Source organism: Parasteatoda tepidariorum, chromosome 8 (genome assembly GCF_043381705.1).
Source record: "Parasteatoda tepidariorum isolate YZ-2023 chromosome 8, CAS_Ptep_4.0, whole genome shotgun sequence".
In the NCBI taxonomy this organism is placed as follows: Eukaryota; Metazoa; Arthropoda; class Arachnida; order Araneae; family Theridiidae; genus Parasteatoda; species Parasteatoda tepidariorum.
In genome coordinates, this window is record NC_092211.1 from 43,958,542 (window position 1) to 44,094,318 (window position 135,777).

At 29.9% G+C, this 135,777-nt stretch overlaps 1 protein-coding gene across 1 annotated transcript; it reads left to right on the top strand.

The window, feature by feature from the left end:
• Window positions 1-34,653: 34,653 nt before the first annotated feature.
• On the top strand, window positions 34,654-107,906 carry LOC107451942 (neuron derived neurotrophic factor nord). The gene is made up of 6 exons (XM_016068187.4): window positions 34,654-34,879; window positions 84,649-84,862; window positions 93,790-93,923; window positions 100,871-101,183; window positions 104,169-104,557; window positions 105,411-107,906. The coding sequence occupies exons 2-6, from the start codon at window positions 84,657-84,659 to the stop codon at window positions 106,061-106,063; spliced, it is 1,695 nt and encodes a 564-aa protein (XP_015923673.1). The 5' UTR covers window positions 34,654-34,879; window positions 84,649-84,656; the 3' UTR covers window positions 106,064-107,906.
• The last annotated feature ends 27,871 nt before the right edge of the window (window positions 107,907-135,777 follow it).

The window sequence follows — 135,777 nt, forward strand, 5'->3', positions numbered from 1 at the left end:
AACTGCCCGGTGTGAAAAGAAAATTTAAATTGCTACTTCTCTGCACAGAAAAGTATCTTAAAATATCTATTACGTCATACTCTTATCTTTCGCTTTTATAAATTTCGAACCTAAACTATATTTCGGAAATTTTTGATTTTGAAAAGGTATAGGGTAAACTAACCAGTGAAGAAACACTTAAGCTTCGCTTGCCTTTTAAAAAATCATATTAATTTCAAAATTCGTAATTTTAGTTAAATGACAGTGTCAACAAATTTGTTACTAATTGCAAATTATGCACAAAAAAAATTGTAGAGAACTTACATAATATTGTTTTAAAGTTTTGGAGGTTCAAATAACAAGTAGTAAGAAGACCAAGTGAAGGAACAGCTCTTACCAGTGAATGAACACCTAGTAAAGGAACACTTAATTTTGGTTATTTTTTAATGCTCTTTATGAATTTATAAACCATACAAATATTTAAAAACAAGCCTATTCTTGAAATTATAACATATAAATACTTGGAAAATATAAACTTTTTTTTGTAATCATGAATTGAAAATTAAAGTATCAACATATTAACGCATACTGTTCATTCACTGGGAAATCTATGCCCAGTAAAGGAACATGCCTGTTCCCTCACTTGTTAGAAGCTGTTTTTCGTATTTTTAACATACTTTTGATGCGGAACATCACTAAAGGTACAAGAAAATTAAAGTTTATCTTTCATTTTCATTAACTTAGAAAAAAAACCAGTAAAGGAACACCTGTTCCTTCTTATTCTAATTAATTCTTAAATTCTTATTTTTAATCAATATATATGAAATGTTCCTTCAATGGTTATCGTTCCTTCACTGGTTGGTTTACCCTACCACTAAACTGCAAACAGAAAGAAACCGTTTTTGAGAAATGTATATTAAGGCATATTTTTATCGTTTGCTTTTATCAAATCGGAATCTAACCTATGTATTGGAAATTTTAGAATTTGTTGTAGTACCACTAAATAAGAAACAAAAAGAATCTGTTTTTGTGAAATATTTATTACGGCATACTTTTTTATCGGTTACTTTTGCAAATTAGGAATCTAAACTGTGTTTTAGAAAATTGTTGAATTGTATTCAATATGTAGAAGTACTTAACTAAATAACAAACAAAAAAATCTGTTTTGTGAAAATTTATTTTTATCGAAATTATATTTATTTTTGCATCTTTAGGAGCATGTCAAATAAAATAAGTCACACCTAATTCTTTCACTTACTAAATCACCCGAAGAATGCTGGGATTATTTAAGAAAAAACAAATTAATGGCTTCGTTGTTTTGGGGAAATGCTTTCACTGTAACTGTGGTTTCACGTGTTTGCAAAATGACGTAACACAGAGCGAAATTAGTCATTTTTTTCACATCATCTTCTAAAAATTTAAATTGTTACAGTCTTTCTTTTTTTTCTCTTTTTATCTAAATTTTTTTTAATATCATACAATTATCTTCTCTTTCAATTCATCTATAGTTAAGAAAAATTTATTTTCATACGATGCAAACAAACAAAGCAAATAAATAATTAAAAAATTTATAAGAAGAAAAAAAAACTCATTAAAAGAGGTTAATATTTTGACCTGCTTTCCCCATCACTTTGAACAAACCCTTCATATACTTGATTTCTTCTAACATTCCATTCTATTGTAATGGAGGAACAATGTACGATACCTTTTCATTAAGAAATCCCAAATAGAAGAATATGAACTTTACTTAAGAGTTCAACGAGTGAAAAGAATTCTAGGTGTAGTTTCAACAAAAAAATTGAGAAGGATGACTTTGAAAAGAAATAGCATGGTTTTTTTTTCCCTCAGTGCAAAATAAAAGCTTGGTAGCGTTTTAAATATGTTTTAAACAGTTATTAACAAGATGAAACCTTTTTTTAAGGTGGTTATACTGCCAATTACCACCTTACAAAAAAGTAAGGTGGTAATTATCAGTATTTAAATTGTATGTATTCAAATGTATTCGATGTACCGTCAGATGGGATGACTTTGTGCAACGAGGGGTGACTTTGTGCAAACTGTTAATTATTAAATAAGTAACATTATAATAATTAAAAACAAAAAATTATGCATGATTTGTTATCTCAATTGATAAGACTTTTAAAGTATAACGTATCTTCCTGGCCAGGATAACTAGAACTTCGTCAACCGAGCAGACTTTCCAGCCTCCGATTTTGCGACGTTTAAAAATTTTAAACTGTTTGTAACTTGAGCTGACTATTTTTCAAGAACGATGATGTTTACATTGCCAGTTCCTGGTAAACCATTAGTTCGTTATGTTGACAACTCAAATCAGTTGATACCGAGCTTAAAAAAAATACCCCTAGATGGCACGAAGCAAAAATTGAAAAAATGACATTTTGCACTAAGTTACCCCTAGTTGCACAAAGTCGCCCGATCTGACGGTATTTAAATTAAGAAGCTACTGCTAATTAATCTGAATACGTAGGTTCTGTTTTTATTTCCTCAAAAAAATGTTTAAAGTACTAGACTCTCCCATGTATATAGACTTTATTTTTAGTAAAAAGAAATATTTCATAGCAGAGCAGAATTTTGTATTAAAATCTTGCCTTTATCTAGGTAACACTCTTTAGAAACTATTGCCGTCAAAATGTCTGTGATGTCCGCTAACAGAAAACTAGCAAAACATTACACTATTTTCATAGAACCACGATCTACACGACTACAGTAACTACGAGCATTATTATAGAAACTATTTACATTCACGTTGCAATATACATCATTACAAAAGTACTAATTACTATAAAATTGAAGCGCCACCAAGGAACACGTAATACAGTGCGTCCCAATGAAATAAAATCCCCTTCAATTTTTGCAGTAACTGCTCTCAAAAAAAGTAATCTAGAACCAAACATCAATATTAAGAAGTCTAAATCCCAAAACATATTTACAAGGAGTTCTGTACCTCCTGCCTCAATTGTACAGAGGAAAAAAATTAAAATAAGTAACAAAAGTAGAAGAAAAAGTGTCCAGCTGAAATAAAGCTACTACTTTTAATTCTTAATGTATCCGTTATAGTTATATATGACTTTAAATATTTTTTATAACCGTCGTTGAACAGTCGACCCAAATTTTGAGTTTGCGGCTACCAATGTTCAACTCCGTAGCCTTGTAATTTTGAACCTAATCCAGAAGACAATGAAACTCCTGGATCAAGTATTGGGTAAAATTTGCCTTCGTGGACGACTTTTTGATGGAACTAACCAGCATTTGCGTTACATGGAGTGGAGAAGAAGACCACGAGAACCTTCCATAGTTAGCCGGACGGCTAAGGGACTCTAACCCATGATCCGTCTACCACTGAGGATATTTCACGTCAGCACTGTGGTCAGTGCGAGCCGGATGCGGAGTTCGAATCAACCAGCCATTGCCGGGATTCGAACTCGGTTCACCTCTTTGGGAGGCGATCGCTCTATCCCCTGAGTCACCATGGCTCATATATATGTCTTGAGATATATGATGTTGCATGCGTGCCATTTACTAAATCCTGGGGAATATGAGCATCAATATTATCCCAGGTTTCAGTGACGGCCGCCTTCAATTCTTTCACACACTGAAACTGATTCTTCATTTTCTATATAAACAGCCCTACTGAAAATAGCCCTCGAAGCTTTTTTAAGGATTGAAATCAAGGTAATTCACGGCAAGTAATTCGAAATAAAAAATGGCTGTTATCATCGTTCTATGAAAATTGTGTCCTGTATTGTTAGAATTGTGTTTTATTAGCGGCAATTACAGACATTTTGGCGGTAATCATTTTTAAAGAAAAGACAAGTAACTCCTGACATGCACCCGATTATCTAAATTAAACTACCACTGAGAAGATTTTGAAATGTGAATCACGGCATTATCCTGCTAGAAAATTCACCTTGACCACCAGTTCTCAATGCAAATGGCAGTAAATTGATTTCTAGATTTTATTGACTATCAGTAACTTCCATGCGTTTTTAGTGAAAGGCTAGGTTTAGCTTACCACCATATCTGAAACCTTTCAACACATTTAATGAGTTAAACAGCTTACAGCTAACACCTTGTTTTATGTTGGTGAAGAAATACATACTTTTCTTCTCATGTTATTGCAATAGCGCACAAAACTGTTGGGACCATCTGAATTTGCTGACTTTCAACATAAACTACAGTTTGATTTTCTATTCCTGATACAATATATTAAACGTAAATTTCAGCACGATATATTGAATGATAATTCCTAGTGTGATATACGATATATTAAACGGATATTCCTTGCACTATATATTAAACGGAAATTCCTAATACGATATATTAAACGAAAATTCCTATCTCGATATATAAAACGAAGCAGTAGATGAGGGGAAAAAAAGAATATCTTCTCTAGTGGACGAAAGTTGAGGCTAAATAATAGTGGGTTTAGGTTTTAGCTATGGTAAACTTTCTCTTAGTGGCTTTTCCACTAGGCCAAATAACGGATACCAGAAAAAGGCTGGGAACTCATTTACTGTCATTTGCTGGTGCTATGTTGGATTTTCAAGCAGTGTGACAATGCTATTCACATTGCAAAATTTCGCATGTAGGGTTTTCCGATAACAGGTTACATTTCATGGTATTGCCTGTTCTTTTCTATGAAAATGGAGAGAGGGAACAGTCAGAATGACTATAAACAAAAAATAAATAAATAAATGAAAAAATTTTAAAAAAAGGCTGTCATCATGTGTTAAATTGAAGACTGTCATAATGCAGGTATAATGCAGGTGCTGATGTTCTCCAGGGATTTTGCAATCTCGCAAGTTTCAAGTCATAAATATGGTGGATATTTTAGCTATAATCAGAGGTGACATTTTTGCGGAGACTTAGTAGTCAGAGAGACTTAGGTGTTACATTTTATTTCTCCTTTTCTACTTACTTTTCTACTTCCTTCCTGGTGGAGCAAAGAAGTGATTTACTGCTTGAAAATATTAATTTGTATAGTAACTTCTTTAAAAAACATATTTAGTTATCGTTTTTTTTCTTAGTGTCCAGCTATAATCCAAAATCAAAGTGGCTTTATTTCAGTGAGACACACTGTAAAAGCGCGCACACTGTCCTACACGCTCTATCATTCAATATAGCCAAATAATAACCTATGACAAAGCATTGCAAATTGTATCCTAAAAGATGCAATTCGTTAATGTTAAATCATAATTTTTGATAGAAATAAAACCAACCAGATACAAGCTTTTCATGCATGTATAAAATTTTTAAAAAGTAAGTACTTTGAAAAAAGAAAAAGCTTTTCTGAAAGGCAAAAAAAAATCAAACAATAATAATGGAAAGCAGAACAGAAGACGAGTTACAGCGTATGATACTTTGATTAAATATAATCATATTTTTCGAAACTTCTACTAATTTATAATTATTCCTTATTCCAGATTCTAATTCCTAAACCTCAAAAAAATGAGACTAAGAACCGAAATGAAACCTCGATGTAACAGTTCTGTGAACTAATTGACTATTCATGAAAAAGAAGCTTTTTATAACTTTATTTTTCAATACTTTGTATTAAAAAATATACCACGCTGATGCAAAAACACAGTATTTTATCAAGATAAAATCTTCTACGCTTAAAAAAGTGATATAAATTTGAAAGAAGCTTTGATACTATATTGTTGTCAAAAGATTTTTAAAAAAATTATCTACTTTTGCAAAAAAAAGCAATTATTTAAGATAAAATAAAAATCAATCATGATGAAAAGCGGAACTGAAGTTGAATTTCAGATTATACTAGCAGTTCTGGGAACTAATAAATCCACTGACTCATGAAAAAGAAGCTTTTTACAACTTTACTTTTCAATTATGTGTATAATTTGCTGATGAGAAAACATAATATTTGATCAAAATAAAATCTTCTGCATATAAAATATAAGTTCGAAAGGCAAATTCAACCCTGTATTTTTGTCATAAGATTTTTTAAAAATTATCTCCTCCTTTTAAAAAATTTTTTTATTCTCTTACACAAAATAAAAATAAATTATGATGAAAAGCTGAACTTGAATTATAGTTTGTCTACGGTAAGAACTCCCCCCGCCACAAAATCTGAGTCCGTCTTCTTTTAGGAAACAAGAATAGCGCATTTCAAGGAGGGTAGTTTCTCTTCACTCTAGGACTAACACAATAGATAAAAGAAAAATATTCCCTTCCTCTCTCTGACCCGAGCCAAACATGATTAACACTAAACATGCAAGGGCGCCGGCAGAATAATATAAAAGGGGGTGCAACCCTCTAAACAAACTACCCTCCCCTCCCCCCGAAAAAAAATTAAAATATTCTGCTATTACATTTTGTTTTGTTATTGCATATACTTTCATCTGTTCATTTTTTCAAGATACATTTCTTCATTGTTAGCAAGATATTTAAAAAAAAGTACGAATTTCTTGTACTTGCAAATTTTGCCCAGAGGCGATCACGCTGGCATAGCTACTGACTTTGAAACACAAATAACTACAAACAGTAGTTTCGTATACTAACGTGTTTGTGCACGCTTAACATTATTTATTGTGTTGATGAAGTTTTACAGTTGCGAGATGTCAGTTTTACAGTTGCCAGATACACCTTTGTTAAACTGAATAACTAATAGAAAATATAATATTATTTACATTTTATTAAATGAAATTTAAAAATATAGCTTAGATATCTGCCAAGTTTGTGAATGCTCAGTGTGCATAAGAAAAGAATCAAAGATGACTCCGAATTCATTGAAAAAGTTAAAAACAGATTTGGACAGCAAACAAGACGATTACAATTCTTGTTTGATTAAACAATTTTTTAATTGTTATATATCAATAATTACTTAATTATTTGTTTTTCCATAAAAATATGTTTAATAAAAAAAAATTTATAACAAAATTTTTCTGTATCTCTTTAATTGTTTTTTTAAAAAAAAGCCAGGGGGGGTGCAAGTGCACCCCCTTGCACCCCGCTGCCGGCGCCCTTGTAAACATGACCCCACACCCCTACTTGAAATAGTTATATCTCGTAACCATAGTCTCCGCCACGGATCAAGACGATTGGCTATGGCAGTTCTTGCTTTAGACAAGCTATACAAACTATTTCCTAAACCTGCAAAAAAAAAAAAAAAAAAAAAAAAAAAAAAAAAAAAAANAAAAAAAAAAAAAAAAAAAAAAAAAAACGAAACTGTGAAGGGAATTAAAACCTTAATGCAACAGTTTTGTGAACAAATAAGTTCATTGACTACATGAAAAAGGAACTTTTTATAACCTTATTTTTCAATAGTCTGTTTTAAAAGATATAATTCGCTGATGCAAAAACACTATATCTTATCAAAATAAAATTTCTGCATATAAAAAAAATGATATAAATTTGAAGAACAGCTTTAATGCTGTAATTTTGTCACAAGATTTTTTAAAAAAAATATCTACTTTTACAAAAAAATGCTTTTATTCTCTAAAACAAAATAAAAATTTATCATAATGAAATCAGAACTGTAATTGAATAACTGATTAAACTAGTTAGATTATAATAGTTATTGTTGTTGTAGTTCATTTACGTCGCACTTGAGCTGCACAATTGGCTATTGGCGACGGTCTGGGAAGCATCCCTGAGGATGATCCGAAGACATGCCATCACAATTTTATCCTTTGCAGAGGGGATGGCACCCCCGCTTCGGTAACCCGACGACCAGCACGCGAAGTCGAGCACTTTACGGTAGAACAGTTTAACGAGGACCAATACCGCACACCCTTGGTCCTTACGCAGATTGATCCAAATGGTGACCCACCCGCACACTGACTGCAGGCAGTGATGCTTTCTGCTGGGAGCCGTGTCTTAACGATCAGTCAACTGCGGTTCTTATACTAGTTAGATAAAATCTAGCAACTTTTTCAACTAAGTTATTATTATTTTCATTCAAGATAAAAATACTATTATCAACACCACAAAAAATGAAACCGTAAACCGAAATAAAACCTCACTGCTACAGTTCTATGAACTAACAAGTTCATTGACTATTCATATTTAAACCGAAAAAACATTTTTAACTTTTTAGAACTCTGTCATAAAAGATCTTTTTCGCTGATGCAAAAACACAATTTTATGAAAATAATACCTTCCGCGTATGAAAAAAGTAATAACTAAATAAAATAAAAAAATAATAGTTCTACGAGAGAATCATCTAAAGTAATTTAGCTCCTCGTTTTTTTCGTGATTACAAGTTTCCTACATTTTCGCACATCCTGAGGGGTGATTTCCTGCCTCAAAACCGATACTTAAAGAGAACTAAAAAAGGAAATGGTTTATACAGATGGATACGGAGCAATCACTCACATGTGGAGATGCGGCCGAAATCTACATTTTGGTGTGAAATACGCCTACATTTTCTAAAAAAAAAATGACTTTTATAGTTACATTAGAATAAAAAAAACGAGTCAGTTTACTTTTACGAACACAACCTGATTTTTTAGACTAGAAAGCATACTGTTTGATAAAAATATATTTGATATGCGTCTGGAAAGAAATAAAAATAATAAAGTTTATGTTTTTGTTATTTGATAGGTTTTCTGACTTAACTAGCTTTTAGCTTGCTTATCGTGGTTTGCTATAAATAGTTAAATAATCCTGTTTTCTAATTAAAATGAAAAAATCCCAAAAACATTTTCTTGATCACCGTTTATCATGAAACTTTTAAATATAAAGACGCAAAATAATAAGAAAAAATTTATTTTACGACTCATTTAAGACTGAGAAAAAAGTATTGTAAAAATCCTCAGAATATGGTAAAATTTACCGTGGCTATACGCCACCACCAAAAAATTCGATATTTTATACCGAAGCGCTTTGGTAATGGTTTTCTGAAATTAATAATAAAATATTGTTTTATGAAATTAGTAAATGATAAATGCCGTATAATGTGGTAATTTTTATTTTACTACATTAGGTTAAATTCACGTTTCAGTTTTGTATTTTATACTAAATATGTGATAGTAAGAAATGTAATTTCGAAAACTAAAATTTTCGGTAAACCATACCAACGGAAAAATTACTTAATGAGCGTTTTAAGTATAGTATATTTTTGCTTTATTAACTTTTTTTTTTACCAGAAATGTCATTTAAATAGAGTACGGTAATTATGCCAGAAATTTTTTCTTCGTGTAGGTAGCAATAACAATCATAAATGCAACTGCCGCAAAATTTACGAAAATCACCAATATATTAAATTTTAGGTATCAATAATTAAGTTATTAATAAACAGGGTGCTCTAAATTAACTTTTCAAAAATTTATAGCAATAAAACGGTTACGGTTAAAGAAATTATTCTTCTTGGCTTTAGTTCAAAATGTTTTTGCAGATGTCGTTACGAATAGCTTACTTCGAAGTTTAACCCCTTCCTTCTCGCTCCTGTGAAAATGACGGGGTGAGGTTTCGCGCTCTATTTCTCGCTCCCGTGATACTCGCTGGCAGGAGTGTTCAGTAGTAACGCGTCAATAAGAATAAAACTAATTCATTTCTTTTGCCCGGATACCTTTTATTTCTCATTTTACACACCAGATGGCAGAACCAGGATATTTTTAAGGTAATTGTAGAAAGTTAGTTTATTTTGAACTAGATGTTAGCACACTAATCAAATGCGTGCATAAAAACATACGTGTATAAAACGTACGTATTACATACGTGTATAAAAAATAGGCACTGTTATGACCGTTTTCTTGAATATTAACCGACCGTTAAGGGGTTAAAACAAATAAAAATCACAATGTAACATATATGGTGGCTGATAGTCGCGGTTTCAAAAAATTGGCTATGGAACTCTTCTCAATTAAATGATTTAGAAGAACTGAGATGTTTTTAATTATTTTTCTTTGCTTAACTATTCTTGCTAAGGTTAACTATTCGCAACGAGTTTAAAGGAGCAATGCAAGTTGTTAAAAATGTTTTGAAATATAAAATTTTATAAAAAATAAATAAAAAATTAGAATTCTCGTTATTGAAGAGAATTAAAAAAAAGAGGATTTCATGTGCCTTCGACAAAAACAGACGACGACCCCCAGGAATACCTCACTTTTGGTGAACTCTTAAGTGTTTCCTTTTCTAATAAAAAACCGAATTCTTAAAATGTTTTCCTTTCACAGATGGAATAAAAGTCAGAATTGGTGGGAAAAAAATTCCTTTTTACATAAAAAAAAGAAAGTTTTTTTTTATCCGTATTCATCACTAATTCGGTATTTTAAATGCAGATATTGGTGTATTAAATGCGGGCATCGCTCCATGTAATATGCAACATGAAAATCCTATAATTGCATTGAAAAAATTTTAGACTGTTTGGATTTTATTTGGCAACAAACATTCAAAAATTTAGTTGTCAGCTCTTGCGCAGAGAATGAATACACAGAAACTTTGATGTCACTGTTCAATGTGAACTCACCTCAATATCTTCTACTATGCAAAAAGTGAATAAGTATAATGAAACGTGAAAATTTATACACCGAAGAGCCATTACGTTTAACCACCCTCCGTCTATAACAATGGGCTCGCCCAGGTTTTCATGGTTTTTTGCCCAGGAACAATGTTTTCATGGGGCACATTAGGACCCATAATCCTCATAGAACAATCCCTGACGTCTGTAAGCTACATGAACATAGTTGCAGACCATGTTCACTCATTCATGGCAACGGTTTTTCCTGCGGGGGATGGTGTTTACCAACAGGATAATGCACCATGTCATAAGGGTCGAATCGTCATGGATTGGTTCGAGAAACATTCCAGTGACTTTCAAGTCATGTCTTGGCCCCCAACTTCACCTGACCTTAATCCAATAGAACATTTGTGGCCCTACTTGGAAAACCATATTCGTGCTGCCACGCTACCCCCTCGCAATGTGAGGGAATTGCAGGACCAGTTGATGAGCGCTTAGTACCAGATACCTCAGACTACCTATCAGCACCTTGTGGAATCAATGCCACGGCGGGTGCTGGCAGTTTTCAGGGCTAAAGGTGGTCCTACATGTTATAAGCAGGGTGGTCATAATGTAATGGCTCTTCGGTGTATAACATAACGTTAGAGCCAAATACATATATAGATCCAAATTTGCACTCAATATTTTTACGAATAGGTCATAAACTCAGAAATTGTGTAAAGTAACGAAAACGAGCAACGTTTAAACTTTAAATCTAACTTAAATACATTAAACTTAGAACGTTGTCTTATCAGGCTCTTCAATTTCAATTACTAAAATACTAGCAAAATACAAATAAAGTAACTAATTAATGTTTAAACAAACTGACTTTTTTCTGATTTTTCAACAAGTTATTCTTCAGTTTTAATTTAAAGTAATCAAAAGCTTTATACTATCAACTAAATTTTTCGCATGTGTTTCCAGGCTTTGAAAGGAATATTTAAATATGATATTTTTCTGAAAGTAATGAAAATTAATTGCGCTTTTAAAGATTTTTTTCAAACAGTTCTAAAAGTGGGTTAGCTTGAGATATAAAGTATGACATCAGAAAAGTAACAAAATTTCCCAGAAAGTATGAAAAATAAAAACAATACACACATTAAAATGTTTCAAGTTTTATAAACACAGATAATACTCCCAACACTTAGAAATGCTTCCTGCCTCACAACTTCAGAAAGACATTAGGAACGAAGCACTTCAGTTTCTCTAAAAGCAGATATTTAGTCTTTATTTATTTATTTTTTATTTAAGTGGCGTTACTGCGTTGTGTCTGAAATGTCCGTTTTGAGTTAAAGAATAATTTAATGTAATTTATGTTTTACTTCCTCAAAAGGACAATATGATTAAATCCCAGACTGATTTGAATAAATAAAATTAGCTAAGAGATTCATTTTAAACTTTGATTTTATCTATAATATTTGATTATTTTGGCTTTTTAGACAAAACATATTTATAAGCTACAAAAAAAATTGGTTTAGGTACTTAAATCATTTGTAGTATTCTCTTTTACATTATATTTTTTATTTTATTTTAATTATGAATTATCATTTTTATAACTGATATTTCCGAATCAACAAACTGGGTCCAACCTCCGTAATAAGGACCAACTTTAAGGGGGTTTTGACTTAAAAAAATTATTTAAATACTATACAGCAATAATTGTCTACAGGTAATAATTGTAACTAAGAAAATATCAAATGTTTATTTACTGATAAAAAAAAATAGCTTATCTGAACAAAAATTGTTAAATGAATTTAGTTTCTTTCATTAAACAGAACTATTTAAATGCAATCTTAAAATTCCCATTTTTGCTTTTTTTCTCACTTTTCTTTCTTTCTTTTTTTTTCCTTTCTTTTTGTCTGCAGGTAATAATTGTGACTAAGAAAATATCAAATTTTTATTTACTAATAAAAAAATAACTTATCTAACCTAAAATTGTGAAATTAATTTAGTTTCATTAAACAGTGCTATTTAAATACAAATTTAAAATTCCCATTTTTGCTTTTTTTTTTCTTTTCTTTCTTTCTTTCTTTTTCCTTTCTTTTTGTCTACAGGTAATAATTGTGACTAAGAAAATATCAAATGTTTACTTACATATAAAAAAATAACTTATCTGAACTGAAATTGTTAAATGAATTTAGTTTCTTTCATTAAACAGAGCTATTTAAATAAAATTTTAAAATTCCCATTTTAGCTTTTTTTTTCCTTTTCTTTCTTTTTTTTTTTTTTTTTTTTTTATTTTTNTTTTTTTTTTTTTTTTTTTTTTTTCCTTTCTTTTTTTCGAGTTGTGTCAGTTCAAGATTTCCTGTCAAAATTTTCAATACGGTATGGTGGGTCAAACCTCATTTAATAATAATAATATTAATAGTAATGATAATAATAATAATAATAATTAAAAAAACAGTTATAATTGACAGTAGATCGTGAAGATCTTTCAACAATAAAAAAAATGTCTTTTCTGATTAAAAGTTTAGCTTGATTTTACGGGTAAGTGACTGATGGTCAGAACAACATCTGTCTCTCTTTTATATCCTGAATCATTTTGGTACTCATCAGCAAAACATATGTTTAAAAACTGAAAAAAGTCAGATTTGATCCAGCCTATAATATTTCCTCTATACACTGTTAGAAATTTTCTGAAAAAATGGTTAAATAACATTTTATTAAATTGTTATTTTTCCAAAATTCAACCAAAACAGTCAAATAACCATAAAAATAATGGCATTGAAACTGTTAACTGTGAAAAAAAATCGTTTGCTAACTATTTTCATACAAAACGATAAAACAAGAAGAATTTTATTTGTGCCAACTAGGTCCATAGTCATTAAGAATCGAACACACATTTTTCGAAACTGGATGCTAAACCATGTGATAAGGATTACGAATTCATAATTTCATTTTTTCACCACTGGATGCTTTACACGGTGGTGGAGACTTAGTAATCCTATAGTAATAATTATATAATGAACACCAATGAAGCCACTTAGTCCCTTGAAGCGGGATATATACTTTAGCCGAGAGAGCAAATCTGTCAATCTCATGACCGGCTGAACGGGAATTTGAATTCCAGTGTTGATATCACAATATTTCTCCCTTTCTATTAACACGTGAGGAGTTTTTAGTGTCATGCACTCCTCAATTGGTAACCCTGGACTATTGGAATACGTAAATATTATTCACGCATAGGGGACAACGACACATAGCAGCTCAACACAAAAAAAATCTAGCATTTCCCATCTCTCTCGGTGAATAGCCCTACATGACCTTGTAGAAACCAAATTTGAAAAAATAATAATTTTCAGTTGATTCTAATGGGAATTGGGTTTGCTTTTATAAACAATTAATTTACTTTCATATAAACGTAAGTCAAAATGCAAGTTTCAGCCACTAAGGCAGTTCTAATATACTTTTGTTTTATGTATCTTAAAAAACTTACACTGCAACTAATTGGTATTTGAAACTTTCAATTGTAGAATAATTATGAACATAAAAAAATTGTGGAGCTTTTTCAATTATTTAAGATTTTGTGATAGTCAAATTTTTTACATTGCAATTAATTGGTATTTGAAACTTTCATTTGTAGAATAATTATGAACATAAAAAAAATTGTGGAGCTTTTTCAATTATTTAAGATTTTTTGAATGACAACATTTGAATTTTTTGAATGACAACATTTGAATTTTTTACACTATAAAGAATGTTTGTAATCATACAAAGAAAAACGAGAATCTCTGTTAAGTAATTTCCAGATCAGTTACCTCGAATCTCTTGTTAACAGAAACAAAGTAACGAAAAATACCGGGTTTTTTTCAGGGTATTCCTCTAAAAGGACATTCTACCAATAATTCAATGTGCCATTTCCTGCTCGCCTACACTCTATTAAGCGAGAACTGATAGCATAAGTAAACAAAGTCACTGAACACTTGGCATTACCTTAAGCTATTTGATGCCAAAGTTACGACAAATACCTCCAATAATTTACTAAACGGTAAGTAATGAATGAACCACTGAGAAGCGAGGAACCGATAGCCAGCAAACCTTTATGTTTACTTCCACTCTCAGTTCTCGCTATGAAAAGTAAATAGTTTGTCTACGGTAAGAACTCCCCTCGCCACAAAGTCTGAGGCTGTCTGCTGCTATGGAAACAAGAATAGCACATTTCAGGTAGGGTAGCTTCTCTTCTCTCTAGGGCTAACACAGTAGACCGAAGAAAAAGATTCTCTTTCTCTCGGCGACCCGACCCAAAACAATGACCCCTCTCCCCTATTGAAATAGTTATACCTCGTTTCCATAGTCACCGCTATGGGTCCAGACGGGGAGTTCTTACTTTAGACAAACCATACATGTTTAGCCGGGGTATGAAGGGTTTCCACCTATGACACCTTCGGTCAGGGTTTGATTCCCACTCTAAAATCTTTTTTTTTTTATGATCTGATTGTACTTTTTCCGATCGTGTTTTAGTGGTTTACATTTTACTCTAATGCAATATCGTAGCGGCTAATTTACAATCCAGCGACATTTAACGACTCGCTCTCTTTTTTGGATATTTTCTCTCGGCTGTTATTGGATCAACATATAATGCAAGTTTTTATTTATTTTACCCGAAGTAAAAACAAAGTCAATAATAAATTTTTTTTTTTAATTTAAGAAAACGAAACAGGAGAGCTGGTTGTTAAAAGTCGTTGGATCGGAAAATTTAGTCCCGGTGGTTTTAAAGGCGGATAAGGTTAAATGTCTAAGAGTCAAAAACAATTTACATAGTTTTATTTTACTGTCCGGTCGACATTTTTCAATGTTTTTACATAAACTTTCGATTTTGATTCTCTGAAATTTTAAATCAGACTCCTGATAAATAATTTCGTGTAAATTACAGAAAAACTTTTTGCATTGTTGTTACTTGATGCCTTTAAGTTTACAAACAAACAATGAGGTATTTCTCTGGGAGAATTCAGATATTACTCAGTAAGTAATGATCCATTCAATAAAAATAATTATTTTGGAGCCTTATTCATCACAATCTTATTCCAACGTATCAGAAGTTAACATTTAAAAAAAATTAAAGGAGAGAAGTAATGATGAAATAATTACTATGTGATTCATCATATGCTTTTTAACACTTTTGGCTTGTTCCCTCCTGAATTTTTGTCGCAAAATAACATTGAGAAGGAGATTTGCATCTATTTTTGTTCCAAGGTTTGACGAGAGGTTTCAATTATATGTGCCAGGTTTTATCCCACTGTATAAAGATATTCAAAAACAGTGCTTGATACCTCCCAAAAAAATTCTTGACCTTAATTGTTCATTTTTAATACATTTTCTCCTTCTTCCAAAGATTTATGAGGTTTTTCATTTTTGCGAAGAACATTTTATTCAAAAATTGATGATTCAGTTATAATTTGTAAAGTTGATAGCGTGTAATAATATAATGGTTACAGATTGGGATAGTAATAGCTTGTAAGTCTAACAACGCTTGCTTAATACAAATTATATTTAATTAATGGAGGAAGCCAATCTGAAATTTTCAAAAAAATTATTTTCACCGTACTTTCTGAAAATTTAAGTTTATTGCTAATAGAGTGTAAAGCGTAAATTTTAAAAATTTAGAAAAAGATATTTAAAAAATCAGAATAAAAAATAATATTTTTAAAAACCACGTTTTTGTAGTGGAAAATAATAATTAAAAAATAAAAATTTGAGAAATGAAAACCGTGGGGCGCATGAAATACATAAAAGTAATGTTATATTAGTGCGTGTATGTGCGCTCATGAAAATATGTGTAGGTATATCTGTAATTATATCTGAATGTGGATGTGTATATGGAATATGTTTGTGTATATGCATGTGGATGTGGATGTGGCTGTGCATGTGTATGAGTAAGAAAATGTGTATATGTACTGTTATGTATTTCATGCGCCCCACGTTTTCAAATTTTTATTTTTTAATTATTATTCTCCACTACAAAAAATTGTGGTTTTTAAAAATACTATTTTTAATTTTGATTTTTTTTTTTTGTACTCACTTCGAAAATCTCAATTTTTTCACTCACTGTACACAAAACTTTTCACCTGACATGTGACACTTATTTAAAATAATCGATTCGACAACAAAAAACAATCGCGAAAATATTTTTTTTTCTTTAATTTTAATTTTATTATACTTTGTATGTCTTCTTTCTCTTCATTTTCATGCATTGTCATCCAATTCTGAACTATGTGCCAAATTTGAAGTCTGTAGCTAGTCGGGAAGTTAGTTTAAAATCGATTACAAAATTCCACCTGAACAGACATACACGAAGGCAAGTTAATATAAACGTGGTAAAATACTTATACTTTTACTTTTCTTACTATTTTTCGTATTTAATTGTTAAAAATATTTTTTTAAATTTCCATGGCGTTTTCTTTTAGCACTATGTTTAATGTGATTTTCTGTTCCATTTATTTCCCTAACTTGAAAGATTTTATTTTGCCAAAGGTAGAGAGTTCTGCTCTACGCCACCTGCAGCCCATTTCGATCACCAATTTCAGTTTGTACCTATAACCTAAATTAATTAAAATTCTCGGAAATAATTAGCAACGGCACTAAAATTTTTATAATAAATTTTTGGGAACAAACTAATTCTTCTTCTTTTCCTTTTTCAGCATGACAGCCCCTTACAGGCCTTGGCTGGCTCAACCACACGAAGCCTCCAACGCCTTCTATCCATGGCGACTTTTTTCCAGTTGTTTATCTTTATTACTTTGAGATCTTTAGTAGTGTCATCCTGCCATCTAGTTGGAGGTCTTCCTCTGGCCCGAGATTCAGAAGGATTTTTAAAGGTGGCGATTCGTACTGCATTGTTTTCTGAACCTCTCCAGATATGGCCAAGCCATCTTAACTGCAACTTTTAACTTCAACTACAGAATTAAAATTTAGCCTGCTGAAATGGTCTTACTTGCTTCTAAACTTAACTCAGAGTTTCAATTCAGAGTTCATTTTCAATTTGTTCGAAAATTTTGTTCGAAAATTGCAATTTTAATTACTTTTTTCGCGAATTTTTACTCACTTTCTTTTTATTTACATTATATTTTGCTTCGCTGCACAGAAACAATAAGATTTAAGAACTTGTTTAACTTGATCCGTTGTAAATACGAAGGAATAAAAATATTTAGCATTCAAAATTATTGCAAAACACAATTAAGGAATGATTTTTCAATTTTCACTAATTATTTTTCAATACCTACATTTTCTATTAAAAGCGTTACTTCAATTTTAATTATTTTTACGATTACTTTTAAAAGTTACATTTTAACGTATGCCGATGACGTTTGCAAATATTTGCGTTTTTACTTTAACTAAATAAGGAGTGATTTTTGATCTTCCTTAACTACTTTTCAAAAGCTAAATTTTGTCTTAAGAAAATAATTAGTTTAATTTTAAGTACTTTTAGGAGACCTTTCATTGATTACTTTTCAAGTACTAAATTTTCTATTATTAAATATTATTTTAATTTTAAGTTCTTCTACGAGCTACTTTTAAAAGTAGCATTTTGATGTAATTCCCATGACGCTTGCAAAAGGTTACGTTTTTGCTCAAATCAATTCAGAAGCGATTTTTGACCTTTCACTAATTACTTTTTAAAATCTAAATTTTCTGTTAAAAAAACTCGACTTTAATTTTAAATAATTTTAGGAGTTACTTCTAAAAGTAACATTATGGTGTAATTCCCATGACGCTTGCAAAGGGCTATGTTTTTGTACAAGCCAAATTGAGGAGTGATATTGGCCTTTCGTTGATTATTTTTCAAATACTAAATTTTCTATAAATAAATGTAACTTTAATTTTAAGTACTTTTACGAGTTACTTTTAAAAGTAAATATTTTTAAGTTATACCCAAGATAGTTGTAAAGGATTACGTTTTCGCACAAATCAATTAAGGAGTGATTTTTGAACTTTCACTAATTGTTTTTCAATAGCTACATTTTCTAATAAAAATGCTACTTTAATTTTAAGTATTTTTACGAGTTACTTTTAAAACTAAAATTTTAACGTATGTCCATGACGCTTGCAAATAGTTACGTTTTTGCTTTAAGCAATTGAGGAGTGATTTTTGACCTTCACTAATTACTATTCAAAATCTAAATTTTTTCTTAAGAAAACATTAATTTAATTTCAAGTACTTCTACGAGTGACTTTTAAAAGTGCAATTTTGATGTAAACCCATGACGCTTGCAAAAGGTTACGTTTTACACAAACCAATTGAGAAGTGCTTTTTTACCTTTCACTAATTACTTTTTAAAAACTAAATTTTCTATTAAAAGAATTCGACTTTAATTTTAAATAATTTTGGGAGTTACTTTTAAAAGTAACATTATGATGTAATTCCCATGACGCTTGCAAAGGGTTACGTTCTTGTACAAACCTAATTGAGGAGTGATTTTGGCCCTTCAATGATTACTTTTCAAATACTAAATTTTCTATTAATAAATATTATTTTAATTTTAAATACTTCTACGAGTGACTTTTAAAAGTAGCATTTTGATGTAAGCCCATGACGCTTTCAAAAGGTTGCGTTTTGCACAAACCAATTGAGAAGTGATTTTTTTTTGTACTTTCATTAATTTTTTTTTTAAATCTAAATTTTCGGTTAAAAATTTGACCTTAATTTTAAGTAATTTTAGGACCCTTAGGAAAATTTGCCATAGGTTTGCCATAAAAAAATGCCATAGGATATTCCTATGGGGTTTTGCCTATGGCAAAAATTTGCCCATATACGTATGGCAGAATTTTGCCATACATGTATGGCAAATTTTTGCCATAGGCAAAACCCCATAGGAATATTCTATGGCATTTTTTTGTATGGCAAAATTTTGCCATAGGCAAAACCCCATAGGAATATCCTATGGCATTTTTTTGTATGGCAAAGTTTTGCCATAAGTGTATGGCAAAAGTGTATGGCAAAATTTTGCCATAGGCAAAACCCCATAGGAATATCCTATGGCATTTTTTTGTATGGCAAAGTTTTGCCATAAGTGTATGGCAAAAGTGTATGGCAAAATTTTGCCATAGGCAAAACCCCATAGGAATATCCTATGGCATTTTTTTGTATGGCAAAGTTTTGCCATAAGTGTATGGCAAAAGTGTATGGCAAAATTTTGCCATAGGCAAAACCCCATAGGAATATCCTATGGCATTTTTTTATATGGCAAATTTTTGCCATAAAACTAAGATGTGCTACAGTTTATGAAGAAATATTTTTCCATAGGTTATGGTATACCTTTGCCATACAGCTATGGCAACATTTCTCGTTGATATTTTACCATACGTCAAAAAATAATTACTTACAAGAATCTTTCGCAATGGATATTAAAAATGCAAAACTTAATAATTGTAGAATAAATATATATCCAGAAAGCTTTTTTTTAAATTTCTTTGATAAACTTCTCCTGTTTTACTTGCAGAATCCTTTTTGTATGCGGTTCTTATTCAAATAAATTTCAAACAGTTAGTACTAACCGCTAGAAAATGGGTCCGGTGGTCGGAGCGAGTGGGGAAAATATTGGTTATGTTGATTAGGAACAAAATATATTGAGTACAGGCAACTAATATTTGTTAAAGCTGTAAAAACAAGAAAATAGAAAGTGGGTCCGGAGGTCGGAGCGAGTATAAAAAACGTTAATTTGATTGATTGGTATCATAATTAGTTAGATAAGCGTCAGATATTAGAGGAACCTAAAAGAACGCGAAGCAAAATAACGGTCCGATGGTCGGAGCGAGTATGAAAATTCTTTAAATTTTGATATGTGATACTAAACTAAAAATTAAACAGACTACTAAAACAATAAAATACTATTAAAACTCAAAAGATAAAGAGTGGGGCCGGTGGTCGAAGCGAAATTAGTTTAAAATAGATCAAACGGGACAAAAGCTGAATATGTAACGGTGCAACCAGTGGTGGCATGTGAACAAAATTTTATCCATAAAAAAGATGGTATTAGACTATGAAAAGCTAAGAATAGAAAACAGGCTAAATTAGTTGATCCCCTACTAGTGAGGGATAAAAAAACTCAGAAAATTTATGTTGAGTTGTGTTAAGCACATTTAGAAAAGAGAACACAATATAGAAACATTGGTAAATACAAAACATGTTTAAGACATGATTAAAATTGGTGAAATTAATAATTGTTATTGACAAATTTACACTTGGTCAGGGATAGTAAATAAAAATTAATTGGGTATAGGGAATCACTATGACGAAAAAGTTGTAAACTTAAGGAAAGATTAAATTGTTAAAAGCATTTTTGGTTACAGCAGCAGATGATATGGCCAGGGACTGTCCAGTTGATGATATTGAAGCAAAACAATTGTCAACCAGTAATCCAGCAAATCTAGTTAAGTGATGACCCTAAGCTATGTATAAACATGTAACAGAACATTGTACAAATATATGTGGATACTTAAGAAATATTAGTTGTAAAATAGTAAAACACAGAGACATGATAAAAAACAATTTAATGGCAAGCAAAAATTAAACACAAAATATAAATATAAAGCCCTAACATATGTAAGATAATGTAAAAAAGCATTGCAAGAACCTAAGTGGAATTAAAATAAAAAACTAATGAGAATGTAAACACTGATAAAAGTACCAGACAGCCGGAAATTAAAAAACTTAATAAATTCAGATAGATAATTGCATAGGCGTTTGCAATAAAATGTTTTTGACCAAGAATGAGATCGAAAAAATATTAAAATAAGTAGCCAAAGTTAGCGAAAGATTCCACTTGTAGTGGATGACACGTTAATATGGCGGTCTGATACTCTAAGCCTAAATCAATGGAACATCGGATTTTAAACACTCAAAAATGGAAAAATTGGCCACCCGGAGGCCGGAAAAGACTCACCAGGAATGCCTTGTGGGTTTACATGTTGAATTTAATTAACTTCGGGGTGAAATAATGGATATTTATTTCTTTTAGAAGATGTTTTTGAGGACTCCATAGAAGTTGTTGTTTCGTTGGTGGAGATCTAGATCAGCTTTTCTCTATGGTATACTGCCATACAAATCTTTAAGGTTACCATTGGCCTATGGTATACTGCCATACAAATTTCTGTGGTTGCCATAGGCCAATGGTGACGTGCCATACAAATCCTTATGGTTACCATTAGTCTATGGTATACTGCCATACAAATCTTTATGGTAGCCATAGGCTTTTGGGGTTTTGCCATACAAATCTCTATGGTAACCATAGGCGTATGGTATCTTGCCATATAAATTTCTATGGTAGCCATAGGCTTATGGGGTTGTGCCATACAAATCTCTATGGTAGCCATAGGCTTATGGTGTTGTGCCATACAAATCTCTATGGTAACCATAGGCGTATGGTATCTTGCCATACAAATTTCTATGGTAGCCATAGGTTGCCATAGATTACCATAGGCTTCTCTATGGCAAATTTTCCTAAGGGGAGTTACTTCTAAAAGTAACATTTTGATGTAATTCCCATGACGCTTGCAAAGGGTTACGTTTTTGCACAAACCAAATTGAGGAGTGAATTTTGGCCTTTCATTAATTACTTTTCAAATACTAAATTTTCTATTAATAAATGTTACTTTAATTTTAAATACTTTTACGAATTACTTTTGAAAGTAAACATTTTGAGGTACACCCATGACACATGCAAAAGATCACGTTTTTGCACAAACTGATTAAGGAGCAATTTTTATCCCTTCACAAATTACTTTTCAAAAGCTATTAATTCGAATAAGAAAATTTACATTAAAGTAACATATTTTATGCGAAATAATTATAGTATTTAAATACTTTACGGCTTTCTATTCAAACACACGTCGTTTGCACACGTTTTGGCGTGTGACAATGACACGATACATGGAAAGGGTTAGGGCTCTAATTGAGGAGTGACTATCGTAATTTTTAACTTCGTAAATCAGTGTTCTTAAATAAATAAATAAATAATAACGAAAAAGCAATTTCAACAAACCATCTTGGTGTTGACCGAGGAGTATTAGAAGTCGACAAATTCTAGAGACCTGTGTTTATTTAGTTGACATTCAGATTCTCCAATTTCTCATCTGTCAGCCACATTCTGAGTTCCAAAATGGCGACGTTCCAAAGATATCCAAATAGTTAATCGCCTCATATGTTCTTGGGACATCCTGACATATTTTTATTCGTTTTTAAATCTTCAGGTTGGGAAAAGTATTATAGCTGACAAATCTTCACGTCAGCACTTAAGAATCTCTTAAATTATATTTCAAAACAACATCTTTCCGTTAACCTTAAAAAGGCACATTGAAGGAAACTATTTGTTAACTGTCAAATGTGTATGTAAATAGTATATGTTAAATTAGATTAAAAAATAAGTAGAATATGTTAAATTAGATAAAAAAATAAGTAGAATATGTTAAATTAGATTAAAAAATAAGTAGAATATGTTAAACTAGATTAAAAAATAAGTAGAATATGTTAAATTAGATTAAAAAATAAGTAGAATATGTTAAATTAGACAAAATAAATAGAATATATTTAATAGTGCATGTTAAATTAGACAGACATAGAAATTTTTCAAAGAAAGACAATTATAGGGGTATATACTCTAAAGTAGAAAAACTTTTTTCGATAGCTTTTCTTATAGAGACGTTATTGAAATATTTGTCGCAGGCAAATTTTATTTTATTTTATAACTGGCTCTGAATTGTCAACCTACTTCTGAGTTTACGGCTAGCTATGTTATATTGATTGAATCAACCCAGAAGATAAGGATACTTCCGGATCAAGCATTATGACAAACTAGCTTCGTGGAGAACTTTTTGATGGAACTAACCCGCATTTAGGTTACATTTAAAGAAAAAACACGAAAATCCCCCACTATTAGTTCGACGTCAAGGGGACTCTAAGCAATGATGCGTCTACCACTGACATAGTATTTTACGTGAGCTATGTGGTCGGTGCAAACCAGTAGAAGATTTCATATTGATTAGCCATCATTGGGATACAAACCAAGTCACTTTTAATAGCTTGAGTCTCCGCGACTCTGTAGTTTTGTAATCGGACAAACCGGATTTTTGTAAATAGGGTCCTTCATTTTGCGTTGGGCCAAGTTACTTGGAAAAGTTTCCAATTTTTTTTAACAACCTGCCACGTTTTAGATTTATACCAATGAGTCCTTTAGGTGAATGACGTAATTACGTAATGACGTACCTTTAGGCAAATTAGAAAGTATATCAGTCATTGCTCATTTAGCATAAGCTGTTTTAGAGTAATGAAGGCTTAATAAAGGTTTATTCAAACAAATCTAAAATTCAGTTAGATTAAATAATCCTATTTCACATTTCTAGATTAGGCTAAAGTTGCATAGGGTGATTACGTTAAGTTAAAAAATTTAGTTTGATAAGATAATATAGTTGATTTTTCAAATTACCTAGCGCATTTCAAAATACCAGCGAAATTTTCAACGATGGTTCAATTAGGATAGCACGCACATTTCAAGAGCAAGCAACACGGGTGTCGTTGGCGTGGAGGAAGTTGAGGATATGTCTACCCCCCTTAATAATCCTTAATAATAAGTCCCACTCAATAATTTCAGCATAAAATTGTTTCGAATTATCATCAAATTGAATTCAATGCAGTTAAAAACAAGAATGAGATAAAATACTTTATTTTTTGCAGGTATTTTGCACATACAAGAAAAAAATATACTTTAATTCTTATGAGTGAAATTTAGAAAATTATAGCGACTGTAAGTTTAATTTCTTCCTCCTCAAAAATTGGGCCCCAGCGACACCCATGTGAAGCCAAATGGAGTTAACTCCAATTGACGTAGTAGTTTTTAAATATTATTTCACGATGTATTAGACAAAGTTATTAATTTTATTTTATATTATATAACCGTTGTTGAACAGCCGACCCGATTTTTCGGTTTTATGACTACTAATGTTCAACTTCGGAGCCTTTTAATTTTAAACCCAACCTAGAAGACAAGGAAACTCCTGAATCAAGTTTTGGGTGAAATTTGCCTTCGTGGAGGACTTTTTGATAGAGCTAACCCACATTTGCGTCACATGGAGAGGAAAACCGCGAAAACCATCCACGGTTAACCTGACGACAAGGGGACTCTAACCCATGATCCGTCTACCACTGAGGACATTTTACGTCACCACTGTGGTCGGTGCAAGCCAGATGTGGAATTCGTACCGACTAGTCATTGCTGAGTTTCAAAATGGAGCAAATTCTATGTGAAGCAATATGGAGTAAATTCCAATGACGTAGTAGTTTTTCAATTTTATTTTAAGATGTATTAGGCAAAGTGGTCAATTTACATGCACAATTAAATAAACAAATTACGCATAGCTAATCGAAAAATAGTAAGTATTTAATCAGCATTAACTAAAAAAAGATAGGCCAAACTTTGCATGCCAATTTTTTGATAGCCTGACGCCGTACAACATCACGGAGATCTTAGGGCAATGATAAGTCACAGTTTTTAATTGATAGGATGAGTGTTTTTAATAGTTTTTTTTGGTGAAAATTCACTGCAGACCATAAGATGTTTCGATGCATTGTGCTGTAATTAGAAATTCCGGAAACTTGAAAAACGCCTAAGAATAATACAATCTTCATTTCATTGTATAAATTTCCCCTCGAAGGAAAAGTGTGACTTATTACTACATTGCACCAAACCTCTTTTACATAATTTACTAAGTTTATATAGTGAAATAAAAAAAAAATGATAGCTTCATGAAGTAATTAAACATAACAGTAGTAAAATAATTGTGATTAAATATTAAATTTGTAAAATAAATGTGAAACAAACATTTCATTAGTGGCATTTTACATACACTACTCTACGCACTGAAGACATCATGAACCTCTAATAGAAAACGTGACTAACTTTTCCCGTGTTTCAAAATATTTGACACCGCATTCCTCGTTTGCATCATGATCAAAATATAGACCATGATCCTAATTCAATTTTTTCAAAAATAGTAAATGACGAACTATGCACTTAGCATACTTCTGAGAAACATTCTAATCATCGTTAACCTTGACGACACCCCTCCACCAGGTTAAATTTCTACTTTTTTTCTGCTTTTCGAAAAAAATAACTAATCCGCCAAACAGAAGAATGGCATTCTACATTGTGGGAAACAACTAATAAAGAACATTTTTTTTCTATCGTTCTTTTCATCTCGAACGTCATCACAAAAGACTCATATCTATTGTTCTGAAAAGAATAGTTCATCGTTGGACCAGCCCGCAGAAATTCTAATTGCTACCCAGCATCAATAGCGTGATGATCTCTTGTTACATTTGATGGGTGGGACTAGCTCCTTGCTCATCATTCTAGAATAAAAAGAAAAAAGGGAAAGCGCACGTGGTCGGCAACCGATCGTAGAACCGTGAGCCACCCCCGCCGCCAGAATGCTGACTTAACTGCTCTTCCCTTCAAATCCCCCCTCTCCATTTTTGCCCGTCACCGAAGATGGACAACGAGTCTTGTTGACAGACCTACTCTGCAGACAACTATGAATGCAACGATAGCAATCGCTTTTAATCGCCAATGTTTACGTGTTTATCCTCAGTTTGGCGATTTTTTTTGCTTCATTTATTTTTCATTATTCATATGTTATTTTAACACATTTTCATATATTTTGAACAAGGATAATATGAACGATAGAATGGTTTGGTACATAGAATATTTAAATAATCTGAAAAGAAACTTGTAAAAATATGATTTGTTGTTTTATATAGGTGTTGAAATTTGCCAATATAATTCATTCCATAGGTTTAAAATATTGAAGATTAGGAAAAAAAATTCCAAATAAACATGGCATTTATTTAATTTTACTTTGAAATAGTACTTTTTAATAAAAATAAACACATTAACCAGCTAGAATGCGCACCTTAAAAGGTAACACCTGTAACATGTAAGATTCCAAAACAATAGTTTCTTATTCATTTAAAAAATAAAATTATAATAAATATTTTGTTGTAAAATGTTAAATCATTGAAAAAGTTTGTGTTTCACGCAATATTTAAAATTACTGATCAATAATTAGCTCGTCTCATAGGATATACAAAACCGCAATCAATAATTCGTTGATCAATTAAATTGTATTTCTGACAGCACTATAAAGTTTACTATTCCAGTAAAAAGGGAAATCACAAAGCAATAGTTTGCCAGTCTTGTAAAAAAATAGTCATAAAACAATAGTTTGTTAGTCATTCGGAAACCACAAGAAATAGCTAACATGTAAAATATAAAATAACAGAGCAATTGTTTTTTTTTCCATATAAATTGTTAAATCATTGATCTATAGTTTTTTCATCATGTAAAAAACAAGACCGAAATTAATTATTTGTTAGTCATGTAAAACGTTAATTCTCACAGCAATAGTTTCTTAGTCCATGACAAAGTAAATCACGAAACTAAAATCATGAAAGAACAGTCCTTTAAAAAATAAAGTCACTAAACAAGAAATTGTTAGTCCTGCAAAATGTAAAATGACAAAGCAAAAATTAGTTATATAAAATAAGAACGTCAGACAGCAATAATTAGTTAGCCCTGCGAAATAAATTCTTGAGCAATAGTTTTTAGTCATGTAAAATCAATAAGCAATTTTATTTAAGTAAAAAATAAAACCATAAAGGAGAAATTGTTTATTCCGGTAAAATATAAAGAATGGGGCAATAGTTAGTAAGCCATACAATATTAAAGTCACAAAACAACGGTTTATAAGTCACGACAAATGTAAAATCACACAGCAATCATGTGAAATGCAAAGTTTAAAAAGCTGCAATAGCAAAAACAAAATCCAAGAGTAAGGAAGCAATTCAATGAAAAATGTAAACATACCAAAACCGACGTCTGACATTTTGATATACAGGGTTATTTATAATTCCCTCCGGGGTTTCGAAGCGTTATAGTAAAAAAGGGAGACGAATATGGCAAAAAAGAACATATGAAATTACTCCGAAAGCATTCAAGTTTCAAATTAAGCAGTTGCCGGTAGATGGCAGTAACATGTACAACTGAAGCCATTTGTAGTAAAGAAAAATGGCGTTTGCAGGCGGAGGGAATTATGAATAACCCTGTATTTTAATACTTTGTACTTGTAATTTACAGGTTGAAGTGTTGAGGATTAAAACAAAAAGGGTTGAAGTGACCTCTGATTTGTATAGTAAGTGTTACAATGTAAATATAAATAAATAAATTTTAAAGTTATTTTTATCATTTCAAAACACATATGTCCAGAAACTATATTTAAGAGAATTAAAAAAAAAATAACTTGTTTGTCACGTTTCCAACACTACATTTAGTCTACGACATTCTAAATATATATGAACTCTGATTTCAATACAATTTCAATATGCAAATTTAAAATAAATTGTCTAAAGAATATCATAACAATATTTTTAATAGTTATAATTAATTCAAATTTATTTTGTTGCAGTCTGACACGTATTAACATAACTCTGAAATTTTTTCCCTTTAAAAGTTATCTTATGAATAAAAACAGAAAGTTTAAAACAATGAGAAGTCATTAATCACAATTTTAATTAATATTTTTTTCTTAAAAAATATATATTTTTGTAAAGTTTCAAAAGTTTAATAATTACTTTTACTGTTTATTTTCCCTTTTGCTGGGGATATGGATCGTTTTTGTTTTTTTTTTAAGACTAGAAAAGTAATAAAAAATAAAAGTTTACAAACAATGATTAATCTCAGATTGTAAACAACATCAATCTTTGTCGGAAAGCAGATAATAAAAAGTTTCAGTTAGAAATCAAATAAGAGTTGCCATGAAACTATTTCAAAAGTATTTTAAACCGCATCAAGTTTCTTAGGAAAACTATTTCCTCAAATATACATAATTTTTCTTTCTTAAATTAAATGTATAATAAAAATTTGTAAACAGTAGTTTATGAATTTTTTTAAAAGCTGCTACCTGAATTCAGTATATAGTAATTTTAATATTTTTATAAAATTTCGAGAAATATTTCCTGTTTTTGAGATTTTTAAGATTATAAATAAATTCATATTTAAAGGTAAAGAGAAATATATCTTAAATAAAAATTCTTATAAGATTAAATCAATCTATGCTTAGTTAAAATTGATTATTTTATATTTATTGGTAATCAAAACAATTTGAACTTGTTTAAAGATTCGAGTTGTTTTGCTTTAGCTTCTCGGAAAAATTTATAAAAGTTAGTCTATAATAAACTAAAACAAAAATATTGGAAAATGAGATTAAATAATTTGAATAAAAAATTAGTTAGCGGATTTGTGAGAAATTGTCAAGTAAAAATATGTTTCTAAAATGTTTTTAAAATTACAAATTTAATTACTGAAACAATAAACGAAGGAAGGAAAACAAAAGTTTTTCAAGCTTTTTTATTTTACTTATCAAAGTTTATATATTAATAAAATATTGCATTTACGTACGTAGCAGACATTTACGTACGTAGCAGACATTTACGTACGTAGTTTGAATTATAATTAAAGTAGAATTAGTTAAAATAAAATTTATTTTATTGTTATTAAATAAAACCTACTCTCTATCATTTGGAAATTCGATAAAAATAAATGAATTTAATTAGCTTATTAATTATGATTATTTTCGTGAAAAAAGATGAACATAGTACAATAGCGCCCTCCTTGCAAAATTTTTTAGAATCCTTTTCAACAATAACGGCAAAAAATTGCACACACTGAGGGTGTCAAATTAATATCTAGCAAAAGAAAAAAAAAAAAAAAAAAAAAAAAAAAAAAAAAAAAAAAAAAAAAAGCACTCTCAAAATCGGACAAACCACAAACTGAGAAAAAAAATGTATGGTCAAAACTACCAGAATGTAGTAAAATTTGCCGTTTTTCTGGCCCTATGGATTTATCAAAATTTTTACCAACGCTCTTTGGTAGTGACTTTTGGTAAAATTAAAAATAAAATATGGCTTTATTATCATGCTGTTTGGTAGTAAGTGTGGTAAAATTTAGTAATTTAATCATTATACTTTAGGGCATTAAAACCATATATTCGGTAAAATTTACTTTTCAGGTTTGTATTTTCAAGAGATGTGTGGTAATAAGAATTAAAACCAGAATTTTCTTTAAATCTTTACCGAAAAAAAAAATTGCCAAATGAATGGTTTAAATACCATACGTTTTGGTTTTATTACTAAAATTGTCGGGTTTTTTCTTCTTTTTCTTAACAGAAATGTTATTACTATACAAGTATGGTAATTTTACCAGTATTTTTTTCTCTGTGCAGTATAGAAAAACAGACGTAATAAACACGGCAGGATTGATAGCGAGCGAAAACAAAAAGAGAGCTAAAAACGATTACTAGAAACTCTATCAATTTCCAAAACTGCAATTAAACTTGTTTTGATATTAATTACCCCAGCTTTCTTCTACTTTAATTTGTCCACATTTTTGTTTTTTCCTCCCCTAAATATTAATTTACGACCCCATGCGTATTCTTTACGTTTTCGTTTCTTAAAGGATACATATTTAGAACGGTCTTTATGGTATGCCCTGTATAGTGCATGCAGTTTTTTATTATCAAATTGAACAAAAACAAAGTAGGACTGCATTACGATCATCAAATATCAATAGGTTACTTTATTAGCTTTATTATCTTTTTTTTTCAGTTGAGATTTAAGATGTTTTTAAGGATAAAATTAGTCTAACGGCAATCATAGACCTCAGTTTTTCCAAAAATATTTATCAAATTGAACAAAAACAAAGTAGGACTGCATTACGATCATCAAATATCAATAGGTTACTTTATTAGTTTTATTATCATTTTTTTTTTCAGTTGAGATTTAAGATGTTTTTAAGGATAAAATTAGTCGAACGGCAATGATAGACCTCAGTTTTTCCAACATATACTAAAATATTTATCAAATTGAACAAAAACAAAGTAGGACTGCATTACGATAATCAAATATCAATAGGTTCCTTTATTAGTATTATTATTAATTTTTCAGTTGAAATTTACGATGTTTTTACGGATAAAATTAGTCTAGACCTCAGTTTTTCCAACATGTACTAAAATATTTATACTTTTTCAACCGCCAAAGAGAATTTTTTTTTTTTTTTTTTTGCTTTTGAGTTTCCTGTAAAATGTTTGTAAATGTACAGAGCTATTTCAAAGCCATGCGCTTCAATTTATTTTAATTTTCTTTTATTATTTTACTTATTTTTGCTTTATAACTTTATATCTATTAGTTTGCTTTTGTCAAAAAATGGTTTAATTGTCAATAATTTTTTTATTTTCTTCCCATTTTATGATAATACGGCAATGAGTTCTGCTTTTAGTGGCATGAAAATTATAACTTGTTATTTTATTCAATCGAGAACTCCAATTAAATTTCGAACATTGCAGTCTATCGGAATGTTAGAATTTCATTTACGATAAATTTCCTATGGGGATAATATGTCAATAAATTTCACTAGTAGAGAAATCAGCGAATGATTCAAACTATTATTGCCATATGGCTCAAACTCCAGTAAAGATGCGAACACTCTAATTAGTCAGAAAAAGTGGTTTGAAATTTGATGATAAATTTTCTTTCGCGATTAAAATGGCTATTAATTCTGTTTGCAGTCGTTGGAAAACTGTTGAAACTTGTCTTCTTATGAAATTTGAGCTCTTAAACATTTCGGCAAGTTTTCCGTATTTTGATTGCAAAATTTGACCCACGCCCTAGCATACCCACGAGTTAATCCAAAACGTGTTTAAAAATTAGGCACACAAAAATTTATTTTAATATCGATTTAAAGGTGAAAAAAATCAGTCTTTGGAACTAAAAAACGTCAACTACATTATAAAAATATCAATACCTCTGGGGGTACCGATCCAGGAGTTTCCTTGTCTTCTGGATTGGTTCAAAATTACAAGGCTACGGCGTTGAACATTAGTAGTCGTAAACCCAAAAATTGGGTCGACTGTTCAACGGCGGTCATAAAATAAAATAAAAGTACATTATAAGAAAAAAATATATAGTTTATCTAACTTTTTATTTGTTTTCAATTAACGTGTGAAACAATCAATGATCTGAGTTAATGTTTTCCTTAACAAAACAGCCAAATATTTGTCAAAGTTCATTGATAAGAAATGTTTTTTTCCTCGCAAGTAAAATTTCCGAAAATAAATTGAGCTGCTTTCCACGAAAATTAAGTCTTCTTTAATTTTAAGCCTCTTCTTTCAAAATTAAAAAGAAATATACGTATTTGCATATACAAGTTGGTTTCAACAGCTAGTCTTATAAAGATGCAGTTATCACTGAGGGACTTTGTCTACCATAATTCAAGCGGAACTGATTTAAAGAGAAATGTTTTGAAGGTCGTCAATTAGCTTATTTAAAACTTGTCCTTTGTAAGGACTATCAAGTCCCCATTGTGTTAGTAAAATTTAATATATAACTTCCACTCTAATCTTTAAAATGTTAGTTTTAGTTATATGTACTTACTTGTCTACTTTCTTTTCAAATTTATGGCTTGCAAGTATTATTGATGTCGTAATCTTTCGAATTGAATGGGGATAATTATTCTAAATTGCAGTGTCAGGTGTTAGTTATGGTTTAAAAGATGTTCTTTTGAAAATTGCGCATTTCTTTATTAGTTATGAACCCTTATAAAGAACCATTTGATGTTCAACATGAGGCAGTAATTATATTTGAATTGATAGTTGGAATAATAAATGAATCATAGTCATTAAATTAACTCTTAGTCATAAAAATATGTACATATTTTGACAAATGAAAAAATCCTCAAAAGCAGATTTTAATTTTTTTTCTTTCTGTAATTTGTTGGCGAAACAATCTTTATGAAGGCCGAAAAATAGGAAGATTAACCTGCTATACTTACGTGGTTTATCAGCACGGCTGGATATTAGTTTCTTATGCAGTTCAGTACGCGTTTTGATTTTGCTTTTATTGAACAACTGTGTTGACCAGTACAATAATCCATGTATACTTCTAATTCAGTCTACGCTCCTTATTACGACTTTCGATTAGAACGACCAAAATGAAGTCCCTTTACAGTGGCTCTTCCATTAGAACGACCGATACATAAAATACTGCTTTCTATTTTTAATAATTCGATGCAATTTTAACACCTATTATAATATCCTATCTAAACTGTTCATTCCAATAATGCAACTAAGACTAAGTTTTTTTTTCTATTTTGAAGAAAATTACTTCGAGAGCATCTTTAAAACTACTTTTTTTTCCCGGCTCCCTGGAACGAAAGGTGATTCACGACCCCCTACGAAAATACACCCCCTAATTATTTTATATACAAGTTTATATAAAATACAGAGCTCGAGTAAAAGTGTTTTTGCATCGTTTAAAGAAAATCTGTTATCTTACCTATTTTATAGTACAAGAAATTGAACGTCGTAAAATAAGTACGGTTTTATCCGAACAATTCAACAATATTTGATATTTTTCCATTTTACCTTCGACTGCAGCGGTTCCTAAATGCTCACAGCTTACAAAGGCTCCGAGAGTAGAGTACTTTTTTTGAACCAGTTATTATTTTCGAAGCTCGCAATTAAATTTAAATTCAAATAATAATACTTCATTTATTTAATATTTCCGTTATTTTTATGAAAGGATTTAATTGAAATACTTCTGCACAAAGAAATGTTTTTAATAGAAATAGAAAAGAAATAATAATAGAAATATAAAAAAAAAATGTTTTTTTTCTATTAACAATATAATGAGTGAATGAAGAAAAGGATCTATGCATTTGTGAAAAATTTCTTTAGTATTTCGCATGGAATAAAAACAACTAAATTCAACAGTAAAGAAGTATGTTTTTCTAAAAGAAAATCATTCTAAACATTCATTTTCTTCCTTTTTAGTTTTTTTTTTCAATGAGAATTATATTTCATCTCATTCATTTTTCAGTTTATGCATGCAGTAAATTTTAATTAAGAACTAGATTATGGATGCCACTCTAGACTTCAATTGTCTGAGATAAAATCCATTTTAAGACTAATAATAATAACACGACACGATGAAAAAATTTCATTCATTCAATTAATATTTTTAAAATGATAAAAACAATTTAAATATTGCATGTCTTTCATTAATTAGTATGTTTACATTACTAATGAAATTTATTCATTAAGTCTTGGTATTTGGTCAAAAGAAGGTTGACCATTTAGGGAATCACAGCCATTGGGAACCACTGTTTTACAGTCTTGTTACGACACATTTTAATAGTATTTTTGTTAAATATTTATTTGAGTCATCCCAACATCTGTACTATTTTAATTACTGTACTCGTCTGAACTATTTTAACTATTGTACCCATCTGTACTATTTAATTTACAACGTCGGTACTTAGATAAAACCCATTTTAAGACTAATAATAATAAAACGATGTGATAAAATTTTTTTATTTATTCACTTAATATTTTTAAAATAAATAAAAGAATTAAAATCATTACAAGTCTTTCGTTAATTAGTATATTTGCAATTGCTAATGAAATTTATTCATTAAGTCTTGGGATTCGGTCAAAAGAAGGTCGACAATTCAGGAAACCACTGTTCTGCAGTCTTGTTACGACATATTTTAATATCGTGTTTGTTAAATATTTATTTGCGTTACCAAAACATCTGTACTATTTTAATTTAATTTATTATTAGAATTCTAAAAATGCATATTAAGAGCGATTTTTGAGGAAAACCCTGTATTTTATACATATATATCTATATAAACGAACAAATATCTGCACTTAATTACATTGCTTTGTTCCGCTAATTTAATTTTAAAAAATCTCGAGAGATAATTCAGCAATTGAAGTACAAAATAGCAATTTCTTTTTTGTCGATCATTAAATAAAAAAAAGAAAGAACAAAAAACTAGACGAAGAAAGAATTATTAATCAAAAGTTTTGTTTCCTTTGCCCTTTATCAGCTTATCCCATTTAGAAATAAATTTTAAAGAACAAAACAACCAATTCATCTTTCTTTCTACGAAAATATGCAGCTTTGGTTGAGATAAGCTTCGCACATTACCGTAAATCCCACGATTCTCTCTCTTGTTTATAAACAGAATTCCTGTCTGATCAAATCCTTTTTGGCGAAAACGAGAATGAAATTGTTGGCGATTAATCTCCGATGGCACCATTTGCTAAAGCAACCTTTCAGAAGAGCGGAAATTCAAAGAAAATATTCTCCCGGCTCTTTCGTTCCACAACCCAAACAGATGTCGCATAGAGAAAGGGACTAGCAGTTCTTGACATTGGAGACTATTTTCTAATTAAAGCATGGCAGTACATCCCTTCCCCAATCGGAGTTCGGAATCACCCCCGACCTCTTTAGAACCCTTGTCGTCTGCAGTATGATCCCCACTTTTATAGGATAACTTACTCAGTTTCGGAAAAAAAATCTTTTTCATTTTTTTGGTGAGTACTTTTTTATGTCTGAATTTGCATGTATAATGTTTGTAATTTAATAATTTCTCTGTATAATATTTTTTAAAAAAATTGTTTAAGTTTAACACTGTTTATCATTGTCGTCGGTGCATTTTTATTGACCGAAAAACCACACTTACCGCATTCGTTTCCATATTTTTTTGGTTGTCATCAGCATATAATCATTAAGGTATTGTTTATCTGCAAATACGTCTGTATCCCTAATTTAGTTATTTAATGTATTATTTATTTTCTTTTTCTACTAAGCTATTAATACGTTTTTGATTTTGACAGTTTTCTAAAATAAGAGTTCAAAACTATAAGAGTTGTTTTTTTATATAACGTAATTTTATAATATCACCTTATTACGTTACATTTTTAAAATATACTTATTTAAATCACTGTCTAAACATTTTAACCACTATACAATTGTTATTTTTTGGTGCAAATTTTAAGGTAATTCTTTAAAATACAATTAAAGAGATTCGTTAAATGATTAAAAACTTAACGATCAGCTTCATACACAATGTGATGCATGCTCAAATTTTATTTAAAACTATCAGAGTTGCTTTTTTATCTAACGTAATTTTATGATATCACCTTATTAAACTACATTTTTAAGATATACTTATTTAAATCGCTGTCTAAACATTTTAACCACTATACAATTGTTATTTTTTGGTGCAAATTTTAAGGTACTTCTTTAAAATACAATTAAAGAGATTCGTTAAATGATTAAAAACTTAACGATCAGCTTCATACACAATGTGATGCATGCGCAAATTTTATTTAAAACTATAAGAGTTGCATTTTTATGTAATGTAATTTTATGATATCACCTTATTACTCTACATTTTTAAGATAAATACTAGTGAATTGATATTCAATATTTAAAGTGGTAGTTACACTACAAACTCACCAAATTTATTACAACAATATACCCTTTATTTTATATAATGTTTGAAAAATATGATTACAAACCAAAATTTTTATGCTCACTAATAGATCTTAATACAATCATAAGAAAAATGTTTGGACGTTGGAAATGGCGTAAGCGAATGGAATTCTTTTTAGTATACGTATTTTAAGTGAATAATTTCAACTTAAAGAGCAGTTTTATGCCAATGAAACGACAGTTATTACAAAGAAATCCTCGGGGTTTATGAACGGCATTGAACAGGTGGTTTGAATATGTATAGACTGTGAAGAAATATTCAAAATTTTGAAATTTAAATTTTTTAATGGCTCAATGAATTATGCATGCAATGTTAAAGATCGGCGCTTGTGCTCGCAGATTAAGACACACGGAATGTTTACTGTATTATTTAAATCAATTGCAAAATCAAAACAAATAGCCGATTTAATAAATGAAGTAAACTCAAATGAAGTAAATAACTGTATTTTTCTCATTGTATTATTTTTAAAAAAATTTTAAATGCAAAAACCAGGCAAATTTTTCCTACAGTTTAATTTAATCCGTTTTTATGTAACGAGTTTAACTAATTTGACTTTCTGCAAACTATTTTTTATAGCACCATTGGACAAAGTACGTAGTGACTCAATGTTTTAATAAGAAAAAAGTAATGTTGAATGAATTTAATTTTCTTTTTAAATTACGTTGTGTGTTTGGATAATTTTTTTTAAAGAAGTTACTTACTGAGCACTGGAATTAACAATTAAAACGTTCTACTTATACTCAACTAAAATTTTCAACAAACCATTGGCAAATATTCTTACTACGTAAATATTAATATCTATTTAAATATGCTTAAGAGTTAATAGTATTTTATTTAAAATAACATGTCATACTGTAGCCTGAGAGTTGAAGAAATAAATTTTACAAAATATACTTGTGATAAATATTGAAATTGTAAGAAAAAGAGCTAGATATCAAGAGCATACTAACAAATTCGCAAATTTACAAACATGTTATGATAAGAGGATTCTTTAGAAGAGAATATTCTAGAACTAGGAAATTATTGTAAATGATGTGTAGAATAATTCATTTGCATATCTTTTTCATTAACTTTTGAAATTAGCTAAATAAATTTTCCTTTGAAATTTATGTATTTTCTCAATAGTTTAGTTCAGCGTTTCCCAAAGTGTGGTACGCGCACCCAGAGGGGTAAGGGAACAGTTAGCGGGGGTACGAGAAATATCTTGCAACAAACGAAAATTTCAAAAAAAAAAATTTTAAAAACAAAGCAAGTCATGAAAATTTACGATTACATATTTTTCCATTGGCTATTTTTTGCAGAGTTAAAAGTTAATAATTAGTGGTGTCAACAGCCAGTTGTGACTTTTAACTTTAGTGCAATTTTTTTTTCTAGTAAAAAATACATTAATTTTTTTATTAGTGGTACACAGCGTTACGAAAAATTTAGAAAGGGTACACAAAAGTCATAAATTTGGGAAACACTGGTTTAGTCAAACATAGACTCAAAAACATTCAAATAGGATAAGTTATAATTTAAATAATTGTCGCAATAATCATTTCAGTTATATTTTTAGTTGTAAATAGTCTAAATAATTTCCATATATTTAAAAGCTTCGTTTATTCTTATAGCCTACGGGACTAAACTTTTAATCTATTTACTGGAATTGAAGTTGCATAAATTTTGCAGATACCAAATCCTGCAAAATTTTTGTTGAGTCCAACTGCCCAGCCCTGATTATTTATTGAATATAAATTCAATTATGTAAAAAAGATCATTTTCTGATGGTATCTGAAATTTAAAACCCTTATAAGTGAAATAAAAAACATTTATACATTAATTCATTTAACTCATATATTTGGTTATCAAATACTGTAAAAAAATCAGTATCAATCAGGATCACGGTAATTAATTACGGATCAGCACTTATGGTGCATCATTCTTTAAATTTGTTTTTCAGTAAAATCCATTTTTTTACCTTAAAATATTGCACCGTAATTTTTATTTAATGAGAGCGATTCAGTAATTTTACGGTAATTATTACTGTGAAAATTACTGCATATCACTCTTTTTGTTTTGTAACATGTTCAGGTGAAAATGCATTTTACGGTAAAAAAGTACCGGAGCTCTTAGCGTCTGCACTATTAATCGTAATTTGAAAGGAAATTTTTTTACTTTGTATGCATAAAATGAACAAAAGCAAGAGTCATAAGTTAAGAAGGACATAAAATTGAACTAAACTTTAATAAGTCAATGCTATGATTAAGTATCGTTCAGATCTATATGTTTTATAAATCATTATAACAGTTAAATTATTTTGAAATACTCAGGAAAAATTACTTTTTTATACATTTAAATTTCCCTCTAGCTTAAATCAAAGACCATTCAACGAATTGAAACAAACATTTAAAAAGCAGTACAAATAATACTTTAAAATGTCTTCTTTCAATCAGAAAAGTTTCGAGCAACTTTATTTAGTGAATATTTTTATTAAGGAATCTTTTAAATTACATGAAATCTTTAACTCTTATTTTTTCCTCTGTTGCTTCACAAAAATTAGAATTTCAAAACATGCCTTCCACCACTCTGTGAGAAATGTTTGAGGTATAACACCTTCCTCAAAAAGATTAAGAAATGATTTTCCCCAGCCATAAATTCCATTATTAATGTAAAGAAATTTACTAACATGTTTCATCTAAGCTAAGTTAAATTCTTTTTTTTTTCATATTCATTTAAATTTTTACTTCAGATATATGAATTAAAAATATGTACAATAGAAACATAGATATGGATTAAAAATAGTTGCGATATGGATTAAAAATAGTTGCCCTATCACTTGGTGGTTTCAGGGGGAAAAAGTTACATGTTTTTATTTACTTATTTATTTTAATGTTGCCAAAAGCAGTTCTGATAATGGTAAATGTAAGGAACAGTTCTGATGCCACTGAATTCGAATAAATGGGATAGAAGGTATTTTGTTAGATCTGAACAGAACTTAGGGGAGAATTACTCCTCTAAATTACTCCTCTAAGGAACAGAAGCAATTTGAAAACAGCACCCCCTCTTTTAAATATGTTAACATATAAATAAAGATTTTATTTTAGATAAATGTTAAGATAGGTTACCTTAAAATTTACGCAAAAATGTTTAGAAGTTATATGTTAAAAAAAAATTTTTTTTTTCCTCATTTAAGTCAGTGATTTTCTTTTTAAATCAGAATGATTTAAATCCCGGTTTTAATCTTGATTTAAATCGAGCTGATTTAAATCAGCGAACCCAAGTTATGCTCATAAAATTAAAAAGAAAAGTGCTTTTAATATCTTGAAAAAATAAAAATAAAATCCGTTTAAATCAAATTATCTGATTTGAATCACGTTAATCAGATTTAAAAATTTTTTTTTTTCGTGTTAAAAAATATAATTAGAAGTTTTGTCATTGGGCCTTAATGAGTTAATAATTAATATGGAAAGAGCTTATTTTTTACACATATACCTCATTTGCAATTAAAAAATCATATTACTAAGTCTCAAAATATTTTGTGGCGTTATTTTTCATTAGTTCTAGGATATTCTTTAATTCTAACTCTATATTTGCAAATTTTAATGTGATTCTAATATTTTTTTATAAAATTTCAACCTGAACTACAGACTTTAGACTTGATATCTAAATATTTTTAACCCTGTTTTTCAAAGCTCTTTAACCAGGGGGGGGGGAGCTATAATTTAAAATTATTAGTGTACCAAAAATGATTTAAGTTTTAAAGAGGACAAAATATTTTAAGAGTTATTAAACTTTTTTAAAAATTGCCAATGTGGCTGACTTTTACTCATATATTTACTTTTTGCGTCATTTTTAGAATGAGCACTGCGGAGTAAATAATTACGTTATAATTACGGTAAAAAGTGCCGTACTATAAATGCATCATCTGTAAAATCCATGTTACCATAAAATCCATTTTACTATAAAATTGATTTTTACCATAAAATATTATACTGTAATTTTTAGAACAATATTTATTTAATCAGTGATTTTACGGTACTTAACACCGTGAAAATTACGGTGTATCAGATATTTTGTTCCGTAACATGTTCCGGTAAAAAAAAGTAAAAGCAATTAGTGGCACCCTATGTGCCGGTACTTTTCCGTACCATAGTTTGACCTTTTACCATAATTTGATCAGGAAGTTTTAACAGTGTGGCTTAAGATAGGCTAAACTTGACCTAACAACTATGAATAACTATTCCTAACTCACAACGGTTATTAAAATCGCATATTTTTGGCAAAAGCGTTTTATTCCTAAAGCCCACGAAAAACTGCATTAACTCTTAATTTTCAAAAGAAAAAAAAAAGTCCTTTATTTTTTTTAGAAGTCTGAAATGTAATAAATCAATAATAAGTGTATTTGTTTAAATTTTTGCTTGAAATAATGGCTGTTTAATTGAAGGTCTTTGTTGAAGATAGATTTAAATAGCATTCTAATCCATAAGAAAAAAAAAAATCTTTTTAATTCTCATCGAAACATTAGAAAATAGTTTAGGAATATTATTTTCCTTCGAAAACTATTATTTAAATATTTCACGGAATAAATTACTGCCCTATGCATTGAATCAACCATAATTACCGGTTAAAGAACTAAAGGTATTTAGAAAAAAAAACAGAGTAAATTGAATTTTCTATATGAGAAATTATAGAATACCTATTAGGTATTTTAAAATCAACATTAAGTTTTTTCTGATAATTATTTCTAAATATTCATCTTTTAACTTTATATACTTTCACCAGGAAGAACTTTAATAATAATCATCATTTTCCATCATCATTAGCTAAAATAATAATAACAATATATGCTCGAGATGATAAGCGCGATTGGAAACTTGTCATGCTGGTGAATTTTTAACATGATGTTTACTTGTTTACTTATAAAAAGGATTTTTCTTTATTAACCATAAATTAATCATCTTTGTTTTCAGTTAATTCTTAATGAGTTTTGTAGCCAGGTTCAGAACAGATCGTTCTATATATATATATATATATATATATATATATATGATATCAGCAGAGACCCAGTAATGAGTTTACGATTTCCAATGTTCAACTCCAAAGCCTTGTAGTTTTGAATCCAATCCAGAAGACAAGGAAACTCCTGGCTCAATTTGCCTTCGCGGAGAACTTTTTGATGGAACTAAATTGTATTTGGAGAAGATCGTATTGCATGGAGAGTAGAACCACAAGAACCTCCCACAGTTAGCTTGACGGCAAGGGATTTTAACCCATAATCCGTCCTCACTGAGAATATTTTACGACAGCTCTGTGATCAGGTTGATCAGAGGAGCCGGGTGCGGAGTTCGCATCAACCAGCCATCGCTGGGATTTGAACCCATATCACCTCATTGGGAGGCGAGCGCTCTATCTCCTGAGCCACCACGTCTCTGTCTGGTTGTTTGTTCAGAATAGGAGCGCCGATTTGTATCGTTTTTTTTCTTCAGTAATTAAAAATTTTTTAAGGAGTGGTTTGTAGACAACATAACGTACGCCTAGGTAAACTATAGCCTCTTTCCGGCACGGGCACAGTATCGAAGTCGGGTACAGTATCAAAAATGCTAAATTTCATTGGTAAAAACCTTAGATTAAAACATGCACTGTCATAGAAACTGTATTTTCACTTGAAATTTTAAAAAAAATGGAAATAGAGGAAATTACTAAAAAAATATAAATATCCTTAAAGCTCGTTAAACCGTTTAAGCGCAGGAGTAAAACATGCTGGAGACAAATATGCAGACTAACACAAGTTATAGAATTTATCGAAGTATTTCACAGTCAGTGGTAATATTAAACACGACTTATTCGTTCTTATTCGTAACTTATTAACATTTTTATCCTTTTAAAAAAACATTGCAATTTCAAGGCTTTTAAATTTAAATTCTAATGCTAAAATATTTTAATACCAGCTATTAACAATAAAAATTAATTGTTCACTTCTTTCTGGTCATGAAATTTAAATTCTCAAATTTAATATTATTATCCTTGTAAAGAAAATATGATAAACTTTATAAAAAAAATGTTTAAAAAATCAGTACTTATCAGTTATCTCTCGTGGTCTCCATGTAATTCAAATGCGGTTTAGTTCCATCAAAATGTCCTCCGCGAAGGCAGATTTCTCCCAATACTTGATCCAGGAGCTCTCTTGTCTTCTGGATTGGGTTCAAAATTACAAAGCTTCGCAGTTGAAAATTTTTAGTCATAAACCGAAGAATTGGATCGGCTGTTCAACGACGGTTATAAAGTGTAAAATAAAATGCGTCGCAATATTAAAATTTGTACCCATTACTCATGGATGTTAATGCTTGTGTGGGTGACAACTCGAAAAAGCAGTCGGTAACACATGGTCCTTATTACCTATAAGTAGAAAATGAAAGTTGGGTACCAACAGTCGATAGATGCCTCAAACGTACATAAATTATATATTTGAATGCACGCATTTAAGATTTCGTTGATTAAGTCACAATTCCAGGTCTCAATATTGATAGAAAAATCTTTCGTCTAGGCTTCAAAAAGTTAAATAACTAATAGTTGGCAACTTGTGGGCAAGTGCATTGTTTAATTTTTACAATGGTGCTAATTTGATTTATTTTCCATCAAAGTCACCTTGGAGATAATTAACATATTCATTTTATTTACTTATTTGTTTACTGTTATTTGTTGTATTGAACATTTTAATAGCAAATTCATCACGATACCATTCGAACTTGTAAGAAACAAAAATTTCATCCACTATCATTTAAGCAATATGAGTTTATTATACTTAATATTGTCTTGAATTTCTACGCTTTAAACATCGAAATCTTTAAATTCTACTTATGGCGGACCAGCTGGTCACCGGGTAGTACTAGTTAATAATATTAATATTATCGTTAATATTAATATTATAGTTAATATTATCGCTAATGTTCGTTATCATTATTCGTCTATATTTGTTATCCTTAGCATTCGAAATGTGTGTAAACAATAAATATCTGTCACTTAATTTTTTTTTCTAATGGCACAAAGAACTTTAACGATAATCGATTTTCATCATTAAGAACTAAAATAATGATATTAGCCTCCTATGGAATTGAAAACCGGGCATGCGTGCGTTACTTTAAAATAAGTTTACTTATCAAATGGATTTTCCCTTATTAAATTAGATTTATCAACTCACTTTACAGATAGTTCTTTGTAAATTTCGTTGCCAGATTCGGATTAGATCTTATCAATTTACTATCGTTTTCATATTAATTAGGATAAACATTGAATCTGTCATTCATGAGAGGTGATATATGTTTTCCCAAGCGTGGCATGTACAATATGTTCCACTTCAAGAAAACTATTTTTACAAAAGTGGAACGATAATAATTCTCTTGTGGGAGTTGAGGAGCAGCCTCCTGCAAGTTTTATTATCGTTTGAAATGTGGAAAAACACAAAAAGAAATGAAAACTCAACAGCTATTCTGCTTTGGAGAAACTCCAGAAAACATGATCGCTCTGGATTTCTCCCGACAGTTCTCATCTCCACAACACTAATTGCAAAATACCGACTCGTTACTTTTTCCGATAAAGAACAACGTAAAAAAAAATATGGTATTCTACAGGTGCTTATATTAGAAAGAAAAATAAATAAAAAGTAGGAGTGACCTACATCTACAAGATACGTGTATTAATGAGACTTTTAAAAAACAAAATGTCAACCTAGAAAAGTATTGTATCTATATTTATACGATAAATATAATTAAATTTTTTTTTGTGTAGATGTTACGCATTATACTTGCATTCTAAACTGAACTGATTTAATAAATAAATATAAATAATTGAAATAATTAAGTAAAAATAATTAAAATAAATAATTAATAATAATTAAAAAGAATAATTAAAAGGTGATAAATAAAAAATAATAATTAGGGCAAATTTCATGACATAAGAGAAAGAGTATAATTTTCCGAAAAAAGAAAAAAAAAAGTGCACCCTTCCTGTCTCCAAAAAATGCATAAACAGCTTCAGATAATCAACTTTACTTATTTCAAAAAATGGATCATACTTTATATAAGAAGACTATTTGCATTTTGCAATACGTCAATTGAAAATAGGCAATTTCTACTTTTTCTTTCTCCTGTTTTTTTTTTTTCTATTGTCAGAAATGACATTATATTTGGCTTAATTAAATGAGATCTATTACGCAGCAAGTAAAACTTACGAGACTGGAATGATGAAGGATTAATAGCAGTTTGTGCTTTTTGAATAAGATAAAAATAAAAATATTCACTGATGTCACAAATGTGCCATAAAACAAAATGCTACCTATTTTGCTCATAAAAATAAGAATTTCCTTAAAACCAAAATGCCTATTGCCACTATTTAATGCGGTGAGCTACAGTTCATTGACATATTTTTCCTTCATATTTCATGTCTCTGAAAAATATTTATGTCAGTTTAAATCTGCGAAGGAATTTATAGCATTATTATCAGGAATGTTCACTGAACATTCAATTTTAGTTTTTAAATTTTTCTATACGAAATTAACATAAGAACATTGCATGATACATTTGTGTTTTCGTAAAATGAAACATTTTTCGAACACATTTCGACTTTATGTTAGATTTTAAGTTTAAAACTGATTGCATTACGTATATCAAACATTTCCAAAAAAATTCAATCAATTATATTTTATCTTTTAAGGACCAGAAGTGATCCTTTATCACTTGTTAACTCCTAGAATTGCTCATAGGGTTCCTAGAGTTTAGTTGGATAATTGCCACTGAAATTATAATTTCTTTATTTGCGTCTTTTATGATATAACATATTTTTGTCTCTTATTCGTTTCCGTATTAAAATGTCTCATTTCTCATTTTAAAGTGTATGATTAAATCCAATATTTGATTACATATTAGAAAATAATAAATAATACACTTAAATGAGGTTTATTCTTATGATAATAAAAATAGTTATTACGAATCACGATTAAAAATTAAAAGAAACAATTTCTTATTAAATAATTTTCTATTATGAAATACACCTAATATTGCTTTATGAAAAACATCAAGCAGTCCCTTCACGTTCATTTTATTGAGTTATAACATGATAAAAAATAACATTGAATTATTCTAATAAAAAGCTGAAAATTCATCACTTAAAAATAATTAAGTGCTATTAAATTAGCTAAAACAAAAGTATTTTACGTCGCTCAAAAGTTTGAACTGTTTATTACAGTTTTCTCTTAACACAAATCTGAATACCGAGTTATCTTATGGTTTGCTAGCACTTCCGAGGATGACGTCACAAACCTACTAAGAGGCCTTGACTCTCGGTGGCTATGATCTGATCCGTATGCTCACTGTTTTCATCCTAACTTTGTTTAACATCCCAGCTTTTATATTTTAATATCTTTAATAGTTTAGTATCTTTTATTTTTTATTATATTCTTTATTCCTTATTTTATTCCTTATTCCTTATTTTATTCTTTATTCCTTATTTTATTCCTTATTCCTTATCTTACTCTTTTTTCCTTATTTTAATCCTTATTCCTTATCTTATTCTTTAATTCTCATTTTATTCATTATTCCTTATTTTATTCTTTATTTCTTATTTTATTCCTTATTCCTTATTTTATTCTTTATTGCTTATTTTATTCTTTATATATTATTCTCACTGGCTCCACTACGTGCTGTGCTCACTATCGCTCGCCAACACTTGTTTATTTTCTTCTCTTTCTTTCTCTTTTTGAATTGCTTTGTGGTTTGGGGTGGATTACTAATGAAGCGTCAGAAGTATTTAAAAATCTAAACTAAGTAATCTAACTGTATTTTTCATTCATCTTCAGTTTATTCGGTGAACGATTATAACTTTCTTACGAGTTGCAATGGCTCAGGGAATCGAGAACTCATCTCACAATGAGATTACAATGAGGTCCCTGGTTCGATTTCCGACGTTGGCTAGTCGATCCAAATTCTATTCCCGGCTCACTGCAGTGCTGACTTAAAATTTCCTCAGTTGTAGAGGGATCATAGGTCATAGGCGTCGGGCTAAATATTGTAAGTGTCCGTTGTTTTTTTGCTTCAACATAAACGCGAGTTAGTTCCGCAAAAAAGTCCTCCACGAAGGCTTTGTTCCAATACTTGATCCAGGAGTTCCTTTGTCTTTTAGATTTAAAATTACAAAGCTACGGAGTTGTACATTGGTTGTCGTAAACGCAGATTTAAATCGGTTGTTTAACGCAAGTATATAAAACAAAATTTAAAAAATATATTTATAATTTCCTTAAGAGCTGCGATGCTCAGAGCACTCGTCTCACAATGAGGCGACCCAGGCTCGAATCTCAGTGTTGACTGATCTGATCGGAGATAAATTCTGCTCACGGCTCGCACCGACCACAATAAACAGTAAATTATGTTCAAGGCAAAAATGGATTATGGGTTAGAATCCCCTTGCCATCGAGCTAGCCGTGAGAAGTTTTCATGGTTCCTCTTCGTGTAACGCAAATACGGGTTAGTTCCATCAAAAAGTCCTCCACGAAGGCTAGTTTGACCCAGAAAAGCTCTTAAGTTCAAAATTACAAGGCTACGGAGTTGAACAGCAATAGCCGAAATCTCAAAATCAGGTCGTCCTGGTTTGTTCAGTTCCGTTTCAGTTAGTGTTCAGTTCCGATTATAAAATTAAAATAAAATATAATTCACCTGCTTATAGTTTTGGTTAACTGAATTACACAGCGCAAAAAAGTCGTAAAGATAAAAGTCGGCTTCAGAATATATATTTCATGTTAAACCTCTGTGACGCTATCCATTCATAGTAGCCAAATAATGTAGTGTAATTTTTCAGAGAATTTTAAAAATTACCATGGATTTCGCCTAAAAAAATGCTGATAACTCCGAGCTTCAAGGATCAAAATTTTAATGTTTTTAATCATTAATTTTATTTTATTTTATAACCGTCGTTGAATAGCCGACCCAATTTTTAGGTTTACGACTACTAACGTTCACGGCCATAACCTTGTAATTTTGAACCCAATCCAGAAGACAAGGGAGCTCCTGGATCAAGTAGTGGGTGAAATTTGTCTTCATGGCGAACTTTTCGATGGAACTAACCCTTATTTTGCTAAAACCACAAAGACCTCCCACGGTTACGCCGACGGCAAGGGGACTTCAACTCATGATCCATCTACCACTGAGGATATTTTACGTCAGCATTGTGGTCTGTGCAAGCTGGATGCGGAATTCGTTTCGACCAACCATCACTGGAATTCGAACCCGGTTCACATCATTGGAAGGCGAACGCTTTATCCCCTGAGCCATCACAGATCTTAATCATTAATTGTCGGAAATTATAAAAGTATGCAGCATTATAGTTTTCTTGATCTTATAATACTAATAATAGAGTGATATAAAGCCAAAGGACTCCCGCTCAGAATGTATATTTAAGTTTTGTGATATTGTCTATTAATAGTAGACAAACACTTATGAAAATTAAGTACCACTTTTCCCTAAATCTATAAAAGTGCTATTGCTTTTCATGAAAAAAAAGCTCAAATCCTGGGTTTGAAATACAAGAAAATTGCGATGTTTATATTAATAGTGTGTTTAAATCTAACGAAAAGTACAGTGTTATTTTATGAGAATTTCTCAGGTTTATTCTAAAAAGCTAAATTTTTACGCTAACAAGTACTCTAGTTTAAATTTGTACATGATAATAAATTTTACTATTATTTTTTATTGTGAGTCTCTAAATTTAGTGATTTTCGCCGACTTTTCTGGTAACAATGCCACTTCTTTCTGACGCCTGTGATTTATTCCTCACTTAAAAGCTATTTTTACAGTGTGATGGGGAGGAGCAAGGTTTGTTTTGTCTGCTGACTTTCCCCACCTTTTTGTTTACTTTCTTTAAAATAATACAGTATACATTAAATGTAAAATTTATCTTCCCTCTTGAAATAGATAGTAGCTATAAACATTTATTTAAACTAAGCTGTATGATTCTTTAACAAGTTTGATGTAACTTGCTTTTAAAACTGATAGAATGGATTAAACCAGATGTCCTCAATGCAAAGCATATAAATTTTTCTTCTAAATTTATAATTTTTTTTTTCGGAATTTGTTATAAAGTTTAATATATATATATATATACTTATATTTTACCAGAAATATATATAATATATATAATTCTGGCTGAGTTTGAAAATAATAAGTTAATAAAGTTGAGATATGGGGGTCATTTGTATGCGTAGCGTCGGAGCCGAAATTTATCGTTTTTTATGTATTATTCGCTGTGTTTCCAAAAGAAAAATAATAATTTTTGGATAAAGAATACTTATTCATGTTTTAATATTGAAAAGCAATATAAAAAAATGAATTAAAATAATTAAAAAAAGTGTTTTTTATTAACCCTTGAAAGGGATCGGACTCAGGATCCCTCGGTCTTCAAATTTCTTCGATAACTAGCCCGCGGCGCTACTTATTATGCCACGCCTCTCACTCTGTTGCCAAGACTTAGTAAGCCTAAAGAACTTTCCCGCGGTTTTTCAACGGAACCTATTTTGGCACACTGTGGGCCCATTTTGGCCCATTGTTTATTATATACTATACTTTGCTCGGAAGTTTTTTTCTTTTATTTAACCTTATGTAAAATATAATTAATAATTTTTTAAATTTATTTTTTAACTTTTTATTCGTGAATTTTTTGTAAGTATTGTCTCTAGAAGTTGTGAATTAACTTTGATGTGAATTATTGTTAAAAATGGGTATCAATTTTAGTGACGTGGTTCATTAACAACAGTATGATGGTACAGCGGTTAAGAGGGCGCCATACAGCTAGAGAAACTTTTCATTGCAAATTCTATTTTAAATTCGTAACTAATTTAAAATTTAAAGGATAGAAAAAGTGAGTTCAGTTTTACCTAGAGTTAGCCATGAAATTTCAAATGCTGAAAAAAAAATTGATGATATTAAAATGCAAAATATTATCGGAAGATAATTTCTTTATAGCGTTATCCTAAGTTATCTTCTCATAATTTATTTTTATTTTGATATTTTGAAATTTTTTTTCAGTATTTGAAACTTTATTGCTGACTCAAGGTTTGCCTAAACTCATTTTTTCCATAATTTAAATTTTAATTTTAGAGGTGAAAAAGAATTTCTCTTTCGGTATAGTGTCTTCTTAATGATCTGAGTTGTAATTGTGAAAAACTGAATCCCCCGGTGTTGGTTTGAAGCTTACACAGCTTCAGATCGAATAGATCCAGATTGTTTAGGGAGTTTAAAAGCAGCAGTCAGCGTGTATGACCGCATTGCCACCCATCATCCGTTGATTACGAAATTGTGGATCTTCAGCTTCCATGGACACCCTTGGCCTACAGTGAGATATTGCGAGAATATTTTTTTTCTTCTGTTTCATTAATAATATGTAACAACAAGTTGTCTTAAAAAAGAAGCAATAAATACTTAGAGGATAGAGTACACACAATATTAATACTAAATTTCTATTGCGTCTAACTATCTTACTTCGCTACACTGTAAAAAAATTTAGAGGTACTTTCTACCGGAAAATTTATTTTTAAAGGAACATGTTACGGAATAAAAAAATCTGATATATTTTAATTTTAACATTAATAATTACCATTAAATCACTGAATCACGCTAATATTAGCGGGGAAATTACGATATAATATTACAGTAAAAATGGATTTTATGTTAACATAAATTTTACAGATGGTGCACCTACAGTGGCGGTATTTTATACCCCAATTATTATTATTATGAGGTATGTTACATGTTTGAACTCTTACCATGTTAATTATTAACTCCTTAAGTAATTTGAGCAGTAATAAATTCCGTTAAATCACTGAATCACTCTAATTGTATAAATATTACTACAGTCGAACTCGTTTATAACGAGCTCGGATTTAACGAGAACTCGGATTTAACGAGGGCAACGAGAATATTTGGTTGGATCAATGTTAAGTCTATGGAACAGAAGTCGCTTTTAACGAGCAAGACCCGGTTTTAGCGAGCAATATTGTCTGGCAATCTTTTTTCTCATCTTTCTAGTCTTTCTGTCTTATCTTTTTTTCAAAATGATATGAAATGCGCGAGTTAAAAGTAAGCTCACAAACTATTTTAAATATGTAGATTAATGAAAAAAATAAATGTTTTGGTAAGAATCTTTTCCTTTATTTTTCTTTCCGTTTATATTTCCTTTCCTTAAAGACTGTAGCGCAACTAGAAATTTTTTGCTGGTTTGGGGGGAGGGGTTAGTTGTCACTAAATTAAGATAAATATTTAATTAAATTAATTATAGTAATTGAAATAAGTAAGTATTAATTAAATTTTAAGTCAACTCAATCATTTGACCTCCCAAGCCCCCCCCCCCTCTTCTGGTTGCACGTCTGCCTTAAGGACCCGTTTATTACGAGTACTCGGATTTAACGAGTACATGTTACGGTCCCTTTGTGCTCGTTATAAACGAGTTCGACTGTATAAAAATTACGGTATTATATTACGGTATAAAATGAATTTTAGGGTAAAATGAATTTTGCGGATGTGCCCGGATGCCAATGAATTTTACGGATGCACAAGAGTGTTGGGAACAGATAGTAAGCAATAGAGCGATTGTCCGGTCCCTACTTTCTCCTTATTCCTATTACTGTAATCTTCGAGCATCTGTTGCAACTCAACCTACGCTATTTGTACTTCATTATGTACTCCATTTGTACGCCATTACATGGTACGTGTTTACATGGTGCGTAGCGCTTTTAAAAAGTGCTTAAAATTGCTTATTTTTGATTTTTAAACGCACTTTAAAGGTGCTTTTTTTATTGGGTCTTTTTAAAAAGTGCTTAATTTTCCCTTTTCGAAATTGAGATTTTTTTCTACACCATGTCGACTTTCGCCCCATGCTATACAAAAGCGTGGTTTTCACATTCAACGTTTTCTCAATGCATTCAAACACAATGCATTTTGGCGTACCGTCGGTCCGTCGCGTATGAAAGCGCCAATTATTTTTCATGTTTGATGAAATACTTACGGGTCCGCATGTGCATATACTGAGCTAGATTCGGTGAGATTCTTGTACTCTCATGTGTAAACTCTGCTGCATTTTGCAAGAAGCTCTCAACTTCAGTCTTCTTTATCCATCCTTTGAAATCGAAACGAAAAATCTTTTTATGGTGACAAATAGAATCAAGAAAAGAGTTCTTTATCAGAAACTAGTTATTTGATCATGATCATGTAAATTATTTGAAAATTATTTTACATTTTGTTAATGTATGTAGTGCCTAAAATATTTTTAGTGATTAAAACGTACTTAAACGGTGCTTATTTTTTGTTAAAAGCTTTGGCTACGCACCCGGGTTTAGATGCATCCACTCTCTCTTGTGATCTTTCAGAACTTCTACCTGCGCTAAACTCTTCATGCGTTGCAACTCTATATCTTTATGAAGTACCCTACCTCCTCTGAATGTTTTTCTATTTTTGAAAGCATTAAAAAATAATTATAAAATATGACAAAAAGAAAAAGCGATGCAATTTACTTTTTCTCCTATTATTCAACTGCGATAATTTACTTTTTACTTTTTTTATTTAACTTACTTTTTTGTTTTGAAACGTTTTCAAAAATACTCACAGCACTGAGTTTTTTAATATAAATTCATTTTAGGTATTCAATTCTTTTAAACTTTATCGATGGCAGAATGTATCAAGTGAAAATGCTTCTTTTTTTTCAGGTATTTGCTGCCATTTTTTTATTTAATAGTTTTTTTCTCAGGGTGAAATCATTTATTAACTATTTTAAATTTAGTAAATATTTTAAATTCGATTAAAATAATACTTTTTCTCTTTAGAGTTTCTCATAATTTTAGTTTTTAACTATTTTTATTAAAGTCCGCATATTTTAGAGTTTGTAATGCAAATTACATTGCATTGCAAACTTTGAAATATGCGGACTTTCTAACAGTAGATACATTTTTAAAAGTATTTTTCTAATTTATTTTACGAAACTTGATAATTACGTTATTGAGAAATTCCAACTTATATTAAACCAAATTTAATTTTCAATATCTCTTTTATAATATCTTTTAAATATAGTTTTATTATATTGCACAGATATTGTTTAATATCGCGAAGATAAATTTCTGACAAGCAAAGAGATTTAAAAAAATTCTTAGTTCTATCACAAAAAATTGAAAAATTAAATTTTAAAATGAAATAATTAAATAATTTACACCATGCTGAATAATCTAAGACTATCTTCTGAATTACTTATGTCCCACGAACCTTATAACCATATTTTAGGATTATTTGATTTGATCTAGATTTACTAAACCATGCGTCATCATTATTCCAAAGCAACTAACAATGTTATCAATGTGTGCAGTCTAGATTTTAATTATTATTTTTTTTTAATTTTGTGAATCTTGACAAGTGTATTGTTCTGTTACACTTAGACATTTTTAGGTTGAAACAATACCACTCTAACAAATCATTAAAATCGAGTATTGTCTGTCTAAGCGGGGATTAGTTGAGAAAAGTACAATATAAAACAATACGTAAGTACCAGGATTTGTTATTCTTCATCGGCAGATATAGAGATTTATTTATTACAATCCTATCCTGTTCGTATTAAATCACAACTTAGTTTACGTAACCTATTTATAATTCTACTGACTGTTTAAAATATTCTATAAATTTAAGAATTATTGCGTTTTGGGACAGTTGTTTGAATGCTTGTTAGAATGAATGCTTTTCAGCTTATCAAAGAATGCTTGAAAAAGCAAATATTATGTTACAGATTGTGCTGGGAGATATCGAAATTTTCAATATCGCGATATATTGCCAAAAATATCGATATTTTACGATATATCGCGTTTTTTTTAATACAACTTAGAAATTTTTTGTAATTAGCAGTTTTCTTGCTCAAATGAATAAAAAAAAACAAGAACTTTTTTCTAAAATATCTTCAATTATCATAATTTTAAAGATTACGGAGATTCTATATAAATTTAACAATATTTAAATTATTAAATTAAGAGATGTAAAATAAAAAAACTTGTTTTTTGTGTTTGCACATAAATAAGATTTATTTTTTATTATTTTATTATTTATTTTTTATTATTTATATTTTTTATATCTATTATGTTATTTATCGATAATAATTGTAAGTCGGTATTTATCTTGCGTTAATATTTATCGTATATGCGATTTTTCGTGAGTTTATATCGTTACCGTTATAATAAAAAAAATCGCTGTTTCATAATAATGTACCTCCCAGCTCTAGTTGAACAGACAACCTGAGAAAGAATTAAAACATTTTGAAATTTTGAAATCATGTATAAACAAACAAACAAAATTTAAAGTTATTTTTTAAGGGAAATTTTTTATAAAGTTATCTGGTAATCGCTTATGGTTAATTTTAAAAATTTTATTTTTTTTATTATTATTTTCATTTTTTTAGTTATGTATTTCCCCTTCAGAAATCTTTTCGGAAATAATTGTGACTTATGCTGGTTTCAGGCTTAAAGCCCGGTTGAAATGTGAGCACTTTAGCTAGTTGGCATTTAGATTGACTATAAATTCCCTATTGTGATAATATGGCAATACATTTTGGTCTGGGTGGATAGGAAACGTTTCAACTTTACTTTCATCAGGTTGTACCTGATCAGGCTGTAACTACTAGTTAGGCAGAAAGTGGTCAAAATTTTATTACATTTATTCATTCACATATTTGTGCAGGCTTGAGTGCTCAAAATTTTTATTCCACTCTTTCCACTCTTTTAGACATCAAAGCAAGTTACATAGCTGCCAACTCTACTGGATTTTCCAGTAGACTACTGGATTTTGCCAGTTTCTCCTGGTCTACTGGTTTATTTAAAATTCTCCTGGTTTTTGTACAATTTAGAAAATTCCAAAAATTGAGTAAGTTTCCTTAAAAAATCCCTTTTGAAATTAATTTTTTGTGCAGATTATTGCTTGAATAATTAAAAAGTATTACTAATACATAATGAAGTGAACTTCATTTATAGAAATCAGTCCAAAACTTTTTTTGTTCTAAAATGTTCAGTTTATTTTTACTCACAGTAATCTTTTTAAATTACTTTTAAAAAATCTTTGAACTATGTTTGGTGAATTAAATGCCTATTAATGTTCAAAATTATGAGTAAACGTAATACATAACATTTCAAGTATGTTTAATGCCAATCATAACTATAGAATATTGCAGTTTTTCTACTTTGATGACTAAGAAAATCCCTAGAATTTCCTACTTCTAAAATATTTAGTACATTGTGCAACAATTATCGTGAAATTTATATTATTTCGTAAAATCTACTGGATTTTTTTCTCTCTATGTTGGCAGCTATGAAGTTAATAAAAACGTAGATTTTTTAAAAGAAGAAGAAGAAACGAACATCTTGAAGCATGTTTTTGCGAATTATTCTTTTGATTTCTTATCAGCGGAATAATATTGACTTACTTATTGATCAATGAAATTCAAGAGTAAAGAATTTCGATATCAATTTCTACTATTTTGCGTTTATCAATTATGACTCAACAACACAATATGGATGGCGCCTTCTCAATGAAAGGCAAAAAAAAAAGAAGAAAAAAAAAGAAAGAAGAACTAAGTAAATAAATAAATACATTTTTGTAATGCCGTTTATAGAAGTTTTGAGTTATAATAATAAGACGTTTAAAATTTAATTCACATTTTAAATTCTAAACTTCAACTTTTTATTTCAAATCTGGTACAGAAAAAGCATACTTTTTAAATGATAAGCATAATTTTCATAATTTACCAAGTTCCCGTCATTTTTTAAAATTTTTTATATGACAGCATTCTATTTTCTCAGCAGGTTCCCTTGTTAGCTAGGTCACGCAGTAACAATATGTTAGTCATGTGACTTGTAAAGTTTTAAAAAAAAGTGATTGTAAAAACAAAATCAAAGAGTAAGGGTGGAATTTAAAGATGAATGTAAAAGTAGCTAAATCGACATTGATTTGAGCTGTAAGGGCACGAAAATTCTCCTCAACTGACGAGATATTTTGTAATAAAATTAATTTAATGATTTTATCGCTCTTCATTCTACTCTATGCTCTTCATCGAATTTAATTCGAGGCCGAATTTAATAAAATTAATTTAATGACTTTATCGCTCTTCATTCTACTCTATGCTCCTCATCGAATTTAATTCGAGGCCGAATTTAATAAAATTAATTTAATGATTTTATCGCTCATCATTCTACTCTATGCTCTTCATCGAATTTACTTAGAGGCCAGATCGAGAGCGTTTTCCGAGCGATCGAGAGCAAATTTCCGCTTTTGAACATAGTATTCCATTTACAAGCGGTTCTTGCCGCTATGGCACCCTCTGCATAACACAAATGTCACAAGCAGCTTTTACGGTCAAAAAATTTCTCAACTTGATATTCCGTTTTAATGATTTGAAAATCAACGTAAATTAACAAAAAAAAAGGGGGGGGGAGAAGAAGAAAGGAAAAGAAGAAAAGTAAAGAAAAAAAGTAAAGAAAGAAAGGAAAACATAGATTACCAGAAGAATGAAATTCCGAATTTTTTTCGTATGGAATCCTAACTGATCGAGACATTTCTCCTAATTTGGTTGATAATTGTCGCAATATTCGGTTTTATGACTGGCAGTTGAATAAACTTGTCTGGAACAGCAACTAGTCCCAGCCTGGAACTATTTTTGGTTTTTGCAAAAACTAGAAATGAATTAAATAAAACCAAAATTTGATTTGAAAGGAAGAAAAAACAAACAATTGATAACAGTGAAAAAAGTTATCAGAGGAATATATTTCTTTATTTTTGAATTTTTTTATTTTATTTGAATTAAAAGATTCAATGGGAATTGTTAATACAAATTTTATAAATGCATATCCTTTCGTAATTTATTCAATGTATTGTGATTAAATTTTTTATTCAAATTTTGCTTTTTCGATGACATATTTCTTAAATAATTTCATCAAAATAACCAAATATAGACAAATAACAGATTATTGATTGATTATAAATATAGTTACAGATTATTAGAAATCATTTCTTGTTCGATAGAGTTCCAACACTCGGAGCTCCTGTGACCCTTTTATGGAATCCTAGGGTTCCAGGGAACATCTTTTTGAGAACCGCTGATCTGATATCATTGTCAGACGAAGTAAAATATTTTAATGTTAACATCCTTTTTTTTTAATATTTACCTTGCATAAAGAATATTTTTTAAGAAGTAATAAATATGTGTATAGTAAAAATAAAAAAATTAATAAATGGAAAAAAATAAAAAAAGGGAATTCTGTTTAATGAAAAATATTTGTGAAAGGTTAACGAATAAGCAAATTTCTTTACAGAATAAGAAAGCAGATTTTGAAACGCTTTTAAATACAATAATAATTATAAATATTTTATTGAAAATCCTCAATAATAATTACTTATTTTAATTATTTATTGCTATAAAAATTTATTTTAATGTTCGGAACATGATACAATAGATGTGCCTAACAAAAATTATTGAATATAATAACAACAAAAAAATAACAAAAAAAAATTCTTTTTTTTTTTTTTTTTTTTTTATTTTTTTTTTTTGTAAAAGAAATTCTCCCACAGCTTTTCTTCACTTCTTCCAGAGGGATATAAATTTAAAAGCTTTCTTCCGAATAGCACAAAAAAAAAAAAAAAAAACTTCGAGATAATAATATAAAAGAAAAAAAAACTTTCTTCCTGATCTATGAAAGTCATTCTGTCTCTTGGCTGAAAGAAAAGTGTATTGGCTTCAACGCCTTGGCGTCCGCTACAAGTAGCGCCAATCTTCTCGGTTGAGCTGTTATAGATAATTTTTTCTTTCATTCAGTAAAGAAAGAAAGACGAAAATTATGCGGAGACTTCAGAAATCTGTCTGTCATCAGTAAATATGCTAGCCTGTTTCTCTTGGGTGCATTTTTTTTTAATTAAAATTAATTGCTATGCAACGCTAGCTTTTAATTGCTAAGATATTTATACCTACATTTTTACTTGAAAATTTAAGAAAATACCTTTCTTGTTATTTTGAGAAATTAATCATTAGGACATAATTTCAATCATTGATTAAATAAAACAACGCAATAATGCAAAATTAATACACGGATCCAAATTATTTTTTTAACAAATTTGCATCATAATTTTGTAACATTTTTAGTATCAACAATGGCTTAGTGATGGAGAAGAGAAAATGTTTTCAACCAAAAATAATCTTTTATTTTATTTTAATAAAACAGTTGTTATAAGAATTTTTATTATTTTATTTTCAAGATTTTTATTATTTTGTTTTCAAAGTTCTCACACAGCAATATATTTAAAATTAAAATGTAAGCGTCTTTATTTTCTATGCAAAAAGTAAGTTAAAAAAAAAAAATATATAAAAAAAATTTGACAAAAAAAAAAAAAAAAAGTTNAAAAAAAAAAAAAAAAAAAAAAAACAGAAACATATACATGTTTATTACTTTGTTACACGAAAAGCAAACAATTTCTATAAAAGTTATCTCTTATAGTAGTTAAAATTCGTAAAAATTTTTTTTATATAATTTACAACCATGGAACTAGTATATAGGGATGTTTAACTGTAAAATCACAACTCATTTCATAAAGTTTTTGTCCCTCTATTCATCATAGATCACATGGGGGTCGTTGGTGGGGGCGGTGGATATGTGTACCTCTTCCATAATTAGAAATCTCTAAAAGTCCCCCTTAGTATATCAGAACAGACCTCATTCAGAAATTACCTCGATATGTCAGACTTTTTACGTGACTTAAGTTCACAAATTTAATTAAATTATTTAGTGTATTTGGTAGTCAAAATTCATCAAACACTGTAAATTATTATTTTTCTTCATTCCAAATAATTGTATAGATAGTCTGACAAATACTATGAAATTAATCAACTCGTTTTTATGAGCTAAATTGATACTTTTTAATAAAGCTTCAAAAAAAAAAAAAAAAAAACTTTTCGAACTATATAATTTTAATGCAAACATCCTCATAAAAATATTACTTTAAAGACATAATTTTTAAAAAACTTTTGTAAACAAAATTTGCTATTTAAAACAATTTTTAAGGTCCTGGATCTATTTTTTGAGTTAATTGTAGTGTCAGATAATAAAAATAGAATAGTTTTTTAGTTCTGGTGCTCAGCGCAATTCTAAATCATCTTTTCTTTCTTACCACGCTTTAAGAATTTGGCTAATATAATTACAGTATACAGGTTTTTCGAAATTACAGGTTATTTAAAAATGGGTCGTTCTTTTATCATTTCTATTTTTCTGCAATAATAAACAAGTGAAAAACTAAAAAACTATAATCTTTTCAGAAAAAATAAACCTGTCATCTTCGACAAAACTACTGCATGATTCTTAAAATCGTTTGCTTTCGAATCATCTGGAATCAGAGACGAATTAATTCTCTTCTACAATCATTATTCTTTCAAAAACAAGGCACAAGACAGACACAAAAGCTCTCTTTTTTTTCACCATCCTCCGTAATTTACTTTTTATTTATATTCTTTTTTTTATTTCTTTCATTAAGTTTTCAATGTCTCTGGTTCAAAGTTGTTCGCTAGAGCAATCAGTTCTTATGGTTTTTTTTTATTTTTAACCTTTTTTGTACTCTGTAGGTCAATACCCGGTCTCAATAATGCCTAAAAAGTGAAGAGAGAAGAATATCGATAAAAAAAACTATCGTTTTTGTACAGAACAATTACGAAATGGAAGTTGATTCTTAGAATAAAAATGAAAAGGTTTTTGGTTAAAATTAATTTTAAAAACGTTCGTGCTTTACTCATGGAAAAAAACCACTTCTTTGACGTGAATAAAATAAGGGTCAATATACGTAAAATGGCTCCTTTAATTATTAAATAGGCTAAAAACAAATCAAAAATGTCTTGCAATTATCTTATAGTTTCATATGCCTAATCTAATGTTTCGAAATTTTGTTTTACACTAGTACCTTTGGGGTCAGCTGGCTCACTTTTCAATTCTACTAAGGTACTGTCTAGCTATGGCAAATTGAGTCCTCGTCCATGTATCAAGTTTAACTAGTAACCAATTTTAAAATCCAATTCATTTTATTAACTTCTTCTACGTTAAGAACACTATCCTAAATTTAATAAAGATCATGTTTTGTGAGTTTAGTTATAATTAATGCGTTTCCAGCTAAAAAGCTAATAAGTTTCTATTTCCCAGCTATTTTCTTATCACTACGAATTCAATTTCTTATTAACAAATCAAGTTGAACTTGTTACCAATTGTAATACGTATTACATAAGTCGATTTATCTCTCATCCACATCGTCATAAAACGTAATGCTGGATGTATAGAAATTTTGTAACGTGCCTCTAGCTATTTCCTTTTTTCCAGTTGATGATTTTCTACTTTATAAGTTAAATTAAACTATCACTTACAGTTTCTATTTTCCAGCTATTTTCTTATCACAACGAATTCAATTTCTTATTAACAAATCAAGTTGAACTTGTTACCAATTGTAATACGTATTACATAAGTCGATTTATCTCTCATCCATATCATCATAAAACGTAATGCTGGATGTATAGAAATTTTGTAACGTGCCTCTAGCTATTTCCTTTTTTCCAGTTGATGATTTTCTACTTTATAAGTTAAGTTAAACTATCACTTACAGTTTCTATTTTCCAGCTATTTTCTTATCACAACGAATTCAATTTCTTATTTACAAATCAAGTGAACTTGTTACCAATTGTAATACGTTTTACATTTGATAAGTCGATTTATTTCTCATCCATATCGTCATAAGACGTACTGCTGGATGTAAGGCAAATTTTGCAATGCGTTTCTAGCTATTTTCTCTTTTCCAGTTGATGATTTTCAAATTTATAAGTTAAGTTAAACTATCACTTACAGTTTCTATTTTTCAGCTATTTTCTTATCAATATGAATTCAGTTTCTTATTTACAAATCAAGTTGAACTCTTTACCAATTGTAATACGTACTACATTTGATAAGTCGATTTATCTCTCATCCATATCGTCATAAGACGTAATGCTGGATGTAAGGCAAATTTTGTAATGTGTTTCTAGCTATTTCCTTTTTTCTAGTTGATGATTTTGTAAGTTAAGTTAAACTAGCTACTAATTGTAAAACGTATTACGTACTATCGTTCGGATAATAAAAATAAAAATAAAACGTATAATGAGTTTCTGAATGAAGCTTTACTGCGTCATTAGTTTAAAGCACTAAAGCTTAGCTCTCGTTTAGAATTTTGGCAAAGCCTTCAAATTTCGTCACCCAAACTGCGGATCTTGTGGCAAGTGTCATTAAGATCTACGAAAGTCACTATGTCTGACGAAATTCGGAGATGCTGAAGGCGTTGCCTTCTTGGGCGACATTCCAAAAGGAATGTTCTACCAAAACGAATTACAAACATTAAGTTTAATTGAAAGTGTTGTTCTAAGAACTTATGTCTCATCAAATGTTCGAATCGTTCGGTTTATCACTGAAGCAGCTAATTTACCATTGTTCCTCACCATTGTGTAGCCCATCTTTTTTTAAGGAGAACTTTAAAAAATGCAAGTGCAATTTCGTCTTAGTTTTATGTGATTTTTTTTTTTTTTTTTTTTTTACATCTTTGAACTAGGATTTGCTAAAAAGTTTCCAACAAGAAAATTTTTGGGTAGGGCCAATTGAACTTACTTATTTTTATCCAAGCAGGTATTTTTTTTTCTTTTGTTCAAAATTTAGTATACTAGAACGTTATTCTTCAAAAACAAAACAATTGCAAATCATTGTCATTGAAGTGATGTCTTCCTAGATTAACTTGATATAAGATTTTATTCTTATAGACTCTGTAACTAAACATGTATCCATGTAATAAAGAAACTGTGAAATGTTTTAGTTAAGTAATTTAAATTTTTTATGTAATAATCTGTTTGCCGTTGATAAAAAAAAATAATAGCGCAGAAATTTTAAATCCTCCAAAAAATGATTACTTTGCAACAAAATTAGCTATAAATAGTTATGAAATATTATTTAACTTTTATGTTCCAAATAAATCTTGCCAACTCATTATGGGACTCGAAAAAAAAATTCTCAATATTTATGAAAAAACAAAACAAAACAAAAAACGAGTTTTTCATCAAAAACCTGGGTTTTATCGGATAAAAAGAAACTGGGAAAACTCGAAAACCCAAGTTGGTTGGATCTTTCTTTCGTTCTTTCTTTCTTTTTTAAAATAAAGAAAAAACGAGTTTTTTCAATCCTTGCTTTTTTACTGAATAAAGGTTTTAAACTTAAATTTTTGTTTTATTTTGTTACTCTATTTGGACCTCTTATTCAGAATAGGCTTCATAATAAATAATTATCAAACACAAACTTCAGGTTTATTTCTCTATTGTAATGGTCCGATTGTAATCCTTCAAAAATTTGATCTGAACCGTTCGCCTGCATGACATTTCACTCCCGTTTAATAAAGAAGAAGCTAAATATTACCAAATAATCTTAATACGTTAAAAAAAATATCTTAGGAAAGGAAAAAAAACTAGTAGTAAACGAAAGCTTCTTTGCCTTCTATTGACATTAATTTAAACTATTGTTTCCGTATATTTTATTGAAAAAAATTGAATAATCTGTTACAGTTTTAAAAATTGCCTATTGAATAACCTGTTAAAGCCAAATTTTTTTGAAGAGTGGTATAACACACACACACACACACAAAAGTTAATTAAGATCCATTCATCTGAAACCCCTAAAATTATAAATGAATTAATATCAATCCAAATAGAGGAAGAAAAAAAAAATCCTGAATATTTTTTTCTTCTTCTCATGCTTATTTCAAAATCCATTAATAAAGATTAACTTTCGCCGACTGAAATGAGACAGCCAGTAGACCGGGGGAACAAATCTGACGCATACACTCTTCAACTCCAGAACAGGATCGATTAATTCTTGTTAGTAACTTGGCTAAATATCAGTGCGTTAAAACCGACTTAGCAGCCAAAACAGGCACGCTAACAATAGACATCGGAATCTGCTTGTCTTCCTTCGTACTCTTGACATCTTTGCTACGAATCTATCATTTCAAGGTTAGATATCTTGCATGCACTTTAAAAATGGGTCGTGTTGAAAAAAAGTTAACGAATATGATGCCAAGAATATAGTGGCGTTGTTACTGTTACTGAAAAAACAAGATGTGTGGTAAAATCTTGATTTTACCGGTAAAACCTAAGATTTACCAAAGTGGCTTGGTAACTCCTTGGTTTTACCTGAAAAGTTTTGTAAAAGTCTAAAATGGAATCATATTAAAGTACTTCAAAATCTTTCCAGTCCACTTTGGTTATGTTTTAACTGTAAAACCTAAGATTTACCAAAGTGGCTTAGTAACTCCTAGGTTTTACCGGAAAAGTTTTGTAGAAGTCTAAAATGGAATCATGTTAAAGTAGGGGAGAGTGGGGTCAATTGTAACATTTTTTACTTAACTATTTTTAACTAACAAAAAATCCAATATATTATTAGTATTAATTGACAGACGAGTAAAGTAGACTATCCTCTACTAGAAAAAAAATAAATACCTGATTTTAAATATTATTATATTAGTTATTAACAATTTTTGACAGTCGTGCACTTGTTACAATTGTCCCCACTTACGGGGTCAATTGTAACAGTTCATAAATTCAACTAAAACATAGTTAATTATACATATTATCATAGTTGTGATATATTTTTTTATTGATCAAAATAGTAGTGATATTTTAGGAGTAAAAATAATAATGAGCAGAGACCTAAAGGGTTAAACTTTTAACTTTAAGGGGTTAAAAATTTTAATTTATGCTGTGAAAGGTGACAAATAAAATAATGCACATGCAACATAATATAAATGATATAGGAAACTATTGGTGGTTCTTAAAGAGTTAAGTAATGGTTTGTAAACATAAGATTATTTATTTTCAGCTGTTACAATCGTCCCTTTACTTATTGTTACAATTGTCCCCAAGACGCCATTTCAGCTTCATTTGTTAAAAACAATGCTAGTTAATTAGCAAAACTAATTTTTTTTTTATTGAAATGTTAATTAAAGTGTCCACTTACATATTCGGTTACTAATTTTTATTTGTTTAAACAAAATTACTTTGTTACAATATAATATTCTAATACCAAAAAAAGTACTTGCGTGGCGTGAAAATATCTTTTGTGATGTAACTCTTTCAAAAGTACATAAAAATGGTTGCCATCAGGGGTGTACATGTAGATTTATTAAATACACCTTGTGCACCACCTAGGAACCAAATCTAGAACCCAACACTCGAAATTTTTGCTTTGTTACAATCGTACCCTGTTACAATTGACCCCACTCTCCCCTACTTCATAATACTTCCAGTCCACTTTGGTTATGTTTTAACGGCAAAACCTAAGATTTACCAATGTGACTTAGTAACTCCTAGGTTTTACCGGAAAAGTTTTGTAAAAGTCTAAAATGAAATCATATTAAAGTACTTCAGAATCCTTCCAGTCCACTTTGGTTATGTTTTAACGGCAAAACCTAAGATTTACCAATGTGACTTAGTAACTCCTAGGTTTTACCGGAAAAGTTTTGTAAAAGTCTAAAATGAAATCATATTAAAGTACTTCAGAATCCTTCCAGTCCACTTTGGTTATGTTTTAACGGCAAAACCTAAGATTTACCAATGTGACTTAGTAACTCCTAGGTTTTACCTGAAAAGTTTTGTAAAAGTCTAAAATGAAATCATATTAAAGTACTTCAGAATCTTCCCAGTCCACTTTGGTTATGTTTTAACGGTAAAACCTAAGATTTACCAAAGTGCCTTAGTAACTCCTAGGTTTTACCGGAAAAGTTTTGTAAAAGTCTAAAATGGAATATTAAAGTACTTCAGAATCTTACCAGTCCTGTTTTGGTTATGTTTTAAAGGTAAAGCCTAAGATTTACGAGGCTTCGAGTTTTTAGCGTGACATTACCACTAAAGTGTAGAATTAATTTATTCTACGTATGATCTAGCTACACTGAGAAAAAAAAGCATGGTCAAAACTATCAGAATATGGTTAAATTTGTTGTGTTTCTGGTTTTATGGGAACAATGAAAAGCTCCATAATTTTTACCGAAGCGCTGGTAATGATTTTGGTTAAATATACCTTAAAATATATTTTATAACCGTCTTTGAATAGCCGACCCAATTTTGGGTTTACGACTACTAATGTTTAATTCCGTAGCCGTGGAATCCAATCCAAAAGACAAATGAATTCCTGGATCAAGTATTATCAGAAACAAGAAATATTGCATTTAAAAGAAGAGAGCTTCGCTCAATTCTTGATTCCTTTTTTATCCCTGACCCGAAAAAAAATATTTCTTAAATATTGACCCAACACACCTTCTTAAAAAATAGGTAAACCTCGTAACCATAGTCACCTCCATTGCTTCAGACCAGATGAATGGCAAGGCAAGTTCTTTCCATAGACAAACTATAGAAAAGCTTTTTTTATGATTCTCCATAAATTAATTGTTCAATTCAAAATTTTAAGTATAGTCTTTATATAAAATTCCAAATGCTTCTTCAGCATTCATAATACCAAAAAATCTAGATGCAAAATATTTATTTTATTTTTCATAATTCTTTTTTCTAACGGCTGGCACTGAACTTTTCGTTCTTCACCGCAGAATATGTGTATCTTTCATAATTAATGCATTTGTTCATCTATAATACTAACCTATAGTTAAGCAAAACAACGAGTTGTTTTTATATATTTATTTATCTTGAATGTTTAAATGCTTTTGCATTTTAACGCAATCTTTCAAGCGTAACCGAAATAAATTTATTCAAAGAAAACATTAATAAAATGAAAAATTGAAAAAATAAATTCTTTATTTAAGTAAAAGCTTTTTTTCTCTCTCTTTCTCTCCCTTTTCTTTAATTGCATGTGTTATCTTTTGTCAAAAGAAGCAAGTCCTTGAACTTGATTGTTTTAAGTCCAATATATATATATATATACATATATATATATTTTTTTTTACTCTTTTAAACCATATCTATTTTTACATGGAATAACGGCTTGGTACATTTTTCTACTAAGCATTTGTATGCCCCAAAACATCTATCACAATGATTATTATCGAACAGTTTTTTTATTTATACAACTTAATAATACCTTATCATGTAAATTCAACAATATTTTTATTTTTTAAATTTAAGTTATCTACCTAAAATTTGCTTGTTACAATCTTTGAATAAAATGTCGGTATTCTGTAGGTTGCTTAGTCTTATACTCTATATAATCCGATTAAATATAAAAGGATTAATACTTCACATTGCATGGCATTCTATAGAACTATTAACCGGAAAAGTATGAATCAATATTTCACACATTATTCAGGCATTCTATTGAATAAATAGTGACAAAATCATTAATAATTCCATGATTGTCAAAAAACATGCGTTATTCCATAAAATGCCGGGTGTATCATACAATCACTAGGTTATATGTAAAATATTTAACATATTGAAAAGTCTGGCATTTCATAGCATGGTTAAATATTCTATAGAATGTTGGCATTTCATAATTAGACTGTAATATATACATTTCATGCGTTATTGTAAAGCATGTTGTAAATTTCAATTATTTATATTGCGATATTTCACAAAAGTAATGTAATAAAACTAATTAACGAGCTATATTCGAATTAACATTCCCTAATTATAGTGTTCCCCAACCCGCGGACCGATACCGGTCCGTGGTTCAAATGGTACCGGGCCGCCCATTTCATTGAAACTGAATTTAAATTCCTAGGTTTATACCCCAAATTAAAAATATTTGTGTTCCATTAAAATTTTATTTATTTAAGAAAAAGGGGCCCCCGAAGATAGTGACATAAATTTTTCAATGTTTATAATTTATCATTGTCTCCGATTACCCCCATATGAAACCGTCTCATTGCAAAAAAACAAGCTCAGGGTTCTCATTGATTTAACGTTCTAGTAAGTTAAAAGGTTAAATAACTTTATATTTATTTTTTGGTGTAACTGTATTTTATTTTGAAGGCATGTTTAAATACAATTAAATTAAAATTAATAAATCAAAATAATCTAAAATATAAATAATCAACGCCCCCCCCCCCTCCAGCGGGCAGCGGTAAAATTATCAAGCGTTGACAGGTCCGCGGTGATAAAAAGGTTGGGGAACACTGCCTAATTATAAAAATTTTTAATACATTGTTACCGTTTTTCCGCAAATTAGTTAATGCCTGTCGTTTCCTTTGCTAGTTTGAATTTTCTTAAAAGCTTACATATCTCGCTTTCGCCAAAATTTTGAAAATCTCTTCGCTGTAATTAATACAGAATTTTGTAAGGAAGTTCTTTTCTGCGTGTAATCTTAATCTGCTTGTTCACGAGAATTAATAAACTGTCATACAGTTTTCGCTAAATAACATGAAAACGCTATTTCTTTTTGGGCAGGGAATGTCAATCAAAACGACGTTTGTTTATCTCTTTATTAGGTTGAATGTATGTAGGCGTATTTTTTTTTCTTGCACACTGCCATTGAAATACAGAAATATGTATAATTGCATCCATTTCAATTATATTCTGCCTTCTTGATTGATTTAATAAGAAAAATACATTCCGATATTGTGCGTCGGTAGGTATTGATTTAAGGATTTTTCACGATTTAAGGATTAAAAAATATGTAGCCCAACAATAAATTTGTTCTGAATAATCTCACAGTTTATTGAAAATAATCATGGAAATTAATGATCTGACATTTATTTTTTAAAGTTGCAGTATTAAAATACAAAAGGAAAAAAGTAACAAAATTTCCTTAATAATCTATTATTATTGTATAGTTAGATGTCCATTATACATTTTAAATATGAAAAGAAAGAATTTATTTTCAAGCTTTATACACATTCTAAATAAAAATGTCTCAGATAAGTGGTCAAAATGTCAGCAGACATAACCGTCGTTTTATAAAATAGGTGTGAAAAAAAATACTGAATAGAAATAACCTATTTCGGATAAAATATTAAGAAAATATAGCGTGTAGGCATAACCTCATGTGGTAAATCGGGCAACGCGTAGATATTACTCCGCGGAAAAAATTTTTAAATTATGTAAAACAAAATACGTGGGAAAAAAAACTGAAAAGTCATAATCTTATGGGGATAATAGGACATACAGAAAAAATAGCGTGTAAACATAGCCTCACGAGGCCAAATAGGGTGAAGCGTAGACATTCCCCAGCGGAAAAATAATTAAAAATAATGTAAAATAAAATACGTGGAAAAAATATCGAATCTTATGCGCATAAAACATAAAGAAAATATAGCGTGTAGACATAACCTCATATGGCCAAATCGGGCAACGCGTAGATATTACCCACGGAAAAAAAGTTTAAAATAACGTAAGAAAAAAATATCAGTGACATTACCTGACGTAGGTTTAATATGCAGGGGAAATACAATGCCTGATAATAAAAAATTATGAAAATGATTTGATATCACGAATACATAACTTTTCAGGACAAAACAGGAGAATAAAATTGTCCCTCAAAGTTCTACGTTCCTTAAAAGACATAAAATGTGAAAGCAAAACTAGGAAAATAAGTTATATTTTGATATTTTCATATTCACTGCTACGTGAATTTACTATGGGTAATGGGTATCCCCTTACAGGGCTATCTAGAAAAATAATATGGTATCTAAAAGTAAGATTTTAACGAATGTTCTTAAAAGGTAAAATAAAAGCTTTAAAGTTTTTTTAAAGCCTTTAGTTAAATAAAAACTTTGAAGTAACTTCTCTTTAAAAAGTGAAAAAAAGCCAAAATTTAAAAGAATTGTATGTTACTGATTGATTTTTTACTACAATCAATATAAAAAGATGATGCTTGTCTATCACGTGCTACCTTAAAAAATTGGAATTAATGAGCTCAATTAAATTCATGAGTTGTAAAAATAATTACTATAATTTTTTACTTACTTACATTATTTATATTGCATTATTACTTGAATTTGCGAATTATATCACTCTAAGTGTGAGAGTAAATAATTATTTTAAACCCTTGAGACATGATTAATGTGTTTTAAAAACGTTATCTAATTTTCAATTACTTTTTTTAATGCATGTTAATTTTTTTATTCTCATTACAATTTTTAGAAAAAATTAATTAAGTTCTTCTTTTGAAAATACTATTAAAATGTATCATTCTCTGAGGAAAAAAGAATGCAGGTTTCAGAGGAGTGTGATATAAATAAACCGTAATTCAAAAATAACAGACAATAAAGAAACAAAAACGAACTATATTATCAACAACTCAACCCTACTCTACAGAATCAGATATCAAAAATCGCCTGCGGCTTCATGTTCGGTGACTCAAATGATATCATCAAATAAATCAAGCGTAAAAAGTTCGAGCAAAGTTCTTTTATAAGAAAAAAACTTTTTGAGAGAGGAAAAAAAGAAAAAAGAAATTCAATTATGAATAAACCCATTTATCATCTGTGCTGTCCTATTACGTAAATATAGCGCAGAGGAGGCAAGGGGTGAAGTATATTTCTCCAAAGAAATCATATATATTTTTTAATAATATTTTCTTAAGGCGTAGAATTAGAACGCAGACGATTTTGTGAAGAGTTGTTGTCAACGTTTCGAATATCCGACATGTCAAACGACACTGAGCCGTGTTTATGTAATTGTAATTGAAACTTGACAGCACAATAATAACTCAGAGAAAATGTTTGCAATAATGACATTATGTGTTGCATAAAAAATAATAAATAGATATTTGTTTTAAGAAATTAATTTTAGTGGGTCACACACCTGACCATTTTTGTGTTTTTGGAATTTAATTTGAAAATCGTTTGTTTTTAATCTAACTTGAAACCAGAGACTAATAGATATAACCTAATTGTGTATAACTGAGCAGTCTAAATAAAACAATATTATTAACTTCAACATTTAATGACGATACGGAATTCGTTGATTTTTTCTTATTTACTAGTAGAATACCTAGTAGTAGAATACCTAGTAGTAGAATACTTCTCTAGTAGTAGAATACTAGTAGTTTAATAAAATCTTAAATTGTCAATGAAATTAAGTATTCATTAAAAACTACAAAATCTCTACAAAAAAAAAAAAGATAAACTGAGAGACATTTACATTTATGAAATTTAAATTTATTTGTTATTAATTTTATTTTTTTCTCTACTGGTAATTAAGGAGCACATTTCGTTCACTATATCCGGTAGTTCACTATAAACCGTGTTCACTATTGCGGGGTTTGACTGTATATATATTCAGGAGGGATTTGCGTGTTACATTGAATGCCTTCGTGTGACATTTGGGATAGGCGTGTTACAAATCTTGGATTAAAAGTTTCCACGTTCAAATTCAGTAAAGTATTTTTACTTTTATTGAAAGAAAAGGAAATAAATTTTGCAGTCACAGTCTTACAATAACTGTTTTATTTTATTTATTTATTTCTTTTTTTGCTAAAAGCAAATTTAAAAAAGTTTATTAAACTTCAAAAAAAAATTTACATTTTTTTTTTTTAGTGTGTTTCATTAAAAAAAATACTGGGTTCAACAAAATCGTTATTTTTCCTATGTCGTTTAACTCACAAAATAAGCAAGCTTAAATGAACTTTTTATATTTATTTTCTTTTTTATATTTATTTTCTATCAATTTGTAACATGAAAAGTTGACAGTTTCAGGTCTTATTCAAGAAGCTGTTGTCCTACTATTTCAAGTTTTGGCATCAAAATCTTTATCCGAAAACAAAAAAAGAAAAAATCCCCATTGTATTCTTGAGTTCAACTTGGGTGGGATTAAAACTCAATTAGCGTAGAATTTTCACGGTTTTCTTTTTAGAAATTAAAATTTTTTTAACTGACTAAAAGAGAATCAGATAAACCAACAGTAACAATTTGTGCTAGAAACTTTTCATGATGGAAACCTGTTTCAATCCTCAACAAAAACTTTATAATTTGAAACATTTTGTAGTTTGAAAGGAATAGTTTTAAGTTTGTATCGAGACACAATTATGTAAGTTTGATTAAGATAAGTTTAATTGTCAAGATTTTTTATGTAATGTTAAAAACAGTTAATATTTCTCCTTTTCCAGGCAATTTTATTTTGGATTTAGACTACAATAGGTTCGAAACAGGTTTTTATTTTACCTGCTCGCTATCACTCTCCGACCCTCGTGACATTCGCAGTGACTAACCGGCATTTGCATTATATGTAGAGGAAATCCACAGAAAACGTACAAGGTTAGCCCGGTGGCAAGGGGATTCTAACCGTATACCACTGAGGATAATTTTACGTCAACACTGTGGTCAGTCCGAGCCAGGAGCAGAATTCGTATTAACCAACCACTGCTGGGACCGCGGGTTGGATTGCTGACGTAAAATATCCTCACTGGTAGAAAGATCATTGGTTTGAGTCCCCTTGCCGTCAAGCTAACTGTGGGAGGTCTTCGAGGTTTTCTTCTATGTAACGCAAATGCGGGTTAGTTCCATCAAAAGTCCTCCACGAAGGCTTATTTTCCCCAGTACTTGATCCTGTAGTTCCCTTGTCTTCTGGGTCAAAGTTACAAGGCTACGGAGTTGAATCAAGTATTGGAAGGAACTAGCTTTCACGGTAGACTTTTTGATGAAACTAAAGCGTTGCATTGAGAGGAAGACTTCACTGTTAACCCAACGGCTAGAGGTTTCTAACTTATGAACTGTTTGCAAATCAGGATAATTTACGTCGGCGCTGGGGTCGGTGCGAGCCAGGAGCAGAATTCATATCGATCAACTTAAAATAATTAATTGTTAGATTATAGAAAGTAAATAAAAAGTAGTAACAATAATAAAAAGTAAAAACTGAAATGATTTACGCAACAGAACATAAAGATTCTTTAAATCAAAATAATAATAATACTTCTTTTTCAGATTGTTTTGAGAAAGCTTTCTTTTCATTCACTGTGGAAAACTGTTGGCATGTAGTTGCCTCTTATTTTAGTGTTAGGGTAAATTAAATGCGTTTTTAACCACAGAACTGTAGTTATTGTGCAAAAAAATTATATATAATTGACAAAATAACAATTGTTTGAAAGAATTGGTGCAACTGTGCAATTGATTCTAATGTGCTATGTATGTTGTCAGTTAACAAACAAACAAATAAATAAATAAAACTACAACAGTTAAAAATTAAATGAATAATGTGACTACGTAGTTGCCTCTAATTTTAGTGTTGAGGTAAACTAAATACATTTTTAACCACAGAACTGTAGTTATTGTGCAAAAAAATTATATATAATTGACAAAATAACAATTGTTTGAAAAAATTGGTGCAACTGTGCAATTGATTCTAATATGCTATATATGTTGTCAGTGAGCAAACAAACAAAAAAATAAATAAATAAAACTACAACAGTTAAAAATTAAATAAATAATGTGACTACGAGCATTTTAAAAAATGTCAGTTTACATTAACACCAAAAATGGTGGCAGCTATACACCAAATTTTTTACAGAGTAAGAAAAAGAGCCTTTATATAAACTGTTGCGAACTCGTAACAGTTGTTCATAACTGTTAAGCTATGCCCATCTCGATGCAGCCTCAGTAAGTTTTCTACTTAACATAACTATAGCTCAACATGTTATTATGAAACGACACAGATTTTTAATAATAAAAAGTATTTGTAACTTGAAATTTTTACTACTTGAAAAGTTATTTCTTTGTTTGAGCTCTTAAAAACTCAAAAAAATTGAGAATTATTCAATGATTTTTAACAAATTTCATGTAAGTGAAGAAATCTCGCCAAATTTGCAATTTTTTTTAAAAATATTTTTTTAAATAAATAACTTTTTTTAAATACCCCCCAAAAAAATTCCCCCTCTAAGTCTGTTGTTTACTACAAAGTAGTATATTTAGTTTAAAATTAACGCTTTATATCAGAAAAACGGAACAGCATGTAACGTTTTTCTATGATTAGCCATCATGTAATCATTACGTTACGATTAGTTATCATTGTGTATTTTTATTTTGTATTTAAAAAATAAATAAAATATAACATTTTAGGAAAATCGATTGAAACGTAATAGTAAAATTTAGGCATCACTGTTTGGTTTTAATATTTCTTTCATTTTTTAGGTTAGTAATAGAAATTAGAAAATGTTTCCCTTATGTTCTGTTTAAAATAACGTTTAATTACCTTTTCATTTTTACCAAGACGTAAATAATGGAAAAGTATATTAAAATGGCGCTTAACCTACTTTTGATGAAAACATCGTTTATCCGATGAGAAATAACTTTCATGAGTTTTAATAGCGATTATATCAACTTATTGTTGAATTCAGTGAAATCGTTAATAATTTTGCTCTGTAATTCACTTTATAAGAAATTTTTAAAGCATATCTACATCTAGGTCAAAAGTGAAAATCTGTTTGTTTTCACTTTCCCATCGAAATTCACTCACGAAAAGAAAAGAAAAAAAATATAAGAACAGCAACAGCATTTGAAAATAATAAATGATGCCTTTTTCTTAGAAATTTTTTATGAGATAGTTAGATAGTATGCAATACTATGAGATGAATATGTATTAAGTTTTGTGCATCTCAAACTACATGAGAGAAAGTGTTGATTCAAAAGAGATATTTAAGAATAATATTGATTGTCTATGCGAGGTGATTTTGATTTGCTTGATTTAAATTAGATGTTTAAGTTTTGATAGTTAAGTATTTTGCTAGATATTAAGATTTGATAGGTTTATATTCAAATTAGATATTTAAGAATATTGATTGTCTATGCGGGGTGATTTTGATTTGATTGATTAAATATCAAATTTTGAGTTTTGACCCAAATGAGATATTTAAGAATAATAGTTAGTTTGTTAGTATCTATGCATGACGATTTTAATTAGATTGATTCAAATTAGATATTGAAGTTTGATAGTTAGATATTGAATTGATTTATTAGATATTGAGTTTTGATTTAGATTAGAGAACAACATTGAGTGTGCGAGGTGATTTTGATTAACTTGATGTTTAATGCTTTAGTTAGATTTATTTTGTATCTATGTGTTATAATCTTTATGTATTTGTAAACCAGACAAAAAAAAAAATCTTCTAAATTTAAGTTTATTCGTAATGATATCAATTCAATTCTAATTTCTTTAGAATAGAAAACTAGGCTATTTTTTCCTAGTAAAATGAACTGGTAAAAAAAAATTATGTATTAAAAATCTCTAATTAGGAATTGCAGCCTGAAAGATGGAAAATGCTGTAACTGTAGCACTGAAATGAAACTGCCCTTTTTTGTTTATTTTTGCATAGATTATTTTTTAAAATTGCGTACTTGCAACTCCAGAAGAATAATACCTCGGTAATCACATGATTGTGCATGACGTGTTCACATTGCAGCTATTACGCTTTGTTTAATATCACGCTGAATCACTTTTCAGATCAGATTTAATTGAATACCAGGAAGCGACGTCACGCGTTTGTGTCAAACCTTATTTGTTTCTGAATCGTGGCTTAAACAAATGTCTCGATTTGCCCACGCTTGATGTCACTATCAGGTATTCAATTGTCAGACAGCGGATCTCCATGCAAAATTAAGCGATCATCCGGCCGCTTTTCTTCACCGTGGTACTTTGAACGAATTGAAGCAAAAAACATACGAAGCCGTAATATTTTGATACGTAACAGATATAGAAAGCTCTATCAGCACATAATGTTTGGATTGTTTTTCAATTATTCACACTTTTCAATTGTTTCACAGTGTTTTTATTTTTTAATTACATTTAATGTAGCTAATACCATTTTTATGCGTACCAGCCATAGGTTGCAGTGTCAACGAAGACACTGTACCCTGTGATTTCTTATTTATAACTATATACCTTCCATTTGCGTGACGCTTTGGTAACGGTTTTGATAAAATTAACAATGAAATATAGTTTGATAATATGGGTTAAAATTTGGTAAATGTGGTAAAATTTGGTAATTTTGTAATGATTTCTTTGTGCATGGAATGAAAACTATTTTTTCGGTTAAATTTACTTTTCACTTTTGTATTTTTTACTAAATGCGTGGTAATAAGAACTGTAATTTAGACAGGACGCTAAACAAAAACGCTGTCGAAATCTGACTTACCACAAATTGAGAAGAGAAGTACGGTCAGAATTGCCTAAATAAATGTTAAAATTTACCCTGTTTTTGGCTCTATGGGAACACTAGAAAGAACGGTAATTTTTGTCGAAACTCTTTAGCAATGACTTATGATGAATTTAACAAAAGAATATGGTTTTATTATTGTGTTTGATAGTAAATGTGGTAAGATTTTTTAATTTTACAATGATACCTTAAGGCACAGCATAACCATTTATTCGGCTAAATTTACTTTTCTGTTTTGTATTTTGTTTCACTAAATGCATGGTAATAAGAACTGTAATTTTAAAATCCAGAATTTCTTGTTAACCATTACTATCCAATAAATGGTTTAAATACCGTAATTTTGGTTTCGTGAAACCGGAATTGTGATTTTTAATTAACTGAAATGTCATTACTATATAGTGCGGTAATTTTACCAGAATTTTTTTCTCCTTGAACGAATCCTAGTTAAAGAGGCGATTGTTTTAGCGTACCGATTGAAATATGCAAATGATTAATGGTTATGATAAGTTTTATAACCTTTATATATACTCGAGACATAATTTCATTTTGAAGATTTTTATTGTGTTGAAAGGTATTTTTTCCTCACTTCTCATAGGTAAGTTATCTGCCATCATAATACTATTTATTATTTCTTCCCCAGTCTATAAATTATACTTTTAACGGCAGGGAAAAGATATATTCGAAAGGTCTATTTGTAGCAGCAGTTTTACTGCATATTTTTAGAAAGATTGCATACTCAGAGAAGTTGTTAAGTATTCATCACCTACTATCTAACCAGAATGTGCCTAAAACTTTTTTAATCTATAAGAGGAATGCCTTATCTAATAGTCATATTTCACTCCTGTACAATCGTTACCACTTTTAACCTGGCAGCTGATGTAATCCTTTCTGTCAGGCAGTTGTAAAAAAAAAAAAACTTCTATTCTAAAATCGTGAATGAACGTGTCATCTCCACCAGAACGAAAGGCAGACCCATAAGCCAGAAAGAGCCCCTCTTTCGACAGTTTTACTATTCCTGACTTAAATAAAAACGAGCTAAAACTAAGTATGAAATAAAGGTAGGAGGGCAGAAGATGTGAAAACGTTCTATTTTTAAAGTGCATCTTGCCGCTTCCTGTAATTCATTCTGAAGTTTTGGGGATTAAAAGTAACATCCCCCTTTTTTTTTGTTCGTTTAATTTTTCGGAAGATTTATTTCGTTAAAAATATACATCGTGAGTAAATGTCAGAAATGTAAAGTAAGTTTATGGGGTACAAATTTCATTTTTCAATGGCGATTTGTGCTGGAAGATTTATTTCTGAGTTGACAGGTGGCATTTTGTTGAGTATTTTGAAAATAATATTCCTCTTGGAAAAAATTTATAATGACCACTTAAAAATAATAAAATAAATATTTACTTCCCGAAAAGGGGGCAAACAGAATTAGCTCCAAAATGTAATTTGTAGGTAAAAAAAATAGATAACTTCATCAAGAATCATCAAGAATTCAATAAGTCATCTATTTCCGCATATTGTGGGAACCTTGTGCAAAATTTTAATATAAATTAATGCCACAATTCTTTTCACTCCTGTTACATCAGCTCATCTTGATGCTCTGGAATATTGTTTCAGTCATAAAAGTGGCGAATCGCTAGTTAACGACCTGACCACCTCTCTATAATGCCTGCCAAGATTTGCCTCTCTCAGTCTCTGCTGTTTTTATTCTTATTTATTTATTTATTGTAACCTTTATTTGTTTCCCTTTTTTCCGTTACGCTTTCTGTTTCAAATCTGCTTTGTTTTCCTGTTTTTTGAGTTCCTTGACGAGTGTTGAAAATATTGAGAGCTCGAAATATTTCGACTTTTTTTTATAATTTTTGAAACGAATGTGCACATCGAATGAAAGTTGATGTTGACATTTAAGTGTGCACCTGCAAGTTATATATTCTGTGTTGTATGTATAACATATACTATTATTATAACATATGCAATACTTAGTATATAAATACTCGTATTATACAGGGTTATACATAATTCCCTCCTCCTGTAAACGCCATTTTTCTTTACTACAACTGGCTTCAGTGGTACATGTTACTGCCATCTACCGGCAACTGTTTAAATTAAAACTTGAATACTTTCGAAATAATTTCATATATTCTTTTTTGCCATATTCGTCTTGGTTTTTTTACTATAACGCTTCGAAACCCTGGAGGGAATTATGTATTACCCTGTATATCGGTATAAATACATAATGCTAGTAGGCTCTGCTCATAAGACCTCGTGATTGCATCTCATTTATCAATTTTTTATCCTGTAGTCGATATTTAAAAAAAAATCCTTTTGTAAATACAAATTATTATAATTTTATGTAAGAACATTTTATCAATTTGTTAATCGCTACGAAATGAAATATTAAATATGTGTGACAATTAATCAACTGTACTCGAAATTTTTTTAAATTGAATAATACGGCATATGGATGTGACGTAATGCGAAGAAATAAATGAGAAATAGTTTTACTCGTTAAGAACTTTGTAACAATTCAAATTTGAAGTGTTTTTAAAACTCTCTGTTAGTTTTTACGTTAATTAATTAAGTTCTTTACATTTTCAAAAATTTCAATATAAATATTAATGTTTATATCTGGCAACATTTAATTCTTCTTTAATTCTCTTTCATTTTTTAGTTAGTTTTTTTTTTTTTTTTTAAGTTTGTAAAGCAAAGATTTCGAGAGAGGGAAATAAATTTTCCTACAACAAAGTACAAATAATAAATCGATTGTGATCGAAAAAAGTGGCAGAAAAAAACACTTAATTGAAATAACTTAATTAATTGAAATTTGTTGAAATAACTTCCAAACAAAATGGAATTTGGAAAACATCTTGAGTTCCTCCCGCCCTGAATTTAAACTATGTAGTTGAATTTATGCGGGCTGTTAAGCAGCAAGTATAAATTTCTAATACATACGTATTATTTTATCTAATAATTTTAGGTAAGGAGCGTGCTTGGCGGAAAATTTTTGAATCTGCGGCTGCGACTCTTTTAAATATTGAAAGGTACACTATGTTATTTTAAAATGGTTTGGAAATTTTAGGTCAAGACGTAAAAGCGGAAACTAGATTATTAATAATATATTAAAAACTTTTTTTTTTACTCGTTTACTTCAAATAATCCATCAAATGACTGTTAATTTATCATAATTTCTGTCTTTTTTTCATGAAAAAAATTGATCGACGTTAATAATGATTAATTAGGGAGTTTTTCTGATAAAAAAATATAATTCGCTGATTTTCGCTTTCGAAAACATATGTTCAGACAAATTAGGAATGTTGATGTTTCTGTCATTTAAGAAACAAGCGTAAGAAAACTTCAGATTATAATTATTCATTTTCACTCATATTCCTTTAAAACAACAAAATGAATTTAAAATATTTCAACCTGAGCAATAGATTATAAAAATATTTTAAGGCCTGACAGCCAGTATGTAAATCATGATGGATTTGTTGGAAATAAAATTTTGTTAGTAGCATCAGTCAAAAACACCTCAATTCCAATCTAAAATTATCTTTAATTTAAAAGTACATAACTAATTATTATTATTGCTTGAATATTTATTTTTGAAATTCGTGATAGTTATTAGTAACATGACAGATAACCTCCTTAATGATAAATAGTATTATTGTCTTTTATTTTTTATTTTATCTTATCTTATTTTTTAATCTATTTAAATATTCATGATTTATATTAAAGGTGAAAACTGAATAGAACGGAGTGAATAATTTCTTTCGTCGATAATTTGGTAATCTTAAAAAAAGTATTTATGGTTAAGCCGGATATCCTTTCCCAACAAAATTTAGATCTATAAGTAAAAGTTTAAAGAAATTAAGATCACCACGATTTCAAGTGCGGCAATAAAATGCTTTTGCGTATTTCGTTGTCATTGTGTGATAATAACAAAAATTTGCATAATATGTATCTGAAAACAATACTAAGGATCTGCCACCATTAATTTGAACTATAATAAATAATAATTATTAACAATTATTAATATGAAAGACAATTAAATAATTACTAATTATTGTCATTATCACTAATTACTAATTGTAATTAATAACCACTAATTATTTCCCCCCCATATAAAATATTCTAAATATGTAATATTATAAAAAAAAAATTATTAATTATAATCAAAATTACCACGATTTTAAAATAGGTACTAAAATATTTTTGAGTATTTTGCTGTCATAAGGTGATAAAAACGGAAGTTTGCAAGGTATGTATCTGGAAACAATGCTAAAGATCTGGCAGTATTAATTAGTACACTAATAAACAATAATAATAAACAATTATACAGACAATTAAAAATAATTATTATTATTGTCAATAATTGCAATTAAGAATAATAATGAAGATTAGTATTAATAGCAATAATTATTAATAGTAATTAATCAAAATGAATTATTCTTTCTGCAGAAAAATATTCTTAATTTGTTTTTTAAAACCTTAAAAACAGCCTAGCATTGGTCGTAGGTGTTGATGTTTTTGTTTTTTAATGCCACTTGCCAATTAACCAACAAGCCTGTTAGGTGAAACCTAGCGAATTTAAGGCAGAGGGTGCGTTTTTTGTTTTTTAATGGCGCCATCTATGGCCAAGAATTCATCTGTCTTCAGTCGCACACGTCACAGTCCGTCTTAAAGAGCGGACCCTTTCATTCAGCCTCATATCGTTAATTGGGCCTAAACCATAGAACGATTATTCTAAAATCCAGTGCCCCCAGAGGTATTGATTTGTTTTGGGAACTTGGAAGGCTTTGTGACCCGACAGATTTAACGTGCACTAGTCACCATTTACTAAGCAGGGAGTCTTCGGACAGCGGGGAACGATCTTTTGCACATGGGCCCAACGGACTAACAACAAGGCTATCCCGACTATGATTGTGAAGATCTGAATTATAGAAAAGTAAAAGCAATGAGATTGATAAGATTAACATTAATAAACAATAGGATTGAATAAAAGTTGATTTTTACTTATACACATATAGGTTAAAAAAAATTCGACACCAATCGGAAAGGTGCCGCATTTAAGGAGAAAAACATGTTAACCAGCATATTATTAAAGATGATTTTATAGGATTTCGTCACTTCTGATTTTGCCTCTAGATTGTCAATTTTATGTCATATCTGTGAATTGGACAATTTTCTAATAGACCATTCCCGTTAGATTTCAATCATAAACAGCAATGAATCACTCTCATGGGATTAGGTCATGAACTCCATCAATTCACACAATTTAAGTCATGTCACTGGTGATAAATCACCAACAAAACAACGCAATCTGGTAAAAGTGGTACTTAAAGCATTTTGTTCCTGCATGAAGCAGTCCTTCTATTCTTCGCCCTCAGCTACAGGTGTAGGCCATTTATAAAACTCTAAATTGGTATCTATTTCTAAAGGGTTAAATAGAAACTGATCCACTTTATTAATCGTTTATCATAAATAGAAAGTGATTGAACAAATAGCCATTTAATCATGCGGTTGTGACAATATAATCAAAAATTTTCTCATTGTCCAAGGGCGTGTCAATCCTGTGGAACTTTTTTTATGGGTTATCACAATAAACTGATTGTAATTTGAATTTCTAACCAGCCGACATTTTTATGTCCAAACCAACTATTATTGTTACCTTACACTAGCTAATTACATTATTTGGGACTATTAATCAAATCTGAATGGGGGGAAAAAAGAATTCAGACGATAATATTGTTCATTCCAAAAAACGGGTCAAACTTACCGGTCTGACCGAGTTTTTATTTTGATGAGATTTGAGAAACAAAAAAAAAGTTAGGATGGCATCAGCAATAAATGCAATCCTTCATTTTTATCCGTGACCGCAGAGTAGAATAAATACTATCATCCACGACTTTAACCCTGATTTAATTTGTATTCTTTTAAGAACAAAGCTAGAAGTTATACATTCTACAAGATCTTTCTGTGTTTCCGAAACTATTGCAAACCACTTTTATATTACATGTGTTTCAAAGTAATTTATCTTTAGAATTACCGAATAGGTTATAGTATAATTAATTCATAGTGGCCTTATTCTGTGATAAAGAACAATACATTTTTGTTTTTTATATCACGACGCTTGAATTCATTGACTTTAAAAAAAAATTCAAGCTTGCGGAAATTAACTTGAACGAATTTATAACCAATATTAATAAGTAACTTAAACTATAATACAAAGAAAGACCCCCATTTTTACTTAATAGCAAGTATAAAAGAGAAAATAAACATTAAAATTTTTAGAATACTTATTTATAACTTTATAATACCAAACCAATTTTTTTTTCTTTTTTTTTTAAACATATTTTTCTTCTGTCTTTTCACAAAATGACTATTTGCTTGAATATAAAAAAATTTAAAAAAATGCTAACAACATAGAAAAAAGAAAATAAAGAATACATTTCATTTCATTTACGGGTTTCTTCTATTTTTCAATTGGGTAAGTTAAATTTGTATTTTTTATTTTATTTTATTTATCATGGTTCTTTCAGAAAGAAAATCTAAAATTACAAAAACTATCGCTTATTATCATTGCTATTATTCTTGCTTTTATTATATTATATTAGTGCTAATGAAAACGTTATTTTAAAAATTCATCCCCACATATCTTAATAAAAATTAAAAAGGAAAAATAAGAAAAAATTAGAATCAGAAAATAAAGCGTAAAAATGCGTGGAAGAATATTAATTTTAATAATATAATAGTAAATTTTTCTTAAACATTTATTTAGAAAAGAATGTATTAAGATTTAAAAATTAGAGTTAAACTTACATAAAACGTGGTTGTCTTATTTTAGTCTTAATAATTTTATCAAATAGGAGAACAAAAATAAATTCTGTGTATAATATTTCTGCTGTTCTATTTTTTCTACGACAAGCATTTAAAATAAAAGAAGTCATCATTATCACATAAAAATTTTGATGTATAGTAAGTTTATTTTGAAAATAAATAATACATTTAAATACATTGTATAGTTTATATTTTGTCTTAGATAATTTTATCAAGAAAAAAGGGATCTGTTTTACTACTTTTTGTTTACTATTTTTCATGAAGAAAAAAAACTAGCAGAACCGTAAACAGGACATTCAAAGCTGCAAGAATTGTTTTACTTTAATGATAGTTTTGATTAATTATTTTCATTTTTGCTAGTATTAAACTATAATTCGAATCATTAATATTATTATACGTTTAGTGCTTTGCATGCATAAAATTTAAATTTTAACTTCAATACTTTGCATTGTATATTTTTCCTTTTTTTATTTTTTACTTTTTTGACATTCAATATGGATAATCAAATATTTCGCAATCTACATTTGGCTGAAAATTCTAAATAAAGAAAATCACTGTTATCCGTCTTTTTTTCTATGAGTATAGACGTACCGTGAGAGGGGGTTCACTTTTGTTTGAGAAAACTCTTCGTATATTTAAAGTTTTATGTGTATATGTATATTTATTTTTTATATGTATGTATATTTATAAATAAATGTATGCATAAAACTAAAAATAAACGAACATTTTTTTATAAAACAAAAAGTGACACTCCCTCACGCTAATGCTATGTTTATGAGCGCGTTTTTGATATAAAACATTTACTTTTGTTGATATTAATGATGAACAAAATCTAATGATAACCTTACTTCTATTTTTTTTTAAAATTTAATGGTGTCATACATGCATGAAAAAAGTTGGAACAACACGTGCATGTGCAGGATCGTACGTACAAGTATCATACAATGTAGCCTTCAAATTTCTGAATATATTGCACGTAATATTTAAACATAATATTTAGAAATTAACATTATAAACGTAATATTATAAAAAAATAATGTGTTGAATATAGTATTAGATATGTATTAAATATATATTTACATACAGTATTAAAAGAATATTAAAACTTAACATTATAAATATAGCGTTTTAAATACTTATAATATAAATAATAGTAATATTAGTATATTAGTACAACATAAGTTCGTTCAATATAAATATTACACTAATAAGTACAACATTTTAAATATAACTTTTAAACATTAAAATTATGATTCTTAACGTTTTAAACATATCATATAAACCTTTACATTATAAACATTTACATTATTAATATAACACAAAATTACGGAAAAACATTATAAGTTCATTATAAATGTAACATTATTATTATAAACTTTTTTTGAGAAGTTGATATAACATTTACAAAACAAACAAATTTTTTTTCTCTTTCATTTACAAACTAAAGGAGTATTAAAAACTTATTACGTTATAAACATATAGCATTTTTAATATTTATATTATAAAACTAGTACATCAGTACAATATTATAAACATTGCATTATAAACACGACATTTTCATTATAAAATTTGAGCATTAAAATTATAATTCTTAATGTTATAAATATAGATAAATGTTTACATTATTTATATAACAATATAAACAAAAAATTATAAAGTAAGTGAAATATTGTGAATGTAACATTATTATAAACGTTATATTATATTCATAACGTATAAACATTCTTTTGTATGAATGTGTAAAACACACAAAATTTGATTGTAAACAATAAGGGAAAGATAGAAAATATTACTGATTGTTAGTCCACTTAACATTTAAATCACGGCATTTTATTTTTACTTGAAATTAACCAGTGTTTTCCCATCAAAATAATTTTTTTTGTATTTTTTTCTTAAGTTTTTAGAAATGTTTATGAAAAGCTTTTGACTTGGCGAAAGTTCAGTGCCTTTAGTTTTCTATAATGAATTTAACTTACTTTTACGATTCCATTTTGCCAGTGGAGTTAGCTGTAGATGGTGACAAACATGTGGAAAAAAGAAAAACAAGAAAAAAAAATAGCGAGATAAAGATGAGGAGATCGCGTTTTATTAGAGCTTTTAACTGGATCTTGTTTTTTTTTTCTGTTCTTTTTTTAATTTAATAAAGTTATCTTGAACGACAAATTTCAAACTTAAAAGCATCAGGAAAGACAATTTCAAGCATATTTATTTTTATTTCTTTTATCTTAACTGTTAAAGTAATTCGCAGCTCTTTTAAACGGTAATGTTAGCTGGCTAGACAGTGATAACAAAATGAAAGCATTACAAAAAAGTTTTTCAGATTCATTAAGCAAATGGGTCATAAACATTTTTCTTGTCGAAAAAATTTACTACAACTTTAAATTAAAAAAAAATAATATCAACCTATTTAATATTTCTGTTGCACTCATTTGGGGGTGTTCAAATATAACGCAATCATTTTTATTTTATTTTATAACCGTCGTTGAACAGCCAGCCCAATTTTATGGGTTTACGACTACTAATGTTCACCTTGTAATTTTGAACCCAATCCAGAAGACAAGGGAACTCCTCTATCGAGTATTGGGAGAAATTGCCTTCGTGGAGGACTTTTTGATGGAGCTAACCCTCATTTGCGTTACATGGAGAGGAAGACCACGAGAACCTCCCATGGTTATCCTGACGGCAAGGGGACTCTAACCCATGATCCGTCTACCACTGAGGATATTTCACGTTAGCACTGAGGTCGGTGCAAGCCGGATGCGGAATTTATCGACCGGCCATCGCCGGCATCGAACTGAGCCATCGTGGCTCATAACGTAATCATTTATTACTTGATTAAAAACTTCATTCGCCACTTCAAAAATATACTAATTGGAAATAACAGTCGATATGTTTCAAGCTCTCTAAAACAGGCGCCCATCTTCAAAAGCTTGGCAGACGTAAATAAGAAGAAACAAAGTGATTTGAAATATGAACGTATTTTTTATATTTTAAATTGTTAATTGTGATTATTAATAATTGTTTTCTATTTTTCGTTGGCAAGATTAGGTTTTATATTTCAAATCACTTCTGTTTCTTCTCATTTACGTCTGGCAAGTTTGGAAAATGGGTGCATATTTTTGATCCCTTGAACCTTGTCAACTGCTATTTCCGATTTGCATGTTTTTGAATATCTTACCACTTCAGTTTCTCGAGATTATTGTTTTAATTACGCAAGCAGGTTTTTATAGTTCTGCCCTTCTTCCCTGTCACCAAGAACAAGCCGTCACCCTCTACCATCCTTATATAAGAAAATCGCAACACCCCTTGTTCTTTGCGTTGACTTATTCTGTAGTAATCTAATTTTAGGATTTAATTCAAACATATGAATAAAATGTAACTGCATAAAAAATTTGACGCATCGATCCGTTTTTTAAAATTTTAAAATATTTATTCTTTAGAAGTTATTTTGAATGTTTTTTTTCTATATTTTAACTGTCGACCTTTTAAAATCCTAATACAAACTTTTTCCAACTTTTTCTCTACACAAATTCAACTTTTATTTCACTCTTATTCTTTTTTTCTTTTTTTTTTATATATATATAATGAGTTTTTTCTTATGTAGTTGTTACATAGTTTTGCATTTTAAAAAATTGACGTAAGCATTTTACGTAATTACTTAATTAAATTGCATTTTACGTAAGCATTGATTATAACTTTCCTTCCCTTATTCAGCAAAAATATGCAAATCACAACCATGTTTTTAAAAATAGAGTATTTTGTATATAGTTGTGAAAATATCAATAGTTCATAATTATTTCTTCTTTTACTCCTTTCAGAATTCAAAATGAAGTATTTCTGCAGATATTGGCTACTTTTTTCACTAGTATTTCCATCACTGTGTTACTCTTTCAACAATCATCATTTTACATCAACGACGAAGCATACTAAACCTTTCTTTCCGAAATATAAGCATGAAATATATTATGATACTAAACTCATTCCAGAAGACACTGAAATAACCATCTTGCTACACAGAAATCACGTACAAAAGTAAGTGCCTGTTTCATCTTTTTACCTATAAACAAACATTTTTTTAAACAATGAAATTCCATTTAACTGAGAATAAATTAGGCTTAAGCTTTTTAAATATTAAAAACCATTGTCTTTCAATGTTGAAAAATTAAATTTAAATAATCTTTTCACTCAGAAATCGCGAACGAAAGTGAGTGCCTCCTTTATCTATTTACTTATTGTGGTCCTCCTTTGTGGTCCTCCTTTATATATTTACTTATTGTGACAAGTGGTTTTTAACACTGGAAAATCAAATTCCATTTATCTTTTCAAACAAAAGTTCACATGCAAAAATGAGTTTAAGTTTTTTACCTCTAAAAGTTATTATTTTTTTATCTTGAAAAAAATTTAATTTAACCAATTTCACCATACAGAAAACCCACACAAAGTTAAATGTCTATTTTCACTTTTTAACTACCACTAGTTTTTAAGTTGAAACACATCTTTCCTCACAAAAATCGTGTACGAAACTGAATGCCTCTTTTATCGTTTTACCTGCACGGAGAAAAAAAACTCTGGTAAAATTACCAAACTACGGTGAAGACATTTCTGGTAAAAAAAAAATCCGTAATTCTGTTAATGAAAACCGAAATATACCGTATTTACACCATTCATTTGGTAACTTTTCTGTTCATATTGTAACGGTTTACCATAAAATCTGGTGTTCAAAATTATTGTTCTTATTACCACACATTTAGTATAAATTACAAAACTGTAAAGTAAATTAAATCAAATTGATTAAATCAAAAGTTAAATTAAATCAAATTGATTAAATCAAAAGTTAAATTAAATCAAATTAAATCATGATAAAATTACAAAAATTTACCACAATTAACAATTTTATCGTTTATGAAACCATATTTTATTGTTAATTTTATCAAAATATTTACCACAGTGCTTTGAAGAAAAAAATTACTGAGCTTTTGGTGTTTCCATAAAGTCAGAAACACGGTAAATTTTACCTACTCTGGTAGTTTTTACCCTACATTTTTCTCAGTTTATACCTACTAATTTTTAACGTTGAAAATTTAAATGGTAATAAAATTTTACTCACAGAAATCACATAAAGAATCGAGCCCTTGTTCTAGCTTTCTACCTATAAATAACTATTGGTTATTAACTTTGAAAAAAATAATTTCAGATATTCATTCACTCAGAAATTGCATCCGAAAATTAGGGATTGTTTTAACTTTACACCTATTTAACAACCATTGGTCTTTGACGTTAAAAATAAATTTAATGTATCTTTCCTCACAGAAATCGAATATGAACGAAAGTTCCTCTCTTATTTTATTCTTTTACCTATCGGTTTTTAACGTTGAAAATTTAAATTTACCTTTTCGCTGTTTTAAATTTCATTATGGATTATGAAAAGCAAAGCTTTCATGTAATCGATATCCAGGATGATTTTGTTTATTTAATCTTAACGCAAACGGGGACAACTTTTTATCAATTCTGATTTAAAGTATTTATTGTAGAGCTAACATAAATCGTCTGCTTTTTTATTAAGTATAGAATTGCAGCTAGTATTACGTACAATTTCTAATAACATTACTTTCTAAAAAAATAATGCAGTAATTAATGGGGTTTTTTTTTATACTACATGCGGTAATATAATTTTTAATTACAGATCTAATTTAAGGAACCATGTAATATTTAACAACCACTATTATATTATTATCAGTTATTATAACACCAAGTTTAATATAATATTAAATTTATTATGTTAAGTATAAATAATATACTATATCCGAATTATTAGTCCTATTGTCCAGTTATTTTGTAACATGTATGTTCGATTTAACAAAATCTGAAAGGAAGAAAATTTTTTAAAAAAAAGTTTCAAGAAACTTTCCTTGAGATGAGGTTTGTAAATGTGAAAACGATGTATTTATTTTCTAAATTTTAATCAATATGTAAAGTCGTTTTAAAATGAAATACTTTCGAAATGTAGAAACTTATCTTTAAGTTTAAATACAAACTGCAATACATGTAAAAATAAAATAAAAATCTCATTTCGTAGAAGAAAATTAACTTTTTATGTACAATTAAAGCAAGTTTTTATAACATTAAGAACGCCACTTACGATCATCAAATCTTTTTTTTTCCTTCCTGTTTTTCCTTTCTAATGCAGACGATTTTAGTCTTAACAATTGGGTGCTTGCAACTCGAGAAAGAAGTGAAGTGATTATGCCTAACCATGTGATTTAAATCAGATTTAATTGGATAGGTGTAAGATTTACCTACGATGACGTTACTTGCAGGTATCCAGTAAAGAACAACATATTTCAAAAGATCATGCCTATGGATATTGACGATGTAAAGCTAAGCGTAGATGGCACTTACGCTTAGCTTTCGCTTAGCTTACGCTTGCGCTTAGCTTCCGGGTCACTACTTTCAACGGATTTTAACACCTAAGCTTGAAAAAATGCACTATCCAATATTATTATACTTGTAGTATGTTTATAGTAAAAACACTTGTAGTAGGTAGTATACTAAAAACACTTGTAGTATGTAGTATTCTAAAAAAGTATGTTTACGAGCCTTTTTCTTCATGTTATTGTTAATTATAATCATGAAGCAGTGCACTGTTAATGTATTGCATCCTGCAGAATATTAAGAAAATTTTTTCGCAAATATTTGGAATTGTTTGTACAACGCAATATAACTAGTATTGCCTCTAAATTCTACTGTACTAGTATTGCCTCTAAATTCTACTGTACTCGTATTACTTCTAAATTCTAAATGTTCTATGAGATAATGATCGAAAATTTTTCAACGTACAGCAATGAAATATTTGTGTATGTAACTCGGTTATTAACATACACAAATATTTGTGTATGTTAAAGTAAAAATAGGTTTCACATTACTGACTCACTACGAAAATAATACATTAAAAAGTTTGTTTATTAAATAAAATAACAAAATGAACTCGAAATTTTTCATTTTTAATGTTAATTTTTTTTAAATCTATTTGTTATAGAAAAATTCTAATTTTTTCTTTGTTTCATAAAAAAAAAGGAAACAGTTGAGATTTTTTTATTAAAAAAATAATTGCGCAGTCACAGTTGCAAGAGACAATTCCAGGCAATTTAAAACTAAAAATGAGGCTACTACCTTTTTGAAGTAATAATTTTAACTGTTGTTTTGCAATATTTTACAAGTTGTGTGAACTTTGAAAGCTTTTAAATTAGCCAATACTAAAACATGTATAACAGCAGTCATAAAAGCAATGATATTAAATTCTACGTACAAATCAAGAAACACAATGACAGACTTTTCAGCCTGTCAACTAAACTCACAATCTTTACGAACGCAAACGATTTCAAAAAAATATACCGAGAGAACAAAAAGAAGCTTCCTAATGGCTTCCATTAAGTAAATTTACGAATGATGTTTAAACGATTTCTTCGAAGCATTAGCGGAATTTTAAGATCCCAGATTCGATGTTATCTCAGGTAGTTATATACAGGAAAGACTACTTGATAAAAGTGAACAGAAAGAGTAATTGTAACGTTTCAAAAAATTAAACAAACAATCCAAAGAAACTGTTAGTTGTTTTGTTTCTTGTGTCTCATGCACTACTTTCACTGCGCCAGGGTCACCCAAAAATAGAACTTATTGCTGTTTTGGCGATGTTATACTGGCATAGTTTCAAGCCAAAAGCTATTCTTCATTTTTGCACCTCTGTCTTTTAAATGCTTTTGGTGAAAGAGGTTTATACTTTTGACTTTATCCAAATCAAAATGTCATTTCTGTTAAGCATTTATCATCACCTTACACTATTGTTTGCTTTTTCATTTTAAGATTATTAATAGAACTATGTTAGTTGGGTGGTTACCGTAGTTACTTAATGTTTCCCCACTCATATCTTTAATCAGACAAGTTCTGTGTTCCAAGAAATTTTTCCGCATGAAATTTTTTTTCATAAAATTTCTATAACTACTATGTTTTCAGTGTTTCTTCGAAACTTATCTTTTTATATTTGAAAATAAAATGAAAAAATTCAAAAAGATGACATATTTATTTTGCTTACTTTTTTCGTTTGAAGCCTATGCATACCTTAAACTTTTCAAAAATCGAAAATTCCTTATCGTATATAATGCCTTGCAATTGAAAAAACAACATAAGTGCTCTACACTAAATAGAAGTGGCTTGACAAATATTTTTTTCCCATTTTTTCAATATGTAGTTAATTATAAAAGACGCAAATTAATCTCAATTTTGAATTTTTTTTTTGTCACTAACTGCTGATTTTTCTATTGTACGGCAATATATGCTTGTTTGAAAACTTTTTTGTTTCGCTCGTCGAAAAAAGTAGATTTAATTTTTAAAACGATTTTTAGACTAAAAAATCATTATTAAAAACTCATCATTCGTAAAAAAAACTTCATAAATATTATTCAAAAAATTTTTTCTTCAGAAAATCATTTTTAGAAGTTCTAGTTAAAAAGTATATTTGCAATGTACTCAATTATTTTCAAAATACAGATTAATTAATATTTAAGCAAACTCAAATCATTTTTCTGGATTTTATGAAAAACTGCCCTCTAGACCTACTTAGAAATAATAATAAAAAAATACATTATTAACCGAACACTTTATACAGATTGCGTACATTTGATATATTTATTCTATTGTTCAATAAAATATTTTTAAAAGAAACGAATCATGTGATTTAATCTCTATAGTTACAGATAAACACAGATAGTATTCTGTCCGACTCAAAAATTCCACAAAACGAATAAAGACTAATTGTAGAATTTCTACAATTTCCCTCTATCCCTCATCATCTCAAATTCCATACTTTTAGGGACCTCCTCTGCATGACTTAAGAATTTTTCGGATCTTCTTTTGCGTTCCTAAAAGCGAGGTCATTTGCTTAGAGCCTAATTAATTCTGTCCTTTGCCAGTTAAAACGGTTTTTGGAAGAGAGGCGTCACGTTATTTACTGATTTGTGAATTTACCACCCCCATAAAAACTTCACCTTTACCTTGACCCTCAAAAAGTGGATTTCTTGTTATATGTTGCTTAGAACTCAACTTGTTTTTTGTTAAAGATTACACTTCTCTGTAAGTTATTGTTCTAAAATGTAATATTTATTAGTGTTATAAGCACATTAATGTAATATATAATTATTAAATATATATTAAGATAATTAATATTAACATCGACGCATTTATTAACTCTTTACTAAGAAAGAAGTATGGTCAAAACTACCAGAATATGGTAGAATTTACCGTGTTTCTGGCTCTATGGGAACACAATAAAGCTCGGTATTTTTTACCGAAGCGCTTTGGTATTGAGTTTGGTAAATATAGCGATAAGATATAGTTTTAATGAATAGTTGGCAAAATTTGGTAGTTTTATCGCGATACCTTAGTACATGGAGAGAAAACAATTTATTTGGTAAAATTTACCTTTCAGTATCTGTATTTGTTATTAAATGTGTGGTAATAAGAATTATAATTTTAAAACTACGATTTCCGATAAACTTTTACTTTAGAATGGAACGAAAAAAGTAATAAATGAATGGTTTAAACCACGTTTATTTTTGGTTTTACTAACCAGAATTATGAATTTTTCGCCAGAAATGTCATTACCATACAGTACGGTCGTTTTAGCAAAACTTTTTTATCCGTGTAGATAAAAAGTTTCATAAAAAAAGTTCCAATTTATGATAAAATATCACCGTCTTATAAATACATTTTTAGAATCCTAGTCAAACGCTAAATAAATTTTAAAAAAAACGGACTTATTATGGATTGAAAATTAATATTTTAACTGTGCAGAAACAAAAACACTCTATCAAATCACAAGCGCGGATTGAGAGATAAAAAATATAAAAACCAGTTTTATTCCTTAGTTGTGATTCTTTTGACTTCGATAGATTTTGTTTTTTTCATAACTTTACTATTTATTTGTAACTATTAACGTGTAAATTTTTTTTCTTCATTTTTAACAAAGATTCTGAAAATATGTATTAACCCCTTCCTTCTCGCTCCCGTGATATTTCCGGGCTGGAGTGTTTTGTAGTAACGCGCCAATAAGAATAAAACTAATTCATTTCTTTTTCCCGGAAAACATTTCATTTCTCATTTTACACACCAGATGACGATACCAAGATATTTTTAAGGTAATTGTAGATAGTTTAATTTAAACTAGATGTCAGTACTAATCAAATACGTGTATAATATACGCGTATAAAAAAATAGACACTTTTATGACCGTTTTCTTGAAAATTAACCGATCGTTAAGGGGTTAAGAACAGTCAATCAATACCTCCTAAAAGATAGTAAGCATTCACACGGGTTACAATGAAGGAGGAATTCAATCTTTTAGTTGTCCGAACGTTGTGACTTCCTTCGTATTTTCTCCCTATTGCGCAGTTTATGTTTATTACGTCGAACTACTGATCAGTGCGAAGGCCTTCTCTCTTCTAGGAGGTTTTGAGTCAATGCGACAATCTTTTATTTTCAATTATTTATAAAAGTAAAATATGAAGAAATTGTTGGATAAAAATGTTCAGGGAATAAAAGTGTTTAAAAGGATTAAATAAAATAAAAAGAAATATGGAACTGTTATCAAAATTGTTTTATTCCTGGATAATCTCCTTATTAAAATACTTATTGTTTGTTGAGTAAATCAATGATTTTTATAATCATCACTCGTTCTTTTCTCTCGTTAATTTCGTGTTTTCTAAATCTATATTAACATGTTGCTTTGCTTTTAAAATACTATTTTCTTGTATGTATTTTGCCGAAATTTGCGTTGCTTCAGTTTAACTATCAGTTATTAGAGTTTTCGTTCTTAATCTATTTGTTTAGTTAAGAGACCAAGTATCACTTTTTAGAGTTCTAAATTTTTATAGCTTCCTCCCTTTTCTTTTTTTCTTAAAGGGCGCAAGAACAAAAAAATATAAATTTAAGAATTTTTTTTTAAATCTAAAAATGTCTGATTCTTAATTATGCCTAGCTCTTTTAATTTTCTGTGAAAAAAAATGCTAAGAGAATCTGAAACATCTTGCGCTAAACACACTATTCTTGTACATAAACATAAGATTTTTTTTTTTTAAATATCTTTCTTAGATCTCATTTTGATTAAATCTTTCGTTTGTTTGTAAACGAAACACCGAACTTATCAACCCACGTTTGGAGATTTCTAAGAAATTGATAATCTAAAAATAAGGCTTTCCTTTTTTATTTTTTTTAAAGCATGTTATTTGTATTTATCAAGTCTAACACTCATAAAAAATTTTTTTATCCAACTTCAGAAAATTAAAGAGAATAAGGATATACAGACATACTTAATGTATTACTATGCTCTTGGTTGATTAAATTGAAGAGAATGATTTACCACTGCACACAGTTCTTTTTCCTTTGTATTAGTAATTTACTGACATTGTTATACATGTTTGAAAAAATTGTAATTTCGTACAAAATTTTATTAACGAATATTTTAAAATGTTTTTCTGGCTAAACTATAAAATATTTTTATTATATACAGGAATAATTTAGTTTTATTAGTTAAAGGGAAAAATTATTTTAGTATGCTTGTTTCCGAATAATAATATCTATAAATTGTTTAAAAATAAATTAATTATGTCTTACAAAAATATTTTCTAATAGTTATATTTTCGTAAAATATTAATAAATAATTGAAACCATTTTTATAATTATTGATTTGTAAAGTAAATATTAAAGAACATGAAACATAATTATTTTAATAATTAGATCAGTTTTTTAAAAATTATATTTCATTTTTTATTATACATAAATTAGTATAATTTTAAATATAAAATATATTGTGCACAGAAATGTATTTATATTAAATAATTTTTTTTTCTTTTAATGTATATTTATTTAAAAAAAACGTAATGTACCATGTAAAATCCATTACAATACAAAGCTATCATAATTCTACTTTAAAAAACATGGTGAAATTAGGAATACCTACTGTGCATTTCAAATTTTATATTTAAAAAAATTTTTAGTTTTAAGTTGTGTTACCTATGAATGATAAAAACTATTTTTATTTTTTGCTTTTAAAAATATCAAAGTACAATGCGAAAAACGACTGTAGTTTTTACAGCAAAAAATTGTGGATCAAATTACGGTAAAAAGTACCTACACTCAGAATTCTAGTACTTTATACCATAAAATGCATTTTTACCGCAACATATTATACAACAAAAAATTTGATGAACCGGAATTTTCACAGTAATAATCACCAAAAAATTACTGAATCACTCTAATTTTTCGGTAATAATATAAGTATAGTACTCTAAGTATAATACTTTACGGTGAAAATGGATTTTACGGTGAAATGGATTTTACGGATGATGCATCCTAAGTACCGGTACTTTATACCGTAATTTGATCCAGAAGTTTTACTGTGTACTGGTAAATCTTTAAGAAACTGGAATTTCATGACTTTTTCTTGTAGTCCACAGATTGCAACGAATACAGACTAACTAGTAAAAAATACAGACTTTCTTAGTATTTCTCCTCTCTTCTTTTTTTTTTCGAAATTTTAATATTTCAATTTCTCTGTGAATTCTTTAATATGATATAATAGTTAAGTGTTGAGCCGGCCAGGTGACCAAGCGATCTGAGTGCCTGACCGCACAGCCAATGGTTGCGGGTTCAAATCCCTCTCGGGGCATGAGTGCCTCTCTGATGTGCGAATGTGGCCCACTCTATGAACGGGTATTTGATCAGTGGCAGTGTGGTATGGGTAATGTCGCTAGCCTCCGTGACTCAGACTCGATCAGGGTAACAGGTGCGCACCAGATAACGTTAAATGAGCAGCATTTCCAGCATCTTCAGTGGCAAAGAATGTAATAGTTCCCTGCGAGCCAATAAGAATTTTTTTTTATTTGGATATTTTTTCTTTATAATTTCAGATTATATTTCCTTTTGGAAGGAACGTATCGACCTATATCTGTCACAGTTACTCCCTGCTCTTCTCATGCAACTTTGGAATGGAGAATATCACACAACGTGCATCAAAATTCAATAGTTGACCCATACCATTCAGGTAATCTTTTCGATTTTAAATTTAATAGTATCTTATGATGAGTTCATATGTTTTCTAGTCAATTGTTATAAATGGAATAAATTTCCTACCCTTCTTAAATTCTGTGCGTTCTTGATACTTTAGAAAAATGTGTTTTTCAAGTTCATTTTTTCATTTGTTCAAGAATTTAGAGTTCGGTTTTTGTTTAATGCGTCTAAATACTTATTTTTAGACGTCCTAAATATTTATTTTAGAGTCTGTCAAGTATGAAATTAAAAGAATATGCTCATTAGGCGTCGCACGTTAATATCTAAGCAAGGAAGAAATAAAGACTTAATCAATACCTGACGAATCATTCACAAGGATGGCGATATTAAAAACTATAAAACCTGTTTTATTGCCGGAAGCCAAAAGGAGATCAAAGGCGACTATAGAATTACCCTCAAGATTCATTGGACAATGAGACTGCATTTAATGTCTTTTTCTTAATCCCCAACTCTATACTTAATGATTCATGTAACATTATTTTTTGCCCTTAATTTCTACCTCCAATTTGCATTTATATTTTTTTTCTTCCAATTTTGAGCAAAAATCAAGAAATATTTGTAGGAGAGATGATTGCTGTACTTTATGCTGTATTTTAATAATAAAATAAAATATTGTGGAAACAGTCAACCAAAATAGTTAAAATTCGTTTTTCCAAAAGAAAAAAATAATCACTAATCTTGTTTATTTAATGCTAGAACTTTAAAATTTATCTCTATTTCACTCGAATTAATAGCCTTTTTCTTTACAAAATATATTCCTTGACACACGTTGGTGAAAATGAACTAGGTGTTGCCAAAACAGGGTGACTGAACTTTGTTGGAAGGACTTAGAATTAAAAACGCGCAGCAAGCACTAAACGTTTAAAAATATGGTCCATCCATTTTGACTTAAACACAACTCCAGACAGAATAATTTAAAAAAACCGAATGGCACGAGGTGAAAAAAACAGAATAGAAAAGTAATAAAAATCGTTGTCGTTTTTCTGCCAACCGTAAAATGTGAGGCTTGAAGTTGGTGAAACTAATAAAAAAAAAGTTTGACTCCTTCCTCGTTTTGTTTTTTTCCCGTTCAAATCCACGTTTTTTTCTAGATGGCACGCTTAGTCTCTGGTAGTATTGACTTCGCCTGAGTTTCTTCATAAAACATCTCGTTTTACACCTTATGCAAGCAGAGAATAGGAGCTGGGACAAATGATTATAAAGGCTAATTTTAGATTCTCTGTCTGTATTGCTGGGGTTTCTTGAGTTTGCCTAATACCCCAGGTGGCACGCGGCACTTTTGGAGCCTTGAAATAGGGGGCAAATCCCTCTTGCTTTGACGATTTTGAAGTGTCTTGATGTCCCAATGTAAAGACAGCGTGAGTCAGAATGGAATGCTAATTAATGTTTCTCAGTCACCGAAAGCGATTACTTTGAGCTTGATTCATTAGTTTGGAAAGTTCTACAACTCATATCTGATTCAAGCAGAGAGAAAAAATAATAACTGAATAAATTAAAAAGTTATTTTTTTCTAGTAATATGAAGAATTTCAGTTCGTTCTCTGAAATGTAGATTATGAAAATTAGATTTAGTCTGGAACTTTGGAAGTGAAAAACTGATTTGACTTCTCTCTGCTGGTCTTTTTAGATCAAAGTTTTAGGAATTGTCTAAGTTTTTATGTTTAAAGAATTTTGCTTCGATTTCTAACCAACATATTTTTCTAGTCATCTGAAAAATTTTAGTTGAAATATAAATTATAGAAATAAAATTGTGTTTGAAATTTAGGAAGTGTAAAATTACAGCGACTTCTCGCAGATTGTCTTTTTAGATCCAAGTTTCAGAACTGTTTTCGTTATAATGTATCGAAGGAATCCCTTTTAGACCAACAAGTTGATGTACTTTTTTAGTAATAAATCCGAAAAGATTAACTTACTTTCTTGAAATGTAAAGTTTTATGGTTCAAGGTCTTAGTTTGTGCAAAGATAGTTTTTTCCTTCTTCTTTTTTTGAAACGAAAATGTTTTCGTATTAAAGCTTTAGAAAGCGGCTTAATTTTATTTTCTAGAAAACGAAATTATAAGAAACTCCTAAATTAAAAGTTTTAATTTTTGAAATAAAAAATTAAAAGCACATTATACATTAACCTAACTGTTAGATATGGAAGATTTAGCCAGACATAACACACAGCTCATTTTTAAATTCTTATGAAACACTGTTACCGCTAAATATTATAATACGAATTATTCCTAACTCTTTATACGTATTCTGTCTTGTTCGCTGTTATCTGTAGCAGAATTACTATAGGCTCAGAGTTACTATCAACAGAATTATTCAAAATTACTAGATGGCTGATTTATGTGTGTAAATTTGTTTCAATTAGCACGTTAGTTCTATTTTTTTCCTTGAATATTTGTTTCAGGATTCTCACAACAGGTCTTATAGTCCTGAAGCAATTAATTCAAGGTTTATTTTTTTTCCTTCTGGAATTTAATCGTCAGTAAGTGGTTGTTCTTCGCATTCAAACTCTAAAAAAATATTTTAGAAAAACAACTAAAAATCATTGATATTTTTATAGAAATTTAAATGTTTGCCTTCTTAACAAATGCTCAAGAAAACTGTCTCTAGAAACTCTAGACTTTCATCTAGTAATCGAGTTATTTTTCTAAATTTTCAAAATAAAAATACATTTGTTGTTAGAGAACAATCCGCATGTGTAAGTGCTTGACCCTTATTGGTGCCCCAAGTAAAGAGGGGGAAAGGGAATTTTTAGGAAGAAAAATATCTATAAATACCATAACTCTGAGGGAGGCGTTTGCTAATCCCTTTCTGTAAATGTCCCTTCAAAAGATTTATGGGGATTCTTTCTTAAAATCACAAAGAAGAACCGAAAAGTGATGAATTTGAAACATAAATTGCTTTCGTATAAGGAGGCTCTTTAAATCATTCTTTTTCACACCGCAAATATTTTCAACCTTCAAATTTTTTGATTTTTTAAATTATCAATTTTCTTATTCCTTAAATTTTTCTGTTAAGTATTGCATTTTTTTTATTTACATTTATATATTTCATTGTTTGCAAATTGTATTATGAATTTTGCACTTTTATGCATCTCATACGTTGTCCGCTACTGTTGAGGAGAAATTTGAATAGACCTCTACTTGCTGCTGCTCAGATACAAATATTTTATTACATAATTATCAACTTCAACTTTTTTTTCCAGCATAAAAAACAACTTTTGCTATTACTTCCTTTTTGTGTTAAATATAGAATTCTGCATCCTTTTCAAATGTTCTTAAATTCTTTAAAATCTTGCTTGCATCTTCTTATTACGATTGCTAACTCTAATTATGATTGCTTAGAGTTTTCTATATCATAATTATTTAAAGATGTGGTTGTTTAGAATAAATTACACATTACTTTCTTTAATAAAACATTTTCAGAAAATCGGTTAAAGATATAATCCTATTATCAGCGCCTTGATTCATATTATCGTACAAATCATCTATAACCTTACTAAGATATTCAGTACATGCCAAGTTGTACAATTGTATCAGTACTTCAAACCATGTTATCTTGCAAAGTGGCCGCAATTTATTTCACGATGTAGTGTAATACCATAAAACTGATATATTGTCGTGAAAATTTGCTGCAACTTTAGTAAGGCTAAGCTATACTTCCGTATATGATGAACTATATTACTACTGATTAGCCCTTTTTTACTAATATAGGACGCCATACCACGGGAGTAATTTTTTGTCGTAAATTCTCTTTCGCCTCCATAACTAAAAAATAGAGTATAGAAAAAGTTAGTTCAGACAAATCTAGAGTAAGCTATGAAGTTTCAAAACTGAAAAGAAAATTTTAAAATATTAAAATGAAAATAAAGTATGAGAAGATAACTTAGGATTGCACATTGGGGGAAGTTCTCCAATAATTTGTTTACATTTTGATATCTTGAAGCATTTTTTCAGCAGTTTAAACTTCGTGGCTGACTCTAGGTTTGATTTTTAAACTAGTAATGGAGTTTTACTAGTAATGGAGTTTTACTAGTAATGGAGTTTTACTAGTAATGGAGTTTTGACTAGTAATGGAGTTCTCCCATGATATGACGTCCTCTAAATAGCTAGAGGTTAATGCTTTTTAAAGTTGCCGCCACTTTGCATAAAATGATGCCGATATTATGGTTTAAACTAAACTAAAGCAGAACATTTTAATACTTTATTAAGTTCGCAACTGATTTGTGTTACAATATGGTTTGAAGTGCCGTAACATGGTTCGCCTCAGGGTTGGAGTTCTTGCCAGGACAGTGGCAAAAACCTGGTAAAAACCGGCAAAAACTGGTAAAAACCGGCAAAAACCAAATTGTCTAAATTGCTGATTAAATATTATTACAAAATACTTGAAACAAATTTAAATCAATCATAAGGAATAATAATTTTGATACATTACATGAAAAAATTATTTTCAACATATTAATAATTAATATAATGGTAATAATTTTTAAAAGATTGAAAGTTTGTGATCTCTTTTCATTTTAGAATCCTAAAATAAATGTTTTTTTACAAATAAATAAATATTATTATTTGTATAATATTATTATTTATTATAAAAAATTATTATTTGTACAACAGTTAACTACACATATTGATAGATATTTTATGCTTTAAATTATAGTTATATTAATTTAAAATAAGTTCATTTCACTGGAAAAAAAAGAATAATCACAAATTTTCCAATCAATAATGTTTTAAACTACTAAAATGATATATTATTACATTATCATTTAATTATGGAATAATAATTTTGTTAATTTTCTTGTAATTATTTATATTTATAGTATATATTTGAATTTTAGGAATAATTTTGTATCAAAAATGTGTTTTTGTCCTCTCATCTTGGAAAATATAGGTTTTTGCCAGGACGGTTTTTACCGGTATTTACCATGGTTTTTTCCACCTGCGGCAAAATCTTGCCAACCCTGGTTCGCCTTTAGCTAAAACCCTTTTCTATGAAGAGCATTCTCTGATCCTAGGAGTCCCTGGTTCGACCATTTAACTGAATAATACGGTTAGAAGTACCGATATTAAGGTTAAACCTTGCACTGATTTTTCTTTGTACACCTTTCGAAAGATCGAAAGTACATCTCGAAGTACATCGAAGTACGAAAGTACATAGTTTCGAAGTACATCTTTTCGGAAATTGAAAAGGAGTTTAAATAGTTTTTATTTCAAAGGAGCGTTAAAAGAATTTATTTACTTCGTTATAAAACCAGCGATCAAAAATTTCTCGGAAACCTTTAATCTAGATAAAATTATTCATTCACTGCATCTATATAAAGCTTAAGTGTACTATCGTATTTTATTCTTAGAAGACACTCCTTTTAATCCAAAGCGTTCGTTTTATTGTCAGATTTATTTCAATTTCGTTCGGGTTGATCTGTCACTTCAATATATTTATGCGATTGGACCAGTTTTTTTAAGGTAATCAAATTTCACAATCCCATTTTTTTTTTAACTTTATGTTACAAACTTCTCTAAGTCTTATTGGGGTGAATTTATGATGCCATATTTCAAGTCTAGTATTTAATGCTTAAATTCTTATTCTTGCATTTGATTATTGCAAGGTCAATGCCACTCGGAAAAAATTCTGAATAATGAGGAAGTTGTAGAAAGGAATTTTTTATGGCACCTTATTGAACTGTTTCTTTCTCTCTCTCTCTCTCTTTTCTTTTTTTTTTCTTCTTTCTTTTTTTTCTTCATTGATTTGACTTATATATGAGATATTTAAGGTAGGGCTACAGTTGAGTATCATTATAAAAGAAGCGTCAAAGATTCCAAACTTGTTTTGTTATTGTCAATTCCCTAATTGATTGTATTTGTTCTAGTTCATTTTTTTGTATTGTTATTATTAGCTTCTAATAAATATTTTCATAAAATTCAGTTAAATGTATTCAGTGCTCGAAAATAATGGTGGTCCATTGGTCCGGGACCTCTAAAATTGGACTAGGATCACCAGAAAATTAATTATTAGTGGTCTCAGGGTCTAGCATTCGATGTAAAAAGATAGTATGCAGCTTTTTTTTGTTTTTTGGTCTGGTGTTTAGGTCTGTGTTTTTCTCTTAAAATAACATCCTTCCTCATATTTGTAAACATTAATACACAATCTAGGTGCTATATGAAATCCAATCCAATCAAAGCATCCTATATGCAGCCTTAACTGCAATGCTATTAAATTTTAAAGCAAACCAGAAGGGATTTAAAGAAGTTATTGAATCCTAACTAACTAACTCCCTGGTATTACAGTCCATGTTGGACCATGGCCTCACTAACAATTTTCCTCCAAAGTCGCCTGTCTCTAGCTCTTTGTTTCCAGTTTCGGACTTATAGAGTCTTAAAGGCCTTTTTCCACCTCGTCAAACCATCTTTTGACCTGCCTTCCTCTTTTCCTTTGGCCCTGGCACTGCCCCTTGAATATCTTCTTAGTTCCTCTGTTTTCCTCCATTCTCTCAAGGTGTCCTAGCCATTCAATTTTCTTTGCTAGTTATTAAATCCAAGAGCGTGAAAAACGTTGTTTGAAGAAAGTACTAATTGGTGTGAGAGAAGATTTGTACAGTATGTAAAATTAGTTATAGTCAACCAAAAATTTCTTAAAACAGCATTAATGGCATTAAAAACATCCTAAACATTAATTTTTAAAGTAAGCTGGAAGAAATTTAAAAGAGTTATCAATTCCAAGAATGTAAGAAACGCTGTTTAAAGAAAGTAGTAAAGATAACTTGTTCAATCCATAATCATTTTAAAATATCCTTTATTTTTCTAATTTGTATGTATTCCAACTTTTTCTTTTAATGACATTTTCTCGAATATTATTGAATTAATTTGTATTTTTCAAACTTTTAGAGATTATTTACTCTTAGAATCTTAAATATGCTCTCTTTTTACAGCTTCTTGGTCAAATCACGTGCTCAGACCACCATCTGCATCTCCTTCAGCTACTTACATTGGAAACGAACGCCGATCTTACACCAATCCAAGAGCCCCTCCCGGATTGTACAATTTGGATCTTAAATCGGACAGCGAATCCAGTGCGAAGATATTGGTGACAACTCGTGCCATCAGCCACATGCCACATCATCCACCCCTTCCTCCAGAACCTGGTGTTCAAATTGTTAAAATCAAACGAAATCGAGTTCTGATTTCTTGGAAGGCCAGCTTGTCGAATAGACCATTGGAATATTGCGTTGCGTCGAACAACAGGTAACGTATTTCTTCAAGTTAACTGATATTTATTCAGTCTTAAGTTAAAAGTTATAAATCAAAAGAACTATAAGACTGCTTGGTATGAGACTTATGTAAATTATATTTTTTACTTTAAAGGATTTTGCTTCAGAATCATGCATGAAATATTGTTATGACTGCAATAGGCAATAGAACTTTTCAACTATCCGATGTAATCGCTTATCTAACCTGCTTTTCGGTTTTAGGAGAAAGTGTGAGACTTAACTTAACTAGCCTATATCGTAATTCTACATAACCGAACTATTCCGTTATCTTCTTTCGATTTGCAACCAAATCTATCTGAAAGAATTGCTTGCGGCATTATTCAAAAATAACCTATATCGGAATGATTGGTAATCGGCAATAATAGTAATCTTTTGTGATTCTTAAATCACTTAGTGGCCTTTATAAATCGCTTTAGAACAAATTGCGATTTATAAAGCACGTCAATACGAATTGCTATGTCTGATTCGTTAGTCACTTGGATATCAATCGCAATTCTTCAATCGCAGTCTTTTGAAAATTAATCGCGTCGGGAATCGCGTAAATGCGAATAGCTGTAGGTGATTCGTATGGAGGCCGTAAATTGTGATTTATGATTCGAAAAGAGTTTGAATGTGAATTTAGATTTGATTACAATAAAAGAATTTCGATACGATTGGTAACTTACAAAGTAGTTTTACAAAATTACCGTTTAACTCTGAAGTTCATATTTTGTTCTAAAGTTCTATTTTGCAATAAAAAGTCGGGAAAAAAAATGCTTATCCTAATTCATAACCTTTAGTATAACCTTTGTTTTTTTATCTATTAAATTATTCCTTTTTTGCCTGTAATACCTATAATATTCTATTATTTACCTATCTAATTTTATAACCTTTATATTATTGCACTCGTTTGCAGAATACGCAATGGCAAGGTCGTTTTACTAATTCTATCTATAATAGTAGCAATTTACTTTTAATATTTTCTCTTAATAATAATTGTATAAGTTTGTAAACTTAAAAAAATATATCCAATAAATCACTTCCAGTTATCCGATGATTTCGATTTTCCGACCTATACCTAGAGCAGAAGATATTCCAGTCGATACACTAGTACAAGGGTATACGTAAATCCCTCCAGATTTTAGAGTAAAAGGAACTTAAATGAAAGCAGCAAAAATATGCCTTGCACTAAATGCATAAAAAACTAAAATTTTATTTACAATCCTTCCAGATCTTTTTTGCTTGCACTCTTGAATACATCAGTACAATAGCCAAATTTGATGCCAGATTCCATATAACATGGTACTTACATTCAACGATATTGACAGTGCTAGTGATCCTTTCACGATGCAGATCTACAAAATCTCGAGGTATAATGACAAAGAAGTAAGAAGGCAAGAAAATAAAAAGATCGGGCCTTTTAAAAAGTCTCACGAAAAACTGGCATATATATAAGGATCGCATTTGCTGTCACTACCGTACTAGTACCATACTGAATGGAGTCTGTCTGGAACGAGACTATCTCACTGATATATGTCGTGTATGATGTATGGTTAGTCTACCGTTAGAACTCCCCCCGCCCCAAGGTCTGCTGATACGGAAACAAGAATTGCTCATTTCAGGGAGGGTAACTTTTCTCTTCTCTCTAGGGCTAACACAGTAGACTGAAGAAAAAGATTCCCTTTCTCTTTCCGACCTGATCCAAAACCTGTCCTAAACAAAGACCCCACACCCCTACTTGAAGTAGTTATACCTCGTTACCATAGTCACCGCCACTGGTCCAGACGAATGGTTTGGGGAGTTCTTACTTTAGACAAACTATATGTATTAACATATGGAAGATTTAAAAAGGTTGTAAATAAAACATAAATTGGATCCATTAAGCGGATCCAAAATGTCATAAGGGGCGAGTGGAGGACGCACTCGCCCCTGATGACATTTTGGATCCGCTCTACACGAACTAAACTCAATCCCGGTTGTTGGGCTGCCCGCCTGTTCGCTTCCCGTTATTTTGACAACGTTTTGTTGTTTTATCTATCTCATTCGCTTTTTAATTCTGTTTTAATCTATTTATTCACTACATTGTGCTTTTTAATTGGCTTATTTACATTGCCTTTCCTTGCTTTGCAAATTTTAGCGTCTCCTTTTAATTGTATTTGATAATTGTTTGTTTTACCACTTTACATCTTCACCTCCTTTTGTTTTACATTTGAGATTTTCTTGGCTCATTACGCCTTGTTCTTCTGTCTTACCTGTTGTCAATTTGTCATCGACTGTATTGGTTCTTTGACCTATATTAACTTAGGACCTCCGTTTACCTGTGACCTTTTAATGTTTTCTTATGTTCACTTCAGGTACACGTTTTTTTTTAATGGTTCACTTCATGTTTTACTGTTCTTGAATACATCACTGCGATGTGTTGTAAAATTTTTCATTTGTGTCTTTGGCTCATTATAAGGGAAGCCCCGTCAGCTTCGGCACTATAAGGCGGGACTCTCGGAGCATTTTAATTATTTTACTGCTGTTGCCATCAGACTCTGTAATGTTTACATAATGTTACTCTGTAATGTTACTTTTTGTATTTTATGTACTTTTCTGATTTTCTTGATTTTAATAAACATTTACCCGTATGCCCTAAATTGGGGCAGGTCGGGGTAAATATTTCATAAAACATAAATTGGGAACTCGAGCCTATCGCTAAACTATATTCTGAAATAGATATGCAATGTTATTCATAATTCCCTCCGGGGTTTCGAAGCGTTATAGTAAGAAAACAAAGACGAATGTGGCAAGAAAGAACATATGAAATTATTCCGAAAGTATTCAAGTTTTAATTTAAGCAGTTGCCGGTAGATGGCAGTAACATGTACCACTGAAGCCAGTTGTAGTAAAGAAAAATGGCGTTTACAGGCGGAGGGAATTATGAATAACCCTGTATTAATAATTATAAAAACATCTCATATGCCTTCTTCTTTTACAGAGAAAACTACAACTCTCTTTGCTCTGCGGAAGTTGATCTCTACGGGACTAACTCATTGCATGCAATAAACTCCGCATACTCTCCTTACCAGATTCATCATGATGATGCAGATACCCATTTAATTCGACATGGAGCCAACTTGTCTTGCATAGGACGTAAAACATGGCATCTCTACAAGGGATTGCAGAAGGGAAAAACGTACTATTTTGACGTCTTCGTTTTAGATACAGTGACGAACGCTTCGTCTGCTTATGTGGGTGTAAGTGCTACTATTCGAAGCTCTGGCCCAGAAATGAGAAAGATGAAGGATGATTCTTTAGAAACCTTCACTTTGGATGAATCAAATGGATATACTGTTAATACGAGATACCAGATGAGCAGAAATGCTGGTAAGTGTCATTATGGTTAAGTATTGTCAAAAAGAAATACTTCACCGCAGGTTTGCAATACGTTTGATAAAACTGAATGCGCTATTAAATCATTTTTAAAAATGATTTAATATCGCTGTCAAAAAACGTCGTTATTTAAAGTAAATACGTTAACTTAATGCAGATAAGTTAACGTATATAGTATAGTGTTTGCTGCAATTGAATATATTTCTGAATATTTGCCTAATTTGTCATTGTTTTTGTCAAACTGGCATATTTTACTTGCTAGGAAAGTAAAGGTGGTCAATGCAGCAATGCTGGCCACATTGCAATCCCCACTCTGTAATCACAGCGGTTGGCCTTCATAATAAATGATCTCCCTGACTTGCAGTAGGCTGTGTGCACTTTGCGTTCTTTATTTTAATCTTGAAAGTAAAAATGCTGAAAAATTCACTTCATATTTGTTTCATAAAATAAGATTATTTATCTGAAATTAAATTGAAAAACAGCAGAGGCTTAATATGAAACTACCTTTTAAAATTGTATTACTCATCTTTCAGAATTGTATAGGTATAATATTAGCAAAAAAGCAAAAAAAGTCAATCGAGCCCTCAATTTATCGAATGGCTCTAATTGGGAGACGGCAATGTACTTTAAATATTTCGAAGAATACTGCATATCCATCATCAGTTAAAATATATATATATAAATTAAAGACTTGCTTAAAAATTTTCTCTGTCTCCACTCCTTTGATAGTTGAATTCGGTCTTGAAAACCGAGGAAATTCTCTTAACTAAATTTAGAGATAATTAAAATAAAATTATGATTTCGCACATTTGAACAATAATTTTAATTCTATTTCTTTATACTACAGGTTCTGTATTGCTGTTCGTGCAGTCTTGTACGGGCCCTGGACCTGTGAATATACACATCTCAAAAAGTGGAACTCCAAAACAAGAAATCCTTTCAACTACAGTGATGGATGTGAAAACTTTAGAAATACCACGCCAGATGGCAGCACTAATGAATTCATCGACATCAATCAGTCTTTCCATTCGATCCACGACGATGCACTCCCGAAAAGTTCGTTTATGGATCAGTGGCAAAAAGCATGCATTTCCTTTCCCCGTTCTACCCCAAGATAAAAGTGTTCGCGTGTTTGAAACCTTAACAACGTGTAATTCAATCACAATCGGTTGGAAAACATCTCCAGATGAGCGAGTTAAATACTGCATTTATAGACAAGCTGCATATGATGAACTCATGGAACGTACACTTGCAGAACCACAAAATTTCTGTGAACCTCAGCTAGAGGGCAGCACCTTCAGAAAAACTGTTCTCTGCCGTCGCTATCACAGATTTAGCAAACGACGTTTTAATAATCTCATTATGCAAAAAATAAAGGGGTTACATCCTGGAATGACATATCTTTTTGAAGTGCAAGTAACCAAAGTAAAAGGCAAAATGTTACCATATGAACAAGTATGGGCCACGACATTAGATAGTTGTTCGAACAATAAGAGTTGATGCCTCATTTGTTGATACTTGAAAGAGAGTGAGTATGAAATAGTGGCGCCATCTATTAGCTTATATGATCGTGGCAAATACATTAAACGAACTAATTTTAAATATCAGTCATTAAATTATGAATTCTCGTAAACATGTTAGTAATGTATAGTATTTTAAGTCACCGAGTTTTCAAAGCTCGTGATTATGAGGTGCCAATTTGTAATTATAACGATGCTATGTATTTCTACTTCATTAGACTGTTTATGGAGAAAAAAATACATGAATGAACATATCTAAACTATATATACTATTTGAATGAAACTTATTTTGTACATATGGTTTTTATCGTGAGCTTACAGGTTAGAGAATTCATGTGACTACAACCTTCAGTATTTTCTATTTATGAAATCGATGTCTATTAGATAAACTTTTTTAGCAATTTAGAATCATGTCATTCGAATGTTCATTTAGTTGTGCAATATAGATAATTATTTATGTATTTTTTATATAAAGTTTAAGAATTGAAATTAGTCAACATTGAGTGAGTCATCCTATATTAACATTGTAGATAATATATTATAGAACATTAAGTGTAATTAATTAAAAAATTTAAATTATTATGCCTATGAATTTAGATTTTTTTAAAAATATTATTACATGCTTGATCAAATTATTTTTAACATCTATGCAGTTTTTTCCCCCTAATTTTTAATTTAAAGTAGAAAATTAATACAAGGTTCATTTGAGTTTCTAGTTTCATTTAGAATTTTATATTCGCCCAGAGGCAGTGAGAGAGATAGCTTCTAACGCCCCCTTGTGTCTAAATAATTACAGTTGAGCGAACATTGTACTAAAATTAATTTAACACAGCCAAAGCTTGTCATGGCATATCGGAACAGTGGTCACCAACTTTTGCTTCAAATTAGGCAAAATGGAGATGGAAAGACATGAAAATGATATTAAAAGTATACAAATTGGAACTAGAGAGTAAAATCGTTTTTTCTTCCTAATGAGTGGCTTTAACATTTTAGAGGTGAAAAGGAAAATGGCATCGTTTTTTTTTTAGCAAGGTGCTTCTAGCAATACCAAAAAAGAAAAGAAAAATTATTTTTGACAGTTTTCAGTAGTTAAAAAATTAATGTCTAATGGGTATATTATAATTAATGCATTACTTTAAATGGTAGAGATATTTTGTTTAAAATTTCTTTTACCTTTATTTTATGAAACCATTCAAAGAATGATTTAAACACTCTTTGCATTGTCTTGTTGCTACAAAAACTCTTCCAGACGCCTAACTCACGTACTAGCATTTACTATGGTTAAAGATAAGTCACTTGGAATAGAGGTATGGGGCTAGCCATTTTACATTGGTGAAAAATACACGTTTTTTAAAACATTATTAAATTATAGGTATGGACTTTACTTTTCCATAACAGCGGACAACTTTTGACTTTCAGTTAAAAGAAGTTCTCAGGATAGCAGAACAATACCTTTTAAACTTTGATTACTTATGTATTTGCTTTAGTATTTTTCTGACTTTATGACATTTGATAAAAATGCTGTTCTTGTGGGAGATTGAACACTCAAATTAAATTCTAAACCATTTTAATGTCACATTGAATACTGCTTCTCAAATGCAGGAAATTTAAGTTTAAATAATTATTATTGAAATTAAATTTCTGTGATAAGAAACTTACAGAACAATTCATTTAGGAAATTAATCAGTATTTTGATAAAAATCCACCATATTATGTAAAGGTATTCGAAATATACTGTAATTCCCTTTGATACATAGTTGTAATAAATTGTAATATACGTTGCTGTAATTAATTTTGTGATAAAATAAAGTTGTTTTTAGTCATTTTATAGTTTTATTAATGCATTTCTTTATAAATATGCTATAGTTTGAAACAATGGATATAGTAAGTCATGAGATACTACTTATAATTTTGTTGTATTTTGGATTTTTTTCTAGTATTTTGCTTAAAATTCAAGCCGAACTTTTAGAAATGTATCCTTTTTTTTTTTTAAATAAATAACTTACACCCAAAAATTTATGAAAATATTTCTCTTGTATTTTAAATTATTCCAGAAACATTAATAATGTTTGGTAATCATTTTCAGTCGTATTTACCAAAACTTCTAAAAGACATGGTAAACATTTCACATTAAGTATTGTCTCCCAATCTAAAAAACTCACTCTCCCATTACCTAGGGCACTGTCAGTGACTATGGTTACGGGATTGAACTATTTCAGGTAGAGGTATGGAGTAAATACATTGGACAAATTTTGAAAGGGGTCACAAGGAAGATGTCAAATGCTCTGCTTTCTAAAATGTGTGTGTGTTTTTTTTGTTGCTTTTTTTTCATTTCTATAGCTCCTGACTGGTGGGTGGAGTTTTTTTTAGACTACAGACCTATCATTGTTTCTTACATCGCAATTTTAATCTTAATAAAATTTGATGCGTAAGTACTTAAATCAAGACCTGCAAAACTTCTACAATGTTTCTGATTGAAAATTTAAAAACTGCAGAAGTATGGAATGTCTTGTTAAGCAACAGTGAATGAAAGAATCAGAATATGATAAGAAAAAGAATCAGAATGAATTTTTTTAAAACTAAGATTTGGAGCACATAAGACACGAATGTTATAAAAATTTTAGTTTTTTTTCATGAATTACTTTTGGTACTATTATAAAAAACTTAAATAAAAAAATCGTACAGAAAAATTTGCTCACTTTTAAGACCTCATACTGACTTTTCAAATAAATATTCTCTTTTTATTTATTTATATTTTTGAAGAAAAAAAAAATGAATCAACAAGGTGACACATTTTCAAGACAATATTATTATATTTTTATTCACCTTTCTACTAATGAAGAAAATGCTGCAGAATTTTTCTTCCATTATTTTATAAAACAACTCTTGTATTTTGGTACAAAATTTATATACTGGTATAAAATAAAATACATTTCATAAATATTTAAAAATATATGTATAAAATATATTTTGTGAAAATAATATTAATCAGGGGTTAAACTCTTCCTTCTCTCTATCGTCAAAGTTTCGTCCGCTATTTCTCGTTCCCGTGATATTTTCGGATTGGAGTGTTCAAAGTAACGCACTAAAAAGATTGAAACAATTTATTTATGCCTGTTATGTTTTTTTTTTTCGTTCAGCAGATAGCACAGACTATTTCTAATGTGCTTAGAGATACAGCAAATATGAATATATGTGAATAACCTCAAAATTAGAAACAAATACATACAATTGTACCATTTTATAGAATAGTTATCGAAAAAAATATTTATAATTGAACGAAGCTAAATTTTTTATTTTGAAATGTATAAAATGAATTTTTGAAATATCCTCTCTATAACGTTAATATTTTAATTAAAATACAAAATATTCAAATGATGTTTATAGAAATTCGAAGCTTTTGAACTGTATGGCTGCTCTTCACAAAATGTTACTTGTAAAATATAGTTGTGCCATACAAATGTAGGTTCCAAGGTGCGAATTAGGGTTATTACTATCTAAATATTCCATTAACTCCAATTTTTTTTAAAAGTTTTAATCCTGAATTATAGATTTGACTTCTTTTAGGAACAATTAAAAGGTCATATTAAAAGAATGAGGCCCTATTTCAGTGTGCGACCCTCTTTGAAAACGTGAAAAAAAAGTTTTGTGGTAAAATTTTGTAATTATTTCTAGTTTATTGCTATTCTCAAATTTTAATCATAGTGTAATTTAAAATTGGAAAATCGGCTGTTACTATTTATTTCAGGATATTGATTTAAATCTGATGTAAATAAACTAATTTTATAAAACGATTTACGTAGAAAAAATATATATGCTCAGAAAGAAGTTATATACATAAAAAAAAAATCGAGGAAAAATGTATAAAATTTATTCGTAATTTATTTCTCTTTTACAACATTAAAATTCCGTAGAAAATAAAAGTTTTATTGGCGCGCATGCGCGTCAGCTCCCCAACCGGCAGAAGAATTCGTAACTTCCATAATGACAGACGGCTCACATGTAGCTCCGTCTATTAAAAAATATAACTTCTGAAATCGCATTTAGCGATAATTTAAATAAATAAAAATAAATCATCTCTTTTTTAAAAGAGTGGTCCGTCCTTATAATTTTCTCTTCATCTGGCTCCTTCGAGCTTCGGACTTTGAATCAGTACAATGGCTAAGCCTATCGACATCATAAATAGATCACGAACTTCATTTAAAGGCAAAATTACCCGCCTAGAAAACTTTTTACAACAAATTGATGACCTGCGTGATATCACGGAGTTAAATGTCAAACTTAGAAGTGTAGAAGTCTTAAAAAATAAAAGTGAGGCATTACGACAAGAATACTTCAACTTGGACATCCATCGATAATGATTTGAATCAGTGTGATGAACGTTTAGATAATTTAGAGGTAGGAATTTTAAAATTAATAAATTCTAATAAACTACCGAACTCTGATTCTAATAACAAGACAGAGAATAATCATAAACTAAATGATAACTTAGAAACTGTATTAAAAATACCTCCTGTTAATCTTCCAATATTTACTGGAAAATATGAACATTTTTCTAGTTTTAAAAATCAATTTGATGATTTAATTTCTTCAAGCAGTCAACTCAGTGAAACACAGAAACTATATTATTTAAATTCTTGTCTTGCTAATGAAGTGAAAGAATTTGCTTCTACCTTTGATACATTTACTTCTTTATATGAAGCATTAATTTCAAGATATGACAATAAAAGATTAGTCGTAAATATACACATTCAATCCATTCTGAATTTTAAGAAAATAGAAAAAGAAAATGCTGTAGAAATTCGTGCCGTGATTGATTGTGTTTAAATAAAGATTTAAGAGCTCTAAAGGTGTTGAAATAAAATCAAGATCCTCTATTTGATATATTTTTACAAACTATAATGTTAAAAAACTCGATAAAGAATCTCGTAAAAACTTTGAATTGTTAAAAAAAAAAGAAAGAAATTTCAATGAGTTCATAACCTTTTTAGAGCAACGGGAAGCTGTACTGTAGTAGATAGAAACTGTTCTTACGAAACAAAAATAAAAAAGCACCAAATGTTTCCCTCTAAACTTAAAACTCTTTTAGTGTCTGAAAACGATAACAAAAATAAAAATAAGAATTGCTTTCCTTGTAAACAAGGTATGCACCCCATTTTTCGCTGCACATTATTTTTAAATCTTGACATTGATGAAAGAATAAAGATAATTAGTGCTAATAAATTGTGCGAACTATGTCTGAAAAAAAAATCATACAAAAGCCCAATGTATTTCCCCCATATCGTTGTCCTTGATCTTTAAAACATTCGAAGCTAATTTGCGCAAAATTAAATTCGAAAGAAACTGAATCAAATATCTCTTCTTCGAATTCTATGAATATTAATCATTTGCGGTCTTAAAGTGAAGTTGATCGCGTGCCACTTCCTTCTTCTTCTACTAGTAATCCAAATCCCAATGCTTCGGTTTTAAGCGTAGCCACTAATAAACAAAACAAAAAAAATACGTTTTGCTCTCAACTGCTGAAATATTTATTATATGTGCAGATGGTAGGAGAATAAAAATAAAAGCGATCCTTGACTCAGATTCCAATATATGCGTATTAAAGAAAAATATGAGCTATTTATTAGGGATTAAAAAAGAGAAAATAAAAACACCGATTTCTGGTTTAAACGGATCGATCCAAACAATAATTGGAAGGCCGGGATAGCCTGGTCGGTAGGGCGCTGGGCCCATATCCAAGAGGTCGTGGGTTCGATCCTCGCCGGCCGAAGACTCCCCGTGTAGTAAATGGTGACTGATGCACGTTAAATCTGTCGAGTCTCAAAGTCCTCCATGTTCCCACAACAAATCAATACCTCTGGGGGTACTGATCCAGGAGTTTCCTTGTCTTCTGGATTGGTTCAAAATTACAAGGCTACGGAGTTGAACGTAAGTAGTCGTAAACCCATGAAATTGGGTCGGCTGTTCAATGACGGTTATAAAATAATATAAAACAATAATTGGAAATTAACAACCGACCACTTGGATCAGTCTGCGTAGGGACCGAGGGTGTGCGGTATTGATCCTCGTAAATCTGTTCTACCGTAAAGTGCTCGACTTCGCGTGCAGGTCGTTGGGCTACCGAAGCGGGGGTGCCATCCCCTCTGCAGAGGATCAAAATTAAGATGGCGTGTCTTCGGATCATCCTCAGGGATGTTTCCCAGACCGTCGCCAATAGCCCATTGGGCCCCAATAGCCCAACTCGTAAATGATCAAATCAAATTAACTACACCCATTTCGAATGAAGATTTTAGTTTTAATGAATTAATTGAATTTTACGTGGTTGATAATATTACGGGGCTCACACCGCCCACTACTTTAGACATTTCGCAAATAGAGATTCCTCATTTTTTGAAATTAGCCGATGAATCGGTTTATGAAGCTACTGAAGTGCACGCGTTTATAAGTTCTGATATTTTTTTTCAAAGTTTTGAAACAAAATACGTATAAGATAAATGATGATCTGTTTTTTAAAGAGTCGTCTTTGGGGTGAATAGCTTGCGGTAAACTTAAAGAAATCCAAATTACTCAGGAAAGATACTGTTTTTTTTTTTAACTAAAACTGTTTTTTGATCTGGAGGGGCTTGGGATTAAAGGCGATCCAATTTTACAAGAGAAAGATCAGGCCATGAAAATATTTAATGAAACTGTGGAATTCAAAGACGGACGTTACTTAGTACAACTTCCATTTGAAAAAGACTATAATGAACTTGCTGATAATTATTCTTCAGCGAAACAACGTTTCCGAAGCTTTTGGAAAAGATTTAAGTATGACTAGGATCTCTATGATAGATACCGTGAAATTATACAGGTTTATTTAGGTCAAAGGATTATAGAAATTAAACCTGATAGTATACAGGATAAATGTGAAAGACCTATATTTTATTTACCCCATATGACCGTTAAAAAAGAAAGTTTATTAGCATCGTTAAGAATTGTGTTTGACGCTGCGGCACACGAGTTCAATGAACTCTCTCTCTCTCTCAATGACTGTTTGTGACCAGGGTCCAATTTAAACCCCAATCTTTTGGATGTACTTATTGAATTTAGACTCAACCGAACAGCTTTCTGTTCTCATGTGAAGCAGGCTTTCCTTCAAATAGGTCTTGCTGAGGTACACAAAGACACAGTAAGATTCTTTTGGAGCAATGATGAACCAAGTGTTTCCTAAGATTCCAAAATAATTATCTTCCATTTTAATAGAGTGAACTTCGGAGTCAACTCAAGACTCAAGTCCATTTCTACTCGCTGCTACTATCAAGCACAATATCAAAAAATATGAAAATGATCTTCCTGTTATCGTTCAACTTCTAGATAGATATCTTTATGTGGATGATTTTATTTCCGGTAGCAATGATTTTGATGAAGCATTAGAAATATCTAAAGATGCAAATAAAATAATAGAAGCTGCTGGAATGGTTCTAAGGAAGTGGATTACTGATTTGATGGAGCAGTGGAAGAATGAGGGACTAGATACTCATCCTGCAAACGCTAGTGTTAGTCTGGGCTCCAATCAGACTAAAGTGTTGGGACTTTTATGGAATATCAGTGAAGATTATTTTTCTGTAGATACTAGAAGTCTCCTAAAATTCGTCTTCTCAAGCAAAAGTACAAAACGTTCGATACTCCAGGCTATAGAGAAGATATTTGACCCTTTAGGGTTAATTTCATGCTTCGCCATACAAATGAAATGTCTGACCCAAGAACTATGGAGTGAAACAATTCCTTGGGATGAATGCTTGCCACCAAAAATAGAGAAAGAGTGGATAAAATGGTGTGAAGAGATACCCTTTTTGGAAAATCTTAAGATACCTAAGTTCTTAATTCTATATCCAAGGAGAATATCGTCGAGATTCATAGTTTTTGTGACGACAGTAACAACGCATACGGTGCTACAGTATATTTGAAAGTTTACACACCAAATGGACCGATCGTTAGACTTTTGACTTCTAAAAGCCGAGTAGCTCCTTTGAATAGTGTGACTCTGCCTAGACTGGAATTGCTGGGAGCTCTAGTTGCAGCTCGCTTGACATCCAAAGAGAAAAAGATTGTGAATCTGAAAAGGTCTTCAATTGCATATCATTGGACTGACTCTAAAATTGCACTCGACTGGATAAAGGGAAAGACAACTCGTTGGAAACAATTCGTTGCTAATCGAGTTAAAGAAATAGTCACTTTGACAGATCCAAACTCCTGGCACCATTGCGCAGGTACAGATAATCCTGCAGATATTCTCTCTTGTGGAATTAGTGCGGAATGTTTGGTTGATAGTTCCAGGTGGTGGACAGGTGCCGAATTTTTGATGGAATCTGATTTTCGAGAAACTTTAGTATACAATCATTTTCTGATATAGAATCCCTCGCAGAAGGCGAAAAAGAAACAATACTCAGAGAAGCAAAAACTGTTTCTTCAACCGAGAGTACGGAACAGACTGTTTTGCTAACTGATGATTCGCAGACCCTGATGGATAAACTTTTAGAACTCTCAAATAATTATTATAAAATTAAGCATATTTTGTGTTATATTTGCAGATTTCTTCATAATTGTAAACATAAGGATAAGAAAATGGGACCCTTGACAGTTGACGAGGTAAAGTATTCTGATTAAGCATTCTCCGAAGACACTGAACAGAATAAGAACAATTTTTCTCACAATATTTCTAGCTTAAATCCCTTTGTAGATGGCTACGGTTTAATACGAGTAGGTGGAAGGCTCGATAATGCTTCAGTACCCTTGATCACAAACATCAGATAATCTTACCGAAGAAGTCCAAATTAAGTAAAATTTACTTCGATAATTTACACAGGAAACTACTTCATATTGGCCCTCAAGGTTTGTTAAGTGCAGTTAGGTTAAAATTTTGACCTTTAGAAGGTCGTAATCTTGCACCTCAAACTTTACATCAATGTGTAACATGTTTCAAATCTTAGCCCTTCCTTTCCATTCAAATTATGGGTAATTTACCAAGTGAAAGAGCCTTTTGCTGTTAAATATAAACATCAACGTAAGGGTACTCTCAACAAAGTATATATTCGTATTTTCATTTGTTTTTCCACAAAAGCCATCCATCTTGAACAGCTGACTGATTTTGACTTCCGATTCGATGATTGCCACTCTGAAACGATTTACGAGTAGACGCGGAAAATGCTCCAAAATCTGTACCGATAATGCCACTAATTTTGTTGGGGCTAATTCTCAATTAAAAAAGTTTTATGGATTAATTAATTTTCCATATCAGAGTTTGGCTAATTATTTTACCTCTGAAGGCATAGAATAGAATTTTATTCCACCAAAATCACCCCATTTTGGTGGTCTTTGGGAGGCGGGAGTAAAAACAGTAAAACATCATCTTAAAAGAGCAGTTGGAAAATTTCGTTTCACTTACGAGGAGATGGAAACAATAGTTATTCAAATCGAAGGAATTCTGAATAGTCGGTCATTTCCTCCACCAGGTCATTTCCTAATGGGGAGGCCTATTACATTAATTGTCGAACCAAATTTAACTGATCTAAATGATAATCGTCTAAGTCAGTGGCCGAAAACTACAAAAGTTGTACAACTTATATGGGAAAAATGGAAGGCAGATTACTTAAATACATTACAAGCTAGATTAAAAAGAATGGTAACAAAATACGATTTAAAGATAGAACAGATGGTACTTGTAAAAGAAGATTTCTTACCTTTAAATACCTGGATTTTAGGCCGAATAATTTATGTTTATCATGGTTCGGATAATAAAGTGCGTGTAGTAAAAATTCGCAAAAAAGCTGGAATATTTAAAAGAGCTGCTACTAAAATAGCTGTCTTGCGAATTTATACATAACTAAAAGACTGTATTTTCATTATGTTTTAAATTCTGTTTCCTACATTTTATAATGTTTATGATTTATATATTGTCAAGTTATGTAATATTTGTGTTTATTTTTAAATTTTATATGTTAAGTTCTTGCATGTAAACATTGCAAGGCCGGGCGGGATGTTGGCGCGCATGCGCGTTAGCCCCCCAACCGGCAGAAGAATTTGTAACTTCCATAACAGACGGCTCACATGTAGCTCCGTCTATTAAAAAGTATAACTTCTGAAATCGCATTTAGCGATAATTTAAATAAATAAAAATAAATCATCTCTTTTTTTAAAAGAGTGGTCCGTCGTTATAATTTTCTCTTCAAGTTTCGTTTACCATTATTAGAGCATGTTGAAAGTGAAATACAATATTGAATTATTTTGTAGAATGACTATTGTAGAAAATATTTCAACGCAAAAATCATAGGCTTTGTATTCTAAATTTGCGAATTTAATTTCTAAAATGTATTTACGTTAAAATTCAAAAACACATTTTCCTCTAAAGCTATTCGTCTGCTATTTCAAAAAACAATTATAACTCAAAACAAAAGTGAATGATAACATAACACTTTGAAACATTTAAATTTAAAAACTACATAAATATCTGAATGGTACATTTAACGTCCTGAAAATCTGAAGCACATTTTCACCCAAGATTCCAGCTCCATTTTTAGAAATAACTGAAACTTTTGTGTAACAATTGCGCAAAATGACACTTTAAGAAAATATTTATGTCCTGAAAATATAAATTTTGAGGTGCAAAATAATGTCATTAACTCAAAATTTTACCCTTTATTCTTCAAAATTTAGTCACATTTATATCTTGTAGAAATAATTATTAATAAAGATTCGATTGTTATTTCCACAAATAATACTCGAAGCTATAGAAATATATAAAATAAAATACAGCCATAGAAAGAAAGAAATGTGTTACAGAAAAACACTTAAAAAAGAATATTTTTGTTTGAAATATATATGCTCTATAGAACAAATTTCTGAAATTATTTTCAAATTGTCCCTAATATTTTACTAATAACCGTAATTCCCTAATAACCATATTTTAAAAATTGGAACTAACATTTTTTTCAAAAGAGATAGAGCTCTCTGTAAGCAAAGTTGTTGTTGTTTTTTTTTTTTTTTGCATAAATGATTGCTGAATTTCAAGACGTGACAAATTGACTTCCGATACTTGTGACAGAAATGTTAACTTTTCTACTTGTTTAACTTTGAAGCAGATTAAAAATTTGAGTCACGAACAAATGTAGCTTTAAATCTAAATACTAGTGTCACGCTAAGTAAAATAACGTCACCCTCTTTTTATTTTTGTTTCAATGACCTATTAGTTATATCCTCTAGATAAAAATTAGACTATAATTTGAAGCAAAACAATTAATTATTTAATTTTGCAAAGTTTTTTTTTAAAAAAAAAAAAAAATTAATAAATGAACTGATTCTATTGTTTAATTTTGTACTTTTTCGTGTATTCCGTATATAAGAGTACCCTTTTAAGAATATTTTGGGCTTTTTTTCTTCTGCTAATCTACAGTTCGCAAAATAAGAAAATGAATAACTTTCTTATTTTGTGCACTGTACATCAGCTTTGTATATCAGCCCTGAATAACTCTTTATCTAAAGATCGAATTCTCACGTAATAGGATCTAATCTTAATGAACATTAAGAGGTTCAAACTTACGACCGCTTTCTTACCTGAACTATGGAAACCATACATATATTCCAGGTTTCCATCCATATTTTACATTTTTTGAGAATCAAGAATCCAATTCGACAACGGTATGTCGAACAACGGTATGTTTATTTAGAGAAAGTGCCTAACCTCTCACAGCTTAAAATATAGTGTGTAATGATTGCTTATCACATTTAAGACTAGGTCTTGCAAAAAAGATTGGGTGCAAATGTGTGAAAATTTTACAATTTAGATCATAAGTTATTCAGGGCGTTCACTTTTTTTTTTTTATTTATTCAGGGTGTGTGTTCACTATTCATTAATTTGCAACTTAATTGAGCGGATGTAAGGGGAAACACCTCGATTTTAAAAAAGAGGAGGCCCTTAAAAAGAGGAGTCGAATTTTTTTTTAAGTCCCACTTGAAGAGAGATGGGAAATAGGCAATTTTTTTTCTTAAAAAAAATAAATAAATAAATAAATATTAATAATATATACATTCTTTATGTAAATGTAAATATAATTTTTTCCAATTTTACATTTTTTTTATTTAGTTAATTATATTCGATTCATATTTTATTGTTCCTAAAATGTTTTGCTTGAGAAAAATATTTAATATCTGTTAAAAAATTTAATTTCATATTAAAACCTCTACACCATTGGTCGAATTTAATTATCAGTAAAATTTATTATTTATTCTAATCTTCTAAACTGTTTAATTTATTTCAAAATAATGTAGTCAGCTCATAAGCAAATCTCAAAAAACAATTTTTAAGTCGGGATTTCATTTTGAAAGGAGATTAAATTGTCGCTTGTTAAATTTTTTCTACTAATTTTAATTATCATGATCTTTTGATTAACTGGAAGGCTATTGTTACCTTTCTGAATAAAAATGACTTCAAAGTTGTTTAAAACTCAGAATTTAGAATTTCTCAGATTTTTATTCATTAAATAATTATGAAGAACATAAATTCCTTTTTTAAAATTCATAAAATATATAGTGTCACCCTAATTAAAAACTTAATTTTATAAGGAATAAAGCTTTTTACTCAATTATTTTGTTTAACAGATTTTGAACCCTTTACACACATCCTAGTTAGAGCATTATGGAATGCTACAAACATATTTTTAGAATTTATACAGCGCTTTATGCTTCCTGGAAATGTCCAGAATGAATCGGTTTACGATATTTAGTTCAGATTTAGTCAATATAGATTTCAATACAACAGATGGCAGCACTATAAAAATTATTAATAACTTTTTAAATCATTATTTCCTTTCTTCACAATCGTAACGTAGTTTTAATTTTTTTCCCGTTTCTGAAATATTTATTAAATTTAATATTTCTAATGTAGATATTAAAAATAATAACTTTTGTAAAATTTAAATAGTTATATTGTTTTAAATTAGAATATACAGATAGAAGTAGGTTTTTGATAGGTGGTGGTACAGGTTTTTGGTACAGTACTGTTCAATAAATTAAATTCCACTTAAGTATTTTTTATGTCTTTAATTGTGTCATGAATCGACAGAATTTTCACACAGATATTTTTTTCTTAAATAATTAAAAATATGGATGTTCATTCCAGAATGAATTCCATTTTGATTGACTGGCAGATTATTTTTACCAACATTATTATGCATATCACTTCAATCATTATCCTCAAAAACTTTAACTTAAAAATGAGCATTTATAGCACTGTATTATTATACATTAGTTTGCTGATAGAAAACCTTCCTTTTACTAAAGCTTCTTCTGTTATTCCATTATGATATATTTTGCTTGAATATTGATAGATGGCAGCACTATGTAATAAATACTTCATAATTTCTAAATTCATACTTCGCACTCCAAAGAGCAGTCATCGTTCGTTACTCAGTTATTTTGACGACAGAAAATCCGCTCAAATCTTACCGTCTTCCTCTTTCAGATAGTTTACCTTTAGCTAAATTCCTCGGTGGAATATTTTAATCACTTTTTCGTATTTTATTTTAACTACAAAATAAAATTCATTAAAATGAATACTATTTTTTACATAATTAAATTAAAATGAAAAAGTTAAATAAATTTATGCATTTTACGCCAAAAAAATTGTTTTATTGTAAAATTTTATTGAAAATATATTCTCAAGATAAATTGTTCGGGAATATCCAAGATGAAAATTCTTATTAATCTAAGCTGCGATGTACATTTATTTAGATCCACATTTTTTATTCAATTTCTTAGCTGTAAAGCTCAGCAATAATATAATATAAACTATACTATATAAATAATGCTTCACACGTATGTTTAATGTGTTTGAAATAAAAAAATGTTTATTAAAAAAATCATTAAACTAACTTTTCAAATGTTTAAAAATTTTAACATAGCAATTCTACATAGGGCCAATATGACATATTTCAACATTCAAAAAGAGCATCATTCATTATCAGCAAGATACATGAATGAATAAAACGAAACAGGCTTGAAAAAGAAAACGCAAAGTTGTAAACGAAGGAATGGTAAATCAAATAAACCTAGAAAAAATAAGAAAAACCACGTCAACATAGAAAAATGACGATGAACCGAGGAAATGACAACAACAGGCAAATCAAGATAGACTGCATTTCCAAGCGGTGTGGAGGAAAGTTAGGAATTCATGTCGTTATTTATGAATCGGTAGTTATTTGAATGAAACAAGATTTCTAATCATAAAATGATCTGACAGGGTTGGATAGAGTTTTTTCCAAGGTTCTAGGGTAACGTAGTAAAATCGCTGAAAATTTCTTAAAACCTTTAGAGTTCTTTATAATGGATAACGGAGACTATTTAAAAACAATGTTAATTCGCTTTAACTGAAAGTTAATATAAATGACATTTCTTATCATTTTTAAGAAATGTTTTGTCCAAGAGGTCGTGAACTCGAACCCCGCCTGCCGAAGTCTCCATGTTTCCATAACAAATCATACCTCTGGGTGTACTGATCAAGGAGTTTTCTTGTATTTTGAATCAGTTCAAAATTACAAGGCCACGAAGTTGAACATTAGTAGTCGTAAACCAAAAATTTGGTCGGCTGTTTGAACAAAGACTATAAAATAAAATAATAGTTAAACTGGAGCATGGTGGCTCAGGAGATAGAGCATTCGCCTTCCAATGAGGTGAACCGGGTTCGAGTCTTAGCGAGAGATGATCGATACGGATTCCGCATCCGGCTCTCACCTACCACAGTGTTAAAGTAGAATATCCCCAGTGGCAGACGGATCATGGGTTAGAATCAGCTTGCCGTCAGACTAACCGTTTGAGGTTTTCGCGGTTTTCCTCTCAATTTAACTCAATTTATTGTTGTAGTTCATTTACGTCAATGGGCTATTGGCGACGGTCTGGGAAACATCCCCTAGGATGATCCGAAGACATGACATCACAATTTTGATAATCTGCAGAGGGGATGGCACCCGTGCTTTGGTTGCCCGACGACCTGCACGCGAAGTCGAGCACTTTACGGTAGAACAGTTTAACGAGGACCAATACCGTACACCCTCGGTCCCTATACAGACTGATCCAAGTGGTCATCCACCCGCACACTGACAGCAGCCGATGCTTGACTTCGGTGTTCTGTTGGGAACCGTGTCTTAACGATCAGTCCACTGCGGGACCCATGTAACTCAAATGCGGGTTAGTTCCATCAAAAAGTCCTCTACGAAGGCAAATTTCTCCCAATACTTCTTGATCCAGGAGTTCCCTTGTCGTCTGGATTGAGTTGAAAATTACAAGGCTACGGAGTTGAACATTGATAGTCGTAAATCCGAAATTGGATCGGCTGCTTAACGACTGTTATTAAATTATAAAAGTTGTAAAATTAGTTAAACTGTAAGCAAATGAATAAGTTGCCATAATTTTGCCACAATCTGTTTAAGAATAGTATGAGAGTAGAGCAGATATAGAGGAAAGTATAGTTTCTTGGAAAAAAAGCGATAAAAATAGTGGTTTTATATATTGAATCTTTTTTTCCCTTTTGAATTTGTTTTTTAACTGCATATTAATAATAACTTCAACTCATAATTTCCTCTCTTTATTCTATTCAACAAACTATGCTAATAAATTTACTGCGTAACTATGTTTTCATTTTTCAACTCCAGGAAAAAAAAATATTTCTCATTGCACTGTTATCCGCATCTAACAAATGACATTAAAATTGTGTCAGACGATTGATAAGACTTCAGCACCACTTTAAAATAGCATTGGATCACGCGGCTTTCTAAAAGGTGTCAACCTCATTTAATACATTGCAAGTCTATTTAATGAATCACGGCAGTCTGTCATCAGGAAAATTGTTCGAACGATTAATCGATAATGATTCTGAAAATAAGGCATCATATCATCAAATCGTTTGCATCTAAACGACATTTCGAATTCCAAACCACACTTCATTTGAACCGAGTAACGGAAACACGTCTCAGATATAAAATTAGTAGAACAATAGGTATGATATTCTAGATAAAGTTTTCTAATCAAAAAGTATTTTGATTTTTATTCGATCATGCATAATATTTGTCACTCGATTATGATTGCAATTCCAATTAGTTGAAATTAGAACTAAAGGAAGCTTTTGATTGGATTTCCCGCTTTTTTCTGTCGATGCCATTGATGAAAAAGAAATTCTTCTTACAACTTAAATATTTTTTATATGAATTTATAGAAATTCCATTATTAATTACTGAATTTTCAGATTAACATGCAAGAAATATTAAAGCTTTATACCTATGGGAAAAATGATTCTAATAAAATTTTAAAAAAAATTTAGATATTTTAATTGCCAGCTCAATTATTTACATTTATGTTAACAATTGAAAGAGCGTTCAGAAGGAGGATAAGGTATATTTTGTGCTACATAGACTAAAGCAAAAAACAACCTGATAAAACAAATAAAGTACAAAAATGAACATAATGTTAATTTCTATATCTTATTTCCGTTTCTCACATTGTTTTCTACTTTAATTGAAAGAAAATTTTTTTTGAAAAATGTTTTTAACATCACCAAACGGACTTTAAATTTCAAACATTAAAAGTTTTCACTATTATCCAGTCATGTATATCGGAATCGTAAAAAATAAGAAACCTTTTGAGCTAAACTGAAAAAAAAGAAAGAAAAAAAGACTTATAAACTTTAAAAAAAAAAAAAAAACTGTAATGAAGAAAATAGTATTGTCTTCTAGTTCCGTTAACATAGTTACACGAAAAAAAGAATATGTTTTTAACATCTCAAAACTGACTTTAAATTTTAAACATTAAAATCTGTCAGTGCTATCCACTCACGTATATCAGAATCGTAAAAATAAGAAACGCCTAAATCTTTTTAGCTAAACTAAAAAAAGAAAAAAATAAGTTTAAGCTAAAAAAAGAAATCTCTAATGAGGAAAATAGGATTGATGGAGCTCTTCTAATTCCGTTTATATAGTTATATGAAAGAAAGAATTTGTTTTTAACGCATCAAAACTTACTTTAAATTTTACACATTAAAATTTTGCAATATTATCCACTCACGTAATATCGGAATCGAAAAAATAAGAAACGTCCAAAAAATTTGAGCTAAATTAGAAAAAAAAGAAAGAAAGAAGAAATTAAACTAGGGAAAGAAAAAGGCGATGAAGAAAATAGTATTAATGGAGCTCTACTGTTTACGTTTGCGTAGTTATATGAAAGAAATAATATTTTTTTTAACTTACCCTAATTTGACTTAACTATTAACTTATCCTAGCTCGAAACGTGTGTTTAAGAAAATGGATACAGTTGGAAATATATGTTTAAGAAAATGGACATAGCTCAAAATGAATGTTTAAAAAGATGAACACAGCTGAGAGTGCGTGTTTAGCAAAATTAACACACTTGAGAATACGTATTTAAGAAAATAGGCACAACTCAAAATGCTTGTTTGAGAAAATATGCACACACCTCAAAATAACTGTTTATGAAAATTCTCATATCAATTTTAAGAAAATAGACAAAACATTTGATTCCGTTTTTCAATCTTCTCTTATGAAAATTGTTCTATTTTTAAAGAATAAAACTACAAAATTCAAATAAATTCTTTATGTGATGTCGCCCATTTGACTAAATCACTTAGTATATTTTTTTAAATTAGTCTTTTTTGGAGAGATATAAAAAATTAATCGTTTAATGTTCTGAATAGGAATGGATGAGTAAAAAGTTACTTCTATTAAACATACATTTCGAGTTGTGTCCGTTGTCTTAAACATGCATATCGAGCTGTCTCCATTTTCCTAAATATGCATTTCGAGCTGTGCCAGTTTTCTTAAACATGCATTTCGAGTTATATCCACATTCATAAACATGCATTTCGAGCTGTTTCCATTTTTTAAACACGAATTTCATGCTGTGCTCATCATTTTCCTAAACATAAATTTCGAGCTGTGTCCATTTTCTTAAACATGCATTTCGAGCTGTGTCCATTTTTAAACATGCATTTCGAGATATGTCCATTTTCTTAAACACGCATTTCGAAATGCGTCCGTTTTCTTAAACATGCCTTTCGAGCTGTGTCCATTTACTTAAATATGCACTTCATGCTGGATCCATTTTCTTAAACATGCATTTCAAGATGTGTCCATTTTCTTAAACATGCATTTCGAGCTGCGTCCGTTTTCTTAAACATGTATTTCGAGCTGTTTCTACTTTCTTAAACACGCACATAATGTATCATGAAATGTGTGTCATGTATCATGAACATGCACGTAATGAAAATGTATCACAACTCTTTTAAAATTTATACTACGTGTTTATCATTTCACTTCTACAAACAATTTAAACATTATACCCCAAATACATTTTACAAATTACTTTACTGATTTATTTCTATCGGAAGTACAATTATTATGTTTATGAAAGAGCTATAAAGCTTCATCGAATGGCTTCATAAACAAACAATCTTATAAACAATATATCATAAATCATTTAACATTTAAACTATTGATTAACTAATTCACATTTACAAACAATTTAAACGCTATACTCCATACAAGACCTTTCTGACTCATTTCTATCGGAAATACAACTACTATATTTAAATAACAACTATGGAAGTTTATCGAAAAGTTTTATAATCAAACAAGCTTGTAAACAATGTTATAAAATATATCATAAATCATTTAAAAGTTAAACATTTTACTTATAAATTTACATTTACAAACATTTTAAACACTACATATTATCTCACAAATAGCTTTATTGGCACATTTCTATCAGAAATGTAATTATTATGTTTAAGAAACAGCTATAAAAGTTCACCGAATAGCTTTATAAACAAACAAGCTTATAAACAAAATAATAAAATTTACTGAGATCTATCACAAATCAATTAAATTTATACTATTTATTTATTAATACACATTTATAAACAATTTATACCCTAAGTTTCATATACATTTTATTAATAGCTTTACTGTCACATTCCTATCGGAAATACAACTATTGTGTTTAGAAACAGCTAAAAAAGCTTATGGAATAGCCTTATAAACTAACAACACTGTCAGGCATAAAGTAATCTAATTAACGTAATGAATGAAAAACATTACCCTTTACAGCTTCCTGACTCTTTCATTGTTTCCTTTAGTCAGAGATAAATAATAGTGATTTAGTCGAATGATTGTTCTAGAATAAGTCTTGTTGATACAGATCTTGTTGAATCTGACAGTTCTTTCTCTCTTTGTTTTTCTTTTTTTTATTATATGTTTACTCATTTGTTTACTTAATTTTTTATTGAAAAATCTGAAAAGAAGTTCTGAAAGAACCCTCTTTATGTTCTTAAGCACACAAAATTTGTGGAAATTACTATTGATAATTTTATGTTAATATTAATGTTTAATAAAAATTGATCAATTAATATTGACATTTAATAGAAACTTAAAGAGTTTGGTTTATTAAGTAGTCTCCAAAAAAAGTTTATTCACTGTGTAAAGTTTGTTCAATTTACACAGTGGTGCAAAATATATCATAAAAATATAGAAAAAAGTAAAATAAGAATTTTAAAAACTGAGTATTTCCATCTGACTGAAAAGGAGAAAGTAATTTTAGTTCTGTAAAACCAGAAACGAAGAGTATCAGGCGCATTACTTTCAAAATACCTGCGAGGGACGAAACTTTTTGCTTATATAGAAGCTTGTTTTATCCTTATTAGAAATTTTTTTATTATTTTTAATAGACAGCTAAAGAAGCTAATCGAATGGCACTGCAAACAAATAACCTGGTCGACAGAACAGTTTGTCCTTATAACAGTTTGACCTTATAACAGTTGATAACAGTTTGTCCTTAGTAAGTACATTACATAATCGATGCGCCTTATTACGATTTCCGTTTAAGACCAGACATAAACAAAATGTATTCAATTTGAAAAACGTATCTTTTAAAATTTTTATTTTATTAATATCATTTTTTTTTCCTTTCGTGTCTGTTAGTTTACTTATTGATGGAAATTACGATTGACGACAAATTTTGCAGATAAATCACAGACCTCCAGTTGAAGTTTGAAAACTCTAGTTAGTCAGAAAATAGTTTTTTTTTTAAAAATTTGTCAATAAAATTTTGTTGGCGATGATATTACATGACTACGAATTCTGGAAACAGAAATCAGAAAATGATTGAAATTTATAAAACTTGTACTGTCAACAGAAATAGAGGTTGGAATTCCGCCTATCATGTCTTAAACCGGGGTTCGATTCCCCGTGCTAAAGACTGAGTATCTGATCGAAAGGTTTTATTTCCAGGTCATGTTTTAGAAGATAAGAATATCTGTGGTGCCGTGATGGTTTAATAACGTCCGTGATGGTTTCGCAACCAGAAAAGTCCACGAATGATCCAGTGGTTGGGAAGCATAGTGATTACTACTATCATCTCTCCACGATTTAAATTGTGGTTGCGTGTCTGCGCATGCGCCAATATTGTTTATATTCATTAAGAATGAATCCCAGACCACTAATCGACCATTAGAGAATTTCTAATGCGACTTTAACAATTAAACTTATCTGCTAACTGCTGCATTGCTTATGGAAATATATCCTGTCCAGTTTCACCGCCTTCAGCCACCACCATCTCCTTGGCTACCGCAGTTTCTTTTGGTTTTTTCATCCATTAAATTCTTTTGTAGTTTTTCCTTGCCAACTATATCTACTACTCTTTATAACTTGCTCCAGGTTTCATTATTCACGCGATGTCGTTCTGATAAAAAACGTCATGTTCGAGTACTTAAAACATGTCGACCTCTCAACTATAAATCCAAAAAGTTTTTTTTCTTTTACTTTCATGTATCAATGTTGAAGCAACTGTGAGTGTTGTCTCGCAATAAAAACATGTCAGCCCCCTTCTCATATACCTACATTCAGTTTTAAGATTCTTTGCACCTTCAGCCCTTGCAGTCACTGAGTTTATTACTACCACTGAGTGTTTTTTTTTTTTATAAAAGAAATTACCTTTCTTCTATCTCAATAATAATTTACGCTTATTCATAAAATTGATGCGTTAAGCCGCTGTTTCAACATTGTAATAACATCTATTGTAAATATAATATGTTTACAAATCTTATCTCTAGCGATTGTTTAAAAATTTTATCCTTTAATTAAGATTAAACAAAAAGCCTCGAAGTGAAGGTCACGTGAACGCTATTATCGCATCACTCCAAGGTAACACTTTCTCGGTACATACCCGAACAATAAATATATCTAAATCCATTGATTCGCCTTCTAGCTGGGATCTATCAATCGCTGAAAACAACGGAAAAGACGTATCCTCTCTAGGGCGTATATTTCCGTTTTAAAGTTATTTATTTGCACGGGTAAGGGAGTAGACCGTTAAAGTACGTCGCCAATGCCGAGGAGTAACGGCTGAATGGCTGCAAGTTAACGCCTAAGAAGATTTGTTCGAATGTTTAGGCTAAACCAATTTAGCATAACGCCTCTGTAAGTTTGGCGTACAAAAACACTTAGTAGGCGATTCTTCTGGAATGAGTCATAAGCCGTTCATGCCAACGTACGCGTGTAAATTATAAAAATCTTGGCGACTTTTTTTTTCATTTCTTGAAATATGTGGGTCAGATCCTAGCTGGTGCAAGTGAAAGTTGGAAATGAGTTGTGGTAAAAAGCATTTTGGCTTTTGTTGTTCAAAAAACAATTACATCTGTAATTGCGGTTGCCGGATGAAGTAATCTTAGTGTTGATCGTGAACTAGTTTTATTGAATTGGGATCCAGAAACTTTTCAATAACCGGGTATTTGAAATTTCCTTTTGTGTGTGTATTCTAAACGAAAGCAATAAGGAAGAGTAAATGTTGTTAAATGGATGTGCTAGAAAGTGTGTTTAAGTTAAAACGTGAGAGCAATGACACGTTAGGCTACTTTATTACTTATTTCAATTATTATTATTATGTCTAATAGGTCCATTATTATTTATAATAGTGTAAACATTATTTTTTTTTTAAAAAAATCAATAAAAAGGTTCAACGGTTGCGGTTCAATTCCCTTACAAAAATTTAAGGTGATTTTGAGATCTTTTTGAGGTGTTAAGGTTCATATGAGATTTATTTGAAGTTGATTTCAAAAACAACCTAAAAAATCAACCTTTCAAGGTTTATAATCAAGGTGTATGAAGTTGTATCATTCAGACTTGAGGTTGATAGTTTGGAGAGGTCGTTTTTTGAGGTGTACACGTTATTTTTTCTGGATTTCCTACAAATAAGTATATTTAAAACGTGAATAATTTCACCCGATTTCAACCAAAAGTGTTGCTGAGTTATTTATGAGGTGTAAATGAGGTTGCAATTGAGGTTCATTGGTGAGGTTATTTCTGGAGCAAAACATAACCTCATATTCAACTTTAGATGCATTTTCTTTCACCGGTTAAACTCAAAAACATCGTATTTTTTTGAAAGGTTTATATTCCCAAAAATGTAAGTTTTATGCAATTTTGTCGAGTTATCGAAAAAAAAAACTTTCTGAAAGTCTAAACTCTTTCCTTTTCTAAAGGAACTGTTCCACAATAAAATTACTCATTTTATTGTGGAAGCTATTATCGAATGTAATAGTTCCTTAAAGGAACTATTACATTTCACTAAATAAAACCTTTGCTGTTCTTGAATATATACTGCATAATATTTAATTTTTTTTTAAAAAAAAGTAGTTCTTCAATTGATGTACTTGAAACACTTAAAAACGAAATTTTCTCTGTGTTATATTTGAGCTAGTAAAAATATAATGGATATTCATCCCGCTGTTCAAAATTTAGTAATTATTGCATAATATCTAATCAAGATTACTAAAAGAAGAGCTTTTTCTTCTTATTCATTCGAAACTATTGAAAATAAAACTTACTTTTTGTTACAATTCATATTCATTTAACAAAAACGACATCGACGCAACTTTAAACGTTATGTATAACTCTTAGTTGTTATGTATAACTCTTAGTATTTATCTTGGTTTCAACTGGGCTAAAAGCTTTTATAATCACCAAATAAATAAACAATATTAAATTACTCGAATTTTTATGATGTTGATTTTTGAACTATTAAAAAATGCTTGGTAAACTTACACGAGTTAGACAAGACTCCAGTAAGTTTACTATTTCAACCATTTTAAAGCAGTTTTCAGTTAGTTCAGTTGAGAAAGTACAGTTCAGTTAGTAAGATCAGTTAAAAATTTTAAAGCAGTTTTCAGTTAGTTCAGTTAAGAAAGTCCAGTTCAGTTAGTTAGTCAGTTCAGTTAAGAAAGTCAACCATTTTAAAGCAGTTTTATTATTTTTTTGTCTGGAAAAAAATCCCTTACATTCTCCTTACGAAAATTATGCGTACGCAAAATATAATAAACCATTTATTGTTTTGGAGTAATAAACCACGAGTTATGACAGCACTTTAAATCTCATTATCAATCAAAATTAGGTTTATAGTGTACGAGAATAGTACCAGTTCATCATTTTTTTTCTTGCTTCACGGTCCTTAAAATCTCATAATTACAGTGATTGATCTATCAGGTAATAAAAACCTCATTTGTTGCCGTAATATCTCAGTAAAATAATAGGTTTCTAAGGTAATAGAGCCAATTAGTACAGCCAAGTTCATCATAACACACGAGACTTTTCCCATGGGCATCATCTACTGTTTTGAAATTCTGCAACAGCAACATCCTGCCATCAAGAATAGATACATTTTCCAGATCAAAATCCAGCATCGTTCCGCTCTGGATTTAGAAAAATCACCCCAGTGTGGAAAAGGGATTCATCTTCGCAGTTAGTTAAGCATGAAGCTGGTTTCAAGGGCGGAAAGAAAAGGGAGATTTGTAACCATTAAATCATATAAATCTACTGAGCATTGCCCCATGCGGGTAAAAGTCACATGGCTTAGGAAAAATCAGTTGATGACGTTTTCGAAAGGAAGACGGTTTTTCGATGGCTTTGGCATCATATGAAATCACGCTATTTAGGGATTTAATATGCTATTTATATTATTACTATTGGGAGTTTGTAATAGTTATTCATGACAGTTAGATTAAGTATAGACCATTTTTAATCAGCTACCTCTGTACTAATAAATAAAGTTACACAAAATATCAACGTCGACATGAAAAAAAAACTTTGTTTGGGGAAATAAAAGGCATTTGTGATTTAATTTTTTACTCTATGACGGGACGGGTTATTCGAATTTTTTCACTTGGAAATAAAAATATGCGAAAATTGAAAACATTCATCGGTTTTAATAATTCATTCATTTTCACCTAAGAAAAATTAAAAATCTCGCCAAATAGGCGATGATATTTTTAAAAAAAGGTTAATAAGTTTTTGAAATGCATTAATATTATTAAGTAAGACATTGATTTTTCGTAATTAGTGATTTTTTTTTATCTGAATCATGTATTATGCTAACCCAATGGTTTTTATTCTCATTTCATGAATCTAGCATTTATTAATATATAATACACACTGTGAAAAAAATTGCATATTTTAATTTGCTTTGAATATCTTTTGATCTAATGATCGAATTCTCACGTCCTAGGACTCAATCTTAATGGTCCTTGGGGGTAACCTCAAGTAGGTTAATTAATTACTGTAGACGATATTTTAAGTTACGAAATCAACAACTAAATACGACTTTTTTTAAAAAATTCAACTTCTCAGGACAGAGTTTGCTCAAATTCTGTAGTTTGCCATGTAACATAACATTCTTTAAAATAGTGGAAAAATTGCATATCTTACAATTCAAAATGTTTCCGACCATCCTTAAATAAAATATTTACTAAAATTAATTTTTTTTTGCATGAAATTATCTTTGGGTAAAAGAATTTTATAATTGTGTGATTTTTTTAGTGTGATTCTCTTCAAATGTTTTCGATATGATGCATGGCAAAATGCACAAAAAGTGAAATTAACATTAAGGTGCTCTTCTGACCAAACTATGGGGACCATATTTCCGAGATTACGGCTGCCCCTTATACTTCAGGGGTCAGAAATCCGAATCCGTAGAGAAAAAAGATATGTTTATTCAGGAACGTGAGGATCCTATCATTTGATCAAAAGTTATTTAGGCTGCTCCGTGTTTTTTTTTTTTTTTTTTTTTTTTTTTTTTTTTTTTTTGCACTGTACGTACACTCTGTTAAATGTTGATCTAATAATCGGATTTTCACGCACTAATATTCAATCTTATTGGTTCGAGAATCTAACGTTAAATATATTAATTAAATAGTCCAGCTGATATTTAAAATTAAGAAGAAAAAAAATCTAAAAACGTACATTTTTTCGATGGATTTCGATTTCTGATCCTTACAATGTGGGGGATTGACACAATCAGGAATACATGGTTCCAAGAGTTTAGCAGGAGAGCGGTCGAAAGTTTGGACCCCTTTAATGTTGTGAAGAATGAATATATAATTTTTTGTTTTCCGAGAAATTTTGACAACCATTTTCATAAAACTCCAGGATGAGCAGCGAGGGCTCAGGATATAGAGGGTTCGCCTTCCAATGAGGTGAACCGGGTTCGAATGCCACTGATGGCTGGTCTATACAAATCCGCATCTGGCTTGCACCGACCACAGTGCTGACGTGAAATATCCTCAGTGGTAGACGGATCATGGGTTAGAGTCCCTTTGCTGTCAGGCTAACCGTGGGAGGTTCTTCCTCTCCATGTAACGCAAATGGGGGCTAGTTCCATCAGAAAAGTCCTATACGAAGGCAAACTTCTCCCAATACTTGATCCATGAGTTCCCTTGTCATCTGGATTGGGTTTAAAATTACAAGGCTACGGTCTTGAACGTATGTAGTCGTAAACCCGAAAATTGGATCGGCTGTTCAACGACGGATATAAAATAAAATAAAATCACCATGATCCAAATTTGGATTGCCACCCATAGTGTGAAAATTCTTGCAAATGATACAGCCGAATTGTTTTCGTAGTTCTCTAAATGTAAAAATTTATTTTAACTTTTTAAGGAGAAATCACAAATTAAGAAATAAAGAGGACTGATTTATCATTTTTTAACTCAGAGAGACTGATTTCATTTTCTACTCAGGCCAAAGTTAAAACCTCTAGTCGAACACAGTATGACAATAATAAACAAACAGAGAAATTCGCAATACCATATTTTTGTCTACATCTTAAACAACGCTTTGTGACGCATATGATGATCGATAAACAAAACGACACGCTCTTCGAGGTCAAGCTACCAAGACAAGGTTGTCAAAGCCTGTGATGCAGCTTCAAACGACATGAGTCCTTAACAAGTCACCCCTTGACCTGATTTCTTCCGGCTGAAGATACCCAAACGCTGTCTTGTTGCCCGCATTAATGCCGGCCTACACTACACCGTTACACGAACTTCCCTTGTCGCTTTAACGATAAAAAAAATTTCTTTATTTACTTTGAAGAGGCGATTGAAATAATGTTCTGCCTACATGAATCCGAAACTGTTACTTTCTACCTGTTCTTGATAAAAGTGGGATGAATTATTGCAAAGATACAATTTTTCCATAGAAATTTTGCGTTATATATGTAAATTTGCAATGTAAATCTTTCAACTTTATAAAATTTGTTAACGTGTGTCGAAGCGAATAAGAACGTTTATTGCATTTGCATCAAATCTGTAGAGGCATTGTGAGAGCACAAAAATAAAAACGTGTACTTAATTTCGTTTCAGTGCTTGGTTTCACGGTGTAAGTGTTATAAAAATTGATATTTTGTTTATAATTATACATATAATTATACATACATATTGATAACTTCAAAAGCAGTATTTCAAAAGTAGACAATAACAACTTACAGACAGAAAGTAGAGGTTCTCTCATTGATAATAGGAACATCGACATCTTGGCAACGTTTTTAGAGCATTTGGTGAAAAAATCCTTATGTGCTTTACCAAAGTTTCAAGACTTTAGATGCATTAGGAAGTGAGATATTCGAGAATTCTCTAGAAGCTTGGGGACTTAAAAAAATGGAATGTGTGGGGCCTTTTTGGATTCGATTCAGGAATCGAGCATCTTTTGTTTATATAGAATCACATAGTTTCATCCCAAAGACCATAGTTTCATACAAATTTGCATTGCAAAGTAATTAAAAAAACTAACTTTTTAAAGGAGATATTTACAGGCTTCAGGTAACTTATTAAGCTTAAGCTATTCTTTTTCTCATTCTTTAGAACTTGGACCCCTTTAGAGCAAGATTTTTTTCTCTGGTACTCAACTAAGGAATAAATACCAAATATTTAGCATGTACAATGCAAAAATAATATTATACTCCGTTGCAAGTTTAACAAAAAGAACAACATTATCCTTTTGAAGAGAGCCCCTATTTGTATCTGAGTGTACGCCAAATGGATGCCAAGTTCCCAGCTCGAACGTATATCAACATTGCTAACTTTTGAAACGAAGTAGCATAGCCTTCTTTTTGCTTGCTTTCTTAAATCGTGTCAAATGAGGAAAACAAAACTTATTGAACAATCTATTAACAAGTAATAAGATTAATAAAAATTGTATCTAAAAATCACAACAAACATAAGTCTTTCTCTTCGAATTTAAAGAAACTGATAAGAAAAAATAAATATTGTTTCTTGCAGGTGATTTTCTTCTACCGCGAAACAAAAGAAAAAATAAATTTGTTAGAGGCATGTAGGCATAAGACGTGCAATTTGTAGTGGTCCTATCAATTCCGATGCTCTTTCAACGTCATATATTTGTTTCTTTTTCAAGAACGAATATTCTCCCTCGAAATATGTCTCGAAGTCAAGGATTCCAGTAACACTACGAAACTATAACTTTTTTTTTAATAATTCTACTATATATATCGTAAGAGATAGCACGAATTAAATTTCTGTCTGACGAACTTAGTTTTTAAAAACTTTTATATTGTTTTGAAAGCATATTTATATAATTTTTACGAGCATATTTATATAATTAGCATGAATCAAATTTCAGTCCAACGAGTTTTATTTTTAAATCTTTTATATTGTTTTGAAAGAATATTTATATAATTTTTACGAGCATATTTATATAATTAGCACGAATCAAATTTCAGTCCAACGAGTTTCATTTTTAAATCTTTTATACTGTTTTGAAAGCATATTTATCTAATTTTTACGAGCATATTTATATAATTAGCATGAATCAAATTTCAGTCCGACGAGTTTTATTTTTAAATCTTTTATATTGTTTTTAAAAGGATATTTATATAATTTGGTAACTAAATAAAACGAAATTATATGCAATTGCGGATGATTACTAAACACCATACTATAATGATCTTTTCTTAACTTGCAATGGAGTATAGGTATAAAGTATCTGAGAACGCAAAATCCATTTTTATGAAAAATTTCATCATTACAATATCATTATTAGGTGGCAATATCGACAATTTTTTTAACTAAATGAACTGAAAAAGTACTTTAAAATCAATTTGAGTAACTGAAACTATTCCAAACAGTCTTCAATTCATATTCATAATTCACCACTAATCGAGCATTTATCTGCAATTTTCTCAGCCAAGTGAGCGTGGTGGAACTTTCTCAACTTAACAAATTTTGTGACGCTCGTAAAAAGCACTTGCTGTAAATCCTCTTGAACTTTTACTTCAAAATTCTTCTTTCGGCAGTGGAAGAGACACTCGAGTGCAAAGAAATGTTTTCATATCTTGAAGATATACTAAAGTCAAAGAATAGCGGAAGCAATTTCTATCTCTTTTCACCTTTCCGGCTTATAAGTGATGAAGAAAAAAAACTTTCGCTACCTTTTTTCGGATGACTTAACAGATATATTCCTGGGCCGATGCAGTAATACGTCTATAAACTCAAACAAAACTTCCTTGTCTAACCTTTGTGAAAATAAGAATTGCAAGTAAATTCCAAAGGAATTATCGATTATAATACGCTTTAAGTATGTAACGTTAGAGTGTCATTTTCATAAAATTATGGATAATCTATTCATTTTCTTATATTTAACGCTGTCGGAAGTATTATATTGCCAATGATAGATTGTTAAGCCAAATTGTCAAGAATTGCGTCATGTTTATCGCAACCACGACAATATCTAAGTGCAAAATATCAAAGTGTGTTAAAAGTTGTAAATTACTTTTTATGTAAGCTAAAAGCTAACTTTTGATATCTTTTAAAACTGCCGAGTCGCTATGGCATCGTCTTCTTTTTGTGGAACAAGAAATGTTAGTCTGAAAATTATTATGTAAATAAAATGTTGTTCTTTTTTACTAAAAGTTTTATTATTTAGCCAGATTTATTATTCAGAGAAGTAGAGAACGACAGAATATTTTACTTTCTGATACTTTCTCATTTTCATAAAATTATAGATAATCTATTCATTTTCTTATATTTAACGCTGTCGGAAGTATTCGCGATCGCAACGCTCGAGTACGCCGTCTAGCGGGAGCCTGTAAATATCAGACATTAATTTATCACGTTTTTATTTAGTTCCATCAAACTCATTGACAGAATCAGACGCCATTTTTTAGCAGCAAATAAGAAACAAAATTTCCCTAAGGAAAAGGCCGAAGAACTTGAAAAAAATCTCCAGAATATTAGTAAATCTTTCAGGAACAGAACACGCCAAACATTTGAAGAAAAATTCCTCAATAATTTTTAATTTCTATTATCAACAAACTTGCAAC

What these genes read in the sequence shown, in the direction of transcription:
- LOC107451942 (XM_016068187.4), top strand. Translation starts at nt 84,657, where the DNA reads ATGAAGTATTTCTGCAGATATTGGCTACTTTTTTCACTAGTATTTCCA. An exon ending in TGCGTTGCGTCGAACAACAG is followed by an intron (nt 101,184 to 104,168) that starts GTAACGTATTTC and finishes CTTCTTTTACAG; the next exon opens with AGAAAACTACAACTCTCTTT. An exon ending in CCAGATGAGCAGAAATGCTG is followed by an intron (nt 104,558 to 105,410) that starts GTAAGTGTCATT and finishes TTTATACTACAG; the next exon opens with GTTCTGTATTGCTGTTCGTG.